The 144179-nt window shown below is 37.4% G+C and overlaps 1 long non-coding RNA gene across 2 annotated transcripts; it reads right to left on the reverse strand.

Moving 5' to 3' along the window:
* Positions 1-30906: 30906 nt before the first annotated feature.
* On the reverse strand, positions 30907-102310 carry LOC110354053 (uncharacterized). Of its 2 annotated transcripts, XR_011807327.1 has the most exons (6): positions 102158-102310; positions 89121-90063; positions 81457-81578; positions 51887-51956; positions 37146-37194; positions 30907-32804 (listed from the first exon to the last, which is right to left on the reverse strand). It is a non-coding gene; the product is annotated as an uncharacterized lncRNA (long non-coding RNA). The 2 variants fall into 2 exon arrangements; XR_005263720.2 differs by lacking the exon at positions 89121-90063.
* Between the last annotated feature and the right edge of the window lie 41869 nt (positions 102311-144179).

Here is a 144179-nt window from a genome sequence, read left to right on the forward strand (position 1 = left end):
ATGGGAGAAGTGAAGACTTCCCTAAAATAATCCCTAATTCTCTTTTGCATTTCATTCTTTTATTTATCAGAGTGAAATATGTTGGTTAGATGGGTTGTTGCTGTGCTAATCATCACCAGCTGTTCATAATTGTCTAACAGTTACAGGTGCAGCAGTTTGCTACTGTGCTGTAGGCCTCCAATCTGCTCTTCCGAAACAGCTCAACAACAAAAAACTTTTTTCTCTCCTTTGTAAATGCTCAAGGAACTCATCTGAAAGGCTTTGTATGCAAAATACATTATCCTCTTCCATCTCTCCATTTCAACTCCTCCCCATCCCCCACCCCTGAAGAAGTACAGTGATAAAAAATCTTAGTGACTTGTTATAAAAAAAAAAAAAAAGGCCCATCACTCCATCACTAAATTTACTGTTAGATGAATATATTCATTTACATGTTACCTCTTGTCTACTAGTAGGGACAGAGGAAATTGAAACAATATTTTAAATGCGAATTCAATCCCCCCTCTTCCTCTTTAAGGACCACAGCAATGCAGGAAAAGGAAAACATGAATAAATAAACTAGGTATATAAATCAGCAGATGTATTAATATATGTTAAAAGCAGATAGAGTCTCATACTAACAGATTAGTCATCCAAAGAATATGATGGTAAAATATGTTTCCTGTTACTGACCAGCCAATGTTGTCTGTTCTCTCTGTAGAGCAAAGAGATGGTGATGGCTACTTTTATCCAAAAAATATAAAACACAGACAATGTATCTGCTTCATAATATCAAGCAATTTTGTGTGTGTTGCTTGCCAGTAACATGCCAGTCCTGTTGATGACTAGGAAAAGATGTTTACTAAGAATTATACTATCTACCACCCTATCATACTAAACTATCCACTGAAAAGCTTAATTTTGGATGTCTGCATAGGTTTGGTATTGTTGAGAGCATTATTGGGTAGATATATCTTAAAGTTATGTCCCAAAGATATGTCTACCCAATAAAATCTTATGATTAACATGTACTCTGTTACCAAATATTAAAATCTCCAGCCATCTTAGTTTCCTTTAATAATCTTAAAATTACTATTTTGTGTGTGTGTGTGTGTGTTTTCTCTTTTGTTTTTGTCATCCCTTCACCTCCTCACCCTCCTCCTTTTAGATGAAGTGAAGGGCTAAGTATTAATATATATATATATATATGTATATATATATATATACATATATATATATATATATATATATATATACACATTATCTGGCAGAAGATAGAAGATAGAACTGATGAACTGAAAATGCCTGTAAAATCACAGCACTCACAGTACCAGTTTCAGTGGAAGCAAGACACTGTTTAATGAGAATAAGAAAGAAAGACTATTGCAAGAAATGTATAAAGACCTTAAGTGCCCAAAGGGTTCTTTGACTTGTAGCAATGGAGAAAGAGAGATCAAAAAGAAAGAGAAAAACAAAACAAAAGTAAGATGTGGTAAGATGTGTAAATGACAGAGTGATATCAAAAGCACCATTTGTGTAGGCCTAAAGTAAAAGGAAATATGAAGTGTTCGTTGTCATGTTATACCAGAATCTGCCTTAATCTTTTCTTTGTGTTATGTTGGTGTTGTTATTCTGATGTGTTTTGTCTCTTGGACGTACTTTTAAAACTGAGTATCAAAGCGTCCATAACTGGCTGGGAATTCTTTTAGTTCAATGCCAAAATTTTCTCTCAGAAATCTTGACAACACTAAACAGAATGAAAAGCAGACCAGACCTACAAGATCATCAGTTGTCACTGAAGACAGGGTAAGTAACACAACAGTTAAAATGAAGATTGTTCTCTCTTTTTTTTTTTTTTTTCTTTGTTGCTTGATGAATACAATTTGGAGAGACTAATAGAGCAGAGAGTTGCCGACACCAACAAGAAGTCAAAATATTTTAAGAAATGAATGGTGCCATTAAAGTGTCATTAAAAAAAAATCACAACAGCAAGGAATTCAGTCTAGGATCTAAAATTCTTTCATCCATCTGTCACTAATTAAAAAGAATGTCAAAGAACATATGGTCATGAAACTACAGGGAGTTAAGAAAGGAAAATCAAAGAAGCTGCACTAACTGTGCACCTAAATAACAGAGTTTTCAAGTAAGTGCCTAACAAATCCCCTGGAAAGTTAGGTAAAGGTAGGAGGCTGACTTGGAAAGAAGAACCACAAAAAAATCATGTGACGTGATGACTTCATCTCTTCTGGTACAACAAAGTGTCTGGATACCCAGTAAATACTATTACTTGAGGGTCACAAGCACAAGTTTTATTGGCCCCTATAGTCTGTTTCTGTTGATGAAGGTCTTGGGGACAGTGTGTGTAAATATTTAATAGAAATATATTCTAACATTCAAAATGAATTGCAGAAGTGATGAAAAACTTTCCTTGGAAAATATGAGGGAGACTGGCTGCAAGGGAAGCCAGCCAGACACTTTCTGTTGGTTTTTATATCAATATTTTCTGTGAATATGTTATAATTGCTTTTGTTGATCTACTCTTCCTCTAGATTTTACTATATTAACTGCATTAAAAAAAAAAAAAATAAATAAACAAAACCAAAAACATAATTGACTTTTTCTATGGCATTCCATTAAATTCATTATTAAATAATTTAGTTTGCAAGAATTGAAAACCTCTTACTTTTTCAATAATAATGGTCTGTTATGTCTTACAGACTGAACAGAAATATGAAGCAAGACTATGCAATATTTTTGTATAATAAATAACATTATGTGAAATGTATTAGACTAGGAATATTAAATGAATATTATTTTTTTTTATTGCCACAACTTATCGTATACAGAATCTATTTCAGTAGCCACATATCATTTTCCATTTCTTAGTAGTTTGCATAATGGTGTTTATTCTTTAACATCATAGTCATACCTTCCTCATAATTCAATCTTATTGCATTGTGAGTTTTATACAGGGAGTATTACATTACTTTGCAGTTTATCTCTTCTGCTTTTCCTCCTTAAAGTCATTTTCCTCTCCTCTACTTATCTGTCCCTCTTCCATGCTCATCCATATTCCTACCAATATATATATATATATTGGTATATATATATATATATATATATATATATATATATATATATATTTATTTATTTATTTATTCCCTCTGGCATGAATTTTGGGAGTAGGGGATGGGGGTGGAGAAAGACTAGAATAATTAAGTATTGACAGTCTGCAGACAGTGTGTGTTTATCCAGATTTTTTCAGTAGAACACTCATCCCTCAAAGAAATGTTAATTTATCTATCTGAAACTCTCCCTTTCAGTAAATTTTTGTGGTTTAAACTAACTAAATAAAACCTTGAAAACTGTAAAGAATATCTCATTTTAAAAAAATAATAAAAAACTTGTTCTTAATAATGTTGAAAAACTACTGACTATAATTATAGACCCCTTCACGGTTAAAACATATGAAAGATCATTTTTGAAGCAAAACATTTTAAAACGCTCAAAAATGCCATGTTTTATTCATGATTTTTTTCTTCAAAATTTTAATTCATGGAATATAATGAGATTTATTTTATTTTATTTTTTTCTCTCTCAGTTCAGGAATATCTTCCAAAATTTTGAGAAAGCTAACCTGAGAAGTTACTTGCAGTTGAATATATTTGTATATAACTGAGCTCTATATGTTCATTCTTCCCTCATCCACAGATTGCCGGAGGCTGGGAAATCATATATAATGAGGGAGCAAGGACGGAAGATACCGTATACATTTCCTTCATTCCTTCATTCTTACTTACTTCTGTAGGTTTAAAAATTCAATTTTTTCTGATAGCAATTTCCAGTTGTTCCTTTTGCTATGCCTTTACCTTCTAGATTCCCTCAGGATCTTCCTTATCATGGACATGAGACCTTCACATGCCTGCCCATCTATCTAGGTTGCTATTATAATCTAAAGAGGGAGAGAAACCCTTCCATGAGAGGTTCAAAAGAACATCTGAACGTAAGTGTTCTGGGGTAACTATTTGCACATACTGTATGATTACGTCCGTACTGTCACTGATAGATATGCTGCAGAGCACACTATGCCAGCCAGCTCTGTCTTGTAGGGAAACAATTCAAAAAAGTTGGCTAGATCACACACAGACTATAAAGATGGGATAAAGAAATGTCTTAATTCTTAGTCTACTCTTGTCTGGAGAATTATTTCCTTCAGCCTACTGCAGAAAATGTTTTTTTGTTTGATTGTTTGTTTGTTTGTTTTGTTTTGTTTTTTTTTTGTTTTTTCTAATATGCAAACTCTGATTTTCACTGGTGTGAATCACAGGCCCCAGCACAGTGACAATTAAGACTGTTTTATAATATATACACCCTGTGGAAAGTAACTTTCTAATTTAACCTCACAAGTTATGCTTTGCTTCTTACTTTTATTTCTGATAACTAGAATAATTTGATCTTCTTTGATCTCTCGCTTAAAAGACTGTTTTCCAGATTAATAAATATTATTGCTACCATCCTCTGAACTCATGATCCAGGACAACTGTCATTGACCTCATCATCATTTTTTTTTTTTCCTTAACACATATAAAGTGTGTTGTGCAAATGCACATAATGCTAGAAAGACAGGTCCTCAATCTTATTAAGAAAACAATTTCAACTTGTATTTAAAAGTTAGTAAGATTCTCAGTTATAGCTGAGACTTATGAGAGTGGAACCTTTTGGCTTTTGTGAGAGGTGATCATCCTTGAAGAATCAAGGTCTAAATTATTTTCTTGCTGAAGTGTACTTAACAACAGAGCAGTGCATATGCATCACAGTTCAAGTACACTGATTATTGAAGAAGAACAATCAAATAAGCATCAGATTACAATTAATTTAAGTTTTTTGGCTGGACTATGAGCAAGGAGGAATACATCACTTTCAGCATGCTTGTAAGTCCTGTTGTTTCATTTAATGTTTAAAGGGAAACAGTGGGGGAAAATGGGGCTGAAGGAGGAACCCATAACACAGCAGGTGGATGTGTCCTGAAGGAAGCTGCAGTCTGTAGAGAGCCCAGGTAAGAAAGAAAAACCCTGGAGAGGTCTTTAAGTTTTGCATTTGTTTCTTAATACAGTACTCTGTTTTTAATTGGCAGTACATTAAATTAATCTTCCCCATGTCCAGTCTGTTTTTCCTGTAATCAGTAAATGATCACCCTGTGTTTACCTCAACCAATGAGCTTCTCAATTTATTTTGTCCCTGTCCTATCAAGGAAGAGGAGTTACAGAGTTCATTGCTTGGACATCTGGCAGCCAGCAAAGGTCAAAATCACCACAATACCATAACCTATTGTGTACTGATTACTGCTTTATGTAAGTAAGAACACAGAATAGACCTATGAACTTCCTTCATCATAAATGAAGACCTTTCATCACAAATACCCTCTTCTCTTTCCAAACGTTCCTTCCTAAGTATGGTGTGGTATTTCCTATCTCTAATTTTTACCCGTCCTGTAATTAGGCATTTTTTCATGTCCAAGGTCTCCTCCATTTAAAAGGATCCTGTTAAAGATTTTTTCATCTGTGAGTGGAATAACTAGTGTATAATGGACAGACAAATGCGTAATCATTATGAGAAGTGTATGCTGATCTTGATAATGTATACTAAACTCCTGCTACTTTGCAAAAAAATAAAAAAATAAAAAAATTGAGCCCCATTATTTCAACTAAGGAGGAATCTTTCTTGTCTAGATATAATCAGGTAATGTTATAGTTGTTATTGTCATTTTAATACACATTTGAAAGTGTGAAATAGTAACTACAACTGTAAAATAACAAAGGGAATAGTTACATTAAAAGAGCAGGGTGTTGCAGGATAGTGGCCATCGGCAGAACAGATATGATTTGGCAGCTAGTTTAACTGTTTTTTGCGTTTCATTTTTGCAGTGATTACATGTACCATTGCTTTTCGAAGGGAAATTAACAGCATACCAAGTTGGATTCCTGACTGATTTAAGTAGGTGTGACTCAAGTGAAATCACTAATGATCCAATCCATCATTTACATATCTGTCCTTCTTTAATCTAAGTTGCTCTTTATCTTTTACAATCGAAAAGCTGCTAATCCCCAAATTGCTTATTGTCTCTTCAAGGTCTCATTCTGAAATGCAGCTCATCAGCTCATATATGAATGTTTCACAATAATCATAAAACAAACTTAATTCCCAGACTTTCCTTATCACCATGGTAACATACTCAGGCAAGCACAACTGAGAAATGGAGGTATCTTGAAAGATTTTGCTTTAAAAATGAAAGCCCAGTCATGTTCTAAGCACAGAGAGGATTTTTGTGAGTGTTTTTTGTGGGTAGTCTGTAAGTATACCTGACCTTCAGTGAAATGGCTCTAGAACTAGCATATGCTATTAACAAGATAACTTTCCCATTTCAAATATGCCAAGTGGTGTTGATTTTCAAAATTGAACATAAAAAAGCAGCACCTATCTTGTTCTGATATTAACTGATGATTGTTAATTCACTATTATAAATTGACTGCTGATAGCACCATCTTTTAATATAAAGACTTCTTTCCCCTCTTCCGATTTCCTTCCCAATATTCATAGATAATTTTGTTATCCACTCTTGACAGAACCAAACAATTATTTTTATATGCAATACAGATAAACAAGTACTTGTCTTTCATTGTACTTTTTGTAGTAACCCTTATCTCCACAAAATCCTCTTTCAAATTTGCAAATAAAGAATGATCAAAATGATACATGCTACTCTGAATGAGCTTTCATTCTTGCCTAACACAATGATGTGACAAGTTTGTTACATGATTCAGCTGATGACAGTCCTTTTATGCATGTGTTAAATCTATCTGTTCCAAGTGTCTTGCTGTTTCTCCTCTCTAATTGTAATGGTTTGTAGTAAATATAGTTTTGTTGTTCTTGAATTGCAGAATATAATGTATTACTGCAGTATATATGATCAGAGTTGATTTTATGTTTATTATTTCTGTAACTAAATTAATCCATTTTTCCAGTAAGACATTCTAACCTTTTGTGTTGCTGGCAGCTCCTCCCAGATTTATTAACACCAGATCTCATTAGCAAACTCCTGCCAATTTCCTAAATTGCTAAACAGTTCTGGTATTGATATCAGTGTTAGAGAAACATTTTTAAGGTATTCTAATATGTTATGTCCATACATAGATCTAGTCTACTGAGTTCTACAGTGAACACCTATCAATATTGGATTTATTGACAGTAGAAACTCTAAGGCAAGCCTCCTTATATATGTTGTCCAGATTCTACGTAAAAAAAAAAAAAAAAAAAAAAAGCAGAATCATTTCTTCCATCTATTCTAAAACCACATAAATATATTTAAGAAACAATGTTTCCTTCTGTGACGGCCTTCTTCATACATATTTTTAAAGAACACTACAAACTCCCCACAGCTTGCTTTACTATCATACCTCCTAGTGTACCGTGTTCCAGTTATCTCATCATAGCAGTTTTCACACGTTATATCAGCAGTTCATATTCTGTCTCTGTATTTCCCACGTTTCTTGCTTTGGTGAAGAAATACTTCACTTATTCCTCATTGATTTTATTCTGTTTCCTAGCTGGATTATATACAATCCTTTCATTGCATGTACTGCTTGCTCTGCAGATGCTCTTGCGTGTATTATTTCTTTTTTCTTTCCTGTCATCTTTCCTCTTTATCCATGCTGTTCTTTTATATAGCTGTTGCTCTTTTATTTGCAATTTTCCCATATTGAAACCAGTCATGAAGATCACACAGCGACTTCCAGCCTTCTGTTCATTCTGTCATGAACAAGCACTCCACTGTATTGTGATCAGTTTCTGGTAGATTTTGCCACTTTGTGTGACTACCTTCAATGGCCAGGTTTTCATCCTTGCAGTTAACTCAAACTGAACCATGATCTCTATACTTACTTGCACTTTTCTTGGAAACACAGAAAGCAACAGAAAATCAATCTACCACAGAAGATGATTCTTTAGTCAAGACTAGAGTTTTATAAGTTGTGATGGATTAACCTTGGCTGGTCACCAGGTGCCAACCAAGCTGTTCTCTCACTTATCCTCTTCAGCAGGATAAGGAGAGAAAATAAAATGGAAGAGTTAGGACAAGGCGAAGACAGTGAAATCACTCATCAATTACTGTCACAGGCAAAAAAAGATTTGACTTGGGAAAGATTAATTTATTGTCAATTAATAACAGAATAGTCTAGTGAGAAATAACAACCAAAACACCACAACAAAACATCTTCCCCCTCATGCTTTTTCACTCAGGCTCAACTTCTCTCTTGAATCTTCTACCTACTCTCTCCCAAGCAACGAAGGGAGATAGGGAATGGGTTTTTTGATCGGTTCATAATGCTTTGTCTCCTCCTTCTTCACATTCTTTCTCTGTTACAGTCCTTCAGGACCAGACTGCTGCAGTGTTCATCCCACACAAGCTGCAGTCACTCCTCTCTCACAGCTGCTGCACAGTGTTTTTTACATTTTCTTATTACTGAGGTGTCACCAGTGTTACTGAGTTCTGCACTGGTTAGTGGTTGGTATCTTTTGAAGCCAGCTGAAGTTGGCGTTGTCCTAGTTGTCCTACATGGGGGCAGCTCTTGTTTTGTTTTGTTTTGTTTTGTTTTGTTTTGTTTGTTTGTTTGTTTTTTGTTTTTTCTCACAGAGGCCGCCTCTGCAGCCCTACCATGGCCAAAACCTTGAGTAAACCCAAACCTTGGTTAAACCCAAGACATAAATGAAGGTCTTATGCACTGAAGCTGAGTTGAAAATTTCCACTCTTCCTGGCTGTTTGCGGGATTTTATCACTCACTGCAAATACATCTGTTAGGGAGGCTGGTTTTGCAAAGCGTTCTGTATTAAAAATAATTGTTCCCACCCCCTTTCCACAAAAATTTCCACATCAATTTACTGTTTGAGTTTATAATCAATATTTGTTGCAACACTATTGAAGGAAAGCAAACTAAAGAACCAGATAATAATTAACTGCTGGTGGCAGGGGGGAATACTAAGTCAACTCCGTGGCTAAAAATAGTTAAGGTTGTACCATTGCTCTTGGGAAATGCTCTGGAGGTATCCAAAGTATACGTACCAATTACCCTCTTTGACATAAAAACACACAACAATGCCAAACATTTCCTGTACTCAAAATGGGATCATCCCTTGAACAAAGTTCATGTTTACTCTACATAAAAGATAAGTATCAAAGTATCAAACTTTTTACCCTACAGGATGATGATGTTATTCTCTGGGGCACAATTTTCTAGCACATAATATAATGTTTTAAAAAGCTACCATTTGTGCATAGAATTATTCTTGTTTGTTTGCTCTAGTACTAATATTTAAAAATTATATTTAGAATTTCCTTTTTTCCCCCTTTCATTACTATCATTCATACTATTTTGTAACTATTTTGTAATAAAACTGTTCATCAGGTTCAGGGGATTCACCTTCCAGAAACAACACCAGAAGGCCACTTTCTTTGAGGAGAGCATACTGAAACTGTGCTAAGACTGTAGAAATGCTAAACACATTCTTTTTGTTTGCTTGCAGGGTGAAAAAATACCAGACCAACATTAGTTATGTCTTTCACACTTCTTGCTTCATCTCCTGTGGCTACATTTCTCATACTTGGCTTTGTGGGACAAAACTTAAATCCCAGCTCATTAGCCTCTAAGTGCATGTCTGTTGCCTTAATAGCTGCCAAATGGGTGGTCTTCAAAAATTTTCAGAAATGTTGTGAGATGAACAGAATGCTTGCCTAAAGTTGCTGACATATACTTGATGGAGAATCTCTCTCATTCTCTTTTTTCTGTGAGGAATAATGGCAATTTGTGTAAACAAATCTGATTTCATTATGATGAGTTAGCTGAAATTGTTGCATAATCCTTCACAATGACTTTTCGTTTTTTTTTTTTTTTTCCCTGCAGACTGTTTTCTAGGACAAATAGCTTAAGAATGTGCTTTTAAGAATAGATTGTTTTTTTTTTCCCTTTCATTGTAAAATAGCAATAGTAACAGTCCAATAAATTTTGAGGCAATGAGTCATGAGGACGGAGCAAAAGGACTTGTTTCCTGAGCAGTCTATTCCTTCCTGGGTCACTCCAACAACTGTCTTCTCTACAAGATGGCAGCGTTACAACAATTTCAAGGTGGGATCCATGATAGTCTCTGGATATTTGAAATTTTCAAGTTAGTTTTCCATTTCTTTATAGTATGGTTCAAAGCAGGTTTGTCATGTGTGATCTATGGACAACTGAAAACTACGCTTATGGGAACACACCGCGACTTATGGCATGTACAACATGTACAATAGTAAATGATTTATAACGGGTTTTCTTTTGCCAGATACATTTGCACCCAAACTGCATCTTGAAAAAAACAATTATATGAAAGCTAAAAAAAATTTGGAGAAAAAGCTAGCAAATGCAGCAATGGTTATGTAGTTCAGCCTCCCATGATTGCATATACTTAGTAAATTTGCTTAAAGTGTTCTTATTCTGGTATTAATTGTTCTGAGTAAAGTACTGAAGGTACAATATATACTTACACAAACACAGGAAATTAAAAGTTATAGAAAGTATGACAAATATGTTGCTTTTGTCCCACGTGTATTGTCTTGTCTATCACTATGTGGCTAGCCTTACTACCTGCATATATTCCACTAGAGCTGTAATCCTCCATTTTTTCATGCTTGCTTCACTGCAATCTGTTATGAATTCTTTGTACTTCACCATTATACTGGTCTTATGGAAGATTCGACACAGGATCTTGCAAAGGATGTCTCTTCCATCCTCTCTATGCTACTGTTGTGCTTCAGCAGTAGAGCTTACCTTACAGATAGGGAAGGACAACAAGAGTACAGAAGGCTACATGCCCATCCCCAACACCATATTTATTCCCTCAGCTTTTCTGATGGAAAGACTTTTATTGAGTGAAATATTTGGATTTGATATGGAGCTTTCTTTCTTCCTTTTTTTTTTTTTTTTTTTTTTTTTTCCCCAGATATATTTAGTTTTCTCAAATGTGACACATATCTGGCACAGCAACAAACATTAAAGAAAGTGAATCAAATGTCAAGCAGGAGGCTAACTGCTTCTAAACTCTGTCCCATCCTCTCCCCCTCAGCCTTTTCTTCTTAGGCAGATTTTCATTCTTAGCCATTTCAGACCTGACAGTGAGAGCAGAAAGCAGAAGCATTTTTGTCTGTGTACACTGAAATAGTGATACTAACAAAAATCTCACTGTCACAAGTAATTCTGTGTTTAAAGTGAAGAAAACAAGTTAGAATTGCACTCTGGCAATGAAATGGGAGAAAGATGTCTCATTAGTCAGAGATAAAAAACCCCAAACAAGTACTCTGAAACAAACACTGAAGCAGTATGCAAGAAACGAGAAAATGATTCTTGTTAACAGACACAGACAGTACTGGAGCTACAGAAGGATGCAATCCATATTTATTTCAGATAGGAGGTGATGAATGTTTTAGATCTGAAAAGATCACATCCAAATCCTACTGAACTCTATACTGACCAACTTCTACTCTATGTCTTCTACATATTACAGTCAAGGAAAACAAAATAGGAGTTTGCAACTCTTATCAGCCACATTTTCTTAGTGGTAGGACTAAGGAATTCCACTACAGAAACAAAAGCTCATTAAACTGGCTGTTGTACAAGGACCATAGAAACTAGCAATCTCACCTTAAAGAAGTTTTAACGTGAGAATTATGCATATTATTTCAGGTGGCTGCACATGGGCAGACTGATGAGTGCAGGAGAATAACGATAAAATATGAATAATGAATAATATTGTTGAAATTACCCATCATGGAGAGCTATCAGTGTTTCGCCTTCCAATATAAGGTTATTATATAAAACATATTGAATGTTTATCTTCTTGCACGTGAGACAGTACCCTTTCTATATTTTCAGTTAAACTTTTTAAGTCCTGTTCTATTCTGTTGTATTATGTTCTGTTCTATTTTATTTCAGACTGTCTTTCTAGTATCCAAAGACTTTCCACAGTTTTAAATGATATGACTAACAACTCTCAGTTGTTGATTTTTCTCTCAGCCACCCTCTGAGAGAGAAGTACCTGAAATGATGTGACTTATTTTGCTTTGAGTTTTCCTTTTCTTCAAAAGCACGTTTCTAAGTATTGTTAGAGAAAGCACTCAGAGTGAGAAGTGGTGACACTTATGACAGTTCCACGTTTCTGAAGTGAATTACTACACAGCCTTGAATGGCCCCTTGAAAATATTCCATTTTTCTCTCATTTGCTCTCCTGTACCTGAAGACAGCTCCCTTGTGCTATGGGACTGAAACTGTCAAGCAGATTCTTCATCTCAAAGATTTAGGTGATTTTTTTTTCTTCTTCCCTCCTACCCCTTTCCTCCCCCACACAAACACTCCCCAGTATCCTAAGACAAACACTGGAATACTTTGAAGAGAACATGTAAGAATTTGAACTCCTTTTGTCTTCTAACAAGAAGCACTGTACAGCAGATTATCACTTGCATTGCTGTGGAGATGTACTGTGGAAACATGTCCCATTTAGAGTTTGTAAAAATATTGTAATCCTTATACCCTGGCAGGTCAAATTGTCATGGAACAGATAAAAGGTGATGAAAAAAAATGGAGGATCACTGTACTTTAGGATGTAACAGAGTCAATAGCTGGAACTGAGAAAAGACATCTTAGTTGACTTGATGTGGATATGAGGAATACGTGTCCACTAAGAGCTAAACTTGCTGTTACTATGAACTTCCAAAACTGAAAAATACAATTTTGAATACAGGAAATATTAAAAATGAAGTTGAATTTATTTTCCTTCTGCTTTTTCAGCCATTAGGATTCTTTTGTTACTATCAGTCACAGAAATATTTCTGCCATAGAAAAAACACTGCTATAATTTCCACAAAAATATCAGGGGAAAAATATGCCCTAGCATAAAGTCTATCTATCTATATAGTAGGTGACATTGGTAGTAGGGGAATGGTTGGACCAGATGGTTTTGGAGGTCTTTTCCAAACTTAATGATTTTATGTTTGTATGATTCTATATAAATACACCTATATAGAAACATGCACACATTTATGTGTGTACCTCTGTGGTGGAAAAAGATGTATCAGGAAAATATGGAGTGAAACAAGCAGGGAAACCAGGGTCCCCAGCTGAAAGTTTTGACTCCAAGATCCCGCCTATATGATTCAGACTGAAGTCCAATGAACTAGAACCCAAACACACATGTTGTTTTTGGCAAAATAATGTTTGCTGCAAAAAGCTTATTCTTTGTCAGGTACAAAGTCAGAACAAAATGACATCTAAAAAAAGCCTGTGAAAAAGACCTGAAAAGAGCCAGTTCTCCTCCTCTGCTCAGCTTGAATTTTCCCATCAGGTCTGCTACAAAATCAACTCACAAGAGAGAAAAAAATGCAGCTATAACAAAGCCTAATGTAAGAATCAGAGAATCACAGAATGGTTTAGGTTGGAAGGGACCCTGGGACGTGATTTGACCCAACCCCTCTGCTCAAACAGGGATACCTTGAGCTGCTTTCCCAGGACCATGTCCAGATGGCTTTTGAAGATTTCTAAGGAGGAAGACTCCACAGCATCTCTGGGGAACCTGTGCCAGTGCTCTGTCACCAACACTGTAAAGTGCTCTCTGGTGTTCAGACAGAATCTCTTGTCTTCCAGATGAAGCTTCATTTTCTTTGCACCCTCCCTTCAGGTGTTTATACATGTTGGTAAGATCCCCCTTGAACCATCTCTTCTCTAGGCTGAACAGTCCCAGCTCTCTCAGCCATTCCTTATAGGAGAGGTATTCCAGGCCTTTGATAATCTTTGCGGCCCTACTTTGGACACCCTCCAGTGTTCATGATCACTCCTTTTGAAACTGCTGGTGATACTCTGTCTAATGCAACCAAGAATACTGTTAGCCTACTTAGCAGCAAGGGCACATTGCTGACTCATGCTCAACTTGGTGTCCACAGGGACTCCTATATCCTTTTTAAGAAAGAGTTTTGTAGATGAAATAATCTTAACATTTTCCTCCTCTCTTTCCATCACTTTCTGAAGGAGACCATTTTAGGACGTTAAAACCACTGTTGCATTTGCTGAATCAAAATGAAGCTGTTTCATCTTCAGATGTTAATTTATGATACATTGATGTAAAATAAAATAAAATAAAATAAAAAAATAAAAAATTGTAACTAATTTTATAGTTACAATGGTCTAAACTTTAACATGTGAGTAGTCACTTTTAGGTACCTTCATTTTTGACTGATCACATTTAGCATGGTTTCACTTCGGAAAGTAAAACACTTTCACACTTATAGACAGCTAAACTCAACCACACCACTCTCTCACTCTCTGTCTTCAGAAGAACAGGGGAAGAAAATAGGATGTAAAAAGGCTCACAGACACATCTTGGGAAGAAGGCCCCTAGTACATACAGCAGTTGATTGGGAATGCTGGGGCTTTCATACGGAGAGTCTCTCACTTCTTCTTCCCATTCCTTAGCCTTTATTACTGAGCATGACTTCATATGGTATGGAATATCCCTTTGGTTCGTTTATGTCCACTGTCCTTCCCAACCTCTTGCCCATACCAAGCCTATTGCACTTTGTGGTGAGGGAGACTGGAGACAGCACTGATGCTGAGCAAGCACTGCTCATCAATAGACAAACCATTGGTGTTCTAGGTACGAGTGCAAAGCAAGACACTATATGGGCTGCTGTGGGGAAAGGTAATTCCATCCCAGCCAGACTCAACGCACCATCACATCTGGAAAACTCAGTCCATCAAACTGATTACTTAAAATGATGATTCACTTATGAAAATGTAAACCTATTACTTCTTTTCAAATGAAGAAGTGAAAACTAGAGGAGTTAAATAATTCACTCTCAAAGTCTACTTCAGAGGAACTACACATATGAAACTGAGATGGAAATTTAACTTTAAGACCGAGGTGTAGTTTATTGTTTTTGTTTGTTTCTTGAGTTTATAATCAATGAGCATTTCCTAATCTATTGTCTCTTAAGGAGATAAAAATGTATGTCAGCTAAAATTGAAATTTAATATAATTTGCCAGAACAGTAATCATAGAATCACTGAATCACAGAACAGCTTGGGTTGGAAGGGACCTTAAAGATCATCTAGTTCCACCCCCCCTGCCACGGACAGGGATGCCACCCACTAGATCATGTTGTGCAAGGCCTCATCCAACCTGGTAATGTTCTTGTCTCTTAAAAATAAATAAATAGATAAATAAATAAATAAATCTTTTGAACCCTGACAGTGTTGCTGGTGTGGCCAGTTTTCTTCTGTGAAAGGCCATCTCTAGAGATAAGGTGTCCATCACTTTATGTACTCCGAAACTAGAAAAAGAATGGCCTAGAATGTGATAATTCTGTGTCACATTTGCATTTCTGCTGGGAGTAGAACTAGAAAGCCAGCTATATATTGCATCAAGGCAGAAGCAAATTTAGTAGGAGAGGGAAGAGAGTTACTAAAGGACTTTAATCTACCCACCCACTTAGGTCTTTCTAAAGTAATACTTCACCTTATCTCCAGATTTGCAAACTCTCCCAGCTGGAGGTAGGGAACTGAGGAGGAAATCAATGAACGCAATTTAATGTACTAAAAAGGAGGAAATCAAATCCCTGATTTCACCTCTGAATTTGGACAGTGTTTTCAACATTTTCAGTTTGTGAACCTCTATAAATTTTGAAAGTCATTCCAAATGTGCTTCTAGAAGTATTCAAGCATGTTTACTAATACTGATCTTTGCCAACTGCAGTCTCTTCACTTATTTTCAGCTTCTCAAACTTTGCTGTTATTAAGCACTCAGCTGCACAGATATTCATGAGCCAATCTTGCTTGCTCATCATCATCATCTCCTTTTTCATGTCAGGTATCATTTCACAGAAGAAGTCCCTAAACAGATTCCATTGATCAATACACATACAGTGTGTTTTCATTGCAAAGCACACTCTGGTGATTGGCATCCTGCTTTGAAGCACTGGTAAACTATGTCCCAGATAAAAATATCTGAAAGTATGAAGCTGAAGTATACTTCTTGACTCAGCGCTTCTTCTTCAGGTTTGGGAGCCTAGGGAGGTCCCTTCTTATTGGAGGTTAGGTGGTTAGGCAATGTTATATCAAACTACAAAAAGAGCAGGAGAGAAAAGCTAGGAATCTATAGAACTTTTGCTCTAACCTCAGTACCTGGAAATTAAATGGAAGCAGAAGACCACACACAGATTTAAGTGCTACAGAGAAAGGAGGCTGCAGTAAGGTTCCAGTTTGAAAATGGTTTTGATTTACTCTTACTTTAGCTTCCCTCACAACTGGTCCTCTTATATCAGGGTTCTTGGCTGAAGCCAGCTGAAATCTTTAACTCAACCAACTAAATTTCCAGGAAGAGGAAGCCTACTCAGGACCTTGAAAACAGAGTATCAAGTTGAATAAACAGTATGGCAAATAGGCAAAATGAGTAAATAAGAAAAATAAATGAAAGAAAATGAAATGAAATAAAATAAAATATTAAATTAAAATAACATTTAATATTTCTGAGGCATTTCATAGTTTTTACCAATCTGTTTCTCTCTCTTGTTTTGTCTTACTTTCATTATCAGATTGTACATAATGTTTTACTTCCAATATAATATGTGAAACTATTCAGTTCATAATATCTGAAATGGAAGCACAAAACTTGTACCTGAACACAACTTACTTCACATAGAAAGCGAAGAGGTGTTAAACATCCTAAGACGCATCTCTATACTGTAACAGAATGAACTATAAAATATTGGATTGTGAATCCTCTCTATGTACTGTATAGTGTCCACCTGCTACATTAGAGGCCATATCACTGAGATTTTTTTTTTTTTTTTTGGGGGGGGGGGCGGCGGAAAGGGGTTCCCTTCATTTGAAATTAATGTGTTTAAGTAGATATTTCTGGTATTGTAGCCTGGGTTTTTGCTTTATAATTAAACAAACAAACAAAAAACAACAGAATTATAAATGCTACTTACTATCTTACATGATGCTCTGATTTCTGGTCCTGATAATCAGCATTAAAAAATTAAGTTCCTTGATTTCTCAGGAATGTCACATTTTCACCTGAATGTTCTGGATATTTATGAAAGGACACACACACACACACACACACACACACACACACACACACACACACACACACTGCAGGAGCAAGGCATTTGTCTTCCCTACTATCAACAACAGTCTACACTATCTTGAAAATATTTCTGATGTTTTGCCTTTGCAGGACATTGTATATACAATAGAGCAAACAAGAGTTTTCATCCTACCTGTTATTAACAGCCTATCTCTCAGGAATTACTGCCTGGCTATAAAATAGTTCACCCGTGAAACAGGTAAATTTAATAGGATCAATTTTCTTCAGTGGTATTCTGTTCAATGCTAAACTTTATCCATAGCAACAGAGATTCTAAATTCATGCTTAGGGCTAGAAAACTAAGATGCTTTATCATTAGTGTTCAGCATGGCTAGGCAGTTCTGTGGAAGCCAATTATTAGATAGTGTTTCCATGTCAGAGTAGGCTGGGAAAAGTTAATGTACTTGGGAAGGGGAAAAATATCTGATTCAGTTTTCTGCAGGAATTCCCAGTAATTAGATAACATACAGCTCTCATACCATTATTGTAATGGTCATTTTAAATAAGGGAAGAAAAGTTTTACCTTGTCAAGGTGTTTTGCATCTTCTCCCATTGTCATCAAGGGCTCTCAAACTTTGTGATGGGTTAGCCTAGGCCATAAGCTAAATGCTCCCCCAGCCACTCCCTCCCTCCCCCTCCTCCACACAACAGAAGGAGAAAATAAGATGGAAAAGGAGGGATATGCCGGGAGAAATGGTCTTCTCTTCTGTAGGAGGAAGGTGTGCTGTCTTTGGAGGATCTATGCCATCAAGATTTAGTAGAGGAATTTAATGGGCTGTGCAACATTAGAGAAGATGAAATGGAGACAGACAGGACTTTCTCTGAGACACAACAGCTTGACAAACCTCAAACCACAGCTACAGAAGAGAAGCAAACAGTATGCATTCCTACTGTTAAGTAATTATAACCTCATGGAAAGGAGAAGGAAGCTGGTGACTTCTGTCTCCAAGAGAAAGGCTCTTGCCTCACCTAAGGGCTTACATGTACAGACTAGCTTCACCACCCTCAAAGTTGAGGAAAAGATAAATGTGCCTACAAGTAAAGGATCTGTTCTACCTAACCCTAAATTACACAATAGCCTGTGGAAGAAACTGTGAATCATCATAACGAGTGAATCCCTTCTGGAGTAGACAGAGGCACCCATCTGTCAAGTTAACTGTTTGACTACTAGTACCTGTTGTTATTCCATGTGGGCACAAATGGTACTGCCAGGGGAAACCATGACAGTATCAAAAGGGAATCTGTAAGCTCTGGGGAAAATGGTGAAAGGCATTAGGGACCTTAGTAGGAGGGCACTAAAAGGACAGGTGAACAATTATCTTTGGAACTGGAGTTGGAAATAGAGTTTTGGGTTGTATGATCACGGGACCCTGATCAGTGTCTGCTTGGGAAAGATAGGATAAACCTCACTAAGAAGGGCAACAATATTTTTGGCAATAGTATGTCTGATCTTATAAAGAGGGCTTTAAACTAGGAATGACAGGGGATGGATAGAGTGAGCAGCAGCCCTGTAAGTGAGTGACAGAAAGGATCACTGAGCAAAGGGTATAGACTGATGTGACAGGAATGGAAAACAAAATCAACAAAATGACTCTTAGGTGGGGTCGACTCTCTCACTTGCATGTAAGCAAGGAAGTACCTACAAGGCACCATTATGGAGTACTACCCCAAACTCTTTCAAGGAAGTCAGCATGTTGGGGTTCATCTCTAAAATGCCTTGATACTAATGCATGCAGTATGGCAAATAAACAAGATGAGTTAGAGATACATGTACAGTTGCAGGGCTGAAGAAGACAGGGGACCTGGTTACACAGTAAAGAAAAAAGGCCAAGGAATTGAATGCCTATTTTGTCTTAGTTTTCACTAGCAAGACTGTCCTTCAGGAACCCCAAGTCCAAGAGATTTTTTGTTTATGTGAACAGCTGTAATGGGAATTTTTTCCCTTGACATGCTACCTTACCTATAACTTTATAAAGTGCATCTGCTACCATATTGGCTACTCACTTACTTGATGCTTTCTGGACATATTTGACTATCAAAAAGATCTTATCTGCAACTTGTGAAATTCACTGTTCAAACGTTTTCTGAAAATTTCAGTATATATTTAAGGTCTCCTTGATGGACAGAATTGTAGAGCTCCAGTATGAGAGTGAGGCCTAATTTCCCTTTACAAAAGCCATATTGATTCTTTCCTCCCACTCGAATGTGTGGTTTGTTGCCACACTTAATAAAGTCCATATAGCCCAGTCTTGAGGACCAGGTGTCTTTCAGCAGGAGAGAACCTTTGTCTCTCTTAAGCAAAACAGAACAATTTCAATGAGGAAACAATGGAAAAAAAGTTTATAACGTCTTACACTTAAATGGTGACTCTTTTTCTGAGTAAGATCAAAGCAGTGGGTTTGATCCCCTTAAAGAAGAAAGTGACTTGAATTTCTTAATGAGCTGCTGGAATGTGTTCAGAGAAGATAAATGAAGCTGGTGAAGGGACTAGAGAACAAGACATATGAGGACTGGCTGAGGGATTTGAGGAAAAGAAGGCTGAGGATAGACCACTTCATTCTCTATAATTACCTGGAAGATGGTTGTAGTCAGGTGGGTCTTGGTCTCTATCTATAGCCATAAAATGAGATGCATTTATTTGTTAGTTGCTGCATACAGCATGAGTTGTGTAAGGAAGTTGTGAGTAACACAAGGCAGAAAACTCAGTGCTGGTAATCTGCAGCAGAACGTATGTTCAAGTAACAAAGCTGGAATTACTTAAGAGACTTTATTGTCTGAGAGGCAGTCATCTGGAAGTGAATAAAAACCCCCAGGAACATGGGGAAACTAGTTTGTGTCTTTTTGAATTGTTGTTCTTAGAATAGCAGCCAGGTATCTTAGTTCATTTTATATAATGAACATAAAATCATTTACTAAAATAAGTTCAGGCAGAGATGAAAGAATATTCCTGTACCATCACCAAAGAGTAGGAGATAAAAATTAATTTCCTTGTCTGTGCATATTTTTCTAGGTTATATTCAGAAAATACTTCAAAAATTCCTGAATATAACTGTAACCTTAATTACAGAACAGTATATCCCTTTTTCTCACTAGCTCACTTAACCCCTAAGACAACCAGAAAATGACTTGTAGATAGTTGAAGGTGGCCTTATAGAAGCTAAGCTAAGAATGATTCCCTAAGTAGTTTTGAATATTTGCTTCAGCTTTGACCTTTAGTACTCCTTGGCTTATGCCTTTGGAGTCACCCCTGAGGTTTGTCTGATACTGCTTTCTGATGTGAAAAACTAAAGTTTAAAATGTGAGCAGAATATCAACTTTTATCAGTGTCCTGAGCATGTTTGTGAGCATTCATATTCTGCAATGACCAAAGGCTGGCTCACTAAAATCTCATTAAAAGGTTTCAAAAAATATCATATGCTTAAAAAAACACATATACTTAAATGTGTCTTATAGGCCTTGGCCTAAGAAAGGCAAGCATAAAAGGTTAGATTTTCCTGAGCCCTCTCACATACATTTTATTTTATCTCCTTACTCTTGCAATATCCACCTCATACAGTCCCTACTTCATTCCATTAGGGATAGTAATACTTTCCCTAAGTTGCATTTTCTCTCCTTACAGTTTCTCTGTCTTCTTCTTCGTGAATATTTATATAGTGGCTAGGCACAATGGGACCTCATCTTTGATGGATACATTTTCTATTAATAAAAAGAGAGAAAGAACAAAAAGGATATCACAAAAAGTCATATATAGGAATCCTCCTTAATTCATATAAGACACATCAGGCTACCACACAGATATTGTACACATACATACATAGAAATAAAGATGATTGAAAACCGCTTTAGAAAAGGAAACTAGCTATGCTGATTTTATAAACATCTGTCAACCTCCTTGACTGCTTATAGTGTACCAGGATAGCTTGTAATGCCTTTGTGGACTCTGAGCTGTCATTCAGGCAGAGACTGGGTGAAGACAGAGATGCCTCAGGAATAGTTTTAGATTATTACCATGATGGGGATGTGCCCATTCCCTTTCTCCTTCTGATAATGTTGCAGATATTGCGGTGACACACACTATCTTCCCAGCTGCCAACATATCTCATGAGACAGAGGGAGAAGGGGTAAAGGCCAACCCCGTACACAGCATCTTATCTATAAATGGAAGTTTTCTTCTTTACTTTAGCCTCAGCCAAATAAGCTAGCAGTCTGTCTTTCACAGGAAATTTCTTGTGTTCCAGCAGACACTTCTTTGTAGAATGAATGTGCCAATGATTAAAGGTTAGATTTGGTTCTTGTTTTACAAAGGGAAATGCTTTATTTATTTAATACTGATTCAGTCCCATTGGGCAGAGAGAACAATGCAACATAATGTCCTTCTGCGGAGAAAAATAAGCAAAGACATGTCACCCAAGGCATATCCTTAGAAAATCAATTTGCCTGACAGGCCTCAAAAGGCAGGTGTGTTAATGAGTGCCACAGGGCAGGTCTGCTATGCACTTTGCCTAGTATAATAATGCTCTTAACCAATATAGCTTGAGATCTCCCTACTTGTGTTAAACAAAATAATTCTAGGAGAAGAAACAGCATATTCGTGTTAATGTGTCACCAAGCATGGATAAACAAGCCTTTCTGAGAAGCAAAACTGTCTCTGAAGAAGTCTCTGAAGTTTTCTTCTAGGACATTTGTGTTACTGGTCACTTTGTTGGGTCTTGGAGCAGTTTTGCTGAGGCCCGTTTGGAAGGCTCCATCACAACGTTCTACCATTCACTCTTCTACTATGGAGACTAAAGAATGCACTGGACTGTAGAATCCACAAGATTGACTTGTGGTGTCAGTCATGACTCCAAAATGGTTAAAGAAATATGTATCATGCATAAGATAACCTTTCTCTTTGGGGATCTATGTGATTTATTATCTTTTCAAACTTTTTTACTAAAATCATATGCTAAAGAAATGACTGAAAATGGAAATTGGAAGTTTCATCAAATGGGAGAAAAGTAGAAGTTAGACTTTGAAGATAAATAAAGAAAATAAAAGAAGCATTTTTAGGTAATTTTTCTCACCGATATGCTAAAACCTCATCATCTGAGAATATAATACGTGTTCCTGTTTCTCTGCAGTGCTCCTGGCATGTTGAGAGGATGAAGGAAAATCTCTACTCATTTTTGCTGCTGCACTGTCCCCACCCAATGACCTCTAGCATTTATTCACTCACTTCTGTGTCCACTTAGAAGCATGTGCTTGTTGCAATGTAAAACAAATAAATAAATAAATAAATATTATAATAATAATAATAATACTTAGTCTTTCTTCCTGCAAATGAAAGAATCTTAGAACTCCATGTTGGAGAATATGATAAGAAATATATGTACATCTAAAAATAAAGTTGTATACACAGAGTGTGTTTTTCTACTTCTTGGCAAACATAACAGGAAGATTATACCGTTACCTTCCTGTGAAACAAAATAACCTGCCTAAGTGCACAGGAGAAAGTTGAGAAATGAGTGTTGAAAAGTACACACTGGCGGTGCTTTTAATTTATGGATACATACACTATTATGTCAAAGTAAACAACATCCTTTATGTCCTTTAAACATTCACACTATTTCAGTTTGGATTCCAATAACTGTGAAGAGAGTGACATTATTTTCTTTGCTGCTCCACATTATTAAAGAAAGCAAAACTCAAAAACATCTTTCAGCAGCTCTGCTTTCTGGCTTTCAGTGTTTTATGGTTCTTGTGTGCATTAATAATGAAAGCAGCAGGGAATTCTTCACTCGCCACAGAAAAAGAACAGACAAAACCAAAACCAAACAAATAATAATGAGATAGCAAGGAAAAGATAAAAAGGACTGTAGGATTACTTAAAGAAGTGTAAATACAGTTTTCCCCTGCCACACTAATGATAATTCACAACTCAGTCTCTAGAACACAAAAGATTCAATGAACTAGGACAAGCAAACTCTGTGTGGATGTTTATGATGACTCTAATCATCTTTTGATTATTACATTGATAAAGGTAATAGCATTGCTAAAGTATTCTTAGAATTCTGTGAGGCATTTGATTTTTTGTAGTGCATGGTATTTTGTTTAGGAAACTATAATGATACTAAATCAACACAGTCTATTAAATGGATGGAAATGTGATTAAATCATGTATCAAAGGAAATGTTTATCTAGCCTTTTGCAGGCAGAGCATTTTCTGGGGAGATGCAAACTGATTCTACCATAGTTCTGAACTATAGGTCCATATGGTCTTCAGTCTGCTGAATTTTCGACTTACAGGTAATGATTTTGAAAAGTGATTTTTAGGGAAAGTACTGTGTCTGCTTTCCAGCATGCAGTCCTAGAAAACAGTCATTCCATCCTCATGGAGATCTGCTGGAAGCCATGGAAATATGCCACTGCAGAACAAGGATTTTTACTTTTTGAAGATTTAGAGATATGGTAGACAGAAGAATGGTAGGTCATCTAGTCTGTACTGCCCCTACAAACCTGAAATGAAAGAAACTGTATTTTAAGATACAATTCAGAAAAATTCCTAGGAATTCCTGTAGGAAAACTCACCAAATACATGTATTATTCATCATTCATCTGAGACTAGGATCTGTAATATATGCCCCCTCCCCACCATGTTGTCCAAAGGGAGTTATATACAACTTCAGAAGGCCAAGTAATATTGGATACTTGTTTTAGGATGGGATAAATTAGACACTGCAGTCTGCCAAAGACAAGAGGAAAATAAGGAATTTAACCTTATTAGACCTATTAGAGTTTTAAAAGACCCTAAAGAGAATACTCTTCAGCAGAATAGTCTTGAAATTTCCTCACTTGATATTGGAGTTATTAAAGCCAGCTGTGACATAGAGAGCTTCTGTCTTTAAATTTTCTTACTTATTTAAATGATAGCAAATCAGTTCATATTAAAGTTACATCTTAATTATAAGCATTTATTCTGAATTTTTCACAATGACAGTAACAAAGCTGGTGAAGGGACTAGAAGGTAATCATCATGAGGAACATCTGAAGGAACTGGGATTATTTAATCCAGAGAAAAGAAGGCTGAGGGAAGACCTCATCACTACCTAGTACTATATGGAAGGAGAATGTAACAAGAATAGTGTTGGTGTCTTTTCTCAGGTGACAAGAAAAAAGATGCAAGGTAATTGTCTCAGGTTGCACCAGGTGAGTTTTAGATTGGACATTAGGAAGACTTTTTTCATGGAGAGGGTGGTCAAGTATTGGAATGGTTTGCCAGGGGAAGCAGTGGAGTCCCCATCCCTGGATGTATTTAAAAAATGTGTGGATGTGGCACTAAGGGACATGGTTTAGTGATGGAACTCAGTGGCTAAGGTTGATAGTTGGACTTGATGATCTTGAAGGTCTTTTCCAACCTAGACAATTATATGATTCTATGACACTAGAGAAGAAAGCAAGAAACAGAACGTGTCAGGCTTTTTGTGATTTGATCTAAGTGCACTAACCTGTAGTGCTGAAAATATATGTCAGACTAAGAATTTGAATATAATTCAGTTTCTGTTCCAGCCTTTGATCTTTGTCATGTCTTTCTCCATTAGATAGTGTTCAAATTTTAATCAGAATGGTGTGCCTCAATCCTTAGCAGAACTTTAAGTTACTCTGAAAAATAGAGCTGTTTCCTCCTGGAAGCAATGTTAAGGCACATGCAATACAAGGAGGCAATCCAAAGCAGCCAGGATGGCTTCACCAAGAACAAATCATGCCTGACCTGGTGGCCTTCTGTTATGGAGTGACTACATCAGTCAACAAGGGAAGACTGACCAATGTCATCTACCTGGACTTCTGTAAGGCCTTTGACACAGTCCCACATGATATCCTTCTCTCTAAATTGGTGAGATACAGAGAACGGTGGATTATTTGTAAAGGTAGATAATGAAATAGATGGATGGCAACGGGCAAAGGGTTGCAGTCAAAAGCTCTATGTCCAGGTGGAGACTGGTGACAAGTTATGCCCTACAGGGTCTGTCCTGGGACCAGTGCTGTTTAATATCTTTATCAATGACAGATAGTGGGATTGAGTGCATGCTCAGTGATATTCTATGATTCTGTGATTCAGCAAGTTTTCAGATGACACCAAGCTGAGTGGTGCAGTTGATACAGCAGAGAAAGGGATGCCATCCAGAGGGATCTGGACAAGCTAGAAAAGTGGGCCCCTGTGAACCTCATGAAGTTCAACAAGGCCAAGAGGAAAGTCCTATACCTGGGTGGCAGCACAGGCTGTTTGGAGAATAGATTGAGAGAAGATCTGTTGAGAAGGACTTGGGGAATCTGGTGGTTGAAAAGCTCAACATGAGCCAGCAATGTGTATTTGCAGCTCAGAAGGCCAACTGCATCCTGGGCTGCATCAACAGAGGGGTGGCCAGGATGTTGAGGGAGGTGATTGTCCCTGTCTACTCTGCCCTCATGAGACTTGGAACTTTAAGGATCTTTACGGACCTTTCCAACCCATCCATTTTATGATTCTGTGATTCTCTCCCAGACACATTTCTTCTCTGACATGCTAATGACATCTTATATGATCAAGAGTTAAAAAGGTAAAAAGTTTATGTTACCTTAATTTGTTGTTTACTGTTATTATCATTGTCATATTGCTGTTCATACTTTTAATCTTTTTTTTTTCTTTTTTTTTCTTTTTTTTTTTCTTTTTTTTTTTTTAATTTTATTTTATTTTCATTTTCTTGTTATAAGCACTTTGCTGGGCTATGAAATACTTGCATTGGGGTTTATATCATCAATGTAACTGTACAATAAAAGGAGGTTTAGAGTTGCCTTAATTCCTTAAAGTGTTAGTAAAAACTTCCAGTCTACCCTGTCTACTTGGTCTTCTGCAAATTGAACAAATTTTTCTGATTCACCTCAAAACCTCCATTGAGTCTATGTACACGGACTGGTAAGCAACTGAACTGTTGATGGGTTTGTGACTCTTCATATACTTATGTACGTGTATGCATGCGCATATATGTGTATGCAAATGTTTCTGTGTGTATTTTGGGGGAATATTTAGATAAAATTAAAGAAAATCACAGCTGTGTGAACACATTCCACAGCAATTGCATTAGAATACATCTCATTGAAGGATAAGTAGCAACATCTGTAGTAACAATTAGAGAGTTAATGAATACTGTGAAATATCCAATGTTGAAGCAGCTGCAGTCCATGCTGAGGTACTTTGACTGTTATATAAAAACATCAACATATCCTTTCTACAGATGTTAGGCAACAGTAACCATAAGGTGATAACAAAAGGCAAAAACAGATTTTAGTCCTTGATCACTCAATACTGACAATAAAAATAGACAAGATCTGTGACTTTCATTATGCATTACACTCCATGGAAGGATCTTCCATTTGGCATTGCGACACATTCTGGCAAACTATCTAAAGTTCTTCCACTAAAAGTTAAAATATTCCAGCAAAGGTTTCTCTTGGGTAACTTGTGATGCTGGTGTAAAAATGTGTTCTGGATTACAGGAACAGAAAGGTTACTAGTTGAAGAAAGCTGGAGTAAAGCAGGGCAAGAAGAGAAAGACACAAGTTTAAAAACAATCTTCCCATATTTGTTACATGTGTTAGTTCATCTTCTACTAATGTTGCACAGACTAAAACTAAGAGGAGTCACCAGAAGATTTTTTTTTGACTAGTTATGAATAGTTCTTGAAGAAAAAGTTTTCAATTTATTCTTTAGGCAATATTTTTATTTTCTAATTGTGCAATGAAAATAAAGTTTGGTTGGTTATAGCTTCAATATCTCTACCCAAAATGCTTTCAGCATTGAGAATTATTGATTACTGGACACCAATATCAATAAATGCTTACATATAGTCTAAAGCATTATGCATATGTCTGTTTTGGAAATGTGACTCTGTGGAACATTTCTACTGTGTTTTTATAGGTTTGGCCTACAGCCATTTTATTATCTTTTCTCATCACATTCCGCCCTGCCAGCTGAATCATCATCTTAGCAGATCATAGTCTACAGCTGTAAATGAAGAAAATACTTCCAAGAAAATTTGATTATTCATTTCCTACTCTTTAAGTCTTTTAGCATCTCAAGGTTAAAATGTACTTTGTGACAAAGTAGAATTATCCTTGTGTTCTCTCTATTACAACCTATTTACCAGCTTTCACCAATAAAAAAATGTAGAAATAGAAATAGAAACCCATCTTTATAGCTAGAACTACTCTGAAGATCTCAAACAAATAAGTCTTGCATATGGAAAGGGCAGTTGCTTAAAAAGTATTATGAAAACATTCAGTAGAACAACTGAAGTGAACTTCAGAGAAAGAACAGGTTTAAGAGAGTCTTGCCCAGTTTCTGGATAGATTACCCGACTCATGACTTATTGGGTAACAACTCTAGGGTCTGTTACTTTCTGGCAGCCTCCAGCTTGGGCAGCTCACTCCCTCTCTTATCAGATGTCTGTCTCAGAACATACTGGTATCAGTACCCACATACCCTGGCAAGTCGATAGTTCCGATGGCTGAACTGCTATTGTGAACAGAAATGATTAGAAGCTGACAATAGAAGAGCTTCAAATAAATACTGTTTTATTTCAGAACTACATTTTTGTTTGTTTATTTACTTTACTTTTTTTTTTTTTTTTTTTTTTTTTTTTTTTTTTTTTTCTGGGCCTTACATTGAACAGCTATAAATCTCCATTTTGTGGGATTGTTGTACCAATCTAGGATGACAACCCTCTGAGGAGAATGAAAATTACCCTGCAATATATATTCAGTTTCCAATGCTTTGCTAGTTCTAGCAGACCTATTTTTGTGATCTCTGTTACAACTATACTTCTGAACCAGCAGAGGATCCTACACCAGGAATATGCACTGTAGACAGCTTTAACCATTTGACACGATATGATTCAAATGACAAAATTTAGGTGTTGAGATTACCTTTATTCCCAGAGGAGAGATATGGCAGTGCATTCAATACAGGACAAAAGCAGAGAAGAGTTTGAGAACATTTAATTTTGTACTCATCTTTTACTGATGGAGAATTAATATTCTTTGTACAGGAAGGCCTGTTGCTATTGCTGTATTGTTTCATTACTGAAATTATGGCTATATGAAGAGAAAATAATAAATCAGAAGTTATACACAGACAGATAAACAGAAAAGCCCACAAACACTTATTATATGTAGAAATGCTTGTATATACCATCAACATGCATATACACACCTACATATACTCCTATATAAAAATCTGTTTTACATATTTTTCTATACAATACATATGTACATATGTATACACACCTATTCTATATTCTATATAAATGTGTATTTGCACATATATATTTGTATACCTAAACAAAGGTTTCTATATGTAGCAAAGAAAACATTACTCATTTTATAAATGACAGAACAAAGCTGCAACAGCAGCTCACAGCATCTCTATTCTTCTAAATATGAGAAGCTGCTAATAGCCCTATCAGAACAGTCTGAGGATCAACAAAGGCCTTTGATGATTCATGTACGAAACAACTGAAGTGTACAGTGTAAGCGATTTACTATGCTGCATTGAGCAGAAACAAAGTAAATTGCTCATGGTCTCCCATGGACTCCACAGGTACAGTAATCTGGGGGAATATGTTTCTGTGCAATCGTCTTCAATTGTAATATACAGCATTACATATGTAGTTCTATGCCATCTCTTCAAAACTTAGACAATGTAAAAACTTATCATTCTGAATATGGCTTGGTTTTGCTGTTGTAGTTCTCCTACCTTGACCAGGCATCAATTGTAAGTACATCTACAGCTCTCACACTAGGAAAACCTGTTAAAACTTGTCACTGTGGCTTCTTAAAGCAAATGTGAAATTTCAGTGTTCTGTATAAACTTTAAGAAATGCAAAACAGACATAGGACAATTTTCCATTTGTAAATTTATACAGAGGGAGAACAGAAGGAGAGTGTCTGTTCCCTCTTCCTCCTGCCTCTGGTCAAGGACATTTTCCAGTGCAACAAAGGATAATAAGAAAGGGAGGCAGTGATGGAAATCAAGTCTGGACAGACATATTAACTGCTGAGGGCATGTGAGAGTGTGGGAATGTTTATTCCAGCAAAGTTATTTGATTGAGGACTTCTAAGTTGGGAGAGAGTGACCAGTTACAAACCTGGTCAGTTGTACCAACTGATAAGGAAAGAGACAGAATGTGGGAATATTGATTCAAGCAAGGTTGTATGGCTGAGGATTTCTGGATCAAGATGATAAGGGGGAAAAATAAGCAAAAAAATCTGAGACACAGATATGACAACATAAAATGGAGACAGTGATCAGAAACAAATCTCCCAGTCATACTAATTGGCGAGCTATCACACTACAGGTGCCACTTCCAGGAACATCAACCTGGACTGTGCAGCCAGGGGGAGCCCCAGACTAGGAGGGTGCAGGAAATTGCAGATCTCTGCAAACCCATGGAGCAAAGTACAGGGGGAAGGGGGAACAAAGAAGAGGGAGATAGGTTGAAAAGGGTGTAAAAGAATCAGTTACATGCAAAAATGGGGCCAGTCAGTGTGTTATTGTCAGGTCTGGGCCATGGTATCAGGTGAGCAATGCTTCAAGCCCAGGCATGCTTCATGCCCAGGCATGCTTCATGCCCAGGGAGACTTGTGAATAGGGTATGCATGAAGGATGAGTGTGTGAATTCATGTGTGTTTGCAGTGAACTTCAAGCTGGACTAGCTGGTGAGTGGACAACTTATGAAATGGGTTTGAAGGCCTGGGATACATGCAGGGGTGCTGGGTGGACAGAAGGGCCATGCTTGATGGATCCCCAGATGTCTGTGTGCTTGTGAACATGGTAAATGCTGTGTGTGTGCCTCCACTACTGAACGTCTGTCTCTACCAGCCAAAGAGGGGAAGAGGACTTGGCTGTCTATGTCAGTGCTTTACGTGACTCCTGTGTGTAAGTGTTGTTGATGGCAGCACCTTGTTTCTGGCAGGTTTGTGTGACTGGTCACGTCGGTGTGCTGTGTGTCTGTGCCTCTGGGATATGAACTCAATTTCACTACTGGTTGAACCTGCAAAGAGGAAAGTGGAGGACATGTCCCTCAGACAGGGCAGAGACCTCAGGTCCGTGGGCACCAGGCTGGGCCCCCGCAGCCAGACAGGAATGGTCCTGGGATGGAAGAGGCAGCTGCTTCTTTACCTCATTTAACAACTTCAATGAAAAATTTGACTTTTCTGTAAACATTTGAATGAAATCCATTTTGTTCACCTCAGACTTTTAGGCTTTTCTGTGAAGTAAATATATTAGTTTCAAATAAGCAAAATTTTGTTAAAAAATATATATTTTTTATCATTATGGCCAGTAAAATTTTAAAGTGACATTTATGCCAGAAAGAATGTATTTTGAATTATTTGAAAGATTTATTTTGAATTATTTTAGTAAAATGTACTAATTGCCTCATTAGTAGAAGAAGGGAAATGATACTTTCAATTCACCACCAACTCAAAAAAAAAAAAAAGTTATGTTATAGTTAAAAATAATATTATTTAGAAAAGTGAAAAGATGGAGGAGGTTGTTTTGATCAAATGAAATACAGTAATTAAGAAAGAAAAAAATATTGTCAGTTTGATTCTGCAATATCAGCTAAAGGAAATTTTGAAACAAAATGTTGTTTCAAACTTAAATTCTAAATATTTTGTTAAAGAATAGAAAGTAAATATTGTCTGTTTTCACTTATTTTATTTTGTTTAAGAAGACAGAAAAAAATAAAAACTGATACAAATCTGAACGCATTTAATAAAACTATTCAGAGATCTTAATATTGAATTTTAAACTAAATATATTTTAAGTGCCCACTACCTAATATTAATGTTCAGTACTTAAAAGTTTAACTCAGATCTCAAATACATATTTTTAGATTGAAAGATGAAGACAAAAATGAGACCTTCTACTCACTAACTGCATTTTCATCTTAGTATATAACATTAAAAGAAAAAAAAAATACAGTGCTACAATACTACAAACACAAGAATTAGGCAGAAGCTGACTTTTTGCTCACTGATCTGAGGACATGACAGAAAGTGTGAGCATGAACAAGGGGAAGAGATAAATATCTCTGTATCTGTATGTAAGAGATGATATCTTTGTATCATCTCCTCTTCCATTTTTGACAAAGAGAGGGAAAAAAATAGTTTATCAGGTTTATTAGGATTTGCAGGTCCCTCATACTATCTTCTGGTGTTCTGTCTTGAGAAATGAAAACACTGAGCATGGTGAGAAGGTGTATAGTTGAGAGAGGACAGTAACTTCCTCCAAAATTTGGCAGAAAGGAGGATTGTAGGGAGGAAGGACATCTCCATAGCTTATATGAGCAACCCACCTCCAGTATAGCTGTGCCTTCCTTCATACATCCCTGAGCCCATATACCCCATTAACTGAACTTGAGTGTTGCCCATTTCTACTACTGGTCTTTTTCAAGGCAATTAGTTTCTGCTGTTTACAATCATCATGAGAGCTGCAGGTTTTGAGAATATTAGCTGCTCTCCAGAGGTTTCAACTACACAAAATTTAAGCAGCATTCCTCAGGTGGAAAGTTTTTATTAATGCTCAGGTGAAACCAGACACAATTTTTCAGGGTCTAAATTCAGGTTGTCATAACAACTTAACACGGTTCTAATAATCTTATTTTTATTACATTGCTTAGGTAGAAGGAACAAGATGTATTTGTTCCCCATAAAAGCAATTGCAATCCAGCCAGTCAGTCTGTTCTTGTAATTAGGTGTACAGTACCCAGTACACCTCATAGTCACATCAGGTTACTCCCAGAGTAATTCTGCTGATGTTGTTGTTGTTATTTATATGGGTGTATCTCAGCTCTGAATATGGTACCAAGTAACTAAGTTTTGTCTGCTCTTATGAAATCTCTACTATTCAAACCAGAGAGGATACACTAATGTGATCATACTGAAAAAGGCTAAAGTGCAATAACATACAGTAGAAAATGATGTTTGGTTAAAGACAAGAAAGGAATATTGTCAGTCTTGTACACCACACAGAAGATAGTCACATTGGAAATTTTTATCTGATCCTGAGACATGTACAGAATACCTGCTTAAAATGTATTCATCCACAGTGAAGTTCTTAACTACATTTCTGTGCAATTGTGTATTGTGTACTATCACTGTTTTGTTTTTCGGTTGTTTTAATTTTTCTAAACTCTATCTAGATATCTTAATGTCCCACAAGACAGAGCAAAACAGGTGACTTACATGAATCTGTTTTTGCTTTCCTTGGAACAATTAGAAAAATGCATAGGTAAGGGATGGTTTAAGGTCACTCTTTTTAATGCATCACAGCTGGGCCATCTAATAGATAGTAAATGTGTGCTATGTCTTTTGACTGTCATCTTAAATCTTGCTGTAGATTGCACTAGACTTTTGTTTTAGTCCATACTGGTGTTATGAATCTACCCATGGTTGAAAAGTATGTGAAGGTTCAAGCTAGGCAGGATCTGTGCAGATGCAAAATTTAGGTAATTTGCACTCCATTTCCCCCCATGCTTTCAGGAGATTCTTGAAAAGACATTTTGTTGCTCTGTCCCTTAATTTATCTGGAAAGAAAAAAAAAAAATCAGCAATAACCTTTCACTTCCTTTCTTATCTTAATAATTTACATGTCAACTTCTGCGTGCAAAAACTACTCATTTTTACAGCAACAAAAAATGATTTTATGGTCTACAAACTGCAATAAAATTCCAAGTGTCCTCTGTCATATGAATCCTCATGGGAAAGTGGTATACAATATGGTTGTTAATCCTAACATAACCTGCATAACCTGTCAATGCATGTAATATGAACCAAAGATGAAGCATCTCTTCAGCCAATATAAATTAACATTGATTCATTCAAATATTCAATATAAAGGCATTAATGTGATTTTTAAAAGAGGCTTCTAACAGCTTTAGTTGTCCTGCCCAAATAAGGATGAAAAAATCACAAATTCAATGTGCTAAAGAGTCCCCCACTAAGCAATATGGAGAAGAAGAGAAACCCCTGAACAGCTTCAAATGAATATATTAGTATGGTAGATAAAACCACCCCCTCAAGCCCCCTGTCTGCAAACCACCAACAAAGGGAAAAGCAAGTTGCTTGTGGGCCTTTAGATTTAAAGGCACACAGTGTGATGGATAAGAAAGCTGAACAATAAATATCATGTGGACTGTGGGGTTCTGCACAAAAACAATTCACAAGGAGAAAGACAAAGCAAAATAAAAGAACATGTTGATAGATGTGTTGTGGATATCAAATTCCATATTTTAAAAAGCATTCAAGGTGTCAACCAACCAACAAAGTAATGCATCAAATATCAAGTGTTTTTATCTACTGCTTTGTACTTTATTGGATTACCGATAATTGTGCAAAAGAAATGCAAAGAACCACTACACAGATATGAAGCCCTTTTTGCACCTGTGTTGCAAAGGATAGTTAACTATTTCTGTACCAGTCCCTGGGTTGTCAGCTGGAACTATCATCAGTACACTCATGGGACACCATCATAGCTTATGAAAGAAAATCTTCACTTTTGGTAGCAGAATTTGAACAGTTGTTTGGGTCAAGTCACCCACAAATATGACAACTCCGTATACAATGTGAGGCCTGAGGAGTGGAGATGAAAGTTATCTAACAAATTGACCTTGGAAAATCCATTTCCATTACACATTTTTATTCTAGGAATTGGGATGGTTATTCTGAAAACTGTTGGGAGATGGACTACTCTCCTTCCAAACACATCTGACTCCAAATTTTCCACTGAAATAAAGCATTGTTCTATCTTCCATATTTTTATCTATTAAGGTCTTGTCCAATATTTCTCTATGTTCTTGTTTGAATGTTACTCTGGAAATTCAGATAGCCATAATGACATAGAGACTGCTCAAAGCCATATAATCTCACAGTTCCTCAAAGTTCACTGTCATGGTTTTGGCTGGGATTGAGTTAATATTCTTTATAGAGGCTCACATAATTCTGTGTTTTGGATTTTTGATTAAATTAGTGGTGATAACATGCTGATGTTTTAGTAGTTGCAGAGCAGTATTTACATAGATCCAAGAACCTTTTTGCTTCTTGTTCTGCCCTGCCTTCAAGGAGGCTGGGTGTACACAAGATGTTGGGAGGGGACAGAACCAGGACAGTTGACCCTGATAGACGAAAGGAATATCCCATGCCATATGGCATCATGCTCAACAATTAAAGCTGGGGTAAAGAAGTAGGAAGGGGAAAATGGGGGTGAGGTGTGCTTAATGTAATGGTGTTTGTCTTCCCAAGAAACTATTACACATGATGAGCCCTGCTTGCCTGGAATAGGCAGAACACCTGCCTGCCAATGGGAAAAAGCGAATGAATTCCTTCTTTTGCTTTGCTTGCATGTGCAGCTTTTGCTTCACCTAGTAAATTGCCTTTATCTAAATCCATGAGTTCTTGAGCTTTTATCTTCCCTATTCTCTCCACCATCCCATGTAGGATGAGTGAGTGCCTGTGTGGTACTTAGCTGCCTGCTAGGGCTAAACCACAGCATTAACAGAAGTGGTTTTGCCAAGAGAATCACTAGGCTTTTGTTTATTCTGTAAGAATATTCAATATTCAAAAATCTTATCCAAGAAGAACAGGCTTCCTGTTTTTAACATTGGTCCTTGCCTTTTTTTTTTTTTTTTTTTTTTTTTTTTTTTTTTAATATATATACACATATACATATGTTTGAATATTTGTTTCTGTTTTTGTGTAGAAAGGATTTCTTTTCTTTACCAGGCTTATCTGGCATGCAAAATAATCTGCCAGCTGCATCATGTCTTCTCTGGGCACACATAAAAAACTAGTTTGGATGCCACCTGTCTGATTATTCATCCAGCAATGCCAGTTCTGATTTTGTTTGAACGTGCCATGAAGAGAACAAAGAATAACAGAATATATTCTGTTTTCCAAAAAAATGAAATGCAGTTGAAGGCCTCATCAGAACTCGACTTGTCATAACACCACATAAATATCTGTATATAGGTATTGACCGATATATCCCAATACATTATAACAAACTTTCTCAGATTCAAATACAATTTTATATATGAACTTTTTTTTTTACTATTACATTTTCTTAACTCCTTATCAAAAATATATGTGCATGTATTTGTTAATTACTGTATATACTTGCATTTTTATTTTTATGTATTTACATAAATTAGGATCATATACATAATATATTCATTAATATGGTAGTTTTTTAAACAATTCTTGCATATTTTTTCAAATGAATTATTTACACTATAAATAAAAAAAAAAAAAAATGAAGGCATAGAAAATTTCAAATTAAAAATCAACTTATTCATTCATAGAATTATAGAATATCCCGAGTTGGAAGGGACTCAGAAGAATCATCCAGTCCAACTCCTTGCTCCACAAAGGACCACCCAAAAATCAGGCCATATATCTGAGAGCATTGTCCAAACACTTCTTAAACTACAACAGGCTCAGTACTGTGACCACGGCCCTGGGGAGCCTGTCCCAGTGCCCAACCACATCTGGGTGCAGAGCTGTTTCCTAACACCCAGCCTGACCCTCCCATGTCCCAGCTCCATGCCATTCCCTCGGGTCCTGTCTCTGTCCCCAGAGAGCAGAGCTCAGCACCTGCCCCTCCGCTCCCCTCGTGAGGGAGCTGCAGGCCGCCATGAGGCCTCCCTTCAGCCTGCTCTGCTCTGAGCTCAACAAGCCAAGAGACCACAGCTGATGGTCTCTATGCCTTCCCCTCTAGGCCCTTCACCATCTTTATAGCTCTCCTTTGGACACTCTCTAATAGTTTGTCTTCCTTATATTGTGGCACCCAAAACTGCACACAGCACTGGAGGTGAGGCCGCACCAGTGCTGGGTAGAGTGGGACAATTGGTTGCCTCAATGAGCTAACAATTCTGTACTTAATGCATCCCAGAACATGGTTGGCTATTTTGGCTGCCAGGGCACACTGTTGACTCATATTCAACTTGCCATTAAGTCCCAGAACATTTTCCATGGGGCTGATCTCCAGCCTCTTTTCCCCTGTCTGTAAGTAGCTGCTAAAAATAAGCATTGCGATTTAATTTTAAAAAGGCTTCATAACTATAAAGGGAACCTCTATTCACCATGTAGATCCTTAGACTGCAGATGTTTGAAGTCAGGTGAAATATATCCATTATTTCCAATAAACATCTTGGTATGGCATTCACTAATGGAATATATAACTGAATTATGTGATTCAGAGATTTACGAAATAGGGTGTAGAAGGAGGTTACCAAAATGTAGGATCAGTTGTTACATTTGCATAGCAAGTTGACTAGATATTTTGAGTTTGGGACACCAATGCTATCAAAATCTATAAAACTTTCCCTGTTAAATTTAGGGGAGACTGGATTAAAGACAAAAGATAAAGAGCTAAAAGGCAAAATATGAGTAAATATAAGCGTGACTAGACAGAAAGACACTTACCATCTTTTTAATTTCACAAACTCTTTTGTTTAAGTTTGGCCATTGGTTAGGAAAGAGGTTTATGCATTTAAATTAGAGGATTTTCCCTTTCTCTAGGAACAAAATGAGCTTTATAGCTTTTTTAATGAGAGATGTGTATATCATTTGATATGCATCTGGGTACTGACAACTTACCCACTAATTATACGGAGAATGGAAACCAATTAATTATTCAAGCAGCTTTTTTAAAAGTTAATCAACCACTGCCAATGGCTCTCTACTGGAATGACTTTAATGTCTGTCACTGTCATAGCTTATACATGTTCCTAATAATTGAATATTATGACTGTTGGCCTGTTTTCCATTACACAATTAAAGTTAAGCCTACATGAAATGCAGTGGAGTCTCTTACAAGACTTTTCTTGAAATAATCCAGGATAAATGTACGAAGTAATTAAACAGCTTACCTTTAATTTCTCTTTCAGGAAGATAATCATTCAAAGTTCTCTTCAATGTCTGTGGGAGAAGTAGATGAGAATGAAATTCTGTACTTAGGTCGAAGTGTGCTTATATCAATGCCTTAGGACAAGAAAAAGTTTATTTTAATGTGCATTTACAAAGAAACTCAAATATCCAACTTGCACCACAGGTTGCTATCAGTGAACTGTTAATGATAAAAAGTCCAAATACAAGGACCATAGTTTATCTATGATATAATTAATGATATAATGAAACAAATTAAATGATCATAAGGATTTAGTATGGTTTAACAGAGGTTTAGAGGGAAAGAAGAAGAACAATATTCTTTGGGTTCAAATAAAATTGGAAACTAATTTTAAATATTACCAGCGTAATGAAGCTGCAGATATATAAGCCCATTGAGGTCAAAATATGATCATTCCTTTATGTCTCAAGGCATCCTTTTGCTTTAGCCCCAGTCTTAAATATGCTTTACATAAGAAGAGCAGAGATCTAAATTCTTCTTTAATGTTTCCTGATACTGATTAAACTTGGCTTCAATTAGACAGTTGATACACTACAATTGCTGTTTATTTTATTAATCATTTTATTGTTGCCTTCGATAACTCTGATTTTATTCCCTGAAATTCTCTATTTTGTCTCCTTTTACAATACCTAACTGTAAAATGCAGGATGTAGCTATCATTTCATTATGGGTGTGAACTGTCCCTAGCACAATAGATCATTGATTTCCCATTTGGTAGTATAACATAAATGCAAACCAGTATTAAGGTAATGAAGGAATTATGACAACAGCTGTTGCTTTTTTATTTTATTTTTTTTTTTATTTTAGTTTTATTTCCTTTCCTTCTTTAAATGATTTACTGCTGTTAGAAGAGAGACTCCTTCGTCCAGTGACAGAAGAGGTTATTTATGCTAAAACTTGAGAGCTGGGTTGTACATACACACAGACTGTGACCGTATAGCAGATTGATGTCACAGGGCAGCCTCAGAACAGCCACTTGCTTACAGCTGTTGGTAATATATTTATTTCTGAGGGTGCTGCTAAGAACCATCAATAATTCTCTTGACTGGCAAAACAGTAACAACTCCAGCATATAAGGTGGTCTGAAAAGGCCTGTGGGTCTCAGAAGCAATCGAAAGTAGAGAAGGTCAAGAAGAACAGAGAATAATAGACTGTGTAAACTAAAGACCTTTTTTGAAACTCCAACAGCAAATCTGATTAACTAAGGCTATTTATGGTAAAGGACAAAAATATTGAATTCCTTAGAGAGCTGATTCGAAACTCAGCTCCTTCCCTTCCCTTCCCTTCCCTTCCCTTCCCTTCCCTTCCCTTCCCTTCCCTTCCCTTCCCTTCCCTTCCCTTCCCTTCCCTTCCCTTCCCTTCCCTTCCCTTCCCTTCCCTTCCCTTCCCTTCCCTTCCCTTCCCTTCCCTTCCCTTCCCTTCCCTTCCCTTCCCTTCCCTTCCCTTCCCTTCCCTTCCCTTCCCTTCCCTTCCCTTCCCTTCCCTTCCCTTCCCTTCCCTTCCCTTCCCTTCCCATTTTAATGTAACTGTTGGCATGGTACTAAATCACTTGATTTTGAGGAAAGTAAATATTATTCTTGAAAAACATCATTTTGCTGACAACGTTTTTCTAACTGAAAGGTGATTCAGAGTCTTTAGAGCAAAAAGGGAGTCAGATTGACTGTATTTCACCCCATGTCCCAATAATTTGGGCATGTTTCAAGGAAATATTTCTGAAAATTACTCAACTTTCATCTAAAGATAGAAAGCCAGGGAAATTCTCCCATTTGATTTTGTAGCTTTTCCTAATAAGTTAATCACCCTTACTGATAAGATTTTTGTTTCTCATACATTTTTTTTCTGGCTACAGCTTCTAGTTTTTGGTTCTTGTTACAACTTCCTCCACTGTAGCCTCTACTAGTTGTGACTTTCTGTCCCTGAAAATACTTCTATGAATTAAGCAAGATAACTCTCAATTTTCTTTTGTTTTTCCTTTATTTTCTTTTGAGCTTGACTAAACCCTTTAAATATCTCCACGGGGTATTTTGTTATTTTTCACACCTCTGACTTACAGTCTGTATTTTCTAGACATTATGCTTTGAACTTCCATATTTTATAGCACAGAAACTGATGACAAATCTCCTAAAAACCCCTCAGTGTTATTTAATACTTTCAGAGATCTGGTAAGGAATCTTCCTTCCACAATAAGAGAGAAACATATATTTCTTTTGCACTCTTCTATCTAGGCCATTTACTTTCAATGACAAATTGACCAAATGAGTGTTATTGAACAGAGCAAAGATTGGACATAAAGTTCCTAATCTATCAATACAAAGCTTTCTTCTGAGTACAGAAACAAAACTGTCCTGCTTCCCTTACCTATTGTCTAAGTCACTAAAAAGGTAGGGCAGGGTTGTCCTTCACAACTGTTGAAAGAAGGTTAAGAAGCATTAAATATTACTCTATATTTCCTGTATTTGCTGGATATTAATTTATAGGATGTTGTAAATACATATTGCACCATTTCAATCTGTTTTATATCATTTGCTTTTGTACTTTATTGCAGTAAGAAAGTGACTACTAATATGTTCATATTGCACTAATACCTGGAAACAATCAACCATATAATTCAGTCATTACACACTGCAATAAATATCAATGCAATTTTAAAAGTGAGGAAATAAATCTGTCTGACTAATATTTCTCTAAGATGTGTAGAGATCTCTGGTGTCTGTATGTGTATATCGAACCTGACTGAAATCTATCTTTATTGGATGAATGGGCAATCTGAACTGTTATGCAAATATGACCTTCAAGAAAGCTGAGACAGAAAAAAAAAAAAAAAGAGAAAAAAAAAGACAGAAAGAAAGAGACAAAAATGAGAGAGAGAGAGAGAGAGAGAGAAAGAGAGAGAGATAGAAAGAAAAGAAAGAAAGAAAGAAAGAAAGAAAGAAAGAAAGAAAGAAAGAAAGAAAGAAAGAAAGAAAGAAAGAAAGAAAGAAAGAAAGAAAGAAAGAAAGAAAGAAAGAAAGAAAAGGAAAGAAGGAAGGAACAAACGAATGAACGAAAGAAAGAAAGAAAGATTTTTTCCAGAACTATCTTTAAAAACTCCTTATTTTTAAACAAAGGGGCTATATATTTTAAGATCTTATGTTTAACCAAAACAAAATGTTTGTATCCTTTGCAACATAAGGTAAGAAGGGGGATGGGGCTGAAACAAGGACTGTTGGGGCTGTGCCAGGGGGAGCAATGGCAAGGCCGGAGGATAAGGTAAAGGCCCAGCTGAAGTGCATCTACACCAATGCACGCAGCATGGGTAACAAACAGGAGGAGCTGGAAGCCATCGTGCAGCGGGCAGGCTACGACTTGGTTGCCATCACGGAAACGTGGTGGGACCAGTCTCATGACTGGAGTGCTGCGATGCCTGGCTATAGGCTCTTCAGAAGGGACAGGCAGCACAGAAGGGGTGGCGGTGTGGCTCTCTATATTAGAGAGTCTTTCGATGTTGTAGAACTCGAGACTAGGAATGACAAGATCGAGTCCCTTTGGGTTAGGATCGGCAGGGACAACAAGGCTAGTGTCCTGGTCGGGGTCTGCTATAGACCGCCGAACCAGGATGAGGAGACGGATGAGGAGTTCTACAGGCAGCTGACAGAAGTTGCGAAATCGTCGGCGCTTGTACTCGTGGGGGACTTCAACTTCCCTGACATATCCTGGAAGCACAACACAGCCCAGAGGAAGCAGTCTAGGAGGTTTCTGGAGAGCGTGGAAGATAGCTTCCTGACGCAGCTGATTAGTGAACCTACCAGGGGTGGTGCCCTGCTAGACCTTCTCTTCACAAACAGAGAAGGACTGGTGGAGGATGTGATCGTCGGGAACAGTCTTGGGCAGAGTGACCACGAAATGGTGGAGTTCGCTATTCTTGGCGGGGCCAGGAAGGGAAACAGTAAAACCACTGTATTGGACTTTCGGAGGGCTGACTTTGGGCTGCTCAGGACACTAGTTGGTGGAGTCCCATGGGAGGCGGTTCTGAAGGGCAGAGGGGTCCAGGAAGGCTGGGCGCTCTTTAAGAGGCAAATCCTAATGGCGCAGGAGCGGTCTATTCCCATGCGCCCAAAGATGAGCCAGCGGGGAAGAAGACCAGCCTGGCTCAACAGAGAATAGAGCCTCCTTTAATATATTCAAGAGGCAAATCCTAATGGCGCAGGAGCGGTCTATCCCCATGTGCCCAAAGATGAGCCACCGGGGAAGACGACCAGCCTGGCTCAACAGAGAATTGTGGCTTGAGCTTAGGAGGAAAAAGAGGGTTTATAATCTTTGGAAAATTGGGCAGGCCACTAGGGAGGACTATAAGGATGTAGCGAGGCTGTGCAGGGACAAAATTAGGAAGGCCAAAGCTCATCTGGAGCTCAAGCTGGCTACTGCCGTTAAAGATAACAAAAAACGCTTTTATAAATACATCAACACAAAAAGGAGGACTAAGGAGAATCTCCATCCTTTACTGGATGCGGGGGGAAACTTAGTTACAAGAGATGAGGAAAAGGCGGAGGTGCTCAATGCCTTCTTTGCCTCAGTCTTTAGTGGTAAAACCGGTTGCTCTCTGGATACCCAGTACCCAGAACTGGTGGAAGGGGACGGGGAGCAGGATGTGGCCCTCACCATCCACGAAGAACTGGTTGGTGACCTGCTACGGCACTTGGATGTGCACAAGTCGATGGGGCCGGATGGGATCCACCCAAGAGTACTGAGAGAACTGGCAGAGGAGCTGGCCAAGCCCCTATCCATCATTTATCAGCAGTCCTGGCTATCGGGGGAGGTCCCAGCTGACTGGCGGCTAGCAAATGTGACGCCCATCTACAAGAAGGGCCGGAGGGCAGACCCGGGGAACTACAGGCCGGTCAGTTTGACCTCAGTACCAGGGAAGCTCATGGAGCAGATCCTCTTGGGAGTCATCATGCGGCACTTGAAGGGCAAGCAGGCGATCAGGCCCAGTCAGCATGGGTTTATGGAAGGCAGATCCTGCTTGACGAACCTGATCTCCTTCTACGACAAAGTGACGCGCTGGGTGGACGAGGGAAAGGCTGTGGATGTGGTCTACCTTGACTTCAGCAAGGCTTTTGACACCGTTTCCCACAGCATTCTCCTCAAGAAACTGGCTGCTCTTGGCTTGGACTGGCGCACGCTTCGTTGGGTTAGAAACTGGCTGGATAGCCGGGCCCAGAGAGTTGTGGTAAATGGAGCCAAGTCCAGTTGGAGGCCAGTCACTAGTGGCGTCCCCCAGGGCTCGGTGCTGGGGCCGGTCCTCTTTAACATCTTCATCAATGATCTGGATGAGGGCATTGAGTGCACCCTCAGTAAGTTTGAAGATGACACCAAGCTAGGTGCATGTGTCGATCTGCTTGAGGGTAGGAAGGCTCTGCAGGAGGATCTGGATAGGCTGCACCGATGGGCTGAGGTCAACTGTATGAAGTTTAACAAGGCCAAGTGCCGGGTCCTGCACCTGGGGCGCAATAACCCCAAGCAGAACTACAGGCTGGGAGAGGAATGGTTGGAGAGCTGCCAGGCAGAGAAGGACCTGGGAGTGATGGTGGACAGTCGGCTGAATATGAGCCAGCAGTGTGCTCTGGTGGCCAAGAAGGCCAACGGCATCCTGGCTTGTATCAGAAACACTGTGACCAGCAGGGCTAGGGAGGTGATCGTCCCCCTGTACTCGGCTCTGGTGAGGCCGCACCTCGAGTACTGTGTTCAGTTTTGGGCCCCTCGCTACAAGAAGGACATCGAGGTGCTTGAGCGGGTCCAAAGAAGGGCGACGAAGCTGGTGAGGGGCCTGGAGAGCAAGTCCTACGAGGAGCGGCTGAAGGAGCTGGGCTTGTTCAGCCTAGAGAAGAGGAGGCTCAGGGGTGACCTTATTGCTCTGTATAAGTACATTAAAGGAGGCTGTAGCGAGGTGGGGGTTGGCCTGTTCTCCCATGTGCCTGGTGACAGGACGAGGGGGAATGGGCTAAAGTTACGCCAGGGGAGTTTTAGGTTAGATGTTAGGAAGAATTTCTTTACTGAAAGGGTTGTGAGGCATTGGAACGGGCTGCCCAGGGAGGTGGTGGAGTCACCATCCCTGGAAGTCTTCAAAAGACGTTTAGATGTAGAGCTTAGGGATATGGTTTAGTGGGGACTGTTAGTTTTAGGTCAGAGGTTGGACTCGATGATCTTGAGGTCTCTTCCAACCTAGAAAATTCTGTGATTCTGTGATAAAAGGTGAACTGTAAATTGTCTTTCTGAGCCGTATGTTTGGAGAAGAAATCAAATCACTTACAATTTCAAGGGCACAGACAGTGTACTCTAATATCCAAATGCTGATGTTTGCAAGCTGTATGGTTCAAAGACAGATACTTCAGTAGAATAATCCTGATAGATTATTTTTCCTTTTTTTTTTAATATATGCACAAATTTTATTTTACTTCCTAAGATTTTGCAAGCAGACACTGTTCTATAATTTCTGAAGACTAAATATTCCAATTCAAGCAAATATATAAAATGTGTGAGATGAAGGGTGAATTAAGTACATTCCTACAATTCGAGCAATTTGCAGGAATGTGACTCATCTACAAGTTATAAGGCACCTGTAGTAACTGCTGCTGTTGGCAAAATGTATTAAAGATCTGTAGTGGGTTTTATGTTCATAGACGGCTTAGTACGCATATAAGAGTTACTGAGTTCCATTCATCCACCTCTTTAGGAAAAGCTAAACACTTTTAATTGCTTTCTGTCTCATATGCATCAATGCAGAATTTGAAGACAATAAGTAATGTTAATTACAAAGATGGCCAATGCCTGTACCCTCAGATTTGATTGCTTCTTTGTTTGGGCTCCAGACAAATGATTAGGCTGCTGACTAGGTCATGACTTGAGGTTAAGCAGACCAAAACAGAAGTGTGGAAAACTCCTGGATGTGAAATGAGAAATTTTAAAATGAGACAACAGTGTTAAAAGCTGACAAAAAATCCAGATCCAGATAATGTCATGAAGGCTGGCTGCATTTTACAGGCATATAAGTGGCATGTGAAGCCAAATCCTTCATTTTTACACATACCACATAAATAAAAAACATATTTGTAATCAAGGGTCTGAGGCAGCTGGCATGTTTCTTACACTCTGAGAGAACAGTGGGCCAGGTACATCAAGCATCACAGTACCAATGTGCTGGTGCACATTGCAGAGCTCCAACATTGCAGAGTTCATTGCAACTGCCCATGCCTTCTTAATGTTCTTATTTTCTTTAAGCTATAAGTCCAATGAGGTTAATTAATTTTGATCAATGAGCCATATTAAAGTTAACCATCTAAGCTGAGTTAGTTGTATCTTTGCTCTGTAGGCAAGAGAGTAATACAGGAATCAAAGAGCAATTCATCCAAGTTTAGAATTAAATCATCAGCTGAAAACTTTTGCTTCAATGTATACACCTGAATTATGGAGACAAAATTAGTTTCTTCATATTTACATATATGTGTGTATATATATTATGTAATATTTTTCCCTGATCACTTTATTCATACTGTAAACATTTGCTTTTCTCTATTACTTGAATATGTATAAATTTCACTTTTCATTAAGCATATAATGGTATTATACACAGAAGATCACAGTCAGGTTTAGAGTTCTTTTATCTCAGGTTTTGTGTCAATATAGATGTCATTGCATATGTGTTATTACTAGGCTTGGGTTCTGCATCACTTTTCATCACCGTTGATCAGATATGCCATAAAGCATTAGGCTCAGTCTGCAGCAGCTGATCAGAGCCCAGAAGTTTTGCTGAAAATTGATATAGTATTATTTTTTGCTTCTGAATTCCACCAACATCCTTCTGCAATGTATTTGGAAATAACGATAATGTTACTTGTCCTGAGACTGTAGTCTGCCAGCTACTGTGAAGCATGCAGTAATACCGGAAACTTTCCAGTAGCCCTTTAATTCGTTCTCATAAATGAGGTCTACAGGGAGAAGGAAATAATCCAGACATTTTTAGGATGACTCTACTTCCTTACTGCACTAGAACTTTGGACAATTTTTTTGTTCTCTGTACATATATAAATTAGAATCATAGAATCATCATAGAATGGCTTGCGTTGGAAGGGACCTTAAGATTACCTATTTAAACCCCACTGCCATGGGCAGGGACACCTCCCACCAGAGCAGGTCCAAATCCCATCCAGAATGGCCTTGAACACCCACATGTGGATGGGGCATCCACAACTTCTCTGGGCAACCTGTTCCAGTGCCTTACCATCCTCAGATTTAAGAATTAGCAACATAAAGCTTAGAGATAACATAAAGATGACAGACAGCTCAGGTATCTTGGTGTAGCTGAAACCAGCTTCCTGGCCAATTCTAAATATCATTGCAGACACATTTTACTTATAGCAAAATGAAGTGGAAGTAGAGATCAGATCAGATATGATCTCTGTTTACTCTTGGCATAATGTATTCCTGCTTTTCTTCACTTAATGAAGACTGAAAATTTACGACACACTAAGAAATGTGAAGCTGGAAGTGTTTTGAACGACTGAATAGTATCAAGAGATCTGTATTTTAGTTGGCTTTCACTCCTTCCCCCAAAAGGAAACTCTCATCCTTCATTTTTTTTTTTTTTTTTCCATGTGCTGGCCATGATTTCTGGCCCACCAACAAAATAGCTGTGAATATGTCATTTTAGTTTTATACATTTCCTACTGAGATTTTAGTAGTAATCAAACTTTTCTCAAACTTTTCCTCTCACAGAAGGTGAAGGAAGCACCACCTTGACCTCAGTAACATTTAAAATGATCTCTAATGAAAATATGAGAAGAGGATCACTCCATAATCAAATAAACTTCAGAGTTTATCTGTCCAAGCCTTACTGTGCTATCCCTGGTTACTACCATTAGTCTGAAAATCTTCTTGCTACATCAAGGACAGGTTTACTGATTTTTTTTTTATTATTATTATTTTTTATTTTTATAATATTATGAAAATGTCATATCACTGTGCCATTGAACACAGAAGAGACTAGGAAGGGTTTCAGGCATGAACACCAATACATACATACACACACAGATAGCCATATGATCATAATAATTTTCTGAGAACTTGTATTTCTAAAGTGTAGTAACCATTAAAGCAGCAGAAACTCTGTTAGGTGTGACTTTAAAGGAATTGATATAAGAGAAATGCTTATATTCTGTAACCTGAAATTATTTCCACCGTCTTAAATTATTATTAGAAACAACCTAGAGAGAGAGACAGAGACAGAGAGAGGCAGAGATAAGGACATAAAGCCCATATTGAAAGCCTTGTTAACCTTAAAATGCATTGTCATTTCTCATTTGTGGAAAAATGAGCTCTCTTATTTGACTGTTGTAGTCCTAATGTGTTAGAGCATCTCCCCTTGCAAGCATGATGGCATGGGAGAATTATTATGAATGAAATGGTAATAAACAAACAAACAAAACAAAACAAAACAAAACAAAACAAAATGTGGGGTTGGGATTTTGTTGTTGTTGTTGCTTGTTTGTTGTGTCTGTTTTTTTGTTTGTTTGTTTGTTTGTTTGTTTGTTTGTTTTCCAGCTTTCCTTGGTTGTGAATTCCAAGACAATGCTGCTGAAGTAGATTGTGTCATTTCACAGCCCCATTTTTTTATACTGTTCTTGAAATATTGAAAAATAAGACAAAACACCAGTGTTTATTGGCATGGCTGTTCCATTTGCTGAAAGCATAAATATTTATGACCAATGCACTGCGACAGGATGCATCTCCAAAGCAAACATTGTGTACTTTAAAGAGATATGATTGTCTTCCCTACAGAGGGTATATCTAAACCTGGAGACTGAAATCTGTACAGACACATATCTTTAATTCTGACACAGGAAGACACTACTTCAAAGAAAACTGCCTTAAGCTTGAGAGTTTGTCAGCAGAACCTGAATAATATTTTTTACACTCTAAATTATGAGCTTTTGTCATTGAAACCATGTAGATTATAAATATGTACTAGTTAATTAGTAGGTAGTGGGCTATGTTCTCTAGAAATTGGTGCATATGTTATTGCTATTCATTATTTCTATTATGACAAAACATAGAGCCTCTACCTGAGAGCAACACCATGCTAGGTAATATTCATTCATAATAATAGCCTGCTTCAGAGAATTTTCAATTAACGAATTAGGTAGCCATGTACAAGATTGTGATCCTTAAAACTGTACTTTTCTTAAAATTGTATGACCCTTTAAATTGTACTAACTCTTCTCAAATGCTTGCATTATTTCATCTTTTTTTTTTTTTTTTTTTTTTGTGGTTGTTTTATTTCTTTTTTTTTTTTTGTATTTTCAAGGTTCATGCACAACATTCTGTTTCTGAGGGAAATTTAGGATTTTCTGTTCTTAGCCCTCTCAGGATGCTCTAGCAAGAGATAGCTCAGCTTCAGGGTAATACTCTGTTCAATTGCCTAAGCAAAATTAATGTGCTCTTAAGGTATCTCTTGGTATTTAAGACACCTACAATGATGTCTGTTCAACACCTATAGAAGAATTATGCCCTTCTGCAACAGCAGATAGAGTCCAGTCAGGGTACCTACAGTACTTTATATATATACTTTTAGCAGCTGAACAGCTTCTACCTGTCTATGTGTGTGTAGTCTATTATTGTAATACCATCAATACAACTTAGTAATCTATTCAGATCACCCAAAGGCAGAGACACTGGGCATGATTCATTTACTAACATCATTTAAAATACCCTGTACGTCTTTTCTATTTGTCTCAAAGTCTGGTCTAGAAGGATGGGGATCTCTTGAACTTCCTGTATCAGACCTGTGAGTCTGATGCAGATGCTGCAGATGTCTGAAGGCATGTTAAATGTCACCAGATGTCTACTGTTATATAACAGAATTGAGCCATACTAGGTGAAAATCTGAATGGATTTTTAACCTTCACTGTAATGACACAATATCACTGATTAAATAGTGTTTATATACAAATAGTCCCCTTACATTTACTGAAATTTACTGATTCAGACTAATCCCTCCCTTTGTGTCTCATCCACAGACTTTCACATCAAAGCTACTGGTAATCCAAACTACCATCCAAAATATAGCAGAGACCACCACCTTAGTTTAATCTGCCTTTTAAGAGACACACACACACACACACACACACACGAAACTTTCATTTATGCAATGGACAGGTACTTAGAACCCTGTCGTTGAATGAAGCAAATGAACATTTTATTTTCTTCACTTCAGAAATTTAAAATGGTGTCAATATCTTCCTGAAGCATGTTCTTGCTATCAGTCTGTTAAGTAGTCTGCTGTGAGACCTAAGAAGGAAGAGTGGGCTTTTATCACCCGTCTCTTTAATTTATGTTGTTGAAAAGAAAAAAATGCATGAGACATTAAGAAAAAAAATATGCTTTGACTCTGTATTCAAGTGGTTGATATCTCCAGCAGAGGAAAATTTATTCTGACTTCTCTCCTGCAAACAGTTTCTCTGGCTCATATTTTTACTTGATAGAATATATATTATTTGGTGTATATATATATATATTAATTTTATTCTTATTTTTTATTAATATTATTTTTATTTTTCCTTTCAGGGATTCCATATCTAGATTATCATTCAAACACACAGGATATTCTCTAAATGACATAGTACTCTTGCTTCCCTCCCACATATTCTGTTCTCCTGTTAGGCAAGAAGCAGCACACACATTGCATAGCTGTTTCAAAACTGAATATATGTTCATCAGCTTTTTAGCAAATATATGCCTACTGTCTAGACAGGAGGCCAAAAAAAAAAAGAATCTGAGATCATTCTTCTGTCTTTCCCTTTACTCAGATTTCAGTTTTCATTTAATTTATGATTCAGCTGATGTTAGCGGCACAGCCTAAATGTTAAGAAATGGGCAGATAGTTCTATTTTTTGTAACTTTAAAAATGAATGAAGAAAAAAAATAAAAAGGCTAAAAATGTTTAAATGTTTCTTGGTGTACAGATTAACCATCCAGACTTTCCATATTCAAGTTTTAATTACTTAGAGAACTTTCCTTTCTTCCTGTCTTCTCACCACCATGTCCAAATTAATTTCTGCAGAATAATATATCAATACCTGAAGGACTGAAGTATGCTCTATATTAGGAAATATTATAAGCCAGTGGTTAGGATACATTCCTGGCAACCAAAAAAGTTAAATCTGAAACCCTTTGATATGAGGCTGGAATTAAATCAGAGTGCTCTAACCACTCAGATGTTAGGAAAAAAAATAAATATGTGGGTGGTTTTGCTGCCTTCATAGAGAGCAAAAATTCAAAAAAGAGAGCAGATGACACAATTTTTGTGCAATCTGTCCCTTTGGAGTGAGTTTTAGACATTATCAAAATATTTTAAATGACTGAATCCCTCAAGGATTTTCAAAGGTAAAACCTAGTTTTGGTTCCTTGTCAGTTTGGTGGCATATAGCTATGCCAAAATTGAATTGATTCTTGCCACTTGTGCAGATGTAACTCTTAACATTTGGAAAAATTTCAACCTGGGGAGGTGAATTACAGCAGAACTACAATTGGAGCTAGAATGTAGAATCTAAATCCAACTTTATTTTCCACGTCTTTTAGTGGTGTTTTTCTTTGTTTCCTCATTTTATCTTTCTTTTTATTCCCCAAACCACAATAATCAGGATTAGATAAATTGAAGGCATACTATTTGCAGATTAGTTTTATCAATAATCTCTGGAATAATTTTATCTTGAAAATGTCCATCAGCAAATGCATTTGTCCAAGGTAGGCTACATATAATATTTATGACAATACAGATAAATAAAGAAAAGGAACCTGATGATCCATCCCAGTGACTTCTCTGAAACTATTTTGATTTTACTGTCATGGATTAACCTGTGATTTAGACGTGTTGATTGCTTGGCCCTTCAGCTAAATATCTGAACTAGAGGCTTAAGTTTATTGATTTGACTTATTTGAAAATCTATCCCTTTTTGATTCAGTGAGAGGAAGTTCCTGACTGGGGTCCACACTGTTGTGTTAGCTCACTACTTCCATTTGCCAAATACAACCTGGCGGATGTTCATTGCCTCAGGAACTGACTGATGTACCAGATGAAGAGTGTCTGTGACAGCATGTCAGCTACAAAAAAAAAATGAAATGACTTGGAAAACACTAATAAATCTAGAAAATAATAATTTCCATTCAAGTGTATAGGAGAATTTGGCAGAGAATGAACAAACAGACATATTGCAAGACAAGAGGGAACAAGACAAATTAGCTCTGATATCCCCATGTGAGTCAGATATTTTTCTGGAATATTTTATTGTTATTATTGTGAACTCATATGAATGTATAACAGAAAACATGTCTAAGAGAAATAAGTATGCCAGAGCTGGGAATCTGCATATACCATAAATATTGAAGAAGGCCCCTGAAAACTGTTCCAGGGTTTTTCTTGTTAAAAATGCACAGCATTGACCTATATTTGTTCCTGCTGTTGCCAATAAAGAGTTGTTGTGGCTAAATTGATTCTGTTGTCTGAGAGATTATACATGCCAAGGTATAGAAATCATATACCTAGAAAAGACATACTTGTGCTTAAGACACATAGTGCTTTATGAAGAGGATTTCCACAGAAGTAAACTGTGTGAAAATTGATCCTTTACCCAAAACAGAAAATCAAATCTACTTGCAGAATGTTACCAACTGTATTTACTTTACAGTGCAGTCAGCTGTATAGATCAATAGATTATCCAAGAAGTGAAAAATAAATTAATTAAATCATCTGTCAGAGATAGTGTCTGGTGTATATATACTGATATTAGTAAACTCATTGATCCGACAATACAGTGTCATTTGAATTTCTAGTCATTAGGCAGATTCTCTCTTTCTTTCTTTCTTTCTTTCTTTCTTTCTTTCTTTCTTTCTTTCTTTCTTTCTTTCTTTCTTCCTTTCTTCCTTTCTTCCTTTCTTCCTTTCTTTCTCTTTCTTTCTCTTTCTTTCTTTCTTTCTTTCTTTCTTTCTTTCTTTCTTTCTTTCTTTCTTTCTTCTTTCTTTCTTTCTTTCTTTCTTTCTTTCTTTCTTTCTTTCTTTCTTTCTTTCTTTCTTTCTTTCTTTCTTTCTTTCTCTTTCTTTCTTTCTTCCTTCCTTCCTTCCTTCCTTCCTTCCTTCCTTCCTTCCTTCCTTCCTTCCTTCCTTCCTTCCTTTCTTCCTTTCTTCCTTTCTCTCTTTCTTCCTCTCTTTCTTTCTCTCTTTCTCTCTTTCTCTTTCTCTCTTTCCCTCTTTCTCTCTTTCCCTCTTTCTTTCCCTCTTTCTTTCTCTCTCTCTCTCTCTCTCTCTTTTTCTCTTTCTCTTTCTCTTTCTCTCTTTCTTTCCTCTTTCATTTTTCTTTCATTTATTTCTCTCTCTCTCTCTCTGCCTTGACTTGCTTTGCCTTGCTTTGCCTTACCTTCTCTTTTCTACCTTACTTTCATTTACCTTCCCTTATTTTCCTATTCTTTCCTTTTAATTTCTATTTATCTATTGGCACCACCGTTTCTTCTCTCTGGACTTCAGTGATATGGTGCCTTGGAAACAAAGTCTATGAAAGGATATGAAACAAAAGTATTTACATAAATTCTGTGATTGAGGAGGCCACTAAGTTAAAGGGAGTACCACTACATGCTTGCCTTGTTCTTACATCTTTTGCTGAGCATAAGTACTGCATACCATGCTTAGCAGGTGTGTTTCACTGCTATGTTCTTCTATATTGTTCAGGTTTTGGATGAGATAGGGATTCCTGTGGCAAGAGAAAGAGAAAGGCAATGTGTCAAAGCAAGTCCACACTGACAGGCTTTTTAAAGATAAATCAATGTTTGAACTATATTTTTGACTGATTTATGGTACATTTTTGACTTCTTTGGGATTTAGAAACAGGAGAGACAGGCACAGCAGTTGTTGAAATAGAAAAGTATGGTGTCAATAATTTACCTTTATGTTACCTTGAAAAGGTGTACAGTAATTGCAGTCTAAGAAAGGGTATGTTTTGTAAAAAGTTAGGGGATAGTGAATGGAAACTACACAAGAAAGAAACTAAAATCTGAAGAAGATGCAATGAAAAGATATTTCCCTTGCTCTGATTACACACCTCTGCTTTTTCACTTCCCATCTTACAATGTCTATTTTCTGCAGTCTGAGTATGTTTAGCCATTAAAATATAAATAAAAGTAGAAAAGATTGGACTAGATCTTTTGACACTGAAAGCCATCAAAGACAAGAATTTTTTTTTTTTTTTAAACAACCCAGCAGTTTCCTTGCAGTCTTCAGCTTTAAACATATTTTTGATGAGGTTCTGCTCTCAGATTTGCTATGCACCACATCATCTAGCAACTACATGACATGGGAATGGAAAGGCTAAAAGCAGATGATGCTTTGGAGTGCTCTGACATGACTCTGCAGCATGGATAGATGTTTAATTCACAGATGACTTTTTTTTTTTTTTTTCCCAAAAATAAATATCCCATGGGAGGCAAAGGGACAAACAGGTGATGATGAAGGCATGATGAAGGCATGATATAGAGATGAATTGTTTATAATCTACTATTTTGTGTTTAATGTTTACTTGGCTCAGACTAAGAGGATGAAGAAAGAAAAAGTGGCTGAAATGATTTCAAAATGAGGAGCTATGAAAAATGAGAGGTGGCAGATTGAAAGGTTATCACTCCTCTCATTGCAATCCCCAGAGAGAGGTCTGGCTGGATTTGGGGCCAGATGTTCAGAAAATTCAACAATGAGCCAGTATGTGGAAAGAAGTTTGGCACCCAGCACAGAGCACAAGATGTTATACAAACTTGTCTCCAAATAAGCAACTGCATTTATTTCTTTTCAATTGTTTATTGAATTGAAAAGATAATTATTTTACCGCTATATACATGCACGATATTCTGAGGAAAAAAAAAGAAAAAAAAAGTTACATGCAAAGAATAGCCAAGCCCATCCTTTTTTATGTTCTGTACCTCTAAGTATAATTATACAATGCAGTCAGCTCATGCATTCATCTGCCACAGGATACTTTAGTCAATTCCTAAACAAGCCACCTCTCCTGTGGGGTATTCTGACCCCTAAATATGTCAGCATAAGGCATATATATAAAGATATGCTGTGAGCTGACAAATAAATGTACACTTCTACCCTCATCTAATTCAGGTTAATTATCCAGGACTGTTACAATTCAAATGCATTGAATTCATCTTAACTTTTTTATATTTAGCTATCTCCAAATTAGGTGGTAAAGTTATTAATCTAGTTTCTATACATAATCAGTAGGGAGTGTCACTTTCAGAAAGTGATTCATGACATATATATGTCTTTTTCAGGAAGGAACAAAAATACTTTTTGTTCTCCACAGACTAGAGAAGGAAGCTTAGGTAGCAAGTTTAGGACAAGCTACTAATTTCTGGATGCTTAAATGAGATGAAATGAATCTGCTAAGCTTGTATGCCATTTTGAAGGTCAGACTGTTCCACTGTGCCCAGCTAACTAGGATGGGTAACAGCAACAGGAAGCATATTGCAAAACCCTAGAGAAGTTTGTAACCTGAGTTCAAACTATGGCACTTGGCTATATATAATAGCTACTTGCCTTCTTATGTGATTGTTGGTTTATGCTACTTTATCTCCATTGTTTTGATTAAAAATAGCTATTTTTCTGTTACCCCTAGTATTCCAGTCTTGCACTTTAAACTACCTGAGGAATTTGATGCCCTCTGGTGTCTCCTGCACTTTTCCACAGTAATTGAAGCTCATTAGAGCATCGCAATATCACTGTACAGATCAATTGATGCAGCAGAATGCCACATTGACTTTCTTGTTAATTGAACATTAAAATATTTTTATTACTTGTGTCTGATGGTAGCTGGTATTGCAGATATTTGTGGAAGCAGAAGTGTGAGAGACACATGCTGCTCTGTACTGGCCAGTTCCACTTATATACAGTAGAAGCAGTGTCAAATACAACTCTCCAGATAGTTACAGCAAAATCATTCACACATTTGCTTTTATACAGCACATGATGCATGGAGTAACTATCTCTGCACATAAGCATAAGGTATCTTCAAATCATATTGTTGCCAATTTGCTTTAATGAAGAACAAATAACAAAACGTAAATGCAAACTCACACTGTCTCTGTCCTATCAACTCAGGAAGTGTCAAGCAGAGTTGGAGCATGTCATGTGTCCCTACAGTATGTTTTGAAGACAATTTTTAAGAAGATCCACATGAATCCATGTAAATGAAGTATACTGTACTTCATTCTGCTGCATATTTCTAATCTGTGGCATGTGCAGGGCAATAGCCTTGTCATTTTACTTGTCATTTTACTAGCTTTTAATATTAAAGAAAAATGAGTTTATATAAGAAGTACGAACTTAAAATAAAAATTAAAATAATAAGTAAATAAACAAAACATTTAGCTGTGGACAAATTAGGCCCCATATATATTGTGCAAGGGTAAAGATAAAACCTAATAACCAAATAAACTTTAAGTTCTCCATGTGGGAAAATAAATAAATAAATAAATATTTTAAAGACCTGCTTTATGTTTTCTCTTATGTAATTTTAGAATCAGAGAATCAGAGAATGGTTTGGGTTGAAAAGAACCTTAAAGATCATATAGTTCTAACCTCCCTGCCATAGACAGGGACACATTCCACTAGACCAGGTTGTCTGGTCTAGTGGATAATATAAAAGCTTGGTCTAATTTTTGAGAGCAAAGGAATGTTTTGCAAATAGATGAGAAAAAGTGTGGAAGTGAAGGTAGAAGAAAATAAAATTGTGAAGAGCCCCAAAAGAAGTTTTTGTGATGAGAAGAAAGCATAATTAAATCACACTGCAGTGAGGTTTTTTAGGTTCTCCCCCCTCCCCAAACAAAAATGCTTATTTTCATATTATTTATTCACCCTTTATCATTCATATCACTAATGAAAATGTTAAGCAAAGAAGAAAACAAGAGATGCAGAACACAATTGTTCACTACCAACCAACAATTGTCCATCCAGTTCCCCCACCCAGCCAACTCCACCCTGTTTTATTGTTGAGCATGATGTCTTATCCTAAAAAATATCCCTTTAGTCAGTTTGGGTCAGCTGTCCTGGATGTGATCCACTCCAGCTCCTTGTGCACTCCCAGCCTATTCACTAGCAGGCAGCTTGAGAAACAGTGAAGTTTTTGATACTTTACCCGAAGTATCAGTACAGGCTGGGGGACAACCTGCTGGAAAGGAGCCCTGAGGAGAAGGACCTGGGGGTCCTGGTGGAAGACAGGTTGACCATGAGCCAGCACTGTGCCCTTGTGGCCAAGGGGGCTAATGGGATCCTGGCGTGCATTAAAAGGAGTGTGGCCAGCAGGTCAAGGGAGGTGATCCTCCCCCTCTACTCTGCCCTGGTCAGGCCTCACCTGGAGTACTGTGTCCAGTTCTGGGCTCCCCGGTACAAGAAAGACAGGGATCTCCTGTAAAGAGTCCAGCGGAGGGCCACAAAGATGATACGGGGCCTGGAACATCTTCCCTATGAAGAAAGGCTGAGAGACCTGGGTCTGTTCAGCCTGGAGAAGAGAAGACTGAGAGGGGATCTCCACAGTGTATATAAATATCTGAGGTGTGGGGGAAAGAAGGACGTAGCCAACCTCTTCTCAGTGATTTGTGAGGATAGGACAAGGGGCAATGGCTGCAAGTTAGAGCACAGGAAGTTCCGCACTGACATGTGAAAGAACTTCTTCACGGTGAGGGTGACAGAGCATTGGAAAAGGCTGCCTAGGGAGGTTGTGGAGTCTCCTTCTCTGGAGATATACAAGGCCTGTTTGGACACCTACCTGGGCAGCCTGCTCTGAGGAACCTGCTTTGGCAGGGAGGTTGGACCCGAAGATCTTTCGAGGTCCCTTCCAACCCCTACAGTTCTGTGATTCTGTGATTCTGTGAAGTCCTTGACTCAGTGTAAGCACTGCTCAGCAACAACTAAAATATCACTGTGTTATCAGCATGATTTTCATTAAAAATCCAAAACACAGCACCTTATGAGATACTGTGAAGAAAATTAACTCTATCCCAGCCTTACCAAGGCATTATTATTATTACATCATCTTTCTTTTTCTTAAACTATAAATGACTGAACAGGATTAAAATAGAAAAAAAAAAATGTGATCTATTGGTTATGAAGTGCATTTTGGGTTTATTAACAGAAATATCAAAAATCCAAAACATAACATTGCATGAGTCTCCATGAAAATAATAATAATAATAATAATAATAATAATTCTATTCCAGTCAAACCCATGAAAATCAATACCCAAAAGGTTTTTCAATGGAACTTCTACATTTTTAGCCTGGATTTTTCTGATGCCATTGAACCCCCTAACACTGAGGGAAGGGAATCTGTAAGACCAGCTTTAGGTAGGTTTCACTGCAGACATTTTATTTAGAGCACTGCTGCAGTTCATCACACTTCCTAGGTATGGTTATAGAGAATACGTCCAGAATAAATGGATAGGGCTTCATTCTATATCTATTGCACTGCTTCTTTTTCATATATATACGTGTGTGTGTCTATATATACATTTGCATATATGCACATGTATATTTCAGGAGGATACAAATCAACAAAATGAACTGCTGCAGCTCTATTATCTACTGCCTAATCACAAAGTCATAGAACCATAAAATATCCAGAGTTGGAAGGGACTCACAAGGACCATGGAATTCAACTCCTGGTTCCACCACCCAAAAATAAAACCTAATTTCTGAGGGTGTTGTCCAAATGCTTTGTGAACTCCAGCAAGCTTGCTGCTGTGACCAGTTCCTCGGGGAGCCTATTCCAGTTCCTGACCACTTTCTCAGTGAAGAAGCTTTTCCTAATATCCAATATGAACCTCTCCTGACACAGCTTCAAGCTATTCCCATGGGTCCTATCAGTGGTCAACAGGGAGAATAGATCAGTGCCTCCCCCTCTGAAGGGTCTGATTCATTGTGTCTACTATACTTTTGTGCATCAGGATAACATGTAGTCCCATTTCTTTATTAAATTTTAAAATTAGATACTGTTGTGATTATTTTCACATATTCCTATATCAATTCAGTATTTAAGTGAAGTCAGAACTTTTAGTTAAAGCCCTTTGCATATTTTATATCATTCAGTGACTCACTATATGGCACACTAGAGATTTGTAATGTTAAGAAAGCACTAAAATTACTTCTATCAATTAGCAATATTATAGTTAAATGCCATCTAAAGCACCAAGACACATTTCTCAGTACTGTAGGGAAAATTTAGACTGAAATGTTAAGATTGCTATTCTTCACTGGCAGATTTTCTCTCTCTCTCTCTTTTTTTTTTTTTTTGGGGGGGGGGGGGACTCACATTCCCTTCAGCAAGGAAGGATTAAAAAGTTTGGATATTTTAACAGGTAAAAATAGGTGAATACATTTATATTAAATAGAATCCAACCTGAGTCAAATGTACCAAAGTGACCCAAGTGGATTTTATATTTTTGAATATAGCCAAAACGATTCTGAGAAATTGCATGCCCTTTTTAAGATTATGGTTGAGTTGGAAATAAAAATAATAGCCCCAAATAGTTACATCAATTGAAAGTGAGCTCTAAAACTTATAATGAATATTATTTAACTGCACCCTGTGTACATGGCTGAGCAAGGCTCTAATGTCACAATATATTTTACAGTTACCAAATATACTGTAATCTGCCAGTACTTTTAAAAGTAATCTGTTTTTTTTTTTTTTTTTTTGTGCGTATGTGTATAACTGTTCATTATGAAGACTGATTCAGGTGGACTCCTGTCTCTCTTCTTGTGAGGTTTTGCCTGAGAAAGGCAAAACTACTACTTGATTATCATTGTGATACTACTATTATCTACTGACTATCATTATGATGTTCTATCTAGGTGAATTTAACACAGATCCTAAGTTAAGAAGTGTAAGCAATGGTACTTTACAAATATTAACCAAAAGATGGTCATGATGGTTATGTCTATAGTCATAAGTAAAATGTCTGAAACTGTCCTTGCTGTGAGGATGATACTCACTAGGTGGCCTACGCCACCTAGGGTGACTGTACGTATACTATTTTTTGGGGGAATAACCACAGTCTCCCAAATTGTTCCCAACAATTGCTTCAAGAGAGCTAACTGACCTGATATTATTCCAGGAACTGCCCTTGTAATTTAAACAATGTACATAACTAATTTCCAGTACCTAGATATTCCTCAGAAAATTCTACATAATAAATTACATGTATTTTATGTAAGTTGCACTTAGGTTGGCAGTGATTTCCTCTGGGAGTAAGTCTTATTGTTTCATTCCAAAATAATATCACTCACACATGACTAACTACAAACTTTCTGGATGTTCTTAAATGTTCTGTTTGTTTGGATGTATATCTCAGAAATGTTGTGGCAAGTAGGAAAAAAAAAAAATCCACAGATACTCAGCCAATGCAAACATATAGAACACCATGGATCTCAGCAGAAATTCAGCCAACTTCTGACTTAACAAAAAAAAAAAAAAAAAGGAAAAAAAAAGAAAGGACAAACTTCAGGAAATATCCTGAATGGTTTAAAAGAACTTCATTCCAAATTAGATGACTATGAGCTTCTAATTTTCTTGTTGATAATTAAGAGTCAATGAGTCAAATTAACCATCATTAAGGGACACAATGACTTGCATTCTCCCTTTTAGAGATTATTTACAGTAATTTCTCTGAACACAATAAACTGTTCTCTGCTTGCTTTACTCTAAAACTTCATTTGCCTGAAAGGCATTGGGAAAAAAAAATAGTCTTCTGAGATGTTGAATGTGCATAACCAAAGAGATGATGCTAGCAATTTTCAGTAGCATATTCTGCTATATTATTTCATTGAAAAGCATACTTGGGGAAATGGAGAGATGTGGGGAACAGCTTCTCCAAACATCCTGCAAGTCAGAGTGGTTGCTCTTTGCTTAGCATATCAACTACAGCTTTAAGCACAAACTTCCTGGCAAAAGTGGCTCATATTGGAGGAAAATATCACACTGGATCCAGCAGCTTCAGAGAGGCAAGACTGCTACTGCTCCACATCCCTAGGTCCAACCAGCAGTGATCCTGAAAAGGTGTTGCCAGTAGGTACATGCTCACAGAGCACAAATTTATACCATATGTGTACATATAGGTATGGGCAGCCACACAGACTGTAGATGGAGACAGAACACCCAAACACAGATAGCATCAGTGGCCTCATCCTGCTCCCCACTCTGAGCAGGATGGAGGGATGCTAGTGAAAATATATATGCATAAACACATACAGGGTTTATACATATATATTCTAGCATCTGTGCTCAGACACTCGATCTGCTCAGCAGCTGCCCCTGGATCCTGGTATCCCTAGTCGCTGGTACTAGGTCCCACAGCCCCACTCTGGTTGCTGATACAGTGTGACACATACATCCATGCACATATACACACACCCTGGCACACACGTGTACATACACACACCTACCTGTGGTAGTATTAGCCTGCTGGGCAGCTAAACTCCACCACAACCACTCTTTCACTCCCCCTTCTCAAAGGAAAAGGGAGAGAAAATACAATGTAAAGGGCTCAAGCATTGACATAAAGACAGGGAGGTACTTCACCAATTATTGTCACAGGCAAAACAGACTCACCATAGGGAGATTAATCATATTTTATTGCCTATCACTAATGGTCTAGAACAGTGAAAAACTAAAAGCAAACTAAAAACACTCTCCCTCAATCTGCCCTCTTCTACATCCTTCCCCTGAGAGGCACAGAGGAACAGGGAATGGGGGCTGCGGTCAGTCCCTGACATTTTGTCTCTGCTGCTCCCTCATGGTCCCTCTCTGCCCCTGCTCCACATGGGATCCCTCCCACAAGATGCCATCCTTCCTGAACTGATCCTGTGGGGGCTACCCACAGGCAGAAGCTAGTTTTTAGTTTTGTAGTTTGTTTTTCTCTTTCTTAAATCTGCTCTCACAGAGGCAGAAACAGCATCACTCATGGCTTGGATCTGGCCCCTTTGTGGGTCCCTTTTGGAGCCATCTGAAACCAGCTCTTATCTGACATGGGTCAGTTTCTGGACTCCTCTCACTGAGGCCACCCCTGCAGCCCATCTGCTACCAAACCTCTAACACATAAACCCAATATAACCCAATACCATCAGCTGAATGGGACCCTCCCAGCCCCCACTAGCTCAACCCCTCTGTACTCTCACTCTCAGAGCTAGCCCTGGATTCCAGGCCACGTCATCTACTTGCTGGCTACTCCAACTCGATCTTTACTAGTGATTACAGACTTGCATACCTTCACTTTCTCTAGCTCAGGTACCACAGACACACAGGTCCTTAAACCCATGGTCTGAAATCCATTGCTGCAATCAGACCTATAAAAAAGCATGCACAGACTGATGTTACTGATGAAATATGGGACATGACCAGACAAGCAAATCAACAAGCAATTATTTACACTGAGCTGCCCTTCTTGTCTCCTTTTTCTCCATTTTATACTTGCTCCTCTCTATGCTACCTTGGTCCCTGCCTTTCCCCACCCTTGGTTTCTTCTCCATAATTCCCATAACATCCCATAATTAGCATTGTGTAAAAGCAAATTTCTCTTTCCCTGAATCCTATAATGCGGCTCCATGTGGCATCAATGCTCTCAATCCAAATGGTGCTCCAGCATTGACTCACCTTGATGGTTTTCACACCTGAACAGTAGGCCTGAGGCTTTCCTAGGACATTACTGGGATGGGTTTGGAGAAGGTGTCCCTGCTTCTGAGTCCTTAATTTGGCTTTCTCCCTGCCACTCTGCTCATCCGGATGGAGAGTCAATGAGCTGATGGCTCCTGAGATGGGCCTGGGAGCAGTCAGGGTAGTACCTGATTTTCCCTCACTGCCATTGTCTAACAATGTTCCACTGAGCGTGTGCAGATGAGCTTTTATCACATAATCTAACATTGCACTTTCTTTGCTTCAATAACTTTTCAAACATACTTTGCCCACTCTGGCTGATATGAACTTAGTACAATAAATATATATTTTATTTATTTATTTTTATTTTTATTTATTATTTTTTTATTTTTTTTTAAAAGTTAAGGAGAAATATTACAGCTTGGTATGTTTATTTACTAAATGCTTTTATTGTAAGATGATAGAAAGAAATAAAACTGGCCTGTGAAATAAAAATAATAGGTTAAATCCAGACCAATTCTAATATAAAATAGAACAGCATCTTATAGCCATTTACTGCTTTGGTCCAGCTGGTATAAATTGAGATAACTCCTTTGAAGCCAATTTGTAGCAGATAATGAGCAATTTCAGTCTTTCAAGCAAAGAAGAAAGAGAAACAAGATGTTGAAAATGAAGGAAAAGCGACTTTTAGAATGTAATGCATCAGAGACAAGAAAGGCAGAGCCCAGGAACCTGATTCAGATGACAGCTGCATCAGTCAGTAACAGTTTCTTTTTACCATTTCAAGGAGACAGTTCTCCAACTCAGGTGCTGTGGCAAGTACCAACCGTGAAATATACAGTGTTATTTTCATTGCATATTATCCCCAAGCCCAAATAAGATACAAAGACTGTGTAACTTTACCAGTAAAGGACTTTTCTGCATGTGCACATGCATGTTTGTGTTACTCCTGCCACTTCTGCTTAATGGCAGCAATTTTGTTAACCACTGTCTTAACAGAAAGACCAGAGTTTGGTAGCCAGTCTTCAGCAGAGATAATCAAAGAGTTGGATATCTTTTGCCAATCTGAGAACTCAACTTCAATGGAAACTTGGCAAAAAACTGTCAACTGATATTAAATGGAATAGGTTTTCATGTCCATGTAAATACTCTAACATGAACCACTTGATGATGCATCACATAATCTCCAAACTGGCAATAACTTCCACACTGGTAACATTTTAAAGCATGTGCATGAACCAGGAAGCTCCAAGGTTAATTTGAATCTACAGTGCTTCCTTTTGGAACCAAAGGCCACTTAAATAAAAACATATTGAGATCTTGATTTTTCTCTTTGTTATTTTTTATTAATTGTTTATTCTTTGAATCATGTTTGCAAATAATTCTGCTATTGAATTACAAATAATTTCTAGATACTAAAATCCATGTCTTGTATTCATAAGGGTGTTATGATTTTCCCATCACTGTATTCTCATTGCATATGATGCAAATTATAAGTGAAGGCAAACTACAAAGTATATCAAGCAGTTATTAGAAATCCAAAGAAAAATTGTCTGTGATTATTAGAGGGAATTGTATGTCACCTATGGCCAGGAATTCATGTTGATGAAATCTTCCCTGAGCAGCCTTTATTATCCTTCAAATTAAGTCTTAAAAATCAGCTGTGAATACTAAGTTATGAGATTTGTTTGATTTAGGTGGACTTCCTAATTCACTCAGACTTTTGTATTCGTTGGTCATTAGAAAGTTTCATAGCATATTAGGCTCAGTCTAACACTTAGTAATTTTAGAATATATTACTAGGGTAGTGGATCTATTTCTGTTTCAGCCTTGCCCATTCTACCACTCATTATGATCATATCTGTCATAATCTGACTATCTGTCATAATCTGACTAATGTTTTTTTGTTTGTTTGTTTTCTTTTTTTTTTTTTTTCCAGAGTGTCCCCCAAGATGGTATCTAGCCCCTTCATGATTACAGAGGTAAAACCTTTATGCTGCAAAACAAAATTAAAACCTAATAGTTCACTTCAGCTGATGTAATGTAATTACTAATAAATCAGATAAAACAAATTACTTTTTGTGTTAACTTCATTAGTACAATTAAGTGTTTCATGATAAGATTTGCACACACACATAAAAAAAAAAAAAAAAAAAAAAAAAAAAGGAATATCAGCTTGAAAGCTAGAAAGAACTTTGACTTAAAAAATCCCAAACTAGCCCCCCCCCCAAAATAATTTCCCAAGCACCTGCTGAGTACTCATGTAAAGTTTCAGGAGGCTCAGAAATATGGTAGATTTTCAGAACAAGAAACTGTTCATCTAAAGTGTCACAACAGTGAGTTGTTCATCATATGATACTTATCCATCCCATTGGGGAAAATAAGAGAAGAAATTAAAACAAATTATCAAATTCCCGTAATCACTCTCCTGTCTTAAAAAGTGCATCTAGAATTGGAAAAAATGTCTAGGTACAGCAGAAAGCATGAAAAGTGTAAAAATAAATAAAATAAATAAAAGAGAGAACATAAACAGTATGAACTGAGCTATGCAAGGAAAAAAATCATGAAAGCAAATCCTCAAATGAGAGAATATTTAAAACAGCTGATAGAACAGGCACGTAATATCAGCAAGCTGAAGTCCACACTTTGATGGACACTAGTTGAATACAAGTCAATGAAAAAAAAACGAACCTAAAACTAGAAAAAAGAGGATCGGATCACAAATAATTAATTAAAAACATGAAAGAGAACCTAGATCAAATCCCAAAGCATGCTATTTCTAATTAATTCAATCAGACGTGTTAATGATGAAGGAAACATTGATTTCATTACTCCAGGGCAGTGAAGGCTTAATTTCATATCCAGTGAAGTCGGTGAAACCTTTGTTATTAGCATAATTAAAGAAACAAGAATTTTGAGTCTGAGTTGATAAACTACATAACCCCTTTTCCTTACAGGACTCAAAAGCTAGTCTCTTTAACAGTGTAAAGGAAAATTAAGTCCTAACAAACAAGGATGAGCAACATGGCATGTGCAGTGGGAAACCTCACAACTTGCCCATAAGTTAACAGCAATACATGTTACCTGACAGTGTCTAAAATCCTACCTTCTACATCAGGCCTGTCATTAAGAGTTTTAAAATGCTACTCAATTTGTTTGCAACATACGATATTATTTCTGTATTTTTCCAGCCATGTTTTTTTTCATTTTATGTATACATAGAGCAGAAGCTAATGGTAACACAAATTCTCCCCTTTTCTGATTCTAAACAAAGATTAGAGCACTCACTGAAGTCAGAGAACCAAGATTCCTATTAAACTGTCACTGAGCAAACAACATAAAGTGTTCAGGGAAAAAATGAGTGTCTAGTTGGTAGGTGGAAGAGTGATGTTCATAACAACTTCCTCATTCCCAAAGAATCTGCACACAGTGAGCAACTTTGTCAGGACTCTTATCTCAAGCTTAAGGATTCTTTAAGACTGGTGGCTTGATTGTGAGGGTAATTTGCTTACAGTGGATTTGAACCTGGATCTTATCCCTGCATGAGTCTGCACCAAAGAAACCCTAAGAGACAACCAAGTCAATACATAGAAGGAGGATTGCTATCTTCTAACACTGTTTTTCATGTATCCATTCATTAAAAAAATAAAAAATAAAAAATGCCCTTGTACTCTGTGCGGAAGCAGAAGCCTATGCTTAGGAAATTGTGCTGTGAGAAAAAAAAAGTGTGTTTCAAATAAACTCCTCCCAAGGAGCCAAATTCCAGACAACTTAGACTGATGGAGACCCAGGGTATCATGGTGTCATCACGTATAAGTTCTAGAGCTGACAAATTTGCTCACAGAGGTGGGCCCCAGACCCTGAGATCAGTTGTTACTGAATATAGCTGTCTAAGGGGATTTAGGCAGACCAATGTCTGATTCTGGTGATGATTACATGTAGAAGGAAGTGTTAAGTTGCTGCAAATCCAGTGATTTCGGGGGCGAAAAAAAAAATCATCAAACGCCTGTTTCTGTATTTAGTTTATTCTCCTTAATTGAAATCTTGTAGGCTTTCTTCCCCATGAAGTACCCTCTATATTCCCCCCAAACAGTTTATTTCTTATGGTGATTGCTTCATTATGTAATCCAACCAAGTTTTTCTAACTTTTGATTCTATTCCTTTGTTAACAGGAAACTACATTAGGCTGAAAATAACTCCTCCGGCCACATGTCCACATCTTAGAAGGACTAGTAATTATATCCTACCTTCTTAAATTATCCCTTCAATGTAACAGTTCACTCCATTAGAGAGGTCAAAAAGGCTGAGTTTATTAAACACACAAAAATTACTGAATAAGAGATATTGTGAACATTTACAAAAAAAAAAAAAAAAAAAGTTACACTGGCAAGATAGTATTTTTTTTTTCTCCTGAATCCTGTTAAAACAGGAAAAGAAACACCCACCCAGGTGAAAAGAGAGGAGTTGTGTCCTTTATAAGGAGCAATACTTGCTTAAACAAACCAGAAAACAAACTTCTCTAACATCAGGGGCAGGCAGAGTCCCTGGAACAAAATATCCATAGCCACAGTTATTAGGGAGAAATTAGACAAATTTATCTACAAAAAGTGCTTCCTTCAGCACAACAGATTAATCAGATGACCTCTTCAGATTTAAAAGCCTTTGTCTCTGTTTCTGTGATATAATGACCACTGAGATTATTGTTTCTCTAATGCTCAAAAATCAGTTCACTAATTATAATGCTCTGTTCTTCATTGCTTTTCCTGATCTTAGCAATTTTGTTCAATATGAGCTGTTAAGGAGTTATAACAGTGGAGCAGTGCATAGTTCTATCACCAGGAATTGAGCATAATTGTATAAAAGCCTGAGATTCATAGTGGTAAGTCCCTGATTACTTTATGCTTGCTTTTCAATGATATATATATACACATATATATATATTTACATTTATTTACAAAAGAGATATATAATGATGACTACTTTAGACTGTGTTTTATTTTTTTTTTCTCCCTTTAAACAGACTTCTTTCCATGGAAATCACATGAAAGAATACTTTGACTTTCAGTAGATGGCACTTAAATGTCAGCATAATGACCTCTTTCCTTTCTTTCTTTCTATTTAATACTATTCAGATCATAGAACAAAAAACATTATAAACAATGAAATATTTTGTTCTTCTGTAAGAAGTGTCTTCCACCAGATGGCCTCTAAACACAACTGCAAGAGTAAGTGAAATGAAGCATGTATTATTTGGGTGACAGCGCTAGAACAAGAATCCTCAGAGAGGTTGTGGAGTCTCCCCCTGTAGAGATCTTCAAAAACTATCTAGATATGATCTTGGATGACCTAAATCTATCCAGGGAGAGACACAAAACGTAGACATATATCTACAAGCACCTACAGGTGAAACTGTGGATTCACAATTGATTGAAAACATGTTTCCCTGAATATCAGCATACCTCCATGTCAGCTTAAAAGTTTAAATAGCACATCAAAATGGAAGTGGTTTAATACTATAAAGAGGCATGTACAGCAGCTCTGCATAGTAATAAATTTTAATAGAACCACACAGCAGTTTTGGGGCTTATTAAAAACAAACAAACAAACAAAAAACAAACAAAACAAAAACAAAACAAAAACAAAAACAAACAAAAAAACAAAAACAAACAAACAAACAAAAACACATTTAGTGTGGCTGATATCACAGAATCACAGAATCACAGAATTTCTAGGTTGGAAGAGACCTCAAGATCATCGAGTCCAACCTCTGACTTAACACTAACAGATCCTTCTGCAGAGCCTTCCTACCTTCGAGCAGATTTACACACACACCTAACTTGGTGTCATCTGCAAACTTACTGAGGGTGCACTCAATGCCCTCATCCAGATCATCGATGAAGATATTAAAGAGGACCAGCCCCAGCACCAAGCCCTGGGGAACGCCACTAGTGACCGGCCTCCAATTGGATTTAACTCCATTCACCACAACTCTTTGGGCCCGTCTATCCAGCCAGTTTCTAGTCCAACAAAGCATACGCTAGTCCAAGCCAAGAGCAGCCAGTTTTTTGAGGAGAATGCTGTGGGAAATGGTGTCAAAAGCCTTGCTGAAGTCAGCAAGCCTTTCCATCCACAGCCTTTCGCTCATCCACCATATCTAGATGCCTTTATAATAGTATTCAAAAAAAGGTATATTCATGCTAATGAAGAATAAGACATTATGTTATGATTATTTTATTTTTATTTTTTAACTCCTAAGTAGTTATCATTGCACCAGATCTTCCCAAATGGGTTGTCTATCTCAAATGATCTGCAAGGCTGCTGAGGGTTGGGTTCATTGTGTCCATCTTTAATTTTCTAAACATGACATGTCTAACAAGGACAGCTATGATTCCTCTATAGCGACTGGAGGTAAAAGCCTCCATAGGGTGACTCTTTCCATCCTAAAACAAATGTAGAAGATAAATTGAAAGACTGATAAATTGAGGTACTCTGGAGGTATGTCTCCAGAGGGAGATAATATGGTTCATTCAGTTAGACACCTAAATTTTCAGTTGTCTAACATTTTTCTCTTAAAATTAATCTCACTTTTGGGATTTAAGATCCAGTGAATTCCACTTTTGACAAAGAGAATTAACTGTCAGAAAAGAAAAGAAAAGAAAAGAAAAGAAAAGAAAAGAAAAGAAAAGAAAAGAAAAGAAAAGAAAAGAAAAGAAAAGAAAACACAAAAGAAAAGAAAAGAAAAGAAAAGAAAAGAAAAGAAAAGAAAAGAAAAGAAAAGAAAAGAAAAGAAAAGAAAAGAAAAGAAAAGAAAAGAAAAGAAAAGAAAAGAAAAGAAAAAAAAAAAAAGAGGTTAGAGCAGTACATGATGAGTCCTTCTGCCTCTTCCTGATTTCAGACAGATCTGAATATTATCAGTAAAAACCATTAAAGTGTTTAGAATATCCAGAAGGGAACACAGAGAGAACGGTCAATGTGTCATTGAAACAAAAATATAGAAATCTCTAGTGGTGGAAGCATACATTTGAGGCAAATATTTCAATACCCTATGGAACTAAATGAAAAACAGAATACTTCAGACAATTCCGATTGTTTTTGACTTTTCACGATTACTCCATCCAAATGAGTTTCCAATATAAATTTAAAGTCTAGCTGAAGGGATTTAAGAAACAGGAGGACGGAATGGGAGTGCTAAAAGGGTCTGCTATCTTTAAGAGGAACGAAGGAGTTTGTAGCTGTGTTAACTTGGCTCATCCCTCTTTTTTCATTTCTTTGTAGTTTGTAACTTCTAGTGTAGTCTGTGCTGGGATTATGTGCAACATCTGCAGCTTGTTACCTGGTAACTGGAGCCCCTGACAGACATTCACTTAAACCAAAAAAGGAGATTACTGTCTTTACCCCCTCTCCACTACTTGAATATTACCCCTGAATATAACCAACCTCTTCACTTAGCCTTTGAAAAATTTCATGAACAGAAACTAATTAAATTCAGACAAAATGACCTGGGTTAACTACAGTAGTTTGTTAGTCTTAACAAACCTGGTAATTTTACCTGGAATGAATTAGAGAGTATTTAAATAAGATTCTCTGACTGCAGATTTTGGAGGGATGTAGTCTCAACCAGCTGAGCAGTAATGAGCAGTTGAGAATTACAGCCTTTTCTAACATCATAGCTCTATCCAGAAAAAAGCAGCTGTCCTCCATCTGAATAATCTCAGCAGTTTAAGAAGGAGTGAATACAAATTGCAGAACTGTAGGCAATATGAGTATCTTCTTAGTATAGTCTCATATTGGGTTCACTTATACCATTAAGAAATAACATACTACTAAGAAGAAGCATATACATGCCATACACTATAAAGAAATTGTATAATCACAAGGATGTGGTGGTAGTGGGGAGAAAAACAAAAACACTAGTGAATATAAGTAGTACTGTGTGAATAGTGACACAAATGTATAAGTTTTGATTTTAAACTGATTCCTTCCTTGGGGTGCAATGTGTTTGACTCACCATAGGCATCTATTTCCATTTAGGATTCCATAACTTATATGCAGCATCCACAAGGATTTACCCAATAACCAAACGTGGTTGAAATTTAAGGCTTCAAGTAAAATTCATTTTTTATATTGCTGTGAAAGTTTAGTTTTGTTGAAAGTGGTTCTCTTAAGCACTGCTGATTGCCAGCTTACGTTTGTGGTTCAACAGGAGTTAAGAGATGGCAAGGGCCTGGTGCTGCTATAGCTAATGCAGTTACATGTGCAAGATAGCCTCCCTTTTGCAGGGAGGCAAATGGGGAGACATTCTCTCACTTGAAGCCCAGCTAGAATAGCTAAAAGTGAGCAGTTTGAATGTAGACGCTTGAAGAATAACTAAATAAATAAATCTGTATGATACAAAGTAAATGTCTCCTCCAACAAACACAGTAGAGCAAAGATTTCCACTTTCCCCTGGTTATATATATATCTGTTGAGCCACTGAACCATGATCTTGGGCTGATTTACATGACTGGGATAGCCAGTTCTGCTTATAATGTGTTCAGCAACAACACAGAGGGATGAAGTGAAAAGCAAAGGCAAACATGAGAACAAATGGTAGGATTCAGTAGCATGTCAGTACCGGTTTTAATGTTGGAAAGTACAATGACTGCAATGTTCTGGGACCCTAACATTTTATAACAAAGAACAGAGACGGACTCTATTTGAGATTCCTAACTTAAAGCAGAGAACAGATGATTTACTTTTTAATATCTCTATGTAAACAAAATAAAAACTGTGTTACTAAGGAGGATTTCAGTTTTGGAGACATATATTAAAGGTCTCACACAGCCAGTAGTCATTACAGTTTTTGAATATACGCATGTATAGGTAGGAGCTCTTTTTTTTTTTTTTTTTTTCACTAAAGGCATCATGCTTAACACAAGCTAGCTCTATTTTGGACCTCATTATACGGATAAAGATGAATAAATTGCTGGATTAGTATCTGGCTGTTGCTTAGAGACTAGTGATTATGACCTGATTATATTGAATATAAGCAGATAAAAGATAGTCCCAACCATTTTTTATTTTAATTTTTTTTCCTTTTACTGGTTGTAAGATGGTCCTGACCACCAGTTCCTAGGAAACCATCAAGCTTCAAACTAGTGATCATCTTGTCTTATAAATTATATATCGAGTTTCATACAAGCTCAAGTTCCAAGAATTAAATGAAATGGGAAATGGAAGATGAAAAAAAAAAAAAAAAAAAAAAAAAAAAAGGAAGGAAAAATTCTGAAAAAAAGGGGGGTTATGAAGCTTTTTTTTTGGGGGGGATAATTTTGTTATTTACTTGATAATTAATGATTTCCTACTATTTTTTAAGGAACACAGTTGTTTTCTAGAAGTTTTATTTTGTTAGTAGAAAAAAAGGCAATCATTGGAAAATAAAAATGAAAATATATCAAAAGGGACAAAGAGACATAATAATCAATACTAATTTAAAGTAATTAAGTGTAAAAATTATAAGAAAATACAAAGTAAAATTAATGACTGAAATAAAAAATAAAGACTATGCAGGAAACAAATTCTGAGCATAAAGCTGCTTGGTACAAATGATATTAATAACTGTTGAGAAAAGGCAGAGATTTTGTTCTACAGTTGGGAAAAATAAAAATTATAATAATAAAGAAATGCACTAAACAGATAGTTTTGACTTACTGTAATTGAAGAAGTCTACATTAAAACCCAAGGCCTTTATAATTGTACCAAAATAACTAATGGAGTTTGTTGAGCGGATCTCTGAATATTGAATTAGATATTTATTCAGGGATATAATAAAAGAACATTCCCAAAGCCCGGAGAATGGTAATGTTTGCACAGTATTCCAAAATAAAATATGCACGTGAGCTGATGTGTTGAATGCAGGCCTAATAAGTAAGGAAAACTGTCACAGAATCATAGAATTATTTAGGCTGGAAAAGATCTCCAATATAACGACGTCCAACTGTTAACATAGCACTGCCAAGTCTGCCATTAAACCATGTCCCTAAGCACCACATCTACTTGTCTTCTGAATACCTCTCCAGGCATGGTGACACAACTGCTTCCCAGGGCATCCCATTCCAATGTCTCACAACCATTTCAGTGAAGAAATTTTTCGTGCTACCCAATCTAAACCTTCCCTGGCACAGCTTGAGGCCATTCCCTCTTGTCCTGTAACTTGTTGCTTGGGAGAAGAGAGTGCCCCCTAGTCTGCTGCAGTGTCCTTTGAGAGGGAAGCTTATAGAGTGATAAGATTTCCCTTGAGCCTCTTTTTCTCTAGAGTAAATAACCCCAGTTCCCTCAACCATTGCTCGTAATACTTGTTCTCTAGACCCTTCAACAGCTTTGTTGCCTTTCTTTGGATATGCTCCAGTACCTCACTGGCCTTCTTATAGTGAGGGGCCCAAAACCAAACACAGTATTTGAGGTCTGTTTACCAGAGAGCACTACAGAGGAACACTCAAATTCACATTATCACTCAAGGTTCATATTATAAACAAATAAAATACAGGAATGCAGGTAATTTCACTAAAAACAATATCCTATAATACAGGTCTTATGAAATAAGACTCCTTATCTAATGAGATGATGATGGGGGTTGTGCTCAGCCCCCACAGCCCCTCTTGGCCACCCCTTCCTCTTCACGCATGGCCCTGCTCCAGCGGGGGCCCTGCCCCGGGCTGCAGCCCTTCAGGAACACCCTGCTCCTGCGGGGGCTCCCCACGGCCACAGCTCCCTCAGGAAATGTCCCCCTGCTGCGACGTGGGCCCTCCCCAGGCTGCAGGGTGGAGATCAGCGGGGGCTCTGCAGGGCTGCCGGGGAATCCCTGCTGCCTGTGGGCCTGGAGCCCCTCCTGCCCTCCTCCTCCTGGGGCCTGGGCCCTCTGCTGCTTCTCCCTCGCCCTGGGCCTCCTCCTCGGCCTGTACCGCTCTGTCCTTTCGGAAATCTGTTTTCCCCGAGGTGCCGCCAGCTTGGTGCTGGGCTCAACTGGGCCCTGCCATGGGGCTGTTAGAGCCTGCTGGAATTGTCTGGGTCTGGCACAATGGAGCCCCAGCCTCTGCATACAAGAGGCAGCCCCCTCTGCTGAGAACCATGCACAGACACAACATAGCAATGGTTCACTGAAACCTTTTTTTTTTTTTTTTTTTTTTTTTAAAAAAGAAAAGAAAAAAAGGAAGAAAAGAAAACATACTGTAACAAAAGTTACAATTAATTGTAACATTAATTAATTAATACATAATTAATTAATACACTGGAAGTTGGGGGCAGACAAATCCAAATTAGAAATCCAGATCTAACCTGTTAACTGAGTGATTAACTGCCAGAATGAAGTGCCTGGTGCTGATTGTCTCTCTGCTGATGTCTTCAAAGCAAGAGTGGATAACTTTCAGCCACACATAAATTATCCAGTAGTCTAACACTTACTGTTACAGTCTGATTTAATTTCCTATACACAGACAGATTAAATTAAAAATCTTTTTATCCTGGTTTTGTAATGCCTGAATCTGCAAATAATGAATTTAAATTTCCTTTTTTTTTTTAATATATATATATATTTATTATTATTTTTAGAAAAATAGGTAGGTGAAGCAAAATATTCATCAGGGAATGATAAAAGTAATAAAAGACTGGGAAAGAACTTAAATACTGTTATAAGTGCACAGGCCGCCTGTCTATCTGTGGCTTTCTCTCATGGTCGTTTCTTGTCTGTGTCCCCACACTTCTGTGTCTTGTTTTGATAGATGAAAGTTCAAGCAGTGAAACACACTGTCAGACTAAAACCATTTGTCACAGAAAGCTAGCATTGGTCTGTGTATAGATATCAGGTCTGAGTCATGTCTTTTCTTTTGACAAGGATGTCAGTGCTATTTGTCACAGACTTGTTTATCTGCCAGATCAGACTGCCATTTTGCTAGCCTGGGTCAGCGCATAAGAGAAGCAGCTCACCTCCAGTAACACTGTCAAATTGCCCTCAGCATAAAGACGCCAAAGCTGGTGCTTTTGTACTTTTTAACTTAAATGAGACAGAATCATAGAACTCATCATAAAATGGCTTGAGTTGGAAGGGACCTTAAAGTTCTCCTAGTTCCAACCCCCCTGCCATAGGCAGGGGTGCCAGACACTAAATCAGGTTGTCCCATCTGGACTGGCCTTGAACACCTCCAGGGATGGGCCATCCGTATCTTCCCTGTGCAAGCTGTTCCAGTGTCTGACCACCCTCTGAGTAAAGAATTTCCTCCTAATGTCTAATCTAAATCTCCCCTCTTTTCATTTAAAACTAGTCTCCTTGGTCCTATCACTACCCATGTAAGAAGTCACTCTTCATCTTTCTTTCTTTCTTTTTTTTTTTAAGCCCTCATTAAGTACTCAATGGTTGCACTGAGGTCTCCCCAGAGCCTTCTCTTCTTCAGGATGAACAGCCCCAGGTCTCTCAGCTTTTCTTCATAAGAGAGGTGCTCCAGCCCTCTGATCATCCTTATGGGCCTTATCTGCACCCACTCTAACAGATCCACAACTTTTTTACAGCGGGGACCCCAGACCTGGATGCAGTGCTGCACGTGAGGCCTCACAAGGTCAGAGGGGAAAAATTACCAGCCTCAACCTGCTGGCCACATCACTTTGATGCAGCCCAGGCTGCAGATCGCCTTCTGGGCTTCAAGGGCACACTGCTGGTTCATGTTGAGCTTTTCATCCTCCAGAAGCAAGACCTCCTCTACAGGATTTCTCTCAATGAAATCTTCTGCCAGTCTGTACTCATGTCTGAGATTGCCCTGACCTAGGTGCAGCACCTTGGTCTTATTAAACCTCATTAGGTTCATGTGGGACCACTTTGCATGTTTGTCCAGGTCCTTTTGGATGGCATCCCTTGCTTCTGTTGTATCTACTACACCACTCAGCTTGGTGTCACCTGCAAATTTGCTGAGGATACACTTGATCCCACTGTCTACGTCACTGATAAAGTTATAAAATAGAACTGATCCCAAGACAGACCCCTGAAGGAGACCACTTTTTACTGGCCTCCACCTGGACGTATAACTGTTGACCACATAGAATTGTTGACCTGAACATAGAACTGTAGGCTGCAGCTATCAAGTGAATTCCAATTGCATCAATGACGCTATCAGGAAGAATAATTTGACAAGTCCTGTGGGGCCATACAGGATGCCAAAGCAGTTCACCTGTTAAAAATCCATTGAAAAAATGTACAGATGCATTTAAAATTGTTTTTATTTTTGTTTCAAAGAAGAGATATCAGAAATGACCATTTTGTTCTTTCTTGTATTTTTATGTTTTGGCACATCTTGTAATCAAAGCACACTTTGGTTACTGACAGCTTATGCAGTTAAACAGTGGCTTTTGGGGATGGAAATTTGTCCTTGCTTTGATCATCCTGGTAACAGAGAACTGAATTGCAAATGTCACCATGAATGGTTGGATCTTGTCCCATTATTGGATTTACAAACATTAATTCATTTTTTGTATTATTATTATTATTTGAAGATTGAAGGATTTAAGGAAGGATTTATATAGTTCTTTTGTTCTCTGAAGTCTTTTGTTGCATTTCAAACATGAATTACACAGACAAGGGCAGAAGACATCAGAAACATACCACAAAGTAAAACTACAAAGGCTGCATTTGAACTGGAAAGATAGACTACTATGCTAAAACAAGAAGGGAGTAAGGAAGAGCAGATATATATTTCAAATCCATCAGACTGTTCTTGGTAAGTGCTATTATCACTGAAGATTAGTTTCATTTGTAGATCTGCTGTAAGTGATACTTGTAAGTTCCAAAGTGTACCAAGTAGTTGACCATTTATATGGCAATAAAGCATAAAGATAAGAAATACTGAGTTTTGAATGCTATTAGTGAAATGGACAAAATAAAATGGCATTTCCTCCTTCTTACACAAATATTTCTCCATTTTCATGCTAGATTTTAACTGGAAAGCTAAGTTCTAAATTAAGTATTTTCTTTCTAATATCTTTTCATCTCAGAGTATTTTTCCACAGACTTTCGGGCTTCCTCCACTCTCCTCCTTCTTGTGAATGATTTAGTACACGTACAAGTAGGCTTATTAATAGACCTACAGAGAGGTCTTCTACTGAGCTATCTTTTAGATCTTTTAGATAGCTCAGTAGAAGAGATACATAGAAAAGATACCCATTTAATTTTAGCCCAGAACCCTGTTTCTGCACATTGACAGAAAAGAGATAAGATAATATCAAAGTATTGATATTTCAATCCTGTGTGTTACAGTCTTAGTGTTCCCAACAAGACTAAAGGAATATTACGCGTTTTGTGGAAATTATGTCCACAAGATCATCCTATAAGTCTGAAAGGTCTGAGGATACCTTCATTCAAATTCAGTGAAGTCAGTCAGATTGCATGAGTACAAATGAATGTAGAATTCCCCATAGCTTTTAGGACTTTTCTCAGCTTAACACAACCAAGCCTTTCAAGCTCACAACTTATTCTTGCCACCACACCATAAAGAGGTGCAGGTATCTCATTAATTTTCTTGCAGCCAGATGAATTTATTTTTGGTGATTCTTGCTAAAAGAACAATATCCTTCCTGATTATTTAAATAATTATTCTCTTCCCTAACATATTTCACTTCCTCTCCACCCCTGCAAATTTTAGTTCTTCAGAACACAAATGTAAAATTTATGAACTTCATAGTTAGCCTGAGCAAGTAACAACACGACCCTTTTCTGATTTAGTACATTAACTGTTTATTTATTTATTTATTTAAGTGTTTTGTTTTGTTTTTTAAGTTTTGTTTTAAGTAATCCTCTGCCAATGAGTTTCCTTATAGAGGAGGGAAAAAATAACAAGGAAAAAAAAAAAAAAGGAAATAAAAAAATATATTTTTTTCAGTTATTAACTGAATTATGGGGGAAAAAAAAATCAAATGATGTTGTACTTGCATTGGAATGGTCTTCATGTAGAGGAAGAAAAAAGGGCTTGCGTTGTGTTTATCCCATAGTGACTTGGGCTATTCAGCAACAGAGGGGAATTCCTCTGACCCAGACTTACACCCTCAGTCTTAAGAAATTTCTAAGCACAACATCTTGGAAGAAGAACACATTCTAATTAAAAAAGTTTCCCTTGAGATGAATAAGCATTTTCTGCTGATGAGGGAAAACAGCAGGAAGAAAACATTTTGCAGAAAAGTCCTTCTTAGCAAACATTTGTGCATGGGGCTCAAGTAGGTTAAAAATCCTGCTGACATTTCTTGCAGAGGGAGGAAAGGAACATGGAAATGCCAAATGGACATACCAATAAATTTAATGCTCATTATCTCTTTAGTGCAGAGCAGAGTTTGTTTGAGAACTGGAACTGTAGGGGGTTAACCAAAAGAATGGTAATGGACCTTCAGGAAAAAATCTGATTCTGGAGATCATTGGACCAAGTTTCCTTAAAATTCTGTGTTGAATTCCCTTCCAGTTTGGAAGGGAAAAAAAAAATGCTGTAATGTAAATGCTTTTTCATTCATGCTGTAAAATCACACTATGAAATCACATGGTAGTCCCAATTCAAAATTCAAAGTTTCCGCACCATAGAAACCAGAGTACTGAGTGCACTTGCAGCCTTAGATGAGGAGGGGAAGAAGTAAAGGAAAGAACAAATCATGGGTTCAGATAAGGATAATTTAATTAAAGGAAAAAAAATAATTATTAAGGAAAGATTATTATTAATCAAACAATTTAACTAAAGGGAAAAAGGCAAAGGGGAAAAGGAAGAGGAAAGGGGGGGGGGGGGGGGGAAGGAAAAAAGAAAAGTAAAGGCTATGTGGAAGTGCAGAGGAAAAAAATTACTCTCTACTTCCCACAGATGAGTGATGCTTGACCATGTCCTTGAAGCAGGGCCTTAACGCACGCAGCCGGTGTTCGGGACAGATGTTTTCCCAATGAGAGCCCACCCCTCACCTCTTCTTCCTTTTTCCACCTTTTATGGCTGAGTGTGACATCATATGGTATGGAATATCCCCTAGGTTGGTTCAGGTCAGCTGCCCAGGTGGTGTTTCTTTCTCACTTTTTTGCCCACCCTCTAGGAGGGTAGAGATGCTGTGCCAGCACTGCTCAGCAGCAGACACAGCACCGGTGTGATACCACTGCTGTTCTAGCTACAAGTGCAGAGCACAGCACTGTATGGGCTGCTGCAGGGAAAGCTAAAATCCCAGCCAGACCCAGTACAGTAATGAAACACAGTTTAAAGAACCCCAGAGTTTCAGGTTTAAAGTATCAGTGGCTCAGGAGAGGACTTAATTCACCATTATCATATCATGGAAGCATAGAACAGGTGACAATGACACTCAGTCAGTATGATATGCAAACACTGTTAAAGGCAGGCACCTGAGCTCCTGTAGAAAGCCATAAAAGTGGCCTTTCTGTAATCCAGGAAGCTCAATACACTGTAAAAATTTGTTTTATTCTATTTTGAATTTGACTCTGGAACCAAACTGGAAGAACACAGAAAATGAAAGCAGGATTTAGGAGGCAGGCATATAGATAGCAAAGTTAGGAAAAAGGCTTCAGTCACTGAAAAGAAGAGATTAAGTTGCCTTGACAACTTGTCTTATATAGTCCCTTCCTCTCAGGTGGGCCAGCCTGAGGACATCTATGACTTGCTAATGTAAACTGGTGTCAAAAACTGCTGAAAACGAAGCTTCTAGCAGAAGTATTCATAAACTGCAGTCCCCAATTTCTTACTTCAAATTAATACTTTTTTATTATTTATTTATTTATTTATTTATTTATTTATTTATTTGGCAATGGTGAGATTTGTATTTCACTTGTCCTTTCCCTTTTAGAAGATCATCTTCCTCTCTCTCTCTCTCTCTCTCTCTCTCTCTCTCTCTCTCTCTTTTTTTTTATCCTGTTTTAAGTATTTTTTTTGCTTTTCTCTAAACTCCCCAATACCATAATACACTGAATGACTGCCTCCCTTGTCTTCTCTACAGGATTCCCCTTATTACAGTGCAGTTTAAAATGGCATCTCATTGCTGATTAGAGTTATATTTTGATCAGTAATAATGGATACCATGAAAAATCACCTGATGACTGTGCTAATAGAAATTGCTGCCAAACACATATGATGTGACAAATCCTTAATTGTTGTATTTGTCACCAAGTGATACCTGTGGCAAACTGTTGACTATTGCAGTGAGCAGCCTGGGCTGACAAGGAGTGAATCTGTGTGATGCAGTGGTCAGTCTGTTCTTTCTGTGTGGGCAGGAGCATTACCCTTTCTGTCTGACTTAATGCACCTGTAATGTAATGAACCTATTTAACTGTGAGACTAAGTGTAACTGTCATCAGTTACCAGGTTTTGTCAAGTGCTTCAGGCAAGACACAAATCAGACAGACCTATGATCTAATCCCTGGTTATCAGGATCTGCAATACGTCTGCTCACTGAATACACAGTTGTGGCTCTTTGGTATGATGTTTCATACAGCATCTCAGTCTACTTTTCATCTTATTATCTGATTGGCTGTTAGGTGAAATCCCTGTCCTACATTTTTACCTAGTAATTAAAGAAAGATAACAATTTTCACTGGTAGTTTTCTTATCTGACTATAATATTTAAGTGTGATATTTAAAGTTTCCAAATAGTCAAGTTTACTGAAACATCAGTTTCTTGATATATTGTGAGATATGCAGAAATATGCTTCTCCACAATATGGTAGTTGCCATCTAAGGATTAAAAACACCTCTGGTGTAAATTTTAATAAATTCAGCCTAACTTTATCTTGGAACAATTATATCACTTGAGGCCTAGAGAAATGATTTTGTATAACTTAATAGTGGACAAGTTACCAGAGCCAGGAGCATTCATATAAGATAAATTTTAGTTTGATTCAAGACAGTAGATCGAGCAAGGAAGTCCAAGACAATTAAGTTGTTGCACATCCATATACCGGAAAGACTTTGTATTTCATGGCAAATATTGGAGCAGTTTGTCAGACAACCTCAAAAGATAATGGTAACATGCATTTATAATGCCTGACACTACACGTGGTAGCACATTCCTGGTATGAACTGTCACAGGAATTCCAGACAATATTGACGCTGACTGTTAAGGACCTATAGTAGATATCACATATATCATGGGGGAACAATGCTGATGGAGAGCTTAAGATCTGGTACACAACTAACGTTAAAATCCATGTTTATTGAGCTGTGTTTTCTGTTTATAACAGGATACCTAAGCATGACCATTAATAGAGGAAAGCAACATGAGGGTCTGAGAAAGCACAAAGCATTGCAAGGATCTGGATGGAGCAGATGCAGCTCAGTTTCACATCAAGAATGCTATTTTCATAATCTCTTAGTACAAGTATGGCCAAGTGAAATGGGAGTAGTTTTTAAACCATTAACCTTTGTCCACAGATTGGGCAGGAATAAAAGTGCTTGTGAAGTGGTGCTGTGCTAAACACCGAAGCCTTTTATGCTCTGCCACGTACAGCATTTTTGGATTTATACAAGGAGCAGTTAATTCTTCATACTGATCTGAACCACAAAGGTGGGGAAATGAAAAGCAGAACAAAGATATTCTTTGCTGTGTTTGTGTGTGGTATTGCATCCCTGCCAACAGAGAGGATTTATTAGTTAGGACACCATTCACAGCAAATATAGATAGGCTCCTTGTAGGTCCTGCTGGGCAAGACCATATAACACTGTTCAGTATCCTATGGGCTTTTACAGGTTTCCACGGAGTCGAAGATCTCTGTATTATGCTTTTTAAAGATCTCTGTATTATGTTTTTTTTTTGTTTGTTTTTTTTTTTTTTTTTTTTTTTTTTACCCTGTATGAATGTATTCACGTGCAGAAATAAATAACTTTTAATGGCATCATCCTGTGGTTCAGTAACTCACTAAGATTACTCAGCTCCTTTCTGTGCATCTCTGAGCCTCTGGAAATATTCAGAATTTGCTTTATTTGCTGTCTCAGCTGGTCGAACAGTTCTCATGTCGTATTCCTAGACTGTACAGAGCTCTTTGCTGTCATCTTTGCCCAGCCATGATACATCCTTTGTAACCTTCTGTCTGCAGTGATGATAAAGTGAATAAATTCTGGAAGGAGGAGTGGAAGAAAGTCAGAGAGGTCACAAAGGATAGACAACACATTAACTGGAGTTGCGCAACACTGGCACTGTAACGTAACAAAGTTAATAAGGTATAAAACCTGACTACTCATTTTATAAGCAAACTCTTCCTGGTAATTAAACCAATAGAGCAGAGAGACTCAATTATGATGATCTGTCACCATGTATACACAGGTCCTGGGGATGCCAGACAGCTTTACACAGCTACAGAAGGCATTTCTGGATGTGGGAACTGATGGTCTTCAATAATAAGCTTATCCATAGCACAGCCAAGCTCTTCCCCCTGATAGCAATAAAATCCTGTACAATTTGTATATATTCAGGAGCATTGCAATGCAGGAGAAGACAGTCACTCACATACCAACTGGAAGAATAAGAAAACCTGAAAAGGAAGAAACCTGAACTATTTTAAAAGTACTGACACTGCTGTAATTGTTATAGCTCTTTTTCATAGGCATGATATAGTACTTCGTATTACATCTGCCCTCATTGAGAGGACAGAAGAGCTGCCAAACATACTGTATTAAAGCAAAATTTTCTCCAGTGTGAAAGCAATCCTAATCTTTGCTAATATTTGCTTCAGCGCTAATGGGAATAGGGAAGCTTTCTTGCAAGAAGACCTAAGATTATGATTATGTCTCTATATTAGGTCAAGGAAATGAACTTGGAAATGCCAAGACCTGTTTATTGTCCCTGTTATAAATGTCTTGGTATCAAATGAGTACACCGAGGATGAATGTTAATCATAAAAACAAAGTTATTAGGGACTTCTTTGTCCCTGTTCAGAAATACTGACCAAGTCAGGTTATTCAGACTTAAAAACATGTTGGAGTACACCCTACAGATCCTAAAGTCTCAAGAAAGAAGCAGATGGGTTCATCTGTCAGTAACAAAACAGAAAAATTGTGTGGCAAAGTATGTATTTCTATGCTTTTGTTTTTGTTTTGTTTTGTTTTGTTTTAATTTATTTATAATTGTCTGAATTAGTATTATTCAATAACTCTTAATGAAGCACAAAATACCAACAGACTTGTTTATAACTGTAAAGCATAGCTCAGAAGATGACTTTAACAATATACTGGATAAGGTGCACTGTTGCTTTTGCTGACATAAAAAATGAAGATCAGTATGCATTCAAAATACAGGTGGAGCACCTGTTGTACAGGGACAGGCTGAAAGAACTGGGACTATTTAGCCTGGAAAAGAGAAGACTGAGGGGAGACCTCATTAATGTGTACAAATAACTGAGGGGATGGTGTCAAGAGGATGGAGCCAGTCTCTTTTCAGTTGTGCCCAGTGACAGACTGAGAGATAATGGGCACAAACTGAAGCACAGGAGGTTCTGCTCAATATGAGGGAGCACTTCTTTACTGTGAGGGTGACAGAGCACTGGAACAGGTTGCCCAGAGGGGCTGTGGAATCACCTTCTCTGGAGATATTCAAAATCCACCTAGGTGTGATCCTGTGCAACATGCTCTAGGTGATCCTGCTTGGCAAGGGTGTTGGACTAGATGATCTTCAGAGGTACCTTCCAACCTTGGCCATTCTGTGAAAAGAAAGAAGTGGGTATTTTTGTTTGGTTTGCTTTACGTTTATCTTTTTAACCGTCTAAGTGGATTGTGGAATTTATGTCCAAAAGTTTCTATATATTACTTCAGAATGGCTTAGACAAATTCATGGAGGACTAGTCCAACAGAGGCTATTAAACATATCTAACTCAAGAATTTCCTAAACTTCAAACTGATGATGAGAGGGACAGCATGGAGGAACAGTTCTTCTTCTCTGTTTCACCTAGTTTTATACTATTTACTTAACCATAACCTACCCATCTCTTCTAAAGAAAGAGGTCCATGGTCAACAGTTTCAGCACAACCCAGCATAAGAGTTCTTCTGTTTGAAATGAGGAGGCTTCAGTCACAAGTATTTGTGAATCATTTACATTGTGGCAAACAGTGTATGAAGTACTACACATAAAATCTTCTCTTGGGTCAAAAGTAACACCTTGCATACCAAACTAAGAACTTAGCATAATTAACATTTAGAATCACGGAATCACAGAATATCCTAAATAGGAAGGAACCTGCAAGGACTGTGGAGTCCAACTCCTGGGTCTACACTGGACCACACAAAAATCAGACCGTATTTCTAAGACCATTGACCAAATACTTCTTGAACTCTGTCAGGCTTGGTTTCATAACCACTTTCCTGGGGAGTCTGTTGCAGTGCCCGACCACCCTCTCAGTGAAGAACATTTTGAAGAACATTTTTCTAAGATCCAGCCTGAACCTCCCCTGATGCAGCTTCATGCCATTCCTCCAAGTACTATTGCTGTCACCAGAGAGAAGCGATCAGTGCCTCCTACTCTGCTGCACCTCGTGAGGAAGCTGTAGGCCACTATGAGGTCTCCCCTCTTTCTTTAGGGTGAACAAATCAAGTGACTTCAGCCACTCCTAATACATCTTCCCCTCTAGACCCTTCACCATCATCATAGCCCTTCTTTGGACGCTATCAGTTTTTTTTTTTTGTCTTTCTTATACTGTTGTGCCCCAAACTGCACACAGTACTTAAGGTGAAAAGCAATCTAAACAAAGTTCAGCTGTTTTTATATTTAATTTATGATGATACTGAAACTTTCAGTTAATAACACATTTAAGACTGATTAAAAAACAAACAAACAAACAAACAAAAAACTTCTAGGATCTATTCATTTTCCTGTGGTGTTATTCTCACCTGCCCAATGTCCATTTGTGTCCAAGGGTGACCAGCTTCAGTCCTCCTCAATAAGACTTCATTCTTGCAGTAACTCACCTAGCACTTTACTGTTTTCTAATGTTGCATTGTGCTTTTTTTATTATTATTATTTTTTTATGTTATTATCCCTAAAACCTCTTTCATCTGACTCAGTTTTTATTTATTTATTTATTTGTGTACTTGTATATTCTTTTAGTCACCAGTAGCTGGCCACTGTGATTTCTGTTTAGTGCTTCTTGTGAAATACTTGGCTTGCACTCATCTAAAGCCTACATTTTTGTTCTTGAGTCAGAGGTAGTTCACCCTGCACAAAGTACATACTTGTTTTACTTTATTTATCCATGAAATCTAGGCAATATGCCATCCAATTCCACAACGTAAACTAAAGCCTAAAATAAATAAATAAATAAATCGGATAACACTAACCTGATAGCTAGACAATTATTACCATAGCAAAAAAGAAGCTAAAACCAGTGCAGGCCAAGACAAGTCCAGATAAACCATGAAATCTTGCAAGGTCAGGTCAATGCAAAGCCTAAGGCTTTTTGTAAGTAATAGCAAAATAGTATATAGTAGTCCAAAAATTAAAAAAAGCTTACTCCTAATTGCACTCACTTTTGCCTAGATGTTAAAGAGAAAGAAGAGGTGATAGAACTAGTAAAAATTCAGTAAACTTAGACAAGAAGAGAACAAGTAGTTTTTCTCTATTTGTTTTCTCCTCAGTAAGTGACTTTGAATCAATGCAGATATCTGCTTTTGCAGTTGAACTGCTTATGCTGTTCAAAAATGCATGCCTCTAGAATTGTTTTCACTGTTTTCCAATGAAGCATATTTAAATGACAGCATGGATTCTCCTGTTATTTATATGACATAAATCAGGCACTGTTCTGTGATGTCAAGGAAAAAACTGCTGTGAGCAAGTGCTGAAGAATTTGGGAACAGCATTTAAATGTAACTTGTTCAGTGTGTTCTCAATTTGTATTTCCTGCTTTCTGTTCACCAAACATTTCATTGTTCTTTAGGATATGGGACATATCTGTCAAGGGCAATGCTTTATTCCTAAAACAGTAAACATATTGACCAGTACTAAGAATCTTGTAAGACAATTTGCACCACATTATCAGGCCATGAATCTCCCTTTCCAAGAATCCATATTACAAAACAGAAGTTTAAACAAAAACATGGCATTGTATTGATTTCTTGGAATATAATATACACAAAAGTATGTCTATACACAAAGGCACGTGCACATGCAAACACATAGAGTTACATAAGAACTATGCAAAATATCGATGTTTTCTCAGATGAGCTATTTTTCTATCTTATTTGATAACAGTCCTATCTGTATGAAATATTGATTCTTAATCGATTAAAAAAGTATATGGGTCTCAAATTTCTGTTACAGTCCACAACATTTTTTTTTCATATTATATAATAAAGTAGGATTTCTAACTGCATTATATGTAAGAATACATGTATACAATTATACAGTGGCAGAATATTTTCTTGAAAAGCGGTTAATAAGTTTCCCTAATCCACTGTAGTCAGTAGCATCCATTTATGACTATGTGTGCAGTGACATAAATAACATTCATGTCTACTTTGGCTTCTGAGACATAGTGGAAGATCCTTTGTTTATTATTAGACTTAATTATGACTGTTCTCATAGAACCATATTTGGTTTGGATTGGAAGCAATCTTAAGGATTATTTACTGATAAATTCCCTGCCATGGGCAGGGATACCTCCCACTAGACCAGGTTGCTCAAAGCCCCATCTAATCTTCCAGTCAGTGGGAACTTCATTGGATTGCCATCACTTCTCAAATATGATGGACAGTGGCTTAGCAACTTCATCTGCCGATTCCTTCAAGACCCATGGATACATCTCATTAGGTCCCACAGACTCGTGCACCTTTAAGTTCCTTTCATGGTCTTGAACCTGATATTCTACAGTGGTCTGTTTTTCATTCTCCCAGTCCCTGCCTTTGACTGCTGGAACTCCATAAGAAGTGGTTTTCTGTTACAGAAGGAAAGTTTCTGCCTTTGAGAAGAGTCTTTTGTTTTGTTTTGTATTGTTATGTTTTCAACCATCTGGTTTGGTATTATGCAAATCAAGACTGTCACAAGGGAGCATCTGTAAGTATTCTACCTTCTATGACTTTGGTTATCAAAGTTTTATACTTTGATAAAGATGCACTACACACATGCTAAGATATATATTTTTCTTCTCAGCTGTTTGTAGTTTTGATTCTTCCATATTTTCCTGCTGCTTGCAATATTTACATGACATTTCTTTCCTTCAGAGGACACTACGGTGTCAATTACTAACTGGTGTCTGTAACTTTTACATGAGTTTTCATGGGACTCGCATATTCTTACTGAAAATTCAATACATAGCAATGCAGAAAAAGCTGATACTGGAATTTATCAATAATACATTAGGGTAAAAGGACTCAAAAGGGATGATTTAAAAGGATTGACTCTCATTTATAATGCAAGTATTAACAGCTTTTGGACCTATACTAAGACTGAGGTCTTCTTAGCAAGTTAATTTCTATCATTAGTCTTGAGCCGCATAATCCACATTATGAAACAGCTGATTTGAGCAAGAGAACTATTTTATTTTTGCAAACAGAAAAACATATTTTTTAGTTTTGAAGAGTCTGTCCATCATGGTCAATTTTGGAGTGCACCATACTTTTTATTATTTTTTTAAGCTAATTTAAACTGGTAATTTGTATTTATTTTCCTTCTCTCCTTTTTCCTCCCTTTCTGCAAAAAGAAGATACTTTTAGAGGAAAAGATGTGGAAGACAAGGCATTTGGAACGTGTGAGACTGGAAATAGAGCATTTTAACAAATTATTCACTCTTTAGGATAGATCTGCTTAAAATTTCTACAGGATTATGACCTTCTGTTGATCTAAGATTTGCCTCAAGTGAAATTAAAAGTTGAAAGTTGCTTAAATGTTGTTAATTTTCTGTTTCTTTATTCCTTAAGCATATAGCTGTGCAAGAAACCCAAGATGAAACTTGCTTATTCCTCAAAAGGACCCTCAGAACAGGTTCTTATCTAGATACAATTATGTTATTTATTTTAAAAATGAACCAAACAAAATAAAATTAAAAAAAAAAAAATAGTGAATGTAATTAAGTTTGAATTATATTTGCCTTCATTATTAGAATCTTTATAAAATAATGTACTTTTCTGCCCAGCTGCAGATGCCAGGTCTCTGAGATTCCCGTGTATGTGAGTACTCCCTTTTGCAGCTGACTTCTTCAGGGGTAAATAATACTTGAAGCAGACTAATACAGCTGTCACGTGCTGTTTCTAATGCAACTAATCTTTCCATTAGACACAACGCATGAGAGCAGGTTTCCAAGACTTTTTTACCAAAATATGATGCCACCACTTGATCTCTGCTTTCAGTTTCCTCATTTGATTATCCCTGATAGCAGTAATTAAATAGGAGTTAATTTTTATGGCAAATTACTGATTGTTGGTTACACTCTGCCTAAAAGTTGATGATAGCTGCATGTCGTTAAAGACAGCTTTTTCTCCCCAAGCCTTTGGTTTTTAAACCTAGAAACCAGGCTCCTAAAGTATTTAGCCATCCTTGAAAATATTGCTTGTGTTAATCTAATAACAGACAAATGTGTAATAAGTGCAAACTATTTCTTAACTAAAACTCAGAATTCTAAACAGTTCACTTCATTAATTTCTAAGTATTTTGGTACCAGATAATCCCTAAACTCATTGCAAAAGATAGATATACATCAATTCTGTAGTCAGAGAAACTGAGTGTTTGTCTGCATGAAAGGTCAATAAGATGTAAAGGTGTGCTTCAGCAGTTACAGACCAGTTTTCCATGAATTTATAATGATGTTATAGTAAATGGTACCATGTATGGCACAGCTTCCCTGCTTTTAAAGTTCTTAGGAATGAATGGACTTCTGTATTCCACACAACAGCAAACCATTTCTACTCTGTTGCTTGAACTCATTGGCCCTAGGAATTGCCTGAGCACACCTGAAACACAGCTCCCTTCTTTCACATTAGCCTAATCCTTTAGCAAATACCCAGGCAGCATCCTCAAGATAATCCACATGAAGACAAGGACATGCTTCCATACAATCTAAAATTGTAGGATTTTCTACAATGTGGTTTCATCACAAACTACACAGTTAGAGCAGCTGAAATGTCAGCCTTGTGGATGATCAGCAAACTGATTCTTAAAACCATATGTAGGTGTCTTGAGTATGAGTAGCTGGATTTAAGCAGGAGAAAAATATTCCTGCAGACCTACACAGAGTCAGTCAGTTGTTCCTATGCCATTTGCAGTACAGTAAAAGTAGGCAACTACAGTTCCAATTTTAAATCAAATTAAGTAGCTCCTTTTTACAATCACAATAAAATTCTCTCCAAGTATTTCAGGTACCTGAGTAAGACTCACAATTACTCCAACACAAAGCTATAATGAGAATGAGTTAGGCTTGTATCCTTTGCAATCATCTTCAGAATGGATTCCATTTAATGTGATTTTCTATTCTCATTACAATCTTTGTCAGGCAAAGGCATCAGAATTTTAATGAACAGTACAGTATGTTTAAAAACTATAAACTCGTAATGGACTTATAGAGAATTTAACCTTTTAAATATTCTGGACTCATCTTACTTCCCTCTCCTTACAGAGTTCAGGAGATACCACCAGGACAGAATAAAAATGCTAACAGCAGAAAGACATGAATTTTAAAAGGAAAATGAGGGTAACTGAAATGAAGAGCATGTAGCAAAGGATCCAGAAGTCATGGTCCCTGGATATGTGACTTTGGATAAATGTAAGTTAATATTTTCAAGAATCAGTGGAATCCCCAAATCCACAGAAGGCAGTTGGCAAAGTTACCTGGTGTTTGGAAGTCCTAAATATATTGTCACCTCTTCTAGGTAGGAACTGATTGCTTATCCAAAGAAGGCAATGGCCCTCTCCTGACTTCTGCTGAGTTTGTGTCCATTAGAAACCAACCTACAATAGAAATCCCAGGACTAGGAACTTGGGTCTTGTATGAAGAAAATCTCTGAGACAATGTGAACTGGAACACAATGCACATTAAGACTGCTATCCTTTTTCCTTCAAAATGTCTTCTGAATGAATCCTGGCCTGTTTATTTAAAATGTAAACATCTATAGGAAAGAAATAAAACCCAAAATATCAATTTGCAATGAATTAAAAAAAAAAAAATGTGTGTAAGAATGCTGATTAGAATCTAGCCAACATTATCCCAATTTCCCAATTTACAAAAAAGATATGAGAGAATGCCCTGGAAAATATAGACCTATTAGTTTAGCTTCAACACCTGGAAAAAAACTATGGAGAAGATTATTCTGAATGCCACTGAAAGGTACTTAAAGGATAATGTAATCTTCAGACACAGTCATGTGGATTCATGAAAGGAACGTTTGGTCTCACTAAATTGCTATTACCTACTTAGTGGTTGAAAGGAAGGAGGTGGATGTTGTTGTTCTGTATTTTAGCAAGGCTTTAGACACTGCCCCTCTCAGTATCCTTCTGGACAAAATGCTCAATTTGAGAGATGAACAGGAACACTGAATGCTGGGTACAGTGGGGCTCAACCTATTTGACTAATTACAACTAATTACGTTGTAGTGAATGGAGCTATACCTGGCTGATGGCCAGTCCATAGCAGTGTTCCCCAGAACTCAATTCTAGGGCCAGTTCTGTTCAATAATTTTACCAATGATTTGGGCACAGGAGTTGAATACATCCTTAGTAAATTTGCTGATGATGCTAAACTAGGAAATGCTGTTGACTCTCTGGGGGAATGTGAGTCTTTACAGAGGGATCTAGATAGATTGGAGCATTGGGACATCAGTAACGGAATGAAATTTAACAAGGACAAATGCCAGATTCTGCTGGCAATACTCTTCGTAATTATTGTAGTTTAACTCAGCAGGCAGCTCAGTACCACACAGCCATTCCCTTCCCCTTCCCCTCCTTCTCAGTGGAATGGGAAAAAAAAAAAAAAAAAAAAAAAAAAAAAAGTAAAAGCTTGTGGGTTGAGACAAGGACAGTTTAATAGGATAGAAAAGGAAGAGAAATTGATAATAATAATAATAATAACAACAACAGTAATAATAATAATAGTAAAAAGTTTACAAACCAAGTGATGCACAATGCAACTGCTCAGCACCCTGTGACCTATGCCCAGCCTGTCCTCCCCCTTCTCTAATGAGGGATCCCAGCTGCCTGGCTTCCCTGTCAGGCAGGAAATTTTAGGCTTTTGGCCCCACTGGAGCAGCCAGGTGACAATGTGCTCACCTGGACAATGACTGAAGTCTTTTTGCATATCTTGTAGCTCACCCTGGGATAGAGATAGGTAGTTATTGATGCTTTTATGATATTTTCCTCTTCATTTCCTGTTTCTCTGATGGCCCGGCCACTTCAGAGTAGCCTGGTTCATCTTATTGTTCCTCTCCTGTTTGAGTAGGATTTCCTTTGCTTTCTAAACAACCTGACTTTCTCATCCACTGTTTCATCTTGAATATAGGGGCAACTGATACTGGCACAGTTTAGTTCTCTGGTCCAGAAAATTAATTCTATTTTTGCCAAAACCAGGATGCTAACCAGGAAGTTGTTGACTTTCTTTGCCACAAGGACCTAGTGCTGAATTATATGCAACTTGTTGTTCACTGGGATCCACAGTTCCTTCTCAGGAGACCTACTTTCCAGCCAGTTGGTGCCCAGCTTGTACTGATGCCTGGGGATATTCTCTGGATCCTCTGGTGCAGGACTTGGCTTTTCTCTTTGTTCAACTTCACAAATTTCCTGTCAGTCAATTTCTCCAGCCTGTCAAAGTCCCTCTGAATGGCAGCACAACCATCTGGTGCACAACTTACTTATTCCAATTCTGCATTGTCTGAAATCAAGTCTTTCCTGGAGTATTGTTATCCAGTCTTGTAAATTGCCTTGTAGCTTTGGCAGCACCAATTAGTGATTCTAGAAAATATCAGGATTCCATCCAAAAGTCATTTAAGTGTTAGATTCTTGAAACAGCATCTTCAACAACAAGGTGGGATAACTTGGCTACAATTGAAGAATATGCAGTTTTCAGTAATTTATGATAATCTGAGGCCAACCTCCAGGGAACAACTGCTTTATTGTTCTGACATTTTTCCATACAAGCCAGAGATATGTTGGGCAAATACACTGATCTTAGCAGTCAGTAGTTTTTGGAAAAGTTCTGTTAGCTTCAGCCTTTCCCCTAGGAAACAATGGGAACTGCATTAATCTTTTCTTAGTCTTTCATCTATAAATGTCAAAGGGAGAAAAAGATAACTAGGACACTAAAAGTCTTCTCTTATTCTGTGAAAATTATTTCGTTATTATTCTTGAATCTTGGGTTGTATTGTTTTCAAAGGAAAACCTAAAGTATATCTGAGCCCAAATCCTTTCAGTATTCACACATATTGTTAGTAGTGAAATGCATTTATTTACCCATTTAGTTGTAGCTTGCAGGATCTAGCATAGTCTTAGACTCCACATTAACAGATTATCCTTATTGAGTAACGTGTTTAAGAATATTTTTAAATAAAGCAAAAAATGCATATTCCCCATCAAGCACTTTAAATGAAACAAGCACATACACATACTGTGTAGTGCTCTTTTGAGTTGTGGTCAGAATGTTTGTTTATATAAATTACCAAGAACTCAAACCATCTTCTATGTGGCAAATATTGAGTGTGTTTCCACTGATTTTAAGTGGGGCAAATTTTAAAAAAATAACTGCTGTAATGAAAAGAGAACTCTTGGTCTTGGAAATTTCCATGTTCTTCATTGATCTTGAACACAGTCCTTAATTTTCAGACAAAAATACAGATACTTGTTTTCACTGTTGAGAAGATATCACCCCTTCTTTTGGCTACAGTTTTCGTCTGTAACTGTTTAAAAATGATTGACATTAACAAAACAACTCCTGATTTACATCCCATATAATTGACAAATTATTTCTGATATTTTTATCACTTTTTAACATATTCTATGCTTAACTAATGAAAATAGCTTGATTAACCTGATCTTAACCAGAATCCACTATACTTGAGAAATGATACTGCACTTTTTATAACTTTTTAATGACTGATAATATGCAAAGATAGTTTGAGCTGTAGACAATAAGTTGTATTAGGCTTATGTGGCAAGGTTTTGGTAGTAGGGGGACTTCTTTGAAGAGTCCAGAAGCTGTCCCAAGTTACTTAAGAAACATTTCCAGACAGCTCCAAAAGGAACCAACCCCTGACCAATGCTGAGCCAATGTGTGTCATTAATTGCACCTATGTGAAAGCACAGTGAAGAAAGGAAAAATATGCTGCACAACAGAAACCGGGAGTGAGGAGTGAGAAAATGTACACAGAAACAATGCTGCAGACTCTCAGGTCAGTGGAGAAGGAAGGGAGGAGCTGCTCCATTGTCCCCATGGAGAAACACCACAGGAGCAGACTTTTGGCAGAACCTGCATCCCATAAAGCGGGGCCCTCAGTGGAACAGAAGGTCTTGCAGGAGCTTCCACCCGTGGGGGGACTCATGTTAGAGAATTCCATTCCTGAAGGATGGACCCTGTGGTACAGACCCATATTGCAGCAGTTCTTGAAGAGCTGCTGCCTGTGGGAAGCTCACATAGGATCACTTTGGGAAGGATGGCATCTCATGGGAGGGACCCCGTATTGGAACAGGGGAAGAGAGTGAGGATGAAGGAGTGGCAGATGGTGAAGTATTATGGACTGACCACAACCCCTGTTCCCCATTTCTTCTGTGCCATTCAGGTGAAGGAGGTAGAGTTGTTTTTTGTGGTGGAGTTTAGCTAGCCATAAGTGTGAAACCACCACAGGAGTATGAACTATCTTTATTCGTATTCAATTAGGCATTAAAAGCATATTGTATAGAAACTATCCGTACTGGTAAGAGGCCAAAGCAGAAAAAGTTTGCAAACAAAGTTTTAAACTCGTTTCATATTGTCTTTCATGTAAGCTTGGTTAGATACTAACTGGAAAACAATCTTTCTTCTACCATTGAACAAGTAATTAAATACTATGGGTAACCAACAAAGCAAAAGCAAAAATCTGCAGGTACGTTCTTCTTGCCTTCAAAGGCAAATCAAAAAATAACATTTTTGCAAAAGCTATGAAATTTCAATTTTAAGTATGTAACTCTAGGTTGCTTTATAGTTAAAATTGTCAGATATGCATTGTATGCACATCCAGTCCACTTCCATCATTAATCCCTAGGGTGGCCCAGGAAACCCTCAGCTTGTCTTCCTTGACAAAAAAAATCATTGTCTTCTCAGCATGAATAAGGCAAACTGGTTTGACACAAAAAAAATGAGTTGTAACAAGGTGGTCAACTAACCTTCCAGCTCCCTTTGCAGCAATGCATTTGTTTCAGGAACTTGCAAGGTGGGAATTTCAGAAAATCCCAATGACTCTCCCAAGCATTCTATTTTGTGCCTAGGTCAATTTTTGTACTTAAACATGTTGGCTAATGTCCTAAGCTGTCCATTCCATAGACTTGATAATTCAGCTTAATTATTGTTGCATATTGTTCAGTAACTGCAGCTTCTAACAATTTAGTTTTCCAAATAAAATAACTTCAGTTGACTTACAGAGACAGAAGTAATCAATGGATATAATTTTTCTTAATGGGTTGTAAACCTCATGTAATGTGGTGAACAAAATGAGCAAACATAAAGGTATGGTGGACAGCACTTTGCTAAGGACAAATTTGGTTGTGATACTTTTTTTTTTTTTTTTTTTTTTTTTTTTGTGGTTATTGTTGCTTTTGCTTGTGTTTTTCAGTAAACATACTCTCTTTGTACAATATGTAACAGTTGTATCTTACCATAAGCATCAAGGTAAGAAAATTATCTTTCATTATTTAGTTGTGGAATTGAAATAACAAGTAAATTCCCAATCCTCAGAAGTATTCAAATATAGTAATAACCCAGTATTTAAGGATGCCAATAAGAAAGCTCCAGTCCTCATATATGCAATCAATACCTCTAAATCAGGATTTGATACCAAAGCTAAAATCTTGCCTGTAGAGAAGTTAGTATAAATTTGCATTGATTTCATTAAAGCTAGCACTACAACTGTAATATTTCCTTTTGTTGTCTCAGCTTATTTTCATTAACTGGATTACATTTGTTTAAAAATAGATAGCTGCATACAAATAACTTCTGTTGATTAAATACCAATAAACTCCAGGAATGCAGGTTGGGATTTATATTACCTAACTTAAGCCATCTAAAAGCCAAATCTAAGATAATCATCTAGGCTTATTCTACAGTCCACAGAGTCTGAAGAGTGGTTTTCTTTTAAAAGTTAGCATTCATTGTACAATGCATAAATGTCTCCTTTGAGGTATCCATTTCAATCAATTATAGAACAAGCTTAGCTTATATTGTATGCCTAACTATAAAATAAATTTATTTGGGGCTGACAGGGCAACTGTTGATTTTAAAAGAATTGTGGACGCTAATGTCAACATCAGCAAAACTCAGCAGTTTAACTGAAGAACAGCTGGTACTAGACTGATGAGCAGGATGATTGCAATTCATCAAAGGACTAATGAAGATCTACATGAGACATCCCTGGTACTTTCTGGAAGAGAATATGAAAAACAGGAAATAGCTAAATATAGCATTTCAAAATACACAACATGAACAGAGTGCTGCAAACAACTGAAATCTGTGTGAAAGCTCATTGTGTAGCCCAAATTGCCAATTAAAAGGGATATGACCGATATATGATAGAACATGACAGCTAAGCAGGATATATTAAATAATATAGGGAAGGGATTAAATGTGTCTAAAGGTGAAACATAGAAAAGATCTTTTAAGTTGTGATGCAGCTGGACCTTATAGCTGTTTGGCCAAGTTTGACCAAGATGCCTTGCTGTACAAGGCATCATACTAGCTTGATATTGCAATGTATAAAGAAACCATGTGTCCATTCATGTGTTTGTCAGAGTCTGGCACCAGATGATGAGGGATAAAAAAATGATGCTGATGAAGTTACATAAGACTAGTGAGTTAGCAGATGCTCTTTAAAGCTCCAGAAGTTCATCTTCTGTGTAGCACACCTGGAGAGCCCAAGTTCCCTGATCACCTCACTAGTGAGACACAGGGAGAGTCTGGAAGGAGTAGCCAGCACTAGTTATTTTCTTCTGAAGATAAAACCCATGACAAAGCTGAAAGTGTGACTAGATACAAATAATATCTTTAAAGCATCTTGCGACAAACTGTTCTAAACAGATCAATAGTCACTCAGTCTCCTTTTAAAAGAAAGATTATAAAGTACTCACTATAGCAAAAGGGTAGGAATAAGTATATGTCATGAAAAAGATTTCCATTGGTAGTGTCTTCCTTGCCAAAAAGCAATAATTATATTTATCGAAAGTGAGGCTGAAATTGCATTCTCTTTCTCCTTCAATCCTTCTAAGAAGCTAAAATTTGCTAAGCCAAAAACAATTATTTAAAATTGCAATTCTAAAACTGGCCTACTGTGCTGGGTTAACCCTGGAAAATAGCAAAGCATCCAACCAGCTGCTCTCTTATTCTCCCTTCTCAGCAGGACAGGGAGAGGAAATAGGATGGAAAAGTCCATGGGTTTAAGATAAAGGCAAGGACATAATTTACAAAGCATCATTATAGGTAAAACAGACTCAATTTGGGGAAAACTAATTTAATGTAGAACTGATAGTGACAAAGAAAAAAAAAAAATAATAATACTTTAACCTTAACCCCTTTCCCAGGTCTAATGCCACCCTTTGCTCCTGACTGCTCGCCCCTAAGCAGTGCAGGGGATGGGAAGGGGGCTGTGCTCAGCCCCCACAGCTCCTCTTGACTGCCCCTTCCTCCTCATCCGTGGCCCTGCTCCAGTGGGGGCCCTGCCCTGGGCTGCAGCCCTTCAGGAACACCCTTCTCCCGCGGGGGCTCCCCACGGCCACAGGTCCCTCAGGAAATGTCCCCCTGCTGCGGCGTGGGCCCTCCCCCGGCTGCAGGGTGGAGATCTGCCCCAGCAGGGGCTCTGCAGGGCTGCCGGGGAATCCCTGCTGCCTGTGGGCCTGGAGCCCCTCCTGCCCTCCTCCTCCTGGGGCCTGGGCCCTCTGCTGCTTCTCCCTCGCCCTGGGCCTCCTCCCTTGGCCTGTGCCCGCTCTGCCCTTTTGGAAATCTGTTTTCCCCGAGGTGCCGCCAGCTTGGTGCTGGGCTGAGCTGGGCCCTGCCATGGGGCTGTTAGAGCCCTCTGGAACTGGCTGGAACAGGCTGGGTCCAGCACAGGGCAGACACGGCCGCTGCCCACAGAGGTGCTGCAGCCCCTGCCAGCACCTGGGCAGGGACACCCAGTACAGCTACTCATTCTCCCTTCTGAAGCAGACATGCCTTTGTTGCTCCCAGATCATGGGTTGAATCTCAAAGTATCATGAACTCACACAGGGTCTGTCTAAACGAGTCCTGCCAGCTGCCTCCACAGTGGTGGAAAACATGAAAAAAAGCACCAGAGCATGTAGGACAGTGTGTTTTGAGTGGCCTACCTCATACCATATATGCTGGTTTACATTAGACCAACTTTACTGTCTTTTTTTGTCAGTAAGTTATTTGCAAAATGTTCTTCATCAGCTGAGAATGCACAAAGCATTCCTGTGGGGAAAAAAAAAAAAAATAATAATAAAAAAAAAAAATATATATATATATATATATATATATATATATATATATATATATATATATATCTTTCCATCTATTCCATGTTGCTTCTTATTCACCCAACATCTATGTAAAGCATAGGATGATTGGTTTTGTGTTTGTTTTACTGTTTTCGGGGGTGTCCTCGCTCTGGAAATTTTATAGACTATTTCTAAATCCATTTGTCTTTCGACTACCTAATGCACAGAGGGAAGGTATTTTGTTTCAGCACAAAGGCTGAAAAATCAGATTTGAGTTCCTTTTTATCTCTTCCTTCTTCTAGACACAAGATGAAAAAATGGAAATTAATCCCCTAGAGGTTTAGATGTAAAACACAACAACTTGCTGCAGCTGCAGGTATTGGGTACCTCAGGTGGAGCTGATCAAGCAAATAAGTTTGAGGCTTTTGGTTTGTGTGTTTTTTGTTTGTTTGGTTGATTGTTTTTTTTTTTTTTGTTTGTTTGTTTGTTTTTTTCTTTTCCCCCTTGTAACTACATCAGCAGCCCTTTTTTCCAGATATTCTTAAAGTAGGGAGACACGTATTTGAGCTACACCACAAAGATAATTGTGATGTACTTCCTATGTCTGTTGGCATGTTTTTAATTGTCCCCAAGGTCCTGCTGCCAGTGTAGGCCTCAGCTGCAAAGTATGTAGTCTTTTTTAATAATAAAAGGTCACCTAAAGTGAAAAAGACTTTATGCATCTAAAAAATGCATGTCACCTTCACAAAGAAAGTCTGGCACCTTGCAGTTCATCATGGTGCATATTTAAAAGAATTCTATACCTGGAGTGGACATTGAAGTCTCAGTGCAGTTATCATTTGGTAGTACTGGGTGGCATAAGGCCTGAAAGAGGCCAGACTAGAATAACCTTTATAATCCATTCTGTTATTAGAATCAGTGAAATGATGTTTAAGTGCAGTGAACATCTGTGAGCAAACCTTTTACACTTTCTATTTGTTTGTAGAGATATATTTTCTATAATTCAGTGTAGCAAATTTCAGTACAGCTTACATACATTGTACATGTAAAAGACTAACTTAACAGTATTCCTTAGCAATAATAGTATTTCTTTAGCAATAATAGATTTAACAAGCACCATCGAAAGAACCCAGGTCTGGCAAGTCCAGACCTCATAGGACTGATGCCATCTAGTGGGTGGCATCCCTGTCCATGGCCGGGATGGTGGAACTAGATGAACTTTAAGGTCCCATCCAACACAAACCATTCTGTGATTCTATGGTTCTATAATTCTATGAATAGACATTAAAAGCAGCAGGAAGTATGGGGCACAGTCCTCAAATTTTATTGAAGAAAGAAGATTGGTCCTACTTTTGTCACAATTTTGCCAAAAATTAATTTGAAATCATAGTGTATCTTTGACTCAGATGTATGCAATTAGCATTAGTTGCTCCTTGATGAAAGTGTGTTGATATAGTGTTACTTCGTATTTCTTAATTCTATGCTGGAGTATTATTTATGTGACTAAGCAATCAGTCTTCAGCAGAAGGAGCACTGGCAATATAACTCGGTAACCCAGAATTATCTGGATTTTATTTTGATAAAAGAGCTCTAAGTATTACATGCAATGCTTATTGTTTGCTACAGGACATTGTTTCAATGTTCATGCAAGAGAGAAAGTGACACCTGTTTAACCAGAGATATTAGCTTCTATGTGTTGATCCTCCCTCCCCTTCTACTACACTGCCTAATTCAGTCCAGCTTTAGCTGGCTGTTGAAGTCTGACAGATTTGTACCACAGACATAAGAATTGGAAAAAGAAAGGGAAATGTAATTGTTTTTACCTCTTCACCCAGCTATAAACACAAACTATACTCAAGCTGTCTAATGTTAAACCACAACAATTTTCAAAATAAGATCCACCTGTGCAATAGGTACATGCTGGATTCTGAGTTTCAAGACCTCTTTCAGTTGTTTATGGTACTATTTAGCTCTTGGTCTTATGCATGACCACAACGGGGACTCCAAGGTCTTTGTCCTCTGTGATCCTGAGGAAACTCAAGGAGTTTCCTCACACTGAGCCTATCTAGCCTGACAGAAGGTTTTAAGAACTGAAATTACTGTGTATCCTCAGAAGATTTGCAAAAGATAAAGAAAAGTTAAGGCATTTCATGTTATGCCATCCACAGCATCATTACATGACTCTCAGCAAAATGGAATTGGTAGGGACCTCCCAGAGCTGACAAGCATTCCCCTGCTAGTTTTTAAATGAATATGCCACCTTCCATGAGCATATCACTTATTTCTGATACAAAAAAAAAATGACATAACAATAGAAAAACCTCATGCTAATTTATGAGGGGAGAAAACAAATATATGAATAGCCTGGAACATAATTCCTAAAATTTTGCTACCCAATTATCTCTTTTTCGTCCACTAACCAACTCAGTAAATCTATTAAAAGCCTTCCTACTTTCTTTCCAGACAGCTGTTTTGTACCAGGACTCTGCTAGACTGGTCAGGGAACAGAAAGAGAAAGAGAAAAAAAAAAAAAAAAGTTTTACACAGCTGCTACCACTCTCCACCAATCTAAATGGAAATCTGACTATTCAGATTCCATTTCGGCAATAAATGGATTTTTCCTCCTTGTTACTGAAATTTGAATATTAAGTTACTGTTTCTTCTGCATTGACACGCTGAAGAAATCACAATGATATTAAAAATGAGAGGGAAGAGCAATAAAATGCCTTGACTTTAAACATTTTGTTCCTCACAACCCACAATCTTACTTCGATGTCACTCAGTTTTCACTATTTTTTTTTCTTGTGTGTTTTGTTAAACACTATATGCTCTTTATAAAATGCCATTCAAAGTCTGCCTAAAATCAAACGATTAGGACATGAACAATTTTATTCAAGAAAAATTCTATTCAGAAAATATAAATATAAGTATTTTTCTCTGCCAATGTTCCCAAAATCAAACCACTTTTTTGATTGGAATTTCACATAAAAGTCGGAGGTCAATCTCAAGCCTGCAAAATTACAGCTAAAGTCCTAGACTTGACATAATAGTAGTTTCAGACCAGCACATGAACAGCCTAGGTGACATGGTAGATTGCTTGCTACGATCAAAGATGATTAGCAGAGATAAATTCTTATCTTAGACCTCCCTATGTCATTTGACATATCTATCATATTTCCAAAGGAATGTTTTAATATTGGGTACATCCTAACAACATGATGGAAAATGGTACCAAAGATCAACTATCTCCCTAGTCCTGTATGGCATTTTAATGCAGTTGTAAAATGGTATAGACTTGTGTGCTAACAACCTTTCACCACATATAAATATATATGTATGCACCACTTCATTACACATGGCATAACACTTAGAAAATAGGTCCGAGATGAAAAACATTTTTAAAATTCAAGCCAAAGAGGTCAGTGATGATCCTGATGAGCAAAGGAAAGCACTTTAAAAGGTTGCTGCTACAAAACAGCTGTTGTCTGAAGCATACATATTTATCATTGAGTAACATAGTCAATATTTTATTACTGGTTGTGGATTCTGGATTCCTATTTTACAGTCTTAGAAACCCACACATCTGAGTGATACTTTTTTTTTTTTTTTTTAACAGCTGAGCAAAGCTACTTACCGATACTCTAGAAATGACTGTCATGATTTTCCTACTTTTTGGTCAGGTTTCAGCCATAAAATATATCTTGGAATTAAACCATTAATTGCTAATACTCATTAGATCTTGAGTTTCCAGGAGATGCAACATACATAAAAATACTATCTGTTTTAATCACTGTTTGTCATTGAACACAGAAAATCAGAAAACAGAAGTGAGAATGTAAGTAACAGCTCTGATCCATTGGCACCACTGAACTTTCTATTTAAATATTACATTAATGGGATTATTTTCAGGGATTATTCTGTGACTGTACAATGTTCTCCCCTTAGCGCAGACCATCACAATGAGCCTCTCCATTGCTTGTTGCACTTTTTTGACCTTTCTTTACTTTTATGAACGAATAGAAAAAATTTGGAAAAAAATACAAGCAAAACCCTTCTGTGCATACACAATTCTCTTCCTGGCAGAGGGGAGAGAAAGAAAATGAGCTACAGTTGACACATTAGTCACTTTACATGATGTGCTAATGGAAGATACTCCAATATTGTGGGTGATGAGGGCTGTATAAGAATTTATGTAGTAGAATGGAAACTGCTGACTTCCAATGGGCAAAGAGAAGAGATTCTGAATAAGACTAGATTTATTTTATCAACCACACAGCAGTCAAAGCTGTTTCAATGAAGATAAATGAAGAACTCTATCATCTTACTTTGTAGACTTATTTAACCAACAGACTGTCTGCTCTATGATTTGTGATGGCTTTACACATTAGAAACTAACTGAGATATATCATGACTGTCAAATCCTGGTATTCCTGTGGGTTTCACAATACAGTACAATAGAACCACTTTCATTATCTTTGTGTTACAGATAATGGATAATAAACCATCTTACAGTACCCAAAGGAAAGCCTCTTGGAGCAGAGAAACACTCTTAATACACAGAATATCTTTTAAACCTTTTAAAAATAAATAAATAAAAATAAAATAAAGTCTTTGAATCAAAAGGAAGATTGCTGTTTTTTTAAAAAAAGCTATGTGTGCTTCTGTTAAAACTGCTTAAACTACCCTGTAACAGTAACTGTGCAGTTAGTCTAACTACAGCACTTAATTAAAAGTAGTTGATAAAGTCTAACAGCTTGGATTTCCAAAAATTCACTGACCAATTCCAACTGTCAGCAATATCAACTCATTTGCTACTTCTGCCATTTGAGCTCTAGCTCGCTTTGCATGAAATGTCCTTCTATCTTTCTTTTTCCTAGTGCTGGACTGTTACCACTCTTTTTCACTTTCTCCAGTCATTCCCATCTCTTTCCCACAATCTCTCACACCTCCCTATAACTCATAAAAAAATATTTTACTGGAATTTCCTAATTCTATTCAAAATGAGCAGAATTTAAGCAAATTTTGTATCCCTACAAAACAGAATATACAAAACTAAATCTATGGGATGGGGCGACACTATTGATTTTTGACACATCTTTTCAGTTTACTGAGCATTCAAAACAGGATTTCCTCAGATCTTGACATAACCTACAGGTGACTGTGCAGACAGAGGCTACCCTCCCATAAGCCCTGCGTCATTTGGCAAGTCACATGTGGAAACCTTAGACACTTTAGGCAACCAAAGCAGTACTAGATGACTGTGTTTCTTTGTAGACATCACTTTCTCTCTTATCCCTTCTATAGTGAAGTGACTTCTTCGTACTCAAGCTAAGAAAAATATTGCTGTTGATATTTTTATCTGCCTGAGATGCAGCAATCATTTCAAATTTCCTAGCTGCCATTGCAGCTCTTTAGAAGCAGCTGGCAGCTCTTTAGAAGAGAAATTTAACTTATTTTATTAACATTGCATCGTGCCTTTTCTTCCTACCACATTCATTGATTTTATCATTTATAGTGGTTGTATTGGTAGTACACAAGATATGACAGGCAAAGTTTATAGAAGAAATGCTATTTTTAATTACAACAATCCACACAGTGGGAGTGAGCAGACTCCAAAGAGCACAGAGGCTTCACAAAAACTTCTTCAGGTCACCAGAAGGAACAGCAGTTCTCAAGTCCAAGAATAAATGCAGGGTAAAACCTACAGGTTTTATTTATGTCAGCTCATAGAAAACTTGAGGGAAAAGGTTATCCATTACTTATACAACATATGGAGCCAGATTATTCCTTAGTTTCACTCGAACACTTAGAGACAGTGCCTAGCATCTCTATTTTTTAGTTGCTTCTTTAACAGGAGTTAAACAAGTGGGAGAAAACTGAGCAGTGCTATTAAATGAGTCCTCCTATTACACCAGTGACTTTCAGAATTTACTAATCTGTATGTTTTGCTTCTTTGGGTGATAAAGATCTAAACAAATGTTTAACATTTCCTGAAATTAAGAGATAGATGTTAAAGATGTGATTTTTTTTTCTTCCACTGAGAAAGAGATGTTCATATTCTTCATTAGCTGTATGTCTGAAGCTCTTCCAGATATATATATATATGTATATATATATTTTTTTTCTTGGTCTTTTCTGTAGTGGTTTTACTCAGCTGGGCAGCCAATCTCCACCACAACTACTCTCTCACTTCCCCTCCTCAAAGGGAACAGTGGAGAAAATACAATGAAAAGGGCTTGAGGATTGAAATAAGGACAGAGAGATCACTCAACAATTATCATAATATATATATAACCTATTACTAACAACCTAGAGAAGTGAGAAATAAAGGAGAACTGAAAACACCTTCCCCCTCTCCATCCTCTTCCACTTCCTGCCCACAAGTGAAACATCTGAAACTGTCCCTTATCTGACATGGGAGAGCTTCTGGACTCTGCTCACAGAGGCCACCCCTGCAGCCCTCTGCTACCAAAACCTTGACATGTAAACCCATTACACTTACATATATATGCAAATAATTTCTCTGCTTTTATGTTCTGATATCAGCTTAGTTAGCTTACTATTTCAATTGATAGAAAAACAAAGCAAACCAAACCAAACAAATAAAGAAACAAAGCTTGGTATGTTTTCCTTCCACTTACCTGTGCTTAAATATCTTATATAAAGCTGCAATCTCTCTTGGGAACAGGCATTTTAAATGCTTGCAAGTTGCCTAACTCCATTTGAGCTTATATTTTTGCCATAATGATAATAAACTCAATTCATGTGCATGTTAGTTGGTTCACCCCAGTATGTGTCCCTTGTATTTAATAAATATTTAACTGTCTACTGTGTAATAATTAATCACCTTTGCTTTCCTTATAAATGTCCTTCTGTTAAGGTTGCATGGCTGTTTTATATGTACACTAAATCTTTTCCAAAAAGAAAGCTATGGCAGACAGTGCCTCTATCTCCAGGATAATCCAGTCCTACAATATATATTTGTTCAGAGTTTACAGTTAATTGCTTGACAGTAAGAAGGGAAAGAATTTGAGGCATTCAGGGAAAAAAAGAAAAAAAAAAAAAAAAAAAGCAAACAATAGCTGAAACAGGATTAGAAGTGCTATTGAAAAGATCATCTTTAGGACATTATCAGCTTGTAATTAGACCTTTACCACTGACACCAAAGTCCTCATCTCTAGGCTCAGTTGTAGTTCTGACCTACTGTGTGGCATTTCCTTCCAGCCCTTTGTGGCTCTGTGTCACTGGATCCACTAGGATGATAAGGTTACTTATAGATTCATGGAATATATAACAGCAATGGACATACACTGATGTTCTAGAATTGCACTGTGGAATTCAATAGCATTTGGAAACTATAGAAGATCTACACAGAGGACTGCAGATACTTAAAAGCTTTGAAGAAACATTTCTTGAATGCATAGCCCTTCATAAAATACATAGACAAAAACCGTTCTCTAGACACAGACTTAGTTCCTAAAGAAAAAAATTGTTAAAGCCAGCATGCAAAGTAAGGAGTCAACTAAAATAGATTGTAGGAATTTGAAAGAATAATTATACATTTATATACATTTCTTCTGGGTTTACAGAATTGGTGGATAGGGGAAGAGCAACTGACATCATCTACTTGGACTTGTGCAAAGCATTTGACACTGTCCCCAGTGATATCCTTGTCCCTGAATTGGAGCGACATTGGTTTCACAGATGGACCACTTAGTGGGTAAGGAATTGGCTAGATGGTCACACTCAAAGAGTTGCAGACAATGGCTCAATGTCCAGGTGGAGATCAGTAACGAGTAGTGTTCCTCAGGGGTCAGTACTTGGACTGGCACTGTTTAACAGTTTTGTCAGTGACGTGAACAGAGAAATTGAGTGCACTCTCAGCAGGTTTGCTAATGACACCAAGCTGTGCGGTGTTGTCAACACAATGAAAGGAAGAAATGTCATCCAAAGGGACCTTGACGTGCTTGAGAAGTGGGCCTGTGTGAAACTCATGAAGTTCAACAAAGCCAAGGTCCTCCATCTGGGCCAGGGCAATACCAAGCGCCAGCACAGGCTGGGCAGAGAATGGCTTGAGAACAGCTCTGATGAGAAGGATCTGGGGGTGTTGTTTGAAAAGAAACTCAACATGAACCAGCAATGTGTGCTTGCAGCCCAGAAAGCCAGCCATACACTGGGCTGCAACAAAAGTGTGGCCAGCAGGTCGAGGAAGGTGACTCTCCCCCTCTGCTCTGCTCTTATGTGACCTTACCTGGAGTACTCGTATCTGGGGCCCCCAGCACAAGAAGGACATAGAAGTATTAGAACAAGTTCAGAGGAGGGCCATGATCAAAGGGCTGGAACACCTCTCCTGTGAAAACAGGCTGAGGGAGCTGAGATTGTTCAGCTTGTAGAAGAGAAGTCTCTGCAGAGATCTCCTAGTGTCCTTCAAGTACATTAAGGTGGCCTACGAGAAATCTGGAGAGGGACTTTTTGTCAGGGAATGTAGAAATAGGACAAGGAGTGTTGGCTTTAAAATAAAAGAAGGTAGGCTTATATTAGATATAAGAATATTTTTATATGTGTTGTATAGGAGTGCTGTATGCATGTGCCTACTGGAATGTTCAGCCTCACTACTGTTTGGAGCTGTGGGCATGGAACAGTGACTGTCTTGCTTCTATCAGCTACTGGATTCAGCAACTTCTAGCAAACACCAGGAAAGAAGCAAGTATCTGTCTACATGTGCAAGGTGGTATTCAGTTTGGTGATAATCTACAGAGTATGAGTGTCTTCATGTGAGCTAAACATTGAAGGTCTCATTTCAGGTCAAAGGAGGTGGAGAGCAGAATTCTGTCACCTAGTGTTATTTCAGAAGCAGGGGCGTATCCTCCTGCCCCGTTCCAGCAGGACATATGTCTCCCATACACCCACACATCTTGCACATCTTCCATATCTGAAGCCATTATTGTCTGAAATGGTTCTTTCTTCTATGCTTAGTGAATACAGTATATATTCAGTACTAGCACACAAAAATCTAGGCAATATTAAGTTTCCTAAAATATGCCAGTGTCAGGCAGCATTTTATATGTTTTTGGATATTCCAAGTGGCCTCCAATGGTTGCTCCAATAAATCACAGATCTGCAAGCCTCTGATATCTCAGACATACTCTAGACACTGATCTTAGTACTTGTAGAGCTTAACTACAGAAAACTTCTAAATGTGGATTTCACCTAGATGATGTTGAACACTTCCCTCTGGAAAGTAGTTTGGGAATCTATTTACTTTTCAGCTTTGCACTGCATTCAGAAGGTGCAATTCAGTGAAAAATAAATAAATAAATGCTTTGCTATGCTTTCTGAAGTAGTCTGCAATGATCTGCAATGCTTTCTGAAATAATATCCTTCCAGTTACTAGGAAAAAGCTAGTGGTGGTGTAACACCAATAAGTAACTAAACACTACCAGACAATCTCACTCCCCCTCCTCAGAAGGATAGAGGGAGAAAATAGAATGAAAAGAAGCTTGTGGTTTCAGATAAGGACAGGGAGATCTCTCACCAATTACTGTCACAGGCAAAACAGACTGCACATAGGAAAGATTAATGTAATTTTTTGCCAATTGACAATAGTAGAGAGCAGTGAGAACTAAAAGCAAACTAAAGACAATTTCACCATTCACCTTCCCCTGAGTGACACAGAGGAAATGGGGAATGGGGACTGTGGTCAGTCCATAATATCTTGTCATCTGCTGCTCCTTCATCTTCTCTCTCTTCCCCTGTTCTAACGTGGGGTCTCTTCCATGGGGTGTGGTCCTTCCCATAGTGATCCTAAGTGGGATTTCCACAGCCAGCAGTTCTTCAAGGAGCACTGCAATATCGGTCTGTAGTATGAGGTCCATCCTTCAGGAATTGAATTCTCTGAAATGGATCCTCCATGGGCTGCAGCTGTCACCAGATCACCTGCTCCCTTCCACAGACTATGGCTCCAACCTGGAATCTGATCCTGTGGGGGCTGCAGCCTCCTTCAGGCCATATCCACCTGCTCCACCATGGGCTCCTCCATAGCCTGCAGTGTGGAGATCTGTTCCACATTATTGTTTTCATGCAGACAGCCTGCTCCTCTCCATGGATTGTAGGGGAACTTCTGTTCTGGAGCCTAGAGCACTTTCTGCCCTCCTTCTGTACTGACCTTGCTGTCCATAGTCTGATGTTGTTTCTCTCTACATTTTCTCACTCCTCTCTTAAGATGCTTTTTGTGCAGCAGCTTAAGAAAAACTAAAGAAAGTTTTCCATTTCTTAAAAATGCTCTCACAGAGGTACAACCAACATTGTTTATTGTCTCAGCTTTGGCCAGTGGCAGGTCTCTTTTGGAACCATCTGAAAGTGTCTCATATAACTTGGAGCAGCTTCTGGACAGAAACCACCCCTGAAACACACACACACACACAGACACTGCTACAAAAATCTTGCCACATAAACACAATACAGGTATCTATATAATACCACAGGTGTTTCTGGTAAGTATAAGTTTAAGACAATGGGATGAAAGGATTGTTTAAGGAAGGATCTTGAAGATGAACTGCTTATACAAACTTTGGCTCGTAAGAACTCAGTTTTAGTTTTGGGTGCCTGAGCTGAAATTTAGGTTCCTTTGTTCATGAAAACCCTTTTACTAATGAAGCCCTTATATGCGTACTCATATATTTAGGGAGCTAAGTGTAATAAAGACCTTAAATGCTTATATTCATATGTTTTGTAAAAAGACCACATCAGAGTACTTTAGTACTTTATCGATTTTAAATAGACTATTTGCATGTGTAAGAGATATCTATATACCTGTGGAAAAGTTATCTAGATACCAGTCAGGAACTGTGGCCTTCTGAAAAAATCTATGCCAACATGTTTAAAGAATAACAGTGTTACTGCCATATTTCCAATGATACACTCCTGCATGGGGTGGTGTGTGAGGAGAAAAAGAAGAGCCCAACTAATGTATAACTTCTGCATTATACTATATTTAAAGTACATATTTCCCCCAAGAGCTCTGAGGTTTAGCAAGTAAATTAGAAGTAATTACTTATAAACTTCAATTTTGAAATATAGGCATTTTATTTAGTAAAATTGTCCACTTTCCTACATCACTGTAATACTCTTGGCACTGAAGGAAAATAAGAACAACATAATAACACTGAGCTTCTTATTGCATGGAAAGAGAGGCAAGGAAGACTGCTGGGAGCTGAAATTATTTAGATTCTTTCCTTGATTATAGATGATGAAATTAAAAAATCAGATTCCAGATGTCTAACAAACTGAGAGGTTTTGGTTTGTTGTTTTTTTTTTCTTTTGTTGTTGTTTATTTGTTTTAGATATATTTTTTTAATCCCACTGTCACTTAACTTCCTAGGAGGTTCTATGATACAGAAACATTTTAAGTATAAACCTTCTGCCAGTGTAACTCATGATATCATTACAAAAGCCCAGAGGAGGGAATCAGAAATTAATCCAAAATTAGATGTTAATTAGAAATGTGTGCAAATTGATATACTCTGTGGGAGATACAAAGCTATGGCATGCGGTGCATTTGAGTAGCACTTTATACCCTACCCTGAGCAAAGAAATGTACAGAAACTGAATGCTCATTAGAGATGTTGGATATCCATGTAAAGAGAAAATAGTCATTGCCTCAGAGTGCTTACATTTAGTGTAGAAATAACTGAATTATAATTAAAAGCTTGTCTTATTTTTCCTATTCTTTATTTTCACGGTTCCAGGTACAAATAACCTTCAGGTTCATTTAATATCTGGTGGGGACACATTGCTGAATACGATAGAAAAAAACAGAAATAACACTCATAAAAATGGTTTTATGGATATCTGCTGGGGAATAAATAAGTAAATAAGTAAATAAATAAACAAACAAATAAATAAAAGATTGATCATAAAGACAAGTTGGTCAATATCTACTAATGGCCCACTCTATTTTGGCCAAGTGACATCTTGTAGGTGAATCTTAGGCCATGGCCAGAGTGTTACCAGTTCCTAGCATGTCACCACAAAAGGATTTATTGGAAAGTGCAACTCTTACACATAAATAGGAGATTTAGAAACAACATTCAAATAACTGTGAAAAAAAACTACTGATTTCCCAGAAGATTCAGAAATGATTAGAAGAAACATTTAACTATTATTTTTAATGTTACAATTTTGTAAAAAAAAAATCCCTTTATTTTAATAACATTTTATTATTGAACCTCTACTTGTGGTAATAGGTAATATGCTGTTACCTCTCAGTAATCACCTGTTCCACTTAAATGGACATCACTTTATTTAAAAAAATGCAATGTCCAACACAGAAATTGAGGGGTTGCAGGAGGGGAGAGGAAGTTAAGGTTATGAAATCATTATATAATACTTGGTCTGCAGCCTGCACTACCAGTCACTGCTAAAATACAGCAGATCTGCTAGGAAATTTTCTTAGAACTGCATGTATTTACATTCATATCAGGATATAAAAAAAAAAAAAAAAAGTAAAGAAAACTTGGCTTTCTGAGGTAGAAATATTGTCTTAAGAACAAATGTATAAGTCCGATTAATTTCTGGATTTAATGTTGAGTTTTGACCTAAAAAGCAGACAAACAAGGAAAGTTAGACTTTACTAGTAAATTTATGGCTTCAGTACTAATGAATGAACAGTGGTCGTTTTCCATTGTAATAGATGATTTTCTGTCCTGAAGTAAACTGTATTCTAGAAAGGAAAATCATTTTACGTCTTTTACTTGCTCACTTTCTATTTTTGTTCATATCACATGACTTGTTAGATCAAAGTTTCCATTTTAGCCTCATATGCATATTGTATGAGTGTCAAGTTCTGACTTTTTGCATCAAAAATTAATGGGAAAAATATTTTTTCAAGTGTCCAGAGCACATAGAAATTATGGTCCCAAGAGGAAATATCCACACATAGATGCCTGTTGGACTTTCAGAAAATAATCTATCCAGCTTTCCAAAGGGATTTGGATACACAATCACCTTATAAAATTAATGAGAAATAGGTATTCTCAGCCACTACTAGGTGGTTTTGAAAAGTTTGCCCTCATAATCCCTACAGGTAAATGATAATAGTTTTTTGTTTTTGTTTTTGTTTTGTTTTGTTTTGTTTTCTAGGGAGTTTCTAGCCAATCTCAATGTATATATCATAACAGCTTCTTTTACTGTGGATTTATTCTATTAGAGCAATTCATTTCTTTTGTATAAGATTATCAGTACTTGAATATTTCTGAAATTGGGAATTGCAACACTAAGACTGTTTGAATTAAATATAGTTTATATTAGACTTAAATACCCAATTAAAACTTAGCTCCCTAAATCCAGCATTAGAAATTTTGCTTTCTAAACATGATTTTCAAAACTCATAATTGAAGTCAACAAAGGATCAATGAAATACTAAGCATTCACCACTTACCTGGGGACACAATCTAACCTTGATCAAAAAAAAACAAAAGTCCTTGAGGACTTTTGTTGCAGACCTTTCATTATTATTGTTCACTCTCTACAATACAGGCAGAATGGCAAGAACCTTCTGAAAAAAAAAGTCTTGCCTCCCTCAAGATAATATTAGTATGTGTAATTAATTATTCCAAGTATAAAAAGTGGCTTAAAGTTATTTTTGATATACAAGTGTGAGCCATGTACAAGGAATTGAAAGATAAAACCAGGCTCTAATTTAAATAAGTAAATAGGTAAGTAAATAAGTACATAAGTACATAAATAATCAACTAGTCTTTTTGTCTTTATAAGCCATATGAAAACTTTAATATAAGAATACCAACAAATCAAATTAGAGAAATGAAGATATAATTTTGCTCCCAGTAATCCAAAGTAAGTCTAGGATAATACTGTTCTTTGTGTACTTCTGCCAAGAAACTGATAATGAATGATAATTTTATGTAGTTATATAACGGTTGTCACTGCTAGCACAAATAAGAGGCTTCTATTATTTTCTTCACATTTCTTTCCCCAAAACCTTTTAAGCCCTGAGTCTAATCCAAACTGAATTGCTGTTGGCAGTGGTTTGAGATTATAAAATGAGGGTTGCTGTATTTGTGAGACCACTTAACACTATATCCTCTTGCTAACAATGGCGGAAAACAAAAGCTTAGAGAACAAAGGTGATATTACGAAAAGAATACAGTCCTCAATTCATGAGAGAAGTTCTCAGCTTCCATAAATTCGTAGCTCAGTAGTTTCTGTAACTGTGAAGAAAACAGCGCAGGTGTATGGCAGAAAGGGGGTACAGGGTGACCTGGTCACCAGTTTGCAGATTGGGAACTGAGGTCACAAGGAAATTAAACAATTTTCCTAGGTTCCAACATGAAATTGGAACAACAGAGAATATTAAAAAGGGCACAAAACTTTGCTTATAGCAGCTGTGAATTTTAATACTAAGATTAAACAAGCTAGTGGGTAGCTTGAAACTCATGTATAGAAATAGCAGTTAAGCACAGTTTAAGTGGTTCTTGCAAATATCAAAAAGCAGCATATTTTAAATTAAAACATGTATTTTAAACAATATAAAGGGATATAACATATTTACTGTTTATTCATAGTCACATCTCCAAATGGTGGGACTTTGGGAATAGTTTTGTTGATTTAATCATTAGAAACAAACTCTAAACCATTGTGCTTTTTCCCCCTAATTTTCTCACAGCAATACAATCACATAATGGACTATTGAATATTTTCTTTAGCAGCTTTGTCTAAATAATACTTCCTTATAATTGCTCTGGTGATAAATACCACATAGAACAGTCCAAAGAAATAAGACCTCATGACTCTAATTAGATGACCATATTTTTGTGCCAAAGATTTAAGTTTACCAAATGTTACTAATACTTATGTCATAAATATATTATAAAATTTCTTCAGCTGTTAACCCTTTGTATTTTACGAGAGTTTTGTTATACCAAAATACTATATAATAATGCATTTTGTCTTTCAAATTAATTTAGTGAAGCCAAAAAAACACTTCTTTAGGAAGTATTAAAGTAGACTAGCAAAAAAAATATATATATATATTAAGGTACTAAATGTGTTAAAAAATCACAGATTTCTGACACTAACTTAGAAAACAAAACCCAAAGGACTTCTCTCCCCTCTGAATCACAGCCCCTCCTGTGATTTTTATATATATATATATATAAAATAAAAAAGTAAAAAGAGATAGAGAATGCTAAAGTGCCTCAGCAATACTTATTATATGTAATCATATTTCTGCAGAGTTTATTTATTTCTGTATGTAGAAAATGTTAAGAAATAAATCTTTTTGAAAGTTCTGCACGCTAGAATGTAGAAATATCAGTACTTACAGAAAAAAATGTAAACTGATACTGACTTCTCTTGCCCTTTTTAGGAAGAGGTCAATATTGTACTATTTTAATGAAACAGGTGAGGTTTTCCTTCTTTTAGACTTTTCCACCTCCCTCTTCATGGATCAATATCAGCCCAGCTATTAAACTGCCATGTTATTTTCTCCACAGGTTTACTGTAGTGGTGTTGCTGAGGTCAATCAAAGAAAAATTAGGTTCCAGTTTTCACTGCTGCTCATAGTCATTTCATAATCCATGCAACTGTGGTGATTCTCTAAAGGAAAAAAAGTTCTGAAAGGGAATTCAATTTGAAATGCACTTCTACCACTCTAGAGCTGATTTCTCCAGGGCTGAAAAGTATATGGAGTATATGAAAATATTTATTACAATACTTGATATGAGTAGTCTTTGAGCTGAAGTGTCACCACTATTTATTTGATTTAGCCACAGTATTCTTATGTTCCTCTGAAAGATAACTACAATGCATCTTCCTTTCTGAAAGGTTGCTGGGAATCTGTCATTGCACATGATGCAGGTAGGAACAGAGACAAGGCACACATTCAGGGATCTCTTCTTTTGCTTTCTTCTTTGTTGGTTTGTACTGTAAAACCCTGAGCATGGCAGATGTTGAATGCCTTCAACTTGCCTTAACCTAAGAAGGAGTTGATGTCACAAATCACTTTTTTTTTTTTTTTTTTTTTTTTTTTTTTTTTACCTCTAACAACTAGGAATTTGTGGGAGAGCATTGTGAGAGTCTCAGAACCCTTGCTAGGAAATCAGCAGCACCTGATAGTTTTTAACATCTCTTCTGCTCTTACAATTAAAAAGCCAAAATCTGTACCATACAGGAACTGTTTTTGCATTAATGACCAATTAGGAGGAATAAAAGGAGCAGCAACAAGAAGAGGATTGTACTTTGGCATGTGATAATTTATTCAGGGTAGAAGCTGATGGAACCACATTAGGGGAAAAAATATTTTTTTAATGAACGGGAGAGGGATAATTTTACCACCAGCTGACTCACGTATATTCTTGCAGTCTGCCTTGTTAGCTGTGAGGAACTGCAGAGTTTCAATACTCAGTGCTAAAATACTTAGTATTAAAACACTTTTCTGAGGTATCTCATTGAATGTAAACAAATGCTGAAAAGAAGGTGCATTTTACTGAGTTAGAAGAACTGGAACCCATCTAGGAATATCAACATCATATCTATTTACAAAATATTTGCACATCCTACAAAAGATTCATCCATATGGAATCATTCTTACTAATATAGATGGACTTCTCTTTTCATGGATGTATAGCCCAGATATATCCAAGCATATCTATCAGATCATCCCATGATATTCTTGAGACACAGGTTTGTTAATAAAGAGAAAAAATGACTGAGGTTGTGTATATTGAAAGTTAAATAAGTTACCTTTCCATGGTTCATGCTGAGATCTTGGTTCTTAATTTTTCATCCTGCAGCAAATAAAAGAGTCCCTTTCCAGGTATAACAATTTATATGATTTTAAATTCTGCCAGACAATCTCTTATTCTGTGATCATTTGAATAGGCTCAGGAAGACAACTTTTCTTAAAAGAAATTATCATGGTGAAAGGTTTTGTTTTCCCTTTGGATTAAATAATAGCTTTGACAAAAAAAATATATATATGTATTTATAGAGGGAAAAAAAATATACTGCACAGAACAAAGCTTAGGAAGACTCATATAAATGAATTACATAATTCCCTTTGGATGAAATACTGTCTTCACTAATAGTGATTGGAACTTGGGCATTGAAATCAAAGGTGCCACAGTTTCACATTGAAATATCAGCAATGCTAACAAAGAACTCTAAGCATAATTTTTTTTCGAGAGGAAATTCTCACTATGAACTACTCACTGCTTTGGCTATGACTTTTTTTAAACTATGCTACAGTTCATAGGCAAAAATAAATATTTCATTCATGGTTTTAAAAGATACTCAGCACTGCAGGAAAGGATCTTCTGGTTTGCAACAGTACCAGTGGCCTTACAGAAACTGAGCTATTTATCCTTAATGGCACAGAGATGAGATCAATACTTTTGGTTCTGTCTACAAAGACTGGTCCCATCTTCCTGAGAAGGTTTGTCACTGGGAGGTGACAGTGAGGTAACTCTGGAAGATCATCAAAAGGCAGGAACTATGTGATTCACAGGGCAGTAAATAGTGATGTGAACAGACTGGAACTTGCAGATATATATATTATTTCTTCAAACATTATTTATTGATTAGCACCACATTCTGGTACAGCACAAATACCATTTGACCATCTTACGCCCAATGTTATTCATAGAATCATATAATTATAGAACATCCCAAGTTGAAAGGAACTCACAAGAAACATTGAATCCTACTCCTTGCTCCACACAGAACCACCAAAAAAATCAAACCATATTTCTGACAGCATTGTCTAAATGCTTCTTGAACTCCAGTAATCTTGGGCCCGTGCAAACCTCATGAAGTTCAACAAGGCCAATTGCAAGATCCTGTCACGGGACCAGGGCAGTCCTAAGCACAAATACAGATTGGGAAGAGAATGGATTCAAAGCAGGTCTAGGGAGAAGGACTGAAGGTGCTGGTGGATGAGAAGCCCAACATGAGCCAGCAGTGTGTGCATGCAGCCCGGAAAGCCAGCTGTACGCTGGGCTGCAGCAATAGCAGCATGGCCAGCAGGTTGAGGGAGGTCATTGTCCCCCTCTGCTCTGCTTTTATGTGACCCCACCTGGAGCCCTGTGTTCAGTTCTGTGGCCCCCAGCAAAAGAAGGACATAGAAGCATTAGAACAAGTCCAGAGGAGGTCCATGAAGATGATCAAAGGGCTGAAGACAGGGGCTGTCTCCTATGAAGACAGGTTGAGGGAGTTGGGGTCATTCAGCCTGGAGAAGAGAAGGCTCTTCAGGACCTCCTAGTGGCCTTTCAGTACCTAAAGGGGGCCTACAGGAAAGCTGGGGAGGGACTCTTTGTCAGGGAATGTAGTAATACGAGAAGTGGGAATGATTTCAAACTAATAAAAGGCAGATTTATATGAGATATAAGGAAGAAATTGTCTATTCAGATGGTGGTGAGACACTGGAACAGGTTGCCCGGAGAACTTATGGATGCTCCATCCCTGGAATTGTTCAAGGCCACGTTGGGTGGGACTTTGGTGGGAGGTGTCCCTGCCCATGGTTGGGGGGGTGAAACTGGATGATCTTCAGTCCTTTCCAACCCAAAACATTCTGTGATTTGATGATTGCTGCTTTGACCACTTCCTTAGGGAGCCTGTTCTAGTACCCAACCATCCTGTCAGTGAAGAACCTTTTCCTAATATCCAGTCTGAGTCTACCCAGATACAGATTCATGTTGTTCCTTCAGGTCCTATCACTGGTTACCAAAGAGATCAGTGCCTGCCACTCCTCTCCTGCTCATGAGAAAGCCTCCATGAGGTCTCCCCTTAGTCTCCTCTTCTCTAGGCTGAACAAACCAAGTGACCTCAGCCACTATTCATACATCTTCCCTCTAGACTCTTCACCATATTCACCGTGTTGCCCTCCTTTGGATGCTCTCTAATATTTTTATGTGCTTCTTACACAGTGATGCCCAGAAATGCGCACAGTACCTGTAATGAGGCTGCACCAGTTCAGGGTAAAACAGGACAATCCCTTCCCTCAGCAATGCTGTACTTGATGAATTCCAGGATATTTCTGTCCCTTTTGGCTGCCAGGGCACACTGTTGACTCATGTTTAACTTGCTGTTTACCAGAATGTCCTGATCCTTTTCTGTGGGGCTGTTCTCCAGCCTCTCATCCCCTTGTCTGTAAATATATGCAAGGTTACCTAATTCCAGGTGCAGAATCCAACATTCACTCTTGTTGAACTTCATATGGATGGTGATTGTCCAGCTCTCTAATTTCTCAAAATCTCTCTGCAGGGCCTCTGTACCCTTGAGGGAGTCAACAGCTCCTCCTAATTTAGAGTTGTCTGCAAACTTACTTTAGTATACCTTCAAGTTCTTAATTCAAGTCATTTATGAAACCATTAAAGAGAACTGGCCCTAAAATGGAGCCCTGGGGAACCCCACTAGTGACTAGTGACCACCAGCCTGATGTCAGCCCATTTACTATAACCTTTTGAGCCTGACCCATTAGTCCCTTGTTCAGCCATCATGTTTTGTATTTGTCTGGACGTATGCTAGACATTTCATCCAGAAGAATACTGTTAGAAACAGTATCAAAAGCTTTGTTAAAATCCAAAGTAATCACATGAACTGGCTTCCCTTGGTCAACTATGTGGGTGACCTTGTCATAAAAGGAAATTAAGTTTATGAAATCCCAGAATAATTTTCTCCATAATTTTACCAGCCACTGAAGTGAGACTGACAGGACTGTAATTACCAGGGTTGTCTTTCTTGCCCTTCTTGAAAATTGTAACAATGTTTGCCAGCTTTCAGTCAACTTGGGCCTCTCCAAATTCTGAAGACCAATGAAAAATGATTGAGGTAGGTCTTGTGATGACATCAGTCTTTGAGTACCCTTAGATGAATCCCATTGGGCCCCATAAACTTATCTGCATCCAGCAGCAAATCCTGCACAAGTTTGGAGTTGTCTGGTAGTTTATCATTACTGCAGTCACAGTCCTCCAACTCGGGGCTTCGCAGGTCCCAGAGCCTATCATCAGTATTGAAGAAAGAAGCAAAGAAAGCATTAAAGATCTCATCTTTGTCTACATCCCTATTTGTGAGGTGACCATCCTCATCAAGTAACATCCCTTTTTATTGTCATTGTCCTTACCCTCCCCACCCCCCCACACATACCTTCCCCCCAGTACTGGCCAACTAATTGAGCTTTGGCCACACACATTCTCACTACAATGGCAAACAGCATCTCTGTAGTCTTCTCATGACCTCACTTCCAGTGGACATACTTTCATTTCTGACTAATCTCTAAAAGAAAATCCCTGGTCAACCAAGCAAGCATCCTGCCCCACCTGCTTGACTTCAGACATTTAGGAATTGCCTACTCCTATGCTCTTAAGAGGTGGTACTTAAAAAGCAACCTACACTGATGGACCCCAAAGCTTTCAAAAGCAGTTTCCCAGGGGACCTTATTAACTAGTTACCTGAGCAGCCTGTAGTCTGCTCTCCCCATATCCAGGGTTGAAGTTTTGGTGGATCTTTTACTTCTGTCACCAAAGATTTTAAACCCAACAACTTCATGGTCACTAAGGCCACAATGGCAATCACCATTTCACCCCCAAGATCCTCTCTGTTTACAATCAACAAATCCGTGAGAGCACCTTTCTTAGTCAGCTCCCTTGGTATGTTTACCAAGAAGTTTTCATCAAGGTGTTTTAGGAATTCTCCAGACCTGTTTATATCAGCTATGTGGTATTCCCAGTTAATATCTGGCAAGTTGAAGTCACCCATAAGGACAAGGGTGGCTGATCTAGAGGTATCTCTTAGTTCTTTAAAGAATAATTCATCAGAGTTGTCATCCTAGCCGGGTGGCCAATAGTAGAATTTCACAATGATGGAATGCCAAAGATGTTGTAGCAATGGGACTGAGCCAAGGCTTCTAGCTCTTTTTGCTTGTTCTTCACAAAGGACATATTCTACAATGGTTTCTACATATTGGTGTAGAAATATTTCAAATGTGCTTCAATGTACCCAGCACCCCACTGAGCAGACAGAAGGATTTTGCTCTCACACAGTCCCTTTTGGCATGCTGTCCCATAGCTTAACTAGTGAGTCTGGTGATAAGCTCGTTGGTCCAAACAATGAAAAACTCCCAAGTACAGTCAATTCTGTGTCAGTGGCAGGAACAGGGTACAAACTGCCCAAAGGTTAAGGCATTTTCTGGGGACATTTCCTGGGTTTGGAGCACTTCCAGCCTAAAAAGTATCATTGAATTTCATTTCCCACACACACCAAAGAAATGTTCAAACCAATAAGCTCTTCTACAGGAAGATACAGTCTGCTCTAACTTTGGAAAAGCAGAAGGAGACATTTGCCTTCAGGAGAACAACCCTGTGCCAGCTTTGCTTCAGTTTTAGATCCAGTGTTGAACTGGATGAGTTATATGCCTTTGGGAGAAGAATTTTGGTTTAAAATCATCTCTATCATTAGTGGTTTCCATTAACTTTCTCCAGTGCAAGAGAGCTGCTCATTCCTCAGGGCCTGACAGTTTAGGTTTTCCTTCTGAGGCCCCCATATGCAGACCTTATGCAGACCTGGGCTGACTGCCGCAGTGTTCTCCAGGCAGGTCCACAGGCCAAATAACCACCAAGGCTATGTAGCTCCTAACTTACATGATCTTTATTTCTTTATTGTATCTAACATTAAGATATAGTTAGTTAGGATGTCTGAGCTAGTCTATCCGAGATGTCTGAAGCAGCATAAATCTCTGTATGGATAAGGAGTGAAAGTAGAATTTTATATCACAGATTGTCTTCACTTAAATAGCCAGCAGAGATGAAAATCCTATTTTTTTTCCTACTTGAAGACATTTTTGTCATTTAGTTTGTTCCTGTTCTTAAAAGTAAAGGTACTCAACAGTAATATTCTCTCCATGCTGCAACAACAGAGTGTAACTGACTGCTTCTCATTTGGTATCGCCCCCACTGTGAAATATGCACAGCCTACATTCCCCGGTAGAGCTTGCTGATTTTTCTAGCTAGTTTTAACATAAAGACTATTGTGCTAAAGAGTAGGAATGATATGACATTTGAAAAACCTCTTGAGAAAAAACAGTGAAGTGGATAGCACTGAAAAATCATTCTGAACCTGAAATAATTTGAACAGCTCTACACCAGTGTTGTTCCACTGCTATCAGTGACAGGCGCTTCAGACAGCACGTTTGCTAAGTATCCAAATATATCAATGGCTGTCACTCCCTAGAGAGGCAGTCTTATCTCTGCTAAGGCTGACCCATGGAAAGGTTATTCAGAGGCAATCATCAAGAATTATATCCTGCTGGCCACCTTCACAGCTCTGGTGAGTGAGAATGCCAGGGAGGATTAAGAGATCTGGATGGGCTAAAAAAGCAGCAGACAGATCCCTTCTCGGCAATCTCTGCCCCAGTGCTGCCACCTGCATTATCCCATCATTGTCCTTGTCTTAATGACAAAGTGAACAGAGTTGTGTGCTGTGAGCACTTTGAAGCACCACTAGCCTATGTTTTCCATGAAATTGAGACTAAAAAAACTGGTCTGCACCAACAGCTTCCTGCAAGAGTTTGTGCCACTTACTTCCCTGCCTCATGTACCCCATGTACCCCTGAAGGGCTAATGAACAATATACATCTCCATGAATTCAGGGTGCAGGAGTTTTCTTATCTCCCAAACAAGTGACACGTATGTATATAAAGAGTGTATAATATTGCACGAATATCCATGCAGAAGGGAGCAGAGCAATTTTTTTTCTTTTTCTTTTTTTCTTTCTTTCTTTCCTTTTCCTTTTCCTTTTCCTTTTCCTTTTCCTTTTCCTTTTCCTTTTCCTTTTCCTTTTCCTTTTCCTTTTCCTTTTCCTTTTCCTTTTCCTTTTCCTTTTCCTTTTCCTTTTCCTTTTTTCCCTTTCCCTTTCCCTTTCCCTTTCCCTTTCCCTTTCCCTTTCCCTTTCCCTTTCCCTTTCCCTTTCTCTTTTCCTCTTCCTCTTCCTCTTCCTCTTCCTTTTCCTTTTTTTTTCTTTTTCTTTTTTTTTCTTTTTCTTTTTTTTTCTTTTTTTTTTCTTTTTCCTCTTTGTTTTGTTTTGATACAACAGCAGCTATTTTCAATGTTAGAAAAGAGCAGAAAATAGTGTCGCATAATTGTTACCTTTTGAGTGTCCAGTAGATATATGGTGATTTTTCGTCTCCAGCTGTGAAGGCAGGAATTTGGTAATCAGGTGGAGGGATGGAATTTAGATTTTCAGAGATGCTCAGGGTATTTTTACTTAGTATAGAAAGCAGCCCATGAAATGAAGTAGCTATAGTACAAGCCCGTGACATTGTGTGCCAGTTCTGCTGTTCCTGTACAATGCATAGGAGGGAGGCAATAAAATGCTGCTAAGGGGTAGTAGCCTTGTAAGCCACCTCTACTGTTTCTCCAGGGAATGTGAGATCTTAGGTGTTTAAATAGCATTTAACTCACCAGTTGTCTTGAGTTCAAAAGCATGACAGTAGAGGTTTTATTTGTTGCTGTGGTTATTAACTCCAGAAAAGAGAGGAATAGATGCTTTAAGTTTCCCAACCAATGTTGTCTGTGTGAAAGCCAGTGTCTTTAAATAAATAAAGGAAAATAATTCTAGCAATTGGAATAAGTTTATGACTACTTTACTATCACTCACAAAGCTTTATTTTTTTTTTGCAGTCATGATGTCAAACCACTATATTTACTCATTAACCATTGATCATATATTTACTCATTTACTCATTAATCAATGCTCTCTCTACCCTACCCTATTTGCGCTGGTCTGCTATGTGGTCAGGATATAAAATACACCTAGCCAAATAACTTGACAAACAAACAAAGTGATTTTTAACTTGAATCTGTTTTCCAACCAGGTACACATTTCCTTCATTGGTATGTACGTATCCTAATGCATATATTGGAAGAATTGAGATGCCAGTAAATAGATCAAATTGTAGATGGAGGAGGTAAACAGCGGAGATTTGAGCTGCCAAAACAAATGATCCTCTAACTATGTACTTAGGTTCATAACAATAAATGCCATTTTTAAATATATATATAACTATCCACAATATTGGACTTGACAACCTCTAGCATTAGCAAATGTCACAGGCTAGCTGGTGGCTGTATAGACCTTTCTGTGGCTTGTATTATTTGTTTGATGTATCTAAGTATTCCACATTTCTGCCATTTTAAAACATTTCAATTTCTGAGGCATTCATTCAATCTTTATCTGTTTTATGTGCTCTCATTTCCTTAAAAATCCATCTTATTATGTGGACTGTAATATTAATTGCATCTGAGAGAGAAAAAAAAAAAAAAGAAACAGTGACAGCAGAGGGAGAGACAACAAATATTTACCCAGTCTTTTAAACACTTTTTTTTTTTTTTTTCTTATGCCTACAGTCAGCTTCACAATTTGGTCCACTAACAAAAAATATGGTGGCCGTTACTGATTCAATCACCACCTTTATTTCTGTTTGTACAATGGTATAAATGCAAACAAAAATTTATAGATATTTACATTAGTGTTTACAAAATGTGAAAAACACACAAAAGCCTACTAGTAGAGACATAATCTATAAACTCCCTATTAGTATATAACGAGAAGGAAGAATTGTTCCCTGATGCACTGATGCTGGTTTCAGTGAGACTTAATGAGACATACACCTGCCAAACACTGATGTGCAAGTTAAAGGAAATTGGGACTGTGTTTAATTTAGTATTTTTTTCATGAAAATGTTCAGACCTCCTTGCTCATTGCTCATGTAAAAATGCGTGCAAAAAAAAAAAAAAAAGTGGAGGAGGATGTTTACTGAGTTATTTGATCCAGATCTGTTGCAGTGTTGAGGAACAGGACATGTTTTTTTCCTCTGCAAATTGGCATCTCAGACTCTTCTTCAAACAAAACAACTTTACATTCATCATTCTAGCACTCAGTAGAACTCAGTAGAAACTAGTTTCATGCTCAGCCAGATGAATTTCCTTCAGAGCTCTTCATTACTATTTGTTTCTTCTGATCATCTGTCAGTCTCTGTTATTAAATAAGGTAATAGATTTTATCACCAGGATTCTGGGTATCAAAATCATCAGGGCTGTAGTAATAATTAAGTACAATAATACCATTGATGCATAGCTTGTTCTTCTTCTCAAAACCCACAAAACCTATGCACATCCCCAGATGTAGGATACCAGTTTATCATCTTTTTTCCAGTATAGAGAACTGAGTCCAGGGACCAAGGAAAAAATGCTTTCTCAATAGCACATGAACAATTTGACATTAGGATTTTATTCTTCCAGACAAGCTAATGGGTCATATAAGTGTCAGAGAAATTAGCATTTGCAATTATCCCTAACAGCTTGCTTAACACAGCACATTTTCAAAAGATGGGCTTTTCTACTTCACAGGGAGCCTTCCAATGCATGCCAATCTGCAGACACTTAAAGTGCAAGCAAAAGTTATTGTCCAATTAAGCAAAGGTAAAATAGTCATGTTGATCCTGCTAAACCGCTTGATTCAGTTCCCTAAACTTAGGTCTCTAGGGTCATTTTAAATACCTTATTGCACCATGCTTGCGCTCTTGCTTCAGGTTTTCTGCAAGCCCTGTGTCATATCTGCCAGTTCCTGCAGATGTCTCAGATACTCAGCACAGCAGCTGACTCATGCTCTAATGGCTATGTTAAAACATAGCTTTATGTTACTTGCCTTATAGTCTGTTTTTAATGCTGTGGGGAAGATTCATGGTCTAATAAATTGGCGATAGTGTTAACATTAGTTTTCAGAGGTCACAGGTGGAGGACTGAGTGTCAGGGCCTTGAGTGAACCAGAAGACTCTAATTGCCCTGGCTATCCTGCAAACATCTTGTTCTCCACAAACTCTTCCTCATACCCTTTAGTCTAGGAATTTATTAGCTTGTGTTCAGGGTCAGCTTTTATATGATGCAGCTGTTTAACCCTGAAGCAAACTTTGGTGAAAACAAGCTGCTAGAGAGCCCTATGGGAAGCCTTGTGTGGGCGCTTCACCCCTACTTGCAATTTCTGCCTTGTTCAGAAGCTGCAACAGAGATGCAGCCCTTGCCCTTGGTCTTTGCCTGAGCCACACTGCAGGTATGCCTGTGCCTGGCCTTTCACCTTGCAGATGAGGACATACTGAACTCAGACCTGACCCATTACTAGGACTAACGTGGTGATCATATCTCTGTGCTTCCCCTAGTTACTGACATTAGCCCTACTCTGCCCTTCTGGACTGCATGCACCCCATGGCTACAAGGACAATGCCCTGCATGCCTGTCTGTCACCTCTGGCTCATGGCTTCCCTTCCCTTGCAGAGCAGCCCACTCTCACTGCTTTCTGGCACTGAGGATAAAGGATGTAACCACTGAAGGCTCTGGAAACCATCTAATGTGTTTCCCTACTTCCTAGTGAAGATTACAACAATAAATTTGCAGAAGAGTATCATGAAATGAATATATATGTAATTAGGAAAAAATAATTTGGGATCCTGTCATATCTGTGCACTTTTCCTCATTTTCCTGTTGTGTGGTGAGCATAAACACATAAGTAGGATTCAGATTAAACTCTTAAAATCTCAAGCACTGATCTTGTGATAGCTCTTCTGCAAATGAAAGGACTTGTGGTGTTAGCTAATGCTTTACCATTCCTCTGCATGTTAGCAGAAGGGAAGGAAATACCACAAAGATGAAACTTAATCCTGGAGAAAAGGTAGGTGACTTCCAATGCCTGACAGTGGTCATGAAAAGACACATGGTAAAGCTTAAAAAGGAGAACGGCAGACAGTGGCCTGTGAAGATGTACTTTGACTACCTTTTATTAAATAGCTGCCTTAGTGAAATGACCATTTGACAGAACAATTTTAACATATGATTTAAAAATATAAAGGCAGTTCAATGTTTACAGCAGATTGCATTACTTTCCCTGTCCAAAGGTGTTAGACAATTGTACCTGCCTCCTGACAGCTCTAGAGGCAAAGGAAAGCAGTAATTTCACTTTCAGCAATGACAAGAGAAACAGCCAGAATTGGGGTAGGTCTTTTTCCTAGTAATTCTGCAGGAAAAATGGCAGCTATTTGTACATTTACAAATCAAATTGAATGCCCATTACACATGTTGCAAGCACTCATGCCACATCTCAGCCAGGTGAAAATCCACCCCCAGTAAGTGCAGATGTCATTCCTCTGTCTTTCATTCCTTCTGTTATTATTCTCTGGGAGTGACTGAGCTGTTCACTTGAGGGGGGGAAATGGAAGGAAGGAGATGGAAGAAAGGGATTGAATGTTTATTTTATTCATGAATGATTATCACCCTTCACTGACAAATGATTTCTACTTAGGTCACTGAATTTCACACACTCAGACAATTCCTAATCTCTGAGAAAGCAGAAACAAAAAGAAATTCAGGGAATGAAGATCTTGGAATAATATGGGATCTGCCAACTATCAAAACAACCTACTATGCTTCGCAGATGAGACACAATAGATTTGTAAAGGTACACATGCACTTGTCTCTCATGTGGGAGAGTCAAACATAAAGATTTCTCTGCTCACTCTCTGCTCACTAGGATTTCAAACACAGGACTCGGCAGAGTGTCATACACCTGGAACAGACATATTTTGACTTCATGGATCAAAAATAAATAAATAAATAAATAAATAAATAAATAAATAAATAAATATTTTTATTTGATAGATTCCCTAGGTTAAATTTCCAAAAGGACATTATGGAATAGCCATGGTTGTGTGTTAATAACATTTTCTGGGTTATGTGTGTGTTTTGTTTTTTGTTTTTGTTTTTGTTTTTTTTTTTTCACTCTTGACGAATTTTACTATGACCATAACAAACTTTTATAAACCATATTTATGTACAAGGTAACCCTATGAACACCTAGTTATTTGGTGAACTATGGAGAAAAAAAAATAAAAAAATAAAAAGTTCTGTGCTCAGCATCAGCCACTGGGCTGAAGAAAAAACATGACTATTTTCTACTGCCTTGCATTCATATGCAGCATCTTTTTAAAGACACATTTGCATTGCATAGTAATCCACAGTCAGCACAAGGAATAACTTCTGTCAACACTGGGTTTTCTGTTTATGCTTGTCCTGGCTGATTTGAAGGCTCCAAGTCTTATGCTAGAAGGCGTATTTGTTGGGATAGGCTTAGGGTTAAATTACACAGAATTTAATCTAGGCTGTAGTCACACCGTGTGCACCTGGCACAGTCACACTAGATAAGATTAAGATGTACAGATCAGTTGATCACAGTCTCGGCCAGTTGTCTGGAAGGGATTTTTCCAGAAGATTATTTCCAACATAGCATATACTAAATGGCTAAAAGTAGTAAAAGGTCAGCAGGCTTGTCCTAAAAATATTGGCAGCCAAACTATTCAGAGAGACAGTGAGGGAACTTCAGTGAATTCCTTGGTATTTATAAGGCCAAGGCCATGTGCATCAAGAGACATTCCTTTGCAGTACCCAAGAGCTGTCTAACTGACTCCAGAAGAAGAGAGCTGCATTAGCCACCACCTGTTCTGAAATGTCAGTGGATACAACCAAAAAATGGAGAGATATATATGTAATAGGGTAATTTACCAGCAAGTAGGTTCAACAAAATGCTGTCCTTCCAGCTCAGGATCAAAAGAAGGAGACCTTACGATGCACTAGTGCTCATCTGAAGTCAGTACTGCTTACCATCAGGATTAGAGCTGCTACTGAGACATGCTCTTGAGGAAGAGAGGCTGTGAGGAGCAAGTGTAAATTTCTCTGAGTTTGGAAAGTTTAACCCAATGATCTTACTGTTAATCTACCTTCTAAATTGTGTCTGATTCATTTCCAAGGCTAATGCTTTACATTCTCATGCTGGTTTTCATCAAGGACTCTTGAAGCATTTTACAAGCATTACTGGTTTAAATTTCACTCCACCCAAAGCAAGGATATTAAGTGGTATTAATTGCACTGATATTTGATTGCTATCTTTTCATGATAGGAATGACATCACGCTAGTTTGCTTAAAGTCCTAAGCACATTTACAATGCTGTGATTCTGAAAATGGGAGAAACGAAACATATCTTGGCCCTGAAGTACTCTTTAAATTACTGAAAAAACTGGGAACAGGATGCAATCTGACATCTTCTGCCAAGCTCTAAACTCCAGCTCAGTTTCTTTCTCTTCCCGTAAGTGACCATTTGACACAGAGCAAGTATACATTTTGTACATTCTGAGAACACCTTTGCAATTTCCGAAAAAGAAAAAGAAAAAGAAAAAGAAAAAGAAAAAGAAAAAGAAAAAGAAAAAGAAAAAGAAAAAGAAAAAGAAAAAGAAAAAGAAAAAGAAAAAGAAAAAGAAAAAAAAAAAGAAAAAGAAAAAGAAAAAGAAAAAGAAAAAGAAAAAGAAAAAGAAAAAGAAAAAGAAAAAGAAGAAAAAGAAAAAGAAAAAAGAAATATCCATCTCTACTTAGTTACCTGTCTTAGATTTGCTGTTTGGCACATTTCTGGAGCTGGGACTCAGAACTAAGACTGATTTTTGATTTTACACTGCAGACTTTCTCTCTGAAAGGTGTTGAAACCACTTTTTCACTGGAGACTCATCTACAGAAATGTAGATGGTAGCTTCAACCTTGCAAAGCAACTCGTAAGCATGCTCCAGAAATAAATACAGCACCACGTTTTTTATGAGCATATGGTTTTCATGAGATCTTGGATTTCACTGGAGTATCTGTTTCAAAGTCTCCTACCTGTTTTGCCTTTAAGTTTTTACTTTCTCTGTATCTACAGCTACTTATTTGTGTTATGTCACCATGTTGTAAAACACAAAAACTTTCATTATCTATCCTTTAAATTTTTTTAATCTCCTGTTCTGTAGTCTGAACATTCAGTAAAATTGTTAATTTAATATCCTCGGGAATCTTGTTATTGCTGAGTTGAGTTTTGGATTTCTTTACTTCTTTCTGTCCTTGAGTAGCTAGAACATGATTTAACAAGATTAAAATCAATGAATGCTTGTTTAGATACACCAGTGCTTATTAGATTGGGTGATATCTATATTTCGACTGAAAGTTTTGTGAATTTATGAACCCCTAGCAAACCCAGAACCTGTGAAAGTGTTGTATTCTTTTCCTTGTTACTTTTTATTCTTCCCTTCTGCTTTCTGCTGAAAGTTCTCAACTTGGAGAAGGGGGAAACACCTGAGAATGAATGTCAGTCCAATAAGAATTATATCACTCTGTGCTAGCAGAAACCTCTGTGGTCTGCACTGGTGTCTCAACAGTCTTGAGCAATATATCAGATAGATACAATATATCTAGAAAGAACTAAATCCTCCAGGAGTCACAGAGACCTCTGTAAACTTTCTAACATCATCAAGGATTATCTCCTTGATTTACAATGCCCTTCAGCCCTCATCTCTCTCTTCTCCCCCACTGCATTCCCAAATCCCTCTTCCAAGAAGTCAGCCTAGAGCAGTTGTGCCTGTGCTGTCAGTTATGCTAAGGGCTTACCCTGGCTTGCTTCCAACTACATTGTTCGTACACCAGAGGTGCTCAGCAATCCCATTCCAGCTCAGTGCCAGGGAAGAAGCTCAAAGCCCAGCCCCGCAGGTCAGTGCAAGCCCAGTCTTTTCTTCCCAACTTCTGGGCAGTGTAAGCACAGGCTGAGAGCTGGAGCTTATCCCAAATGCAACCTTAAAAGTCACCATGTTCTTTCAAAGAAAGAATGGGTCATTTGGGACCTGCACCACAGGTGCATCCGACAGTAATGTAAGGAGCATTCAAGACTTAAAGGAGCTGAACTCTATGCTTAGGTCTATGTTTATATGACACAGTCTGGTTTCTATACCCTGTGATACCAGCCTCCTACCTGCTTCTGGATGACCTGGGATGTCCATGCTTTCTCCTGAGTGTCCTTTCATGGCTGGGAGGAGTTGGTGCAATGCCAGTCCTTTTCTTTCTTTTTTTTTTTTTTCTGTAAAAGTTACAAAACATACAAGAACAGCTGGATCACTGGTGTGCAGAGGTCACCATCTATCTTATCATTTTATTGTTTCCTGATAACGACTTCATCTGGCAATATGCCTTGTCTCCCTTTCTTTCTGAATAAAATATGATTTGCACTGCACCTCTCTGGTGGTTTTCCAGATTTCAGCTTTAATTCCTAAGATTTACAGTAGTAGAAATAATGTAAATCTGTTTTCCATAAAGACTTGCTTGGTTTCTGAATTGTCTCTTCCCTGATTGTTCAAAGAATTTTGTATAGCTGGGATATTAGTGTTAGTAGAACCACATTTATGTCTGTGCATGTGTTTGCTCTGTCTTGTAAAGCAGGATTTACTTCATTACATAATCCCACTGCCTGAGGTGGGAAGGAACCTCAAGAGATCAAGTAGCCCAACACCCTGATATAAGCAGGGTAGACTAGAGCAGGTTGTTCAGGGCCACATATATGTAAGTTTTGAGAATCTCCAAGGATGGATATTCAAAAGCATCTTTAAAAAATCTTTTCTGGTCCCATCATAGGAGAGGAGAGGAGAGGAGAGGAGAGGAGAGGAGAGGAGAGGAGAGGAGAGGAGAGGAGAGGAGAGGAGAGGAGAGGAGAGGAGAGGAGAGGAGAGGAGAGGAGAGGAGAGGAGAGGAGAGGAGAGGAGAGGAGAGGAGAGGAGAGGAGAGGAGAGGAGAGGAGAGGAGAGGATTAATCAATGTTTTAATCACATCTTGAGCATGAACTGACAAGTTAATATATATTACACTAAAGATTAAAATAGCTTTTTAGATCATCCAGAATTGGAATGTAAATTTGTTGATTATCTCATGTTCAATCTGTCTGTTAAGGATATTTTCCATTGTTGCTTCATCTCCTCTAACAAACATTATATCATATTAAAGAAAGATGTATCTATTTCCTGCCCATGTTGTTTGTGATGCTGACCAAGCTGTAGGTGGAGTCATTAATTGTAAAGATTCTTTTAAATTCTCATTATTAATATGTTAGGCAGGATACTCATGATTTTAGAACTGCTCTGCTTTTTTGTTCTCAGGTAATTCTGGTATTGCATTCTTTCATTTCCATTTAAAATAGCCTCTTCCTATACTGTTTCAGTAAAAAGCCTGAGGGTTTTCTTCATCCCCATCAAATTACATTTATTTAAACTTTGAGCATAAAAAAATACAAGCATAAATAGGGACCAAACTGTCAACTTGACTCATCATTTACAGTTAACAGGATTAACTTGGTACAGCAACCAATGTGAAAAACATCTCAGAGTACTGCCACATGATGAATGGACATATTTTAGTATTGACAGTCTTCTCTATCTTCCCCCCACTCTTCTCTGGTCAATGAATTAATATAATGCTTCTTAAGAACTGTCTCAGGTTAGGTACAGAATTTGTTGTTGTCACTTGCGTGTTTCCATGACAGTATGGTGACAGATTCTTATATAGATGAGGAAAAATCCAGCCCTGACTTCAGTCTGCTCAGATGGACAAAAATAATAATAATAATAATAATAATAATAATAATAATAAAGATAAAAAGACATGATTATGAATGAAATATAGGTAGCACAGCTGATCTACCATCTTATTTGATACAGAACAGCAGATACTCTTGAAGTGATCAGAACTTGATTACCACTCACCTGTGGTATCTTTGGCATATGATCATTGAGGGAAAAGAAATTACTGAGGTTAACATCAGTTATTGTACTCTTGTTGTGAAGTAACAAGGTATTATGCAAGACAATAATTAGGTATTATATTTCAGATACAACATTTATACTTTGAAGTAAGTTGTTGAAAACAGTGGAGGATATTCAATGACATTTGACATTAAAACAAACCATACTTAACGTTGATGATGTCCTGACATAACTATTAATAAATACTATTATTGTATGACTGTCTGACTGTGTGCACTGCTGCTACCTTTTTTTATTTTATTATTTTTTTCCCCAAAATATATCTGTAATGAGGAATTCAGGGCTTGCCTCACTAGTTCATCCTACCATAGTAACCTCTCTGGTGGTTTTCAGCTTTTTAAGGAAGGAAAGGAAGCATACTTGAAAATAGAAAATAAAACAGGTATAAAATAAAGAGTTTGTTCTTTTTGCAAAGGAGAGATTTCATGAATATGCAGATTAGAAGAGCCTTCATACACTTCTCAACAGCTTACACTTTTCCTTCCTTACAGGACCTGACTCAGACATGTTTGTACTATACAACCTGTCCTGCACTTAATGGACCTAGAGCAGATGACACTATATGGGCATTTTCAAAATAGGAAAAACATACAAAGTATTGCTATGTAAAGTATTATCCATTAGCACATGCAGCGGATTGCAGGTGTTTCTGTATTTCTGTAGAAAAGCCTAAACAAGACCATGCTGGGTTTTGTTCTCTCCTTAATAGGCTTAGTCAGCTTTTGAATTGAATTGCATTTGTGCACAATGGTTGACAATGCATCCTGTTCCTATGATTAAAAATAAATAAATAAATAAAGCAAAATTGCTTTCATTTTAATAAATAATAATAATAATAATAATAATAATCTCAACTAACTTTAGTGCTTAGCCATATTGCCATATTTAATCACTACATTCCCTATTAGGGCACCTAATGACAGAGTATTCCTTACCAGATGGAGTGATTATGACAACATTCCTTCAAGTTCTCATAACTTTGCCTCAATGTCTCTTTTGAAGAGCTAATGCCTTATTTTATTTTATTTTTTAACGTAGGACCTTGAAACTATAAATTTTTCAGTGGGATGAGGGAGACAAACAAGAGAATATAATTAAATAAAAATAAAACTCATGAGCTGAGATAAGGACAGTTAAATTGGAAAGAGGAAAATCATCATCATCATCATCATCATCATAACAATAACAATAACAGTAACATAAAACAAGTGATGTACAATGCAACTGCTCACCATCAGCCAACTGATGCCCAGCCAGTACCCGAGCAATGTATCCCTCCCCATGTCCAAATTCTCCCAGTTTTACTGTTGAGTATAATGTCATGTGGTATGGAACACCTCTTTGTTTAAGAGGTGTTCCATACTCTTCTCAACACTAGTGAAGCACATCTGTAGTACTGTGACCATTTCTAGGCTCCCTAGTACAAGAGAGACACTGAAATACTGGAGGGAATCCAGCAATTGGCCACTAAGTACTACAGTATCTCTCCTATGAGGAAAGGATGAGAGAGCTGGGTCTGTTCATCCTGGAGAGGAGAATGCTTAAGAGGAATCAATTCAGAAAATTGGACTTTTTATGTGTCACCTGCTTTCTGTGAGGGGGAACATTATAGAATCATGGAATGGCTCTGGTTGGAATGGACAATAAAGATCATCCAACTCAACCCACCCCACCATAGGCAGGGTTGATACCTAGTAGATCATCTTGGCCAAGGCCTCGTCCAGCCTGGCCTTGAACATCTTCAGAGATGGGGCACCCACAGCTTCTCTGGGCAATCTGTTCCAAGGCCTCACTACCCTGACAGGGAAGAATTTCCTCCTAATATTTAATCTAGATCTATCCTCTTTTAGTTTAAAACCATTTCTCCTTATCTTATCATTATCTACCCGAGTAAAGAATCCTTCTCCATCCCTTTTATAAGACTCCTGTAACTACTGAAAGGCTGCAAAAACGTCTCCCCAGAATCTTCTCTTTTCCAGACTGAACATCCCCAACTCTCAGCCTTAAACATCATGCCCTATAAAATATTAGTCTTAATTTAATTTTGGAAATTGATTTCAATATAACTTTACATGTATCTAATTCCCTGTGATTCTCCAGTCCATCAAGTGACATCTACAAAATCCACATAAATTCCATTGTTACTTCAATTCAACTGTTAAAATCATACATTCCCCAGTTGTCAGTTTGTGGGGCTGTAGACTGAGGGATTTGGACTTTTTTTTTTTTCTGACTGTGCTGCAACATAAAGGTAACTTTAAAAGAAGGCTGCTTTAAATATTTAGGCTGCTAGAATGCATATGATTTTTTTATTATTATTATTATTTATTTTTTTCTGGGCACTTGCCAAGAAGATTTGAAAGTGTAGCTGGGAGGACTGTTCTTTCAGAAGTCTTCAAGTTAGTCTGAGTGCAAAGATCAGTTAAGCTGGTGAAGGTTAGTGAAGTACTGAGGTTAAACCAGATATCTCCAGAGGTCCCTTCAAACATCAGTGATTCTGCAATTCTGTGCAATATTATTATGTAAAAAAGGGGGCAGGGGATTTTTTTTTTTCCTTTATTATTATAAAGATTTTCATATAAAAAAGAAAGAATTTTCTTGTAACATTTTGCTCAGGAAATAGTATACCTGGTGCGGCCTCACCTTGAGTACTGTGTGCAGTTCTGGGCACCACAGTATAAAAAGGACATGAAACTGTTGGAGAGTGTCCAGAGGAGGGCTACGAAGATGGTGAAAGGCCTGGAGGGGAAGACGTATGAGGAACGGCTGAGGGCACTGGGCCTGTTCAGCCTGGAGAAGAGGAGGCTGAGGGGAGACCTCATCGCAGTCTACAACTTCCTCGTAAGGGGGTGTCGAGAGGCAGGAGACCTTTTCTCCATTAACACTAGCGACAGGACCCACGGGAACGGGGTTAAGCTGAAGCAGGGGAAGTTTAGGCTTGACATCAGGAGGAAGTTCTTCACAGAGAGAGTGGTTGCACACTGGAACAGGCTCCCCAGGGAAGTGGTCACTGCACCGAGCCTGACTGAATTTAAGAAGAGATTGGACTGTGCGCTTAGTCACATGGTCTGAACTTTTGGGTAGACCTGTGCGGTGTCAAGAGTTGGACTTGATGATCCTTAAGGGTCCCTTCCAACTCAGGATATTCTATGATTCTATGATTCTATAAAGCAGGATGTCATTGAAGAATGCAATAAGTGAGATGAATAAGTTGTAGACTGTGATGAGGTCTCCCCTCAGCCTCCTTTTCTCCAGGCTGAACAGGCCCAGTGCCCTCAGCCGTTCCTCGTACTTCTTCCCCTCCAGGCCTTTCACCATCTTCGTAGCCCTCCTCTGGACACTCTCCAACAGTTTCATGTCCTTTTTATACTGTGGTGCCCAGAACTGCACACAGTACTCGAGGTGAGGCCACACCAGCGCAGAGTAGAGCGGGACAATCACCTCCCTCGACCTACTAGCGATGCCGTGCTTGATGCACCCCAGGACACGGTTGGCCCTCCTGGCTGCCAGGGCACACTGCCGGCTCATATTCAACTTGTTGTCTACCACGACCCCCAGATCCCTCTCTTCTAGGCTGCTCTCCAGCGTCTCATCGCCCAGTCTGTACGTGCAGCCAGGGTTTCCCCGTCCCAGGTGCAGGACCCGGCACTTGCTCTTATTGAACTTCATGCGGTTGGTGATCGCCCAGCTCTCCAACCTATCCAGATCCCTCTGCAAGGCCTTTCCACCCTCATTCGAGTCCACAACTCCTCCAAGTTTGGTGTCATCAGCAAACTTGCTCAAAATACCTTCTATTCCTACATCCAGATCATTAATAAAAATATTGAAAAGTATGTTACTTTAATGTTAGGAAAGCCTGCTTCTCTTGCAAAGATATGTCCCTTTTCAAAAGGGAGTGTCTTGAAATATCTATATATCTACATATATAAATATATATAGCTATATATAGATAAAGATATCTTTCTATATAGATATATCTCTTTCTATATATATAGATATATAGTATAGTATATCTATATAGATATATAGATATATATTTATATACCTATATCTTTATATCTAATATATATAGTGTGAAATATAGAAAAGAAAAATAAAAAAGAAAAAAAAAAGTGGCATGTTCAAGACAGCAGAAAATTTAAAATAAACAGTTATAGGTCTTAAATTTAATGTTAGCTGTATCGGGGAAGTAAAAAATATGTCCACACCTACAAAAATCATCTGGACTTTTGCACATCATTAAGTCTCTGGAGCTCATCAATTATGATCACTTAAAACAGACAAAGGCAAGTTGTTCTCTGAATTCAAGAGATTATATTAATATTAACATCCTAATACTAATGATGTTCTATATTAAGTGATAAATTTAATCCCAATACTCAATGATGATTTATATGAAGTGATAAATTTAAAGAAGTCTGAATAGACATTGCAAATTCTTCAAGAACATTTTATTGGTTGTACAAGAAGCCATGATTTCATAAATACAGTGAATCTTTCATTACATACACAAAAAAAGTCTTGATTAAAAGGTGAAAATGACTATTCTAGTTTAATATGGAATATGATGTGGAAAAGCAACCACTTGAATTGAATGAATTCAAACAGCAAATTTGATGCAGCTAGATGATAAGAGAAGCAGATCAATCACTGAAGTTTAAATGGCCCAGTAAAAATCATGGGTCATGGCCGAGTAGGTAGGCATATTACAATGAAGGTGAGTCTCTAAGTAATGCATGCATTCACAGTTACATGTGAATAGAAATGTAAGAAATAATGATGCACAACAAGAAACAATGCTCCATACATTTATTTTATTTTATTTTATTTTATTTTATTTTATTTTATTTTATTTTATTTTATTATTTTATTTTATTTTATTTTATTTTATTTTATTTTATTTTATTTTATTTTACTCTATATGGTGATGTGAATGAGACTGAAGATGTTATTTCTAACAATTCTGTTTATAAACAACATTTGCTAAAATTGAACATTTTAAAAACTACTAATGTATATATTTAAGACCTATTTGAGGAGCTTCCTGAACAAGAAACAATATTAAGAAAATGGAGCTAAGAGACTTCCTCACTGGAGAAACTACCAGTCTCCTTTTAAGTAGGAGAGACAGATCTCACAAAAACTAAGAACTGTTCAATATGACTTCAATTCCAGAGAAAAATGCAGTGATAAAACAGGAACCCAATTTACAAAGGAGAAAAAAAGATGAGTAATGGCTATCCACTTGCCACATACAGTAAACCTGTCATCTTTCTGATGACAGGTTTTATATATTAATATAAATACTGAAAATAATTCCTATGATAATCCAAGAACAGTTAGACTATTTTAATAGCCAAGAAGATTGGGTTTACCTTTCAAAGGAAAACAAACAAATAGAAAGAAAGTATTCTGTTTCAAAATACATGTATATCTAGGACTGAATATCATGACAGAAGAACCACTTACGGTAAAGGGCAACAGAGGGACAATAAAATGTTAAAATTAATAAAATCTGTCTAGAATTTAGAAGTTTTTAATCATAACAATAACGAAGTTGTGATATACTATAGTAATTGTCAACTGCTCTGCTTTTCTGTAGAGTAGTCTATAATGTGTATTTCATAACATCATAACTTGGAATAAATAAAATTGTATTCAATGACATGGAATGTCTTTTCCGATTGTACATTGCTATCGTTCATACATCTGATCAAGACAAATATATTGATGTAGCACATTTGCAGGGCATCTAACAAACAGCTACTTATTATTTTAATTTCTATGGAAAAAGTAAACATCAAGTGTTGTAAAGTAACTTATTTCTTCATCTATTAAAAAGAAGCTATCCATGAATTGACTGACAATTCATAATTATTTTATTAGTAAAAATCTCAATAATTGTATCAAATATTTGCAGATAAATCTTGAAACTAAAAAAAATAGTAACAATAAATAATGAAGAAGACATGCTTCTTTAACAGAATATTCTGAAGTATCTTAAAATTGTTTGCCTATAATCAGCTGCTCAGTAACATATGCATGAGCAAGAAAATCATGATAGAACTACTTAATAAGAGGCCTTACCATTGAAAGTACTAACTCAGAGAAAATAATAAAAAAAAAAAAATAAGAAACCTTTTGTTCAACAGTAGAAAATTGTCTCAACATGCCAGCAGTGAAGTGCTGTAACAAAAAGGACAAAAATCATCTTCAGAAGTACAAAAAGCAGAACTGTCAAACAGAAATAGGGAAATTGCCTTGTCTCTGTACACAGCTGTCAAGATTCCTGTCAGTTCTGTGGCTCTCAGAGAAATACTTGCGTAAGAAGGAAGATGGCAGGAAGATAGCAAAAACTGCTATCATATTTTATGTTGAAATGTTTTAGGAACTCAGTCCATTCAGTTTATTAAAGAAATTGGTTTTGTCACTGTATTTGATAATATGATTCTATGATTCTATAATGAGGTGAATGCAGAGAAAAAAATCATAATAGGATTCAGTGAACAGTGAGACAAGTTTAGGTTCATAACTCCCTGAGTTGAATAAACAAATGATAAAGTAGAGTTTCAAGCCAATTAGAGTAATCAAGCACAAGTTTACAAAGGACAGTGAAGTGAGGGGGAGTAGAGCTAGGAGAGATTTGATTGCACTAATGCACGTCATACAGTTGTGTATATTGATACGAGGTTTTAACTCCAGGATTTGCTCAGTTAACTGGAGCTCTGTGAGCCTCTGCTATGCACTGAAATCTTTCCATGTACTGTGAAACAAATCAATCTATATCGTATCATTTTGTTATGTACCCTATCTTACTATAATATAAGGATGATATTTGTATGCCCCAAGGCAACTAGGTTATATAAACATGATTGTCTAGGCTCCCTTTCTTTTAATGATTATAAATAATTAGTTTGTGTTTCATTACTAAAGGAGACCTCTAACATAAATCAAAGGAACTGCAACTGAACAGTTTGTGGTTTTCTACTCTGAGAGCCCAGACAATTAACTCAAATGTAAGTGTATGCACTGTTTGTCTCTGAATATGGCTAAGATGAATCCCACTCCAGGAAATTCCATGTATTTGTCCTTCAGGACTTCCTTCAGGACTTCCTTCTAGTTGTTTCCAGGATGTTTCCTCCAGCCAGGATCTTAACCTTCCTCTTTCTGGACTATTTCTTTCTTTACAAGATAGCTTCTTTAGAGGAACACATATTTTTGATACCACCTCCTCTTTCCAGATATAAACTCTTTGTTTTCTGAGTCTAAATGGTCTAAAACACAACATATGAGCAACCTCCTAACTGGTGGTTCTCTCCATGTACCTGTTTGGGACAATATTGAGTTTTGAACTTCCAGTGAATTGTCAAGAGGAAATTTGAACAACAAGACAGTGAATGTCAGAACTTAGATTTTTCTCGCTGCATGAGATCAGAAAAAAAATAATATTAAAATGACCTTAAATTCTATTTGTCTCTATATATGACTATACCAGATGTTATCTCACCAGGTGTGATGCAAGGTCTTAGAGTAAGCAGCAGAAAAGCTCATTATGCTCTTCAATTGAGTTGCAGCATTGCTTCCAGCACTATTTTTTTTTATTATTTTTATTATTACTATCAGTTATCATCTCCAATAAAATATATATTATTTAATAATTTTATCTCTTAAATATATATATGTATATAAAATTTCTCTTCAGTTTATTAATTTTCATTTTTCCAAGGTAAATGTAATGTTATTTCTTTTGGCTGGTTGTTCCTTATCAGTCAGCTTCTATATTATTTTTTAGTTTTACTGATGTTTTCTAGATCTCTGTGTTGCAATTTTCATTTTTCAATTCCTGTAACATCATCATTACATAATCACCAGAATTTCTACAAAAGAAGAGTAGCATATCAGGAGCCTTATAATCATTTTCTTGTCATGTTGCAGTTGATCATTATGCAGTTTTCATGGCCCCTTTGGATAGTTTTCCACAAAAAAATATGTTTATATAAGCTGATTTTCAGGAAAGGTCCCATTAAAGATTGGTGGATATACAGAATGGTTGAGGTTGGAATAGACCTCAAGAGACTGAAAAGTCCAGCCCCCACACTGAATGCAGTATTCCAGGTCCCCAGCACAAGATTCAAGTCCTTCAACCCACTTTCAATACTTTGCCTAATGCAGCCCAGGAGGCTGCTGGCCTTCTTACTGGCAAGGGCACACTGCTGGCGTGTGTTCAACTTGGTGTCAACCAGAACACCCAAGGCCTTTTCTGCAGAGATGCTCGTTAGCCCTCTAATGTGTCCTGGTGCCTGAGGCTGTTTTTCCCCAGGTACAGGATTTTGCGCTTCTTATTGAACTCCATCAGTTTCCTGTCAGACCATTTCTCCAGCTTGTCCATGTCCCTCTGGATGGCACCACAGCTCTTTTGTATATTGAACATTTCTCCTAGTCTTGTATCATATGCAGACTTGCACTCTGCCCAATCACCCAGGTCAGCTATGAAGATGCTAAATAGTATTGGCTGCAGTATTGATCCCTGTGGTAACTCATTAGTGACTGGCCTCCAGTTTGATGTGTCACTGATCCCTTTCTGCCTAGCAGTTCAGTTATTTTTAGTCCACATCACTGCCTATATATCTTGGCCCTAGTCATAGTTTGTCCAAGGATTCTATGAGCAACTATGTCAAAAGCCTTGACAAAGCCAGAATAAACATCTGCTGCTCTCCTGTTGTCCACCAAGATTATATCTGATTATAGAAATCCTTCAGGCTGGTCAGGCTTGATTTTCTTCTCATAAGTCCATATTGAATAATCCCCATCTTATTCATCTTCATATGTTTGGAAATTGTTTTCAGGAGGATTTGCTCCACCAGCTTCTCAGAGACTGAGATGAGTCTGACTTCTCTTCAGTTCTCCATACATTGGCTCAACCTTGAAGACAAGATTTTCAAGGTATTTATTTTCTTCTAATCCTCAGGAACCTTCCCTGACCACAATAATATGTAAAGATAATTGAGAGTGACCTTTCTATGACGTCAGTCCTGTCTGAAATTGTGTACAGGTCATAGATATTTCTGAGAAAAGGCATGAGAGCTTTCACCATACTGATACACAGTAGGCACTTCATTATTGTTGTGCATACTCTTTGGGCAGCCCTCTTTTAGCCTTGTTATTGTTTTCAGAGTGTCTCTTTTGCACATCACCCTACACCTTGTGTTTACCAAGACAGTCCACTTCTTACTTACTTATTTGTGGATTATTATCTCCCTTATCCCATTATAAAAAATAATTTTAGATTCACTCCTTCTACTCTCCCTAGCAATAAGGTCTGCTTACCATTAGTCTTTATTGCTTTATTTAGTGCAGTTTATGAAGCATAATACAAACATGATACAGGAGCTCTAGAAGTACTCCAGTAAACAAAGCTTTATGTATTTGAAGTGGAAGAAAATGTCTGATTTTTTCTTACAGGGTTGTTCTCCTTAGATCTCATACATGTTTCTATGACATAAATACAGTCACTGTGGTGGGCAAAGTGAATTAGCCATTATGTATATATGCTTTTATTTCCACAGAATGATGGTAGTCTAGATAAAAACCTCTGCTGACAAAGCCAAATAAGTATTCACCTGAAATTCCAGTCATTGCAATGTAGGAACATAAAAATAATGTTGTAGCAATGCAGCATTTCTTCAGGATCCTTCAATAACTGATGTGAAGTTTACCCAGAATTGTCTCATAAATAAATAAATAAATAAATAAATAAATAAATATCAGCTCTTATAGCTCTGCAGATGTTGTTGAAGGGAGGTATATATGGTTAGTTAGTTACTTATATTCACTTGCACCCATAAAATGTTGAATTGCATATCAAAAAGCCAGCCATTCAAAAGCTGGAGGAAAAACGATATCACACTATTTGCAGGGATGTTTTCTGCATTTATTGTATGTTATGTATTGTATCTATTTATAGTTATGGAGTGGAAGAAATAAACATGTCAGGATTCATCAGAAAGTCTTCGTTTAATCTTCAAAAATACACAATACAACACTCAATGGATCAAATCCACTAGAGTTTTATTTCATAATCGTCAACTTCTGTAGATTCCACTGCTTTATTGTTCTTTTGTCTGACATGAATTGGCATAGCTGTCTGAAAAAGTCTTGTGCATTTAATGAATACCCACCATAGCTCTTGTAATGAGACTTTCATAACATCTGCTGCAAACTTGGTGCCATTTACATCAAATTCTGGCAGCTTTATTATTGCCTTAACATGTTTTAAGCACTCTTAGTTTTATTGTTTGTTATTCAAGTCTAAATTACTTTCCTATGCATTCACTTGAAACTGCAGCTTGTCCAGTGGTGGACAGTGATAGGAGCTGGGAAGCTACAAGAAACAATTTTAAAGACTGACATTTGTTTTGAAGTGACACATTACAAGGCAGTCTGTTGTTGATCACATTAAAGCCATGCAAAGCAAAATTCACCCTTATTCGAAAGACAAGCTTTTATTTTCAAGGGTGTGTGAGTCCTTGCTGTCACATGTGAAAATCCTTAACATGAAGGTAGATTTAACAGTGGCCATAGAAGCACTTACATATCAAAAGTTGGGCATGAACATCAGTAATTTACATACCTAAGTGATGTTTATCTTCCAGATTTTATCAATGATAAGCACAATAAAAGTGGTGTATAAAAAATAAAATTAGAGAAAATGCCTATTTCTTGTATTCTCCACCAATAACCAATATCAGGTCTTGTCTTATTATCAAATTGTATGGAATCACAAAGCGAGGTTGATGTGAATTTCCCCTTACAGGATGACCCGTCAATCTGTAGTAGGGGTTCACTTTACTTTCATCAAGTTATGCAACACATTGGCACAAACAGGCACAAGGGCTAGTCAAGATATATGTATTAAGCTGCCACTTAACAACAGAACAACAGAACAAAAAAAAAAAAAATGCATAAAGAACTGTAGTGTGTGGAGATGCTTTCTGCTGGGCATGGTGTAAATGAAAAGGATGGGTATAGTTATGTTTATGACAGGCTTAGACAGATGACTTCATGCATCAAAAGGCATTACTTTCAAGTTAGGATGCTCTAGTTTGCTATTATCCTACAAAACAGCCTTTTTCAAAAAACTTTCCATGTATTGCTCAGTTCTGCTCATGAAAAGATGATGATTACAAAGGCACACTGTAGTGACACAAGCAGCATTAGAACCAATTAGACAAAAACATATTTGTGATCGTCTCTTGAATAAGGATTTTGCTGTCACAAGGATTTGTAGTCTTTGGTAAAAGAAAATATTGATCTGTTGCTTCAGAATGCTGCAAGCCAAGGAAAAGGGCTATAGACAGAAACATCTGAAAAGGAAAATAACCTTTCTATAGCAAAAAATCTTTGTATCTGTACTTGGTTGTTTTGTTCTTAGACCCATACTACTAGATCCCACTACCACTTCCCATTGTAATTTTATTTGTATTTGTTTGTTATATACACATGATTTTATAGTGTGCCATTTACTGTATATGTGTATACCTGTATGAATACATCTACTTTTGAAAACATTTGCCTTAATTAGCATTCAAAGTGTAGAAGGAGAGTTTTTTCTTATATCATTTTATTATTTGCTAAATGCACAACCTGGAGATTTCAAAGCTGTCCTGCTGTGATAAAATAAGTACTACTGTAATCAGATGACAGTAAGAATGACAGACACCTCTGTCCACCCAACACCTTCATTAAAATTTTCCAATCTCAGGCTTCTTATATGGCATATAGAAAAATATCACAATCCTGGTGATTTTTATTCTATAAGAAAGGAGAGTACTCTTATCTACTGATGAGAAACTGAGGAACCAAAAGGGTAAAAGGAAGACATTAAATAAGTATAGTTAGTGTTTTGTGATACTTTCAAAGGTGTTCCTGCCCCATTTAAATCACTAGGCACATCTTTACAGCTCTATGTGTTCAATACCTTTAAAAGTCTTTTCCTAAAAGCTTTGTCCAAGGTCACAAAAAAGTCTGCAGAGGTACAAGAAATTTAGCCTAGATCTCATAAATGACAATCTACTGCTTCATAAATAGGACCAGCCACCCTAAGAACAGTCAGAAAGTGGGAAGAGTTGTGTCAGCTGAGGACCTGTTTGTACTGAAGAATCGCCCAGAAGATAACTTAATTCAATGTTGTGATATTGCACTTTTCTTTGTAGGCTCTGTGATTCAAAGTCATGTTAGCTGTATGCAGCATCCTCCAGACAGGTTAATGAGTCATTTTCCAGCTCCACTTGAGAGACAGTCCTGACAGTCCTCCTATTTCAGTGATAGTGTTAATACACAGAGATTTTACCCTAAGGGAGATTTCATATATGACCCTAATTTTGTGAATGAGAGCTCAGAGGAAGGTAGGCACAAAGGATTGTTAACTACATGGCCATAATGAGATACTGTAGGCTTAGGAAAGCTGTTCTAAAAGAGGTTTCTGATGAATATGAACCCAGTGATAATTATGCAAAACAGCCAGAGAGATTCTTCCGATGAAGAGCAATACATTAATTAATTACATTACGTTAAGGAAATATTGGGTGTGATTTCTGCCTTGGGGACAAAATATTGGTACAATATTCTGCAGTCTGATACGTTAGCAAAAGTTCACATAAAGACTAAATGTCATACTATAGGAGAAGACAATGGGGAAAAAGCTGGGCACAATTCTTTTTGACTCTGTCACTGATTTAGAAACATCCCAGGAATCCTTTCTTGCATATGTTTTATCTCTGTCAACCAAGAAGAGGTAATCTCACACTCAAATTCAAGTTCCTTGCAGGATCAACATAGTCATATTGCTTACCATTAGCTTTATTATAAATACCAATCAGGAACATGGGCGAAAGGGAGTGCAGTATGTTGTAGAGACACATATTAGTTATATTGATGGCTAGCACAAAGACATATTACAAATACTTTGCCATTCATGTGTTCCAATAGATTAAACTGGGAGGTCAATTTAATTCCTTTTTTTGCATGGCCCATGGCCATATTTACTGCTGTACATTTCATCTCAGTCTCTTTTTCCAGGCTCTTGGTATTTATTTATTTTTATTTTTTTCTGGAATTGCTGACATTTCTTTTTATTCACTATTCCTTCTAAATAGCCTGTAAATCTTTTTGTCTTAAAGAAATCATCAGATACTTTTTTTTTTTCTTTTTTTTTTTGAATGTCTTGAAGACTGGTAAAATATTTCACTAATGATATTTCATAACCCCCTTGCAGAACTGCATAATTTCATCTCTCCTGAGCTCTGTAGTACTTCATTAATAGATATCAGACAGAGAAATGACCTTTCTTGTCAAAATTATGTTAAAATTTTTGATCACATTGTAACAAATAGAACTATGAAAATTTGAATGACCACTGAGTTTTTTTTTTTTTTTTAATGAAACATGTCCCACACATAAAAGAAGCCTGAAGGGAAATCCACACATGCTGCAGAAAAACATTTGTCTGAATCCACTTAGAGAAGAAGAAAACCTTACACAGCTAAGCAGTATTTCTTTGGGTCCTTAATGTAAACAATAGAAGGTCTAGAAGCCAACAAATAAATATAAAAAATGAAAGCTAGCAAGAGTAGAACTTAATAAATGATCTCACCAAATGCAGTCTTCTTCTATAAAAATATTTATACTTTGCTTTTGGTTTTAATTTTCTCATTTTTAGTTTATCAGTACTGCCGATGAAGGCAATAACAATTCTCTCACATTAAAGATTACAGTATGTTACTCCTCTTGGGCCAAGAAGATGAAATATCCACATTTTTTAAGGCCTAAATGGTCATCTGTTAATCTTTCATTTTCTTATTGCTCAGTTAGATTGAATTATTTATTTATTTATTTCATTTATTCTTTTATTTCTCATCTACTCTTTCTTCATCAGGAAGGGAAAGAATACTTTTCATATTTCAGGACAATGTGTTGGCTTTCTTGGCAACTCTGCTTCAGCCTCTGTGTCTTGCACAAATGTAAGGGAGACTGGGGGATATGAAAATAACAAAAACAGAAACTCTGTCCCAAGCATAGAGATGTGCCTGAAAAAGAGAGATGTCCTAGAGACTTGGTGAAACCTTATAGGGACTGTGCTTCAGCAAAATATAGTGAAACCTTAGTACTGTACTCACACTGTCAAGGCCCCTAAGAGGAAGGATTTATTGGTTGAATCACCACTCCAGGCTTACACCCATAGCACTGTAAAGAAGTGAGTTAACACCTCCTACTAGTATTTCACTGTGATATGTGGGCATGGGGACCCACTCAAATTCAGCATGGAATTCTTCCCTCATGATAGATGCTGTATGTGGACAGGCTGGAGGAACTCTAGTTGTCTTAAAGTTGTCACCCAATGTCTGATGTTACAACTGTGTCCTGGTTTCAGTTAGAACAGAAATAATTTTCTTCCTAGTAGCTGGTAGAATGTTATGTTTTGGCTTAGGATGAGAAGAGTGCTGATAACACCCAGATGTTTTAATTGTTGCAGAGCAGTGCTTATACCAAGCCAAGGACATCTCAGCCTTTTGCTCTGTCCTGCCAACAGGCAGGCTGGGGGTGCAGTAAGAGCCGGGAGGGGACAGACCCAGGACAGGTGACCCAAACTGGCCAAAGGGGTATTCCATACCATCTGACATCATGCTAAACAATATATAGGGGTGGCTAGCTGGGGGGAGGGGGCTGGACTGCTCGGGGTGAGGCTGGGCATCGGTCAGTGAGTGGTGAGCAATTACATTGTGCATCACTTGTTTGTACATACTATTATTACTTTCCTATTATCACCATTGTATTATTATTATTGTTCTTATTATTATGTTATTATTATTTTCCTGTCTTATTAAACTGTCTTTATCTCAACTCACGGGCTTCACTTTCCATTTCTCTCCCCTGTCCCAGAGAGGGAGGGGGGAGGGTGAGCGAACGGCTGCGTGGTGTTTAGCTGCCGGCCGGGTTAAACCACGACAAACTGATTGCTTTCAACTGGTTGAGATGAACAGTTACATGTCAACAAACACTTTTTTTTTTTTTAATGTTTGCTCTTTTGTCTTATTTTGTTTTGTTTTCCTCTTTAAACACCGAGCTCACAGAAGTACCTAAACACAAGACCGTGTTGCAACATGCACAGCCATGGAAATTTAAAATGCACCAAGGTGCAAAAATGTCTAAATCCAGCATTTTGGCTCGGTTCCTGTAATAACAGGAAACCTTGGCCAAACTCATTCAAGCCAGATTCTAGCTCCAGACTCTGATTTACTTCCATCATACAAGCAAAGATGAAGTTAAATCTTGTACAAAGCAATGAGCAGTTCAGTTACTTCCCCAGCCCTGAAATAAAAGCCAGAGTATCAGCATGCAACCAATGTATTTTTAAAATATGCTTATTATATAAAAACCTCCTGGCTGCATCCCATGCTTTCATGCACAATCCTTCTTATTAAGTAATATAATTAACTTAACTATATATGAAATGAGAAATGCATCCAGGTGCCTCTATCCTTTTCTGAGTCTTTATGTACAAGTGATAAAAATGTTCTCAAGTATTCTCTTTAGCTTAAAGTACCAAAATGTCCTTACAGTGTGTAGTTTAAATGAAATGAGCCAATAATTAAATAAGTGCCAGTGAAGCTGCAAGCAAAACAATATTGGGAATGGTTGGCACCATAGTTGCTTGCATGGTGTGATAACAATAGCTTCTTCAAATGAAAAAAATTCAACAGGCTAGGCCAAAGTTGCCAAATAAAACACTTCTAATACTGATGGGCTGAGTACCAGCTTGCTATTAATTGGGTTTCTGTTCTACACAAAAAGCCACAGAAAAATATCTTGTGTGCCAGTACGATACCTTTTAAGGGAAAAAATCCAAAACCAATTTACAAGTAGTGTTGTACTATACAACCTATATTTCAAG

This window comes from Anas platyrhynchos, chromosome 2 (genome assembly GCF_047663525.1).
Source record: "Anas platyrhynchos isolate ZD024472 breed Pekin duck chromosome 2, IASCAAS_PekinDuck_T2T, whole genome shotgun sequence".
Taxonomy (NCBI): Eukaryota; Metazoa; Chordata; class Aves; order Anseriformes; family Anatidae; genus Anas; species Anas platyrhynchos.